We start from the raw sequence: 110,000 nt of genomic DNA, 5'->3' as shown, positions 1-110,000 counted from the left end.
GAAGATGAGGGTTTGTGTGTGCAGTAAATTCACCAAAATGTAACTGTCTAGCAAGAGTACCAAAAATGGATATATTTTCTTTGAAATCTTATGGGGGAGACCAGACAAAAGAACAGACTTAGGAATAGAATTATATTAAAAACAGAATTTAAGTTGTTTTATTTCTGCAGATAATTAAATAAAATATTTTCTCAATAAATTCCCCAAGATCATAAATTTATCTTTTCTCTAACCGCACTGTTAATTAATAACTATTAATTTGTTTTATTTTCAGGGAGACTTTCGTTTTTCACATCAGGCTCAGAAAATATTCATTTTGTTGAAAGGCTGAAGGATGGTGTTCGATATGCAATCACTGTTTCTTTTACGTGTGACCCCAGTCAAGCTGTTCCAGATCCAGACTCAAAATAAACCTTCTGTGTTCTTGGGGAAGGAGGCGTGGAGATAATTTAGTTGCTTATTTCTTATATTTTGGTGTCTGATATACCAATTATTTGAATGTACAAAACCTATTTGTGGGTTTTCCATATTATGTATTGAACTACAGGCCTTAGGTAGTGACCCGTGAAAAGTAGTCCATTTTGTTTAGAACTAGCAGATGAAGTATACATTTACCCCAAAATTGTAGGTAATTTTTCAAGAAAAATGTACGGTATGTACAATTTTCTCATCTGCTATTTAACTTGCAATTCTGTTACACTTTATAGAGAATAACTAGTTAATGACGTTGGATATCTGCTTTATCCTGTTACGGTAAGAATGGGAAATTTCTCATTCGGCTTGAACAGAAAAAAGCAGATATCCGACGTCGTTAACTAGTTATTATCTTTATCCTACAGACCATAAAAATTAAGGGAAAAAGCTATTATATCAGCCACATTGTACGATGACCTAGAGGTCAAATGGGCGATTTTGTAATGTAGCTATGCATGTGACGTCACAAGAGTGGCGTCAAAAGTCATATCCTGCTAGTAGCAAGATATGACTTTGCTTTATCCGTCGACATATTCTGTCAATAGAAATTGTAGTTGTAGGATAAATTTCCATAATGCTCTAAAAATAAATTTCAGAAGTCCTACCTGGTAATTTTTCACACACTATCACAAATCCGCCCTTCACCCCTTGCTGTCTTATTTTTACCAATCCATATTTGTTACTTTTAAAAATTATGAAGTCTATTGTGATAGCATCAACGTTTTGCATTTAGCTCAGTGTTAAGGTTTTGTGTTCAGCTTCGTTTGTTTCATTGTATGTTAAGTTTTATTTAATGTATTAAATTAAATTTTTAGTGAATTATTATTATTTAAAAAAATATTTTAAATAGGCTACATTAATTGTGAATTTTACAACACAAATTTCTTTTAACATGCATTTTTAACATGTATTGTGATAAATATCGATGAGTGCTATTATGAATGAAACCAATTTTTGTTTATGTAGGCGAGACATTTAATTCCGCAGAATCCATGTGTTAATTTTTTTTTTCAGAATGTATCTGTTAATGTTGGTTTTTATATAATTTGTATTGCTTTTTATAATCAGGCATTGATATAAAGAAAGGAGAGATGTTCAGGTTACCAAATTATCATATGTCAAGAAAGTCGATAATTTTACTTTATTCTTCACAAACTGTTATTAAACAACAATTACACCACCTTTATTTGGACCAATTGTGTGTTATTCAAATATAAAATACAGAGCTCACCCTGTACATTGCAAAATTAGCCAGTTACTAATTTCCATACAAAGTGGCTACAAGATTCCGTCTTTGGCTAATATATATATTTTTAATTAACCATGTTTTAATAATTTTCAAGGCAATACTTGACATACATGTACATGTATCTGAAAACTGGCTAAAACAAAATTGTTCCAGAATGAGCTCTGAAATACACATACTTTTGCAAGAATCAGAACGAACACAGTGATGTAAATGAATAAAAAAAAATATGGGTTTGTCTGTGAAGAGGTTTTACGGCAATAACAATGATAATTTTAAATTTAATGAATGTGTCGTAACCTATAGGTTACCAAGCCCGTAATTTATAGTAACCAGTACACGAATAACCATATTCTATGCTTATTTTGATGCCTGTATGATAATCAATTTTTTATTTTTTAAAAGTATGGTCAAACCTGTTCCTCCTGCCACTTTTTATTAACCAGCCACCTGTGTTGAATGGCCACCTTGCCTTTGTCTCAAATCATCTAATGTGATACAAACAATGCCTGTAATACAAGAGTATTGAGCAGTCTGTGTTATTTTGTTTTTAGCATTAACAAGAAGAATAGCGTATTTCCTCAAAGAAGTGACCGGGCACTTACTCATTTCAAAATGATTGCAGACCCGGCACTTATTGGAGACCCGGCCCTCATTTTTTTCAAACACATGTTAGAAATATAGCTAAAAAACTACAAATTTATAGTTTTTTTAACTTTTAAACTTTAATTTTGGACTGTAAGAAAACAGTTAACACATTAATATTATTTGTCCACATAAAATGCCTAGCATCAACGTCATTGCTGGGAGAGGCATCAACAGTAACTTAAATATAGTAGTTTACTGTAACTAAAATCAATAATATGAAAGTGCTGAATTAGCTATTCACTAAGAGATCTAATTGAAAAGGGAATTGTCAGTTTTATTTATTTATTTATTTTTTAATTATGCCAGAGAGTAATCAGTTTTCGGCTGTCTTACCTGGCGTTTATTGGAGGTTCGACGCTTGTTAGAGGCCCGGCGTTTATTCCGTTGCAAAGTGTTACAGACCCGGGGCTTATTGGAGGAATTACGGTACTCTGTAAATAGATCAACAGCTATGACTTCATTTTGGGTAGGTCGTAGACATTGGAAGTAGGGGTTGGAAGTAAGGGGAGAGTGAGCACCTGGGGCATATTCAGCATTTTGGAATGGGGAAGAGGTCACACAATTCTAAAAAAGGTGATGCCGAGCTGCCAGAAGAAGCATTCCCTTGAAGAGTATGAAATAAATAAACTGACGATCAAAAGAAAGTATACCAATTATTTTTATGATAAATAAACACAATACACGTTCATGGAAGGTTAGATAGGTTCCAGTATTGTTCGTTATAATGCAATCAATGACGAATAGTCGCACATTGCTGCGTTTGGGCGATGCCGCACGTGCAAAATGAGTTTATTCATCAAATTTATACTGCACGAGAAACATGATACTCGTGCACATAAGGGTGTAAAAAAGGGTGCCATTGTTTAGAACATGCCCCAGTCAACAGTAAAACACCAGAGAACATGGCGAGAGAGAGAGAGAGAGAGAGAGAGAGAGCGAGCGCGAGCGCGCGCGCGCTATTGGTATGGTGCAGTTGGGTGCGAGTTATGCCCATTTGGCAAGAATCCTGAATTGCACAAAATTGACGATCACCATTTTGATACAGCGTTATAGGGTGACTGGCAGGACTGCAGACAGACCATGAAGTGGAAGACCCCGCGTCACAACAGCCAACGAGGACCGCCATCTCCGCATCTTACACTTACGTAACAGATTCCTCACTATGACGTCATCTGCAGCGACTGGCCTTGGACATGTCATCAGTCATCACACTTTACGTCGTCGACTACGACAGCATGGTATCGGGGCCTATCGACCATTCGGAGGGATGACATTGACGAGCCAACATCGACTTCGACGTTTACGTTGGGCACGTCAGTTTCAACGTTGGCAACATCGGAACTGGCAACGTGTATTCTTTTCTGATGAGAGCAGGTTCCAGTTATTCAGAGCTGAACCGTTTGGTGGTGGATCTGTGATGGTCTGGGGCGGTATCTGTGGCCAACAGCGGACAGACCTTATTGTCATTGACGGAAGTATGTCCGACGTCGGGTCCATGCTTGCATACTTGCACATGGTGGACATACGCGCTATTGAAACATGTTCTTTGTGGTCAAATTTATTCACGTTCATTATGAGTGGTCCTTTATGAAATCGCACATCTCACCCCTAGTGCTGGTGTGAACTGTGATATTATCATTTTATGGGTTTTATTGAGTATACTCGTGTTTATTTATCGCCAAAAAAATATTATACTTTCAAAATATAACATTTGCATCAACTTGTGTTTTGTGTTGTTTTTAATACTTTGAAAAAATAATTGGTATACTTTCTTTTGATCGTCAGTTTATGTTCAGGGTAATTTAGTGCTGTATACAGAGCTGGTTTAAGGATCCGCGGGGCTTGTAGCACTAATAACAGCGACTCCCCCTTCCCAGGATATATGTTTTGCAAACCCCTCGGGGAGAGGGGAAAAATTACTTACGGAAAATAAATGTACACACCGCGGGGCCCCTGAAGCGCGGGACCCCTGAAGCGCGGGACCCGTAGCACGGGACCCGTAGCACGTGCTACTGATGATACTAGGATAAACCGGCTCTGGTTGTATATTGTTGATGATGAACTCAGAAAATTATGCTCTGGCCCTTTTAGCTCAAAGAGTTATTCATATATCACTGTTATTCCCCATTAACACATTTCGAAGCTGTGAAGGTCAATATGGCATGTAGTCAGAGGTTTTACAAGAGTATACCCTTTAAAATTAGATACCTTGAATTGTTGCTAATTAACTGATATAATTATACATATATGTATGTACTGATCCTGATGTCATAAAATTACCTGCCTGTCAAACGTGACGAACTAGTCACACACAAAAAAAATAGGAATGTTTTATTTAACGACGCACTCAACACATTTTATTTACGGTTATATGGTGTCAGACATATGGTTACGGACCACGCAGATATTGAGAGAGGAAACCCGCTGTCGCCACTTCATGGGCTACTCTTTTCGATTAGCAGCAAGGGATCTTTTATATGCACTATCCCATAGACAGGATAGCACATATCACGGCCTCTGATGTACCAGTCGTGGTGCACTGGCTGGAGCGAGAAATAGCGCAATGGGCCCACTGACGGGGATCGATCCCAAACCGACCGCGCATCAAGCGAGCGCTGTACCACTGGGCTACGCCTCGCCCTAGTCAAACAAATTACACACAGATATGTGATATTTTATTGAATATAGAGAATAATACACGAGTGGCCGTTAGATACCATTTATCTCACAACGAGTTGTTTAAATAGAGAATAATACATGAGTGGCCGTTAGATACCATTTATCTCACAATAAGTTGTTTTAATAGAGAATAATACACGAGTGGCCGTTAGATACCATTTATCTCACAATTAGTTGTTTTAATAGAGAATAATACACGAGTGGCCGTTAGATACCATTTATCTCACAATGATTTGTTTATATAGAGAATAATACACGAGTGGCCGTTAGATACCATTTATCTCACAATGAGTTCTTTTAAAATGTATCGAACGAGCGAAAGCGAGTTTGATACGTTTTTAAACAACGAGTTGTGAGATAAATGGTATCAAACGGACACGAATGTATTATTTTATTTCTTATATATCCTCAAAAACCAGGTTCTAAGCAAATTCTAAAATCTTTTTGGACTAAAAGTTATTTACAGCCGTTGCACTTACGCGTCACAGACACTTGGATGTCAGGTTAACTATACGTCACAGCCTAATCGATTTCCATCGTGTAATGTTTCATTAGTGGTATGGCATTGGTGACCTGGTCATCACCAAGGAGCAGCCAGTCGTATGTCTTGAAATTGTTAGCACACGTACATGTGTTAACAACCATGTGTAACCAAAACTAACGCATGGTGTTCTCACCAAAGGGTGTGTAAGAAAGAAGCCAAAATGGCAGTCCCGTGACGGTATTTTGTTACGTCACTGTGTGTGTTTCAGGGCTAAACTAATCATTAGTGACGTCACGCCACTGTCGCTCTGCTGGTAAAAGATTCTACCTCTTCTCAATATAGTGGCGCTGCATGCGATATTAATATTTCCCCATAAAAGATTGTTTGTCCAGGGCTCTGACCATCATAACGTTCTCTAATACATCCACCCACGTCCCAAGCCCACCTTTCACCCCGGCTAATTTCAGCTGAAAATACAAATTGTCATTCTCATCCCTGGTCATGTGATGTCCACGTCATAATCATCACCCTGAAAACATCTGATCACAATAGTACCATGTCAACGTATTTTAGTGGGACAGACTACCTGTGTCAATCATTAGAGCGCTGCCAGTATTCTCATCCTAAAACATGAATCACAATCACCTGATCAGACTAGCGACGTGAGTATCTTTTAATTGTAATTATTGTTTGTATAATATTCTGTGACTTCTTTATCTACAGCTTGAGAAAAGTTTGAACTGGATGTGGATAGAGCATAAATCTTCAAGCGATGCGTGCATGCCGGTTTTTGCATTGGGGGTGGGTGGGATGGGGGTGAAAGCGACGTGCGGGTGGGGGAGGAGACGTGTAGCCGCGCTACCGCGCCGTTCAACTTTGTATTCAAGTCTGCGAAAGACATTTTTGAAAAAAACCCCAGTCCGTAGCTCATTCATTCTACGTTTACTTTAACCAGCATTTTTTAACATGGTCAGTTTGTATCCTCAGTGTACTAGTATTTACACTGGCGGGGGATGGGGTGGAGGCGCAGCAGCGATGGTTTTTATATATTTATGCATGTGTATGTGCCCCGCCCCCTATTTTGGCACCTTCCTACGCCCATGATTTAGCCCAGCTTTGTTCCAATTTCGCTATTCCACCGCCATTAAATACTTTATATTGGGACACCAAAACGTCTTCAACAAAATGTAGTGTGCGTTATTATGGGAACAACCTTTTGTCGCCCCTCTACTCGGGTTTCTGATTTGGGGGAGCTGTAGCTGAAAGTCTGAGGATGCAATTTTAAATGAACAAGGAAGGTTGGAAAATAAATGGAATTCACTGTCATGTGCTGCAGCAATGGGAACTTTGGGTGTTGTTGGCGCATCGTCATTTAGAAGCATGGCGTTTCCTGTAGCTTCCAGCGCCATTTACTTTTAATATATCGCAAACCTTTTTTATTGAGGCCTTCCTGTTAGTAATTCTTCTGACCTCCCAATCGCCCATCTCTCTCTCTCTCTCTCTCTCTCTCTCTCTCTCTCTCTCTCTCTCTCTCTCTGTGTGTGTGTGTGTGTGTCTGCAGCCCCCACCCCAGTGTGCATTTAAACGTTCCAAAATACACTTAAAGGGTCAATTCATAATACAGCAGATTCATGATACACCAAGACACCACCCCCCCCTCTCTCTCTCTCTCTCTCTCTCTCTCTCTCTCTCTCTCTCTCTCTCTCTCTCTCTCTCTCTCTCTGTATGTGTGTGTGTGTGTCTGCAGCCCCCACCCTAGTGTGCATACAGACGTTCCAAAATACACTTAAAGGGTCAATTCATAATGCAGCAGATTCATGATACACCAAGACACCCCCCCCTCTCTCTCTCTCTCTCTCTCTCTCTCTCTCTCTCTCTCTCTCTCTCTCTCTCTCTCTCTCTCTCTCTCTCGGTGAAACAAAAAATAAAGCATAATTAAAAATATACTGTACATTTTATTCAATGTTTTCAGCTTTATTTATGTAATAAATTTGTTAATAAAATTGTTAAATTATCACATGACAATTATTCGAGTCCTTGTTACACATTTTATACAAATCAAAAACATTTTGGTTTCAGTTTTATTACGCACATTCGAAAACCATAAAATCTACCCAACATTAATACATAACAAATAATACATTAAAATCGACAAACACCCATCTTTTAAACTACCCGATAAGCCTTCTACAAATCTCACATATTTTTCAGGTTAATGTGATTCCATTCTTTTTAATATCAGATTTGATTTATTTGGTAGCAGGGGCGGGATATGGCCTAGTGGTAAAGCGCTCGCTTGATGCTCAGTCGGTCTAGGATCGATCCCCGTTGGTGGACCCATTGCGCTATTTCTCGTTCCAGCCAGTGCACCACGACTGGTATATCAAACGCTGTGGTATATGTAATCTTGTCTGTGGGATGGTGCATATAAAAGATCCCTTGCTACTAATGGAAAAAATTATGTAGCGGGTATCCTCTCTAAGACTATAATATTATGTCAAAATTACCAAATGTTTAACATCCAGTAGTCGATGATTAATAAATCAATGCGCTCCAGTGGTGTCGTTAAACAAAAACAAGCTTTAAACTTATTAGTAGCAAATCAGATGTGAGGGGAAGGCGGACGTCTGGTGATGTGAACCACATTGCTAGCGCTACAAAAGTTCTAGCGTATAAGTAACTTATGATCTGGTTACCGAAAATCGTGATCCCGGCAAGTGCCCTCTTTGAGTACCGTACCCTATACCGCCATTTATTTACCAATTTCTAAACGTTGTTAGAGGACATATTGACCACTGATGCACGCAAACATCGTCCACGCAGTTGATTTCCCCATTTTCTATCATAGTATATATGATTCCACAGTATATAAAACCTGAATGTAGAAAATAATGTTTAAATTAATTTAAATTTTTTTGTATATAGCCAACCTAGGCTGAAATATGAACAGGAGTGGGGCAGATAACTGATAAAGAATTGAATTCATTAGCAACGTGCTGTCTTCTCCAACTAAAAACAACAATAACACTTATAAACTAAAATGGACACGTTTTCTTATTTTTGCGGTGTGGGTATTTATTCCTCTCTGTTGTGGACATTGCTCCCATGTAGCAACGGCACCGACGTGGTAGAAACTATAATAGTTTGTATCAATATAAGTTGTAGAAGCATCACGAGGGGTATATGGCTTTTTATGTACCCTCTGTGTGTTCTTTTACCCCGAGCCGAAGGCGAGGGGGTAAAAGAGCACACAGAGGGTACATAAAAAGCCATATACCCCGAGAGATGCTTCTACAACGAATTTATCTTGCCGACATGTTAAACCATATAGCCAAATAATCAAAATAACGCCAGAAAATAATTGTTAACAATTTATTAACGGAGCCGTACCACGCGGACGCGAACGAAACCACTTGCCAGTGACGAAAAATAGTTCCGTCGATAAACGAGTTTTTAACTTCAAATGTTTGTAATACGAAATTGTCTGAAACAGATATTAATAACAAAAATAAAAAACTTTTTTTTTATTAGAAATGTATGAAGTAAAAAAATAAAAATATTAAAAAAACAAAACAACAACAACTGTTGCTAATCGCGCATTAATACAATAACACCACGACCGTAATTAGGTGGCCGAGTTCAACATTGCAGCTTTTAAAAGTATTAAAATAGTGTATTTTATAGTAAAAATAAAATTAATTATGTATACTTGGTTGATTATCAATGTTATTTATAATCTAATTATTGCTTTAGCATTAACTGGGGCGGCTGGAAACTGTTGGAAATTACAGACGGGGTATAAGAGAATTTGGCTCCGCCCACAGGGGGATAAGGGATTTGTCCAACGGCAAACAACCAATGGGATTAAAGAATTTTACATGAAGGCGAGATAATGCTATCTATTCAATGACATCACTTTTATCACCAACACACGTCACGTTCATATATTAACTCTTGATTCTAGGTTGTCTCACCCTAGGTCTATTATACTTTCTTTCTTGTCCAGTGTGGCCCACAAGGTTCAAAGGGTTAATACCGTATACCGTATTTTCTCAGGTACAATTCGCCGTATGTATCACCAAATGCGTATTAGTATTTTGTGGATGCTATCTGCTTTATAACGCTTTCATTTCCTTTAGCAATCAAAAAGTTCAGTCTCTGGCCCGACGTCTTGATGAGTTTCATAGCACTGCAAAGAAAATCAGTGAAGACATTAAAGTTATGATGCACATAAATATAGTCTGAGGGAGGTCAGGCGTGGTATAAGGGGAGGTGCCAAGGGACCCGCACCCCTTTTTTTCTCCGTTACAAAAGTAAATAATAAAAGCCGGTTCAAACACAACTTACCATGTCCGCCCCCCTTTATAAACCCCTGGACCCGCACCTGGAAGTTGGCTAAAATATTTTTACAGTTCAACATTTGGCTATTCATATACGTAACCAGGGAAAATGCAGACACAAGGGTACTCTATAGGTTCATATTCGATTCCCTCTCCCCAGGTTCAGACCACGTTACGCCCCTGTTGCAGTGTTATAAATACATTACGGTGACAGTATGCTATAAATTAAAAGCAAATACATGTGTATGTAATCAAAACCAGACTGTTATATTACCAGTACAGTTGATACGTTAAAGTTACTATATAAACGTACGAGTGGTATGCATGGTTGTTACATTTTTAATGTTTTGATTGACAGCTGGTATGTTTTGATTGACAGCCGGTATGTTTTGATTGACAGTCGGTAGTTCCGAGTGCGATAACCTACCCGCTGTCAATCAGAACATCGAATGCTTGCAATAAGCATGCATTCCACGAGTAAGTTATTGCGACAACTGACTTTTATCACGCCCCTAAATGACGTTGTTGGCGCGATAAGGAAGTTTGTCTCAGTGAGAGGTGAAGTTTAAAAAGTGCGGTTATACAGATTTATTGCACATTTTTGTCAATTGGAAAATAATTACGCGTGGCAAAATTATGTTGACATGTTGAAAGACATTTACAATATTAACCCCACGTTTATTGTTTACTATTCATATTATTTAGAGTAGGTACATGTACATGTAAACAAAACCTGTATACAGTAGTGCTTATCTAAAAGGGGCGGGACGTAGCCCAGTGGTAAAGCGTTCACTTGATGCGCGGTCGGTCTAGGATCGATCCTCGTCGGTGGACCCACTGGGCTATTTCTCATTCCAGCCAGTGCTCTACAACTAGTGTAACAAAGGCCGTGGTATGTACTATCCTGTCTGTGGGATGGTGCATATAAAAGACCCCTTGCTGCTAATCGAAAAGAGTAGTCCATGAAGTGGCGACAGCAGGTTTCCTCTCTCAATATCTGTGTGGTCCTTAACCATATGCCTGACGCCATATAACCGTAAATAAAATGTGTTGAGTGCGTCGTTAAATAAAACATTTCTTTCTTCTTTCTAATAGTATTGCTGAAGACCACTGGTTATTAGTAGTAATTTCATTTGGAAGAGAAATTCAATTATTTTTAAAAGGACAATGGCAAATTATTTAAATTAATTTCTAATGTTCACAATGTACATTTACCTAAAAAGAATTCGTATGCACCACTGAAAATAGATATTTCAGTAAAATCAAAACTTTGTCAAGTATTTACCTTTGGTAATCAAAACCGATGATACTTTTGCCATTAACAGCCAGAATCCGATCACCAATTTGCAAATGTTTATTTCTAAAGGCAGGGCTGTCAATAAGAATGTTTTTCACATATATTCCTGCCGTACGTAGAGGAGTGTACTGAAAAGTAAAACATTCCACTTTTAGTTCATGATTTCAAGTAATAAATGTTATTGTTTGCCTAACTTCGGTGATCAGGTTGCATAGTACCAAAGAAGAGAGTTCCGTATCAAAGTCTGAGGTGCACCGTCAACTATTTACGGAGTAAAAACAGCTGTGGGTGTGATTGGTAGTAGTATGTGACATTGATTATTTGTGCAAATACTATTATCCATTGACAATAAATAATACACTTTTATTTGTCATACTGTTGTTATGCAGTATATACCACAGGTTGAAACTAATGCGGAGTACCCCCCCCCCCCCCCGAAAAAAAAAAAAAAAAAAAAAATGGATATGCAATTTTCAGCAAAAATGACGGTGACTAATAAAAACATTAATTAAATGGATGTGACCCCCCATTTTCTTGCAGGTAGATTAGATGTGAGGTGCCACATTTTTTATTGCTGTACTTCCTGGGTGTGTTGATACGCTGCTTATGTCAGGTTTATTAGTAAACGTTAACATTATGGGCAATAGGAATTGATTTGGTCTATTAGAACCATCAATGAAGCAATGAAGGTTACGTACAGGAGTCCGTAGGAACTTCAGGACAAACACAGTGGGGTTTTTTTTAATTATTATTATTATTAGTAGTAGTAGTATTTTAATTTTTTTAATTAATTTTTTTCTTGATCCAGCGAAAACTTATATGTATTTATGTTTATGGCACCTTCCTACGCCACTGCAAATGAAAGAAATGTGACACTCACCAAACCATCAATCAGTCCAAGACCGAGTTGTGTCCCTTCTTTCTCCAACGTTACCGTGACGACCTTGTCAGTGACGTCACTGTGGGTAGTATCCTGCATGTACGGCAATGATCGTCGACATCGTGGTACGCCGCTATCAAACATATCAAGACCGGCCGGTGTAGAGTTGTGGGCTGATTCTAAACATTTAAAATGATATATACAGTACTATATATATATGAAGAGTTTAGGCGCAAAACGCGATATATCTATTTTTCATTTTCAGTAAAAGTGATTTTTTTTTAAATTGGCGTATATCGCGTTTTGAAAAAAAACCCCGGGATTTACCCAATACAAGTTCATAAGGATCAATCACGTTTTGCAGCAAAACAGCGGGCCTACGATTAGCCCTTACTGACATACAATAATGGCTTTAACTAAAATGGTTTATATATAATTATATATATATATATATACCGGTATACAGTGTGTGTGTGTGTGTGTGTGTGTGTGTGTGTGAGAGAGAGAGATAACAATATAAAGACATACGACTGGCTGCTTCTAGGTGATGACAGCAGGGACACATTTCATGAAGCAATCTAGTAACTACCGTATGCACTTAAGATGATGTTAGCGCTAAGCTCGCTTCGTGAAACGAGGCCTATGTCCTAGCTCGAGTCACCTCTAGCCCTCCCCTTATTGATATGTAGCACATCAAAGAGAGGGCTAGAGGTGACTCAAGCTGGCCACTGCCATAATATCCCAATAATAATAATAATAATAATAATAATAATAATAATAAAAACCACAATCGAAATAAATCGATTACTCTGTGACGTGTAAGTTGACCTGAAATTGATTTGTCTGTGCCGCGTTAGTTAAATACAAACGCTAGGGCCGAAAGGAAGTTTTAGTTTCAAACCCGTTGTTTTTTTCTCCAAGATATATAAGAAATATGGTGCTACCTTTGTGTTCGTTAGATACCATTTATCTTATAACTCGCTTAGGTCTCACTACACAGATCACTTCCGGGTGACAGTTCATTCATCACGGTCCACTATAGTTCCTAATTGGGACACATGTTATGGGTCACATATTCACTTCTAGCAAATGGTGAAGAATTAAAACAATATGTATGCTTAATGGTAAGCCTTCTGGCTGTATTTTGCCCATGTTATTTTGTAATATTGTGCATCGACCTTTTGGGACATGGGTATATAGCGCAAGTGACAGCCGGAGTGAATCGGTTAATGAACCACCTATTCGGACCGGTACTACAGCCAGATGCGGTCGTATAGCAAAAAACTGAGACGGAAATGTTCTCAATTTTGGAGTGAAAATAAATGCTTATATAATGTATGTTTGCAATGGTGTATGTTGTTAGTGCCAACGAGAACCCGTTCTATGGGCAATCTTCGCTTGAAGTTGGGCAGTTTAACATGGGTTTCAATGGCAGATGACATCTGTGTAGTGAGACCATAATGTAAAACATGAAATTACTGTTTATCCCAAAATATATAAGTTTAGCAAGCCAAAATGAAAATGTACTAGTGTAGCATCCTTATAAAAGGTAATTACATCGATGTGGATTTCAGCCAAGTGTATGGGGGCCCTATTTGGGTAAATATTGCAAACATGTCAATTTTATTTATTTTTATTATTTTTATTTTTATTTTCTTTTTATTTTTTAGGGGTGTGTGTGTCAAAATGTATATTCTAGTATACTTAATGTAATAAATAAATTGATCTGAGTGTCTAACACTGAGTTTCTCATTGTAAAAGGTCAAAATTCAAGGTCACAAGGTCAATATCCAAATTCACCCTAATTTCTGTGATTTTGTGCATAATGAATTTTTTCGAATGTACAGTCATAATGACACACAGTTTTGATGGTATTGTGAATATATAACATAGTATTCTACTATGAAAGTGGAATTTGTATCTGCCATTAATAATATGTGGATCTTCATGCTGAAATATACAGAAAAAAACAGGATTTCAACACTTCATTATGAAACAATTGTTGCCCCTAGCAACAATTGATGGAAACTAATATTTTTAATGAACTCACTAGATAATTAGCTTCTTTGTATGTTCCCCATATCAGAACTACCAACAAGGTCATACATTACCATATAGTGGCTGTTTGTTTGATGACCATCTATTGTGTGGATGACCGAGGAGTAACAATGTGATATGAAGTTTTATTGGATGGTATGGTGCATCTATCTTTTGGTGTATTGGTTAGAGTTCATAAGTTACATGGCTCTAGTATAGCTTTTCATGGTGTAAATGACCCAAATTATCAAACTGACTTCATACCAAGTTTGACAAAATCGGTCACTAGACTTTAAGGTCTCACTACACAGATCACTTCCGGGTGACAGTTCATTCATCACGGTCCACTATAGTTCCTAATTGGGACACATGTTATGGGTCACATATTCACTTCTAGCAAATGGTGAAGAATTAAAACAATATGTATGCTTAATGGTAAGCCTTCTGGCTGTATTTTGCCCATGTTATTTTGTAATATTGTGCATCGACCTTTTGGGACATGGGTATATAGCGCAAGTGACAGCCGGAGTGAATCGGTTAATGAACCACCTATTCGGACCGGTACTACAGCCAGATGCGGTCGTATAGCAAAAAACTGAGACGGAAATGTTCTCAATTTTGGAGTGAAAATAAATGCTTATATAATGTATGTTTGCAATGGTGTATGTTGTTAGTGCCAACGAGAACCCGTTCTATGGGCAATCTTCGCTTGAAGTTGGGCAGTTTAACATGGGTTTCAATGGCAGATGACATCTGTGTAGTGAGACCTTAAAAACTATTTTAAAATGTATCCAACTCGCTTTCGCTCGTGAAATAAGTATTAAAACAAATTGTGATATAAATCATAAATAGTATCTAACGGCCACTCATGTATTCTCAACACACATCACTTGGCGTACTGGGGCCGAGTGTCTGACGCCCAGTGGCAAAACATATTATTATCTTGCCTGACCCCTTACCAAAATAAATGATTATCTCGTTTCTTAAAACACAAATGATGGTTGAATAGGTAAATTGGATGCTGACTTGATGTGCCTATCTGAAAATAACCCTACGCGGCGACCTACCCTTTTCACTTCATAAGTGTTATATATTCCGGCTGGCTGTTTCTGGGGAATACTGCTATATAATATAATGAATGTCAACTAGCATATTTTGGTATACTCTAAACCACCTTTTTAAAAGCCTTAAAGATCTCACCCCTAGAAAAATCCTGCATTCGCCTCTGATGTGTATGGTTCCAATTATAACAAAAAGGTTAAAAAAAACGTACACTAGTTCATTTATATACTCTTCAAAAAAGTAGGGGAACTCTAATAAAAATTTACAATTGCCAAAATTGTAAAGTATATTAGCTGTGGGGAATGGTTATATGATAATTGTGAATTAATTGGGCAAACATTACAACCGGTAGTTCAGTATTACAGTAGGTTTTATGACCACCAAAGATTTTGAAGAATGATTGAGGTCAGAAGTGAAATTTGAAAGTTGACGTTTTTTAACAGTCAATCGCAAATTCAAACGCTAAAAATTACTAAAAACAAAACAGTAACAACTGTATGATCAACAGAACAAAAAATATTGACAGAAATAATGTTCCACAGTGATGAATGGACCTTCCTGGAAATCGTCAAAATCGAGAATGACACCCCACGCACGTGTACGGGGCAACTGTGTTTTGATATGTTGATAAACAGACCTGAACGTTCTTTACTAGGATGTCTGTGGTAAAAACGTATGTTCGGTCTAATAGTTGATATTAACATAAATATTTCAGGTTCCCCTACTCTTTTGAAGAGTATATATATTAATATAAATAAATGAACCGTCTACCCACCGTCCATATGATTTGTAAAATATTAAAAAACAATAAAAAAAAGCTCATACATTAGAAGTTTAGAGAAGTTTCGATTTCACTTGGAATATTTTAATAGTAGTGATAAACGATATTTTATATTATATCATAATGGTGAATTATATTATAGGATAGATTGAGTTCTGTTGATAATTTATTTTATCATATTATTTTAATATATACATCAAATATATATGCAATTAAAGAAGCATGCTAAACTCGCATGCATAAACATACACCTCAGTCACTCTCTGTATTGAGTTCAAATCAGAATCATCAACATATTGCATAGAGACTGCGGAGTGTATTTGAAAGACGTGTGCGCACGTGTGTGTGCTAGTGTGCTGGTCAGGGGTGGGGGTGGGGTGGTAATGCAAATACATTATTATTGTAATTCATTATTGAGTTCCCGAACCTGTTCGTGAGGTTGTTGGGGGGGATGGGGGGGGGGGTGAGGGGGCATGCTCCTTCGAAAACAAAATTTGAATTTCAGTGTGTTAAAATACGGCATTCCCAGCCTTTGTGCCGCAGCCCCTGAAGCAAAAAATAACATATGTATGTCCAGACTATGTTTACAATGCACATTCAGTCATCACAAGTATAAATAATTATAATTATAAACAATACTGAAAACAGACAGCTGCGTGATTATTTTTGCTCAACTAGACAATTTAAACAAATCCTAATAATACTACAAATAATAATAAGAAAAGGCAAAGAATTTCCGATTACAACACAAAGCATGATGGTTGTACGATTAATCATTAAAAATAAAGCATACAGCGGTACAATCATGCATTGTCAGCAAAAGGAAAATATATTATGCAGTAGGCCAAAAGTTTATCTATTACCAAAGCGAAATATCAAATTAATTAAAACAATAAGCAATGCAACAAACAAACACGCATAAAGCAAAATTGTACCACTTTGTACATAAAATCATACCTGAATTTTGTTTGATGTAAGTAAAGTTAGCAGTCTGCAACACAAGTGTTTTAAAAACATTGTAAATTGTGTAATAATTACATTAAAATTTACCAGGGCCCCGTTCCACAAAGCGATCTTAGCCCTAAGATCACCTTAAGTTCACAGCTACCTTATGCACTAAGGTGATCTTAGGGCTAAGATCGCTTCGTGGAACGGGGCCCTGACCATTATAATTAAAGTCATTACTACACAGTTCAAGATATCGATGTACAGGATATACTTGTACAGGATATACTTGTACAGGATATACTTGTACAGGATGTACTTGTACTGGAGACTATGAGACTTCAAAATGTATTCGAAATCTCTGATAATTGTAATAAAACAAATGAATGGGTTATTCATGTTGTAAAATATTTATCATGTATTAAATTAACAAACCAAGTTGCACCAGACTGTATATCTAGATTAACAATTACCCTGTTTAATATTATAATTAAAACAAAGTCTCTGATGAAAACCACAAAGTAAAAACTTCAACGTTTCGTCAACTAAATGTTGGCATCGTCAGAAGAAAACTGTTTAATATGACGACTTTTAGTTGATTACAACTTAAACTATAGTTCTTCCAATCGGGAACATCGTTTTCTTACTATGGTATGTACTACAACGTATTTATTTCTGAGCTGATTGTTTTCTAAATTGCACACAAAAATAGTGGGGTTTTTTATTTTTTATTTCCAAAACACTTTTACTATTCTTCTTATGGCAAATTAAACTGAAATTATTTATAAAATAAACCAATAAAATATTTAAGTTATAGTTTTATGTTTCATTTACCTGATTTACTGAAAGCTTCGTGCGGTAACTCCTTCCATATATTGTTAGTTGCAATGCTGTTGGACCCTGAATATCTCCTCTTATTTGAAACTTCATCAGAATACGACTGGGTTCTATGGGACATCTCGTTCTGCCTTTTGTTGCTGTTGCCTTGGGAGTCAAGATGGCTGCTTGTACGCGATGGTGGTGAAGACGACGCTGCGGCAGAGCAGTGTCTACTTCGTGTCGAGACGCCGGTCTGATGCAGGCTGTCCACGGACCGAGAGATGTTTTTCGGCAACGCCGAGGATGAGGACTTTCGATGAACCAGAGAAGGTTCTTCTGGAGAACCTGGTTCATCGTTTGTTGGAAGCTTCAGAGGTGGAACTTTAAAAGTCGAATTTACCTTCCTTGTCACTGTCTTACCCGACATGCTTTTCGACATCGTTTGAGAATGACTGGCATTCGTTACCTGCGTTGATGGTTTCTGCAACCAGTCGTCGTTGTCGTTTGAATTTTGTTGAGATTCCACGAACGAATTGAATTTGTGATTCTGAGGTTGTGTTGTCCACGGATGACTCTGTCGCATTTTGTGTGATGCTGGATTTTGATCAGGATGGTTTCTCTCCTGGTGCCCTGCGGTGTAGTAGAATGGCGTCTTGGGACCTGTCTGTCTTGGCTCGAATGATACACGCGGTGTGTTACTAACACTGAGGCCACTGTCGTTGTCATCTATACAAAAAATATAAATGAGGAATCTTTGTTAACTGATGGTTAATCGGCATCGGCTAGGTAGTGGTCAAGCCATCGGCTTTCAATGCTGGTAGCAGAGGCGGATCTAGGGGGGGGGGGGCAAGGGCCCGCCCCCTAAATTTTGCAACAATTATAATTTTATTATATATTAATTTTAATTTTTTTACGATCCCCTCCAAGCCTCCTTCAAAATTCCATTGGCATTCCGCCTCATGTCATTGGGCCCCCTCCTAAATGGATTTTCTGGATCCGCCACTGGGTAGGTACTACGTTCGTATCGTGGTACTGGCTCCTACCAAGAGCGAGCATTAACAATTCAATGGGTAGGCGAGTGGCCACTTCACTAGGGCCTCTACGAGTCCAAAATATTGGACTCAAGTACTCAAGGGTCAAACTCGACCCGGATCCGAATCCCCGACACTTACTAGATAATAATGAGACTAAGGAATAAAGTAAAATAGCATTATGCATCTTAATTCCAGTGCTTTGATTGTTGACTATTGAAATTTTCCCCACTGAAATTTTGACCGTTGACATTTCTACCATTCACATTTAGACCGTTGACATCCATTTTTTGCCTTTATCATAGTTTGATACCCAATAGCCGATGTATTTTTCGTGCTGGGGTGTCGTTAAACATTCATTCATTCATTCATTCATTCTTAATTCCAGCACTGAACATGGATGCCTAACCATGCCATTGAACTGCATTCCACACATTCGACTTTCATATTCTCTCCATGTCTCACAGCCCTATAATGTAACCGGCAAAATGACGTAAAAACATATAATTAAATGAAAGTGCTGTGCTCTTCCTTGCACATGTACTGGAGTACTGTGAATGGACTCGAGTCTTGCTTGACTCGACCCGTCCTGGAAAGACAGCATAGATATCTGAAATGTATGCCCACGACAGCGTGTTTGAACCGTAATAGGATACAAGCACAGAAATAAAATTAAATGAACTGATAGCAATGTGGTTTAATTCGTTTACCATTTTGAGAAACGAGAAGGAACATTTCTGTTCTAAATATCAAAAACAGTTCCTTTGAATGAATGAATGAAGGAATGTTTAACGACACCCCAGCACGAAAAATACATCAACTATTGGGTGTCAAACTATGGTAATGCAAAAAAATAAAGTGATGATCAACATCAATATAAGAATTCAAGATTTAACTAAAAACAGTGTAAAGAACTGTGCAAAAATACAAATATCACAGATAGATACTGACTTTTACTCAAAATTTCAATTATGTGCTGTATTGGCCATTCTCAAAGAGAATGTTACACCCCTGCACCACGGTGAGGTTACAGCACGCGCAGGGGCAGTTCTTATGAATGCAGTTTAACTTGATATTAATATATAACAAATATGCAAATATGAACACGTTGGTATTAACCTTCAATGGCGCCATACAGGTTTTGTAGAACATCAAGTTGTCTGTAGAGACCTTCAGGGAAATGTTGCGTTAGATCCACTTTTGCTCCTTCCTTAGGTACCACGAATGCTGGATGAGACGACAGACTAACTTGAAGATCTGCAATAAATATAAGTAATGTATAGCGATCAAAAACATAGGGGGCAGGACATAGTCCAGTGGTAAAACGTTCGCCTGATGCACGATCGATGTAGGATCCATTCCTGTCGGTATACCCACTGCTATAACAAAGGCCATGGTATATAAAATCCTGTCTGGGATAGTGCATATAAAAGATCCCTTGTTGCTAATTGAAAAGTGTAGCTCACGGAATGGCGACAGCAGGTTTCCTCTCTCATTGTCTATGTGGTCCTTAACAATACATCAGACGTCATTTAACCGTAAATAATACACCCCCCCCCCCCCCACCTAGGAACTGAACCTAAACTACATGTATTTATTTTCATCTTACTACATGTATCTATATAAACCAAAATATCTGCTTGTACCCACGCACCTCACTTGGGCGTATTTCCCCACCCAACCCCCACCTCACATATCTTTGCTAAGGTGTCTGTTTCCTGCCCCCCAAATAGGGAATATCAGAGTAGGAAACGGGTATTGCCGTTTTGACTGCCGTGTGCAGAGAAATGATTTGGAATATGGGAACTGTTTTGTCTTTCAGGGGACCTTTACACTCCACACTCAAATCACATTCAGAGTACTAAAATGAAATGTCTGGGGTTTTTTTTTAAATAGAGGTAAAATATGGCGTGTCCCCCCCCCCCCCCCACACACACACGCACACTATGGTGAGCGTGACCCTCACTGGAAATGTTGCCCTCACCCTCACCCTTTCACTCCAGATATTGTCCCTACGGGCCTGACAGGAAACCAAGTTCATAAAAATACTTCAGAGAATCGCTGACACAAACCTTGTGTACTCTGGAGATTAAAGGTTGCCATGTCAGTTGGGAACCAATCTTTTGGTGCCTGTCGTCGGGGGCCGAGATCATAGTTGCTAAGCAACTTCAGAAGTTGTACTTCATTCAGGGGAGAAAACTGATTACGAAAGGCTTGCCAATCCATCTGCAAGTTAAAGACGATGAAACCATGCAATTAACTGCACAAAACTGGGTACAAAAGTGTGTTCTTATGCTAGGTTGAAGACTACCAACTGTCAATACAAAGTTGGCCAACTTTCTGTAATCACGACTTCTACGGCAGTCCAGTTGTTAGTTTGAGCGTTCTTACAACTCAATTCTCGTCGTATAACCCACTAGTTGTTAAGCTGAGCGCACTCGTCGTAAATCGGGGGTGGGGAAATTACAACGCAACAGTCGAGATGGCCAACTTCGTTCTAACAGCTGACAATCTGAGCTTAACATAAAATATATAAAACCAACATGAAAGCATACAACTCTATGTCCAATCCTGATGCAATAGGGCCTACTAGTCCGATATATTTTCTGTCAACTGAGTTGAGTTTGATTCAGTTGACGGCAGATGTATCGGACTAACTGTAACAAATACCGTAGGTAATTTCTTATTTAAAAAAAAAGGTATTGGCTACAGACAGCTGCAAAAGAGAGAAAAAAATAACACAATTATTTCTGTCAGAATATTTATACTAAAAAAACGGTTGGTTTAACACCTACTCGCATCAGTATATGCTTAGACATAGCTAGCAGATCAGCGACAGCTATGAGTTTTTCAGATATTCGAAGGTAGTCCATTTCAAGGTCAGCACTTGCCGCCCAATCTTCCAAACGACTCAAAGTGGCTTGCAGACGAACTCCAAACGTCCAGTTGTAAGCACACTCATCCTGCTCTGAAACTAACCATGAAGCAAATATTATATTTCAAACAGCAATGTCTGTAGTAAACCAAATATTTAGTTATCCAAATACAACTATATTTAAAATTTTGCACAAGATGCCATTTTGTTTTTAAAAAGCAGAAACCTTTAACAGACTACCTTACTATTTCTCCCAAGTTATCTAATTGTCAGTTATTAACCTATGTTAAGCAACCAATTATAGAGGAGTAGGCTGGGGAAAGGTAAGGACGACCCCCCCCCCCCCACCCTCCCGCCGCTGAGGCTAAAACAGTTTTCACAATGCAATATTAGGCTAAACTTATAGGTATACGTCCAGGAAAAATGTAGACAATAGGCCTCTAATGCACGTTAATGTTATATATAATATACAGTGCATGTTAGTTTTTTTCGGAAAATAAAGGCGTACCCCACCTAGTGAAACCTGCCTCTATTGTGAACTTGAAGAGAATACCTTTTGCAATGATCCTGTTGAACATGGATGTACTCAGGAAGAAGAAGAGGTACATCGTGAGCTGTTTGCTGACGTCACTGTGCAGCCTTACGTCAGACGCTACGTCCCTGGTGGTCTGCAGTATGTTGATTGTCTGAGCAACGGCATCCTTCTCCATGTACTCGCTACTACAGAACGGGTTGCTGTCCAGGATGGCAGATATCAGAGGGTAAAGAACCTGCAAAACAATGGACATTCCGGTTTCATTGAAAGTGGGACAGCTACTAATGTTTTCATATCGCAAGACGGTTCAGACACGTCTGTTTGGGGCAAACACTGACATCACCAATGATTCTGTCCAGTACAGAACGAGTATCCTATACCATAAGGAAATCTGTGCTAGGGATAGCAGATATCAGAGGATAATGAACCTGTAAAATAATGAATGGACATTCTGGTTTCAAACTTTTATTACGCTGAAAATGGGAAAGCTATTAATGTGTTCATATCTATTGACACGTCTAATTTTGGGCAAACTCTGACATCGCCAATGCTTATGTCCAGTACAGAACGAGTATCCTCTGTCATAAGAAAATCGATGCTAAGACATATTACGTTGGTTGGACGAAATCGTTTGCGGTACTACTAATAATAAGTAATTATTCTTACTAGGCAATACTATACACATTAACTTGGAGAACTGCCATCCAACCTACTCTAATTCGGCAACCTGAACTGTCCAAGAAAGAGAGGTCAACGGCAGTGACTTTGCCCTTTCCCAATAAGTTATACATTTACTCAGACTTGGAGCTGAAAGAGCTTTACACTCGATAGCGTAAGAACTGTTCCAGAGAATACTACACGAGTGGGCCGTTGGATACCATTTATCTTAAAACGAGCGAAAGCAAGTTGGATACGTTTTTAAACCACGGGTTGTAAGATAAATGGTATCTAACGGATACGAATGTTGTATTCTATTTCTTACACATCCAAAACTTAAACGTCATACTGTAATCAGTTTCACGTTAACTCACACGTCACAGAACAATTAATTTCGGTCATCTTTATTGTATTGGATGGTATGACTCTGGTGACCGGATCATCACCGTGGAGAAGCCAGTCACAAGTCTGAAGCGTTATCTTCAACATATATTGGAGACGATATTTATCTGTACAACGGGCCATCCCTTACACCCGTGTGTAAGATTTTTTTTCGCAATTCTTTTCTCGTGGCAACTATCGTCTGAGGTGTTTGCGTCGCAGGATCGAACCATCCCGGTGGATCCATTCACCTGATTGGGTTTCTTTTCGTTCCAACCAGTGCACCACAACCGGTGAAAGGCTGTGGTATGTGCTTTCCGGTCTGTGGGAAAAGTGCATATAAAAGATCCCTTGCTGCATTAGGAAAAATGTAGTGGGTTTCCTCTCATGACTAGGTGTCCAAATTACCAAATGTTTGACATCCAATAGCCGATGATTAATTAATCAATGTGTTCTAGTGGTGTCGTTAAATAAAACAAACGTTAACTTTTCGTAGCAACTAAACGCTTGACAAATCGATCTCCACCGACCTTAGTAACGGAGTAGATCGTCTGCTGGAAGGTGAAACTGATCATATCCTCCAACCCAACGACAAGCTCGTGCAGACCGGCGTACCGGTCATCTTCTGGGTCCGGGTTGGCGCCATATGACGTCACGTCGTGCTGCAAGTGCGTGTACAGCTGAACACAGTTGGAGAGCCAGAAAAACAGATGTCGTAAAGGATCTTTGTCCTTCTCCAACGCATTTGGATCAAACAACTGACTGGAATGACAAAATTAATAGCATACGTTTATTTTGTTACCTTGTATTTCACGGAATATATGTTTACGTTTGCTTTTGACACCCAATACTAATAGCCCAATATATTATTTGTACTGAGGAGTCGTCGAACAATCATTCATCCATTCATTCATTCAATTGTGTACCCCTTCATTCATTCGTTAGTAGAAGTGCACTTACATCTTAATGACAAAACTGTTACCATAATCAAAAATCGCATCAGGGCCGTAGCTTGGATGTTTTGTTGGTGGTGGTGGGGGGGGGGGGGGGGGCAACTGATTCTCATTAGTTAGTAGTCTAAAACTCGTTAAACGGTTAAGAAGAGAATTTTCTTTAAGTGTATATTTTTTTCCAGATTTTATCTGGGGGGCAACTCACCCCCTTGCCCCCCCCCCCCTCCCGCTAGCTACGGCTCTGCGTATCACTGCACAAAGTAGAGTTAAAGGGACGTTTTGACAAGTCCATGACTGCTACCATAAAACTCTGTCATGTGAACTGTCTTATAAGAGGACTGCCACTCCTTCCTGACAAATCTGCGGGAAGACTAGCTGCCACTCTCAAAACAGCTGAACATGAAGTGACTAGTCGATTTGCGGCCATCACGGATGCCTACACGGTACTGCAACGACTAATCTGTACTGCATACACGTTTTACTTGTTATTTTAGTGACCCTGTTTGTCAGCAAGCTGGTAGACCAATATTACAGCATGACTGCATGAGGAAAAATCAAAAATGGAATGTATATTTTAACACCATCTCGGTACATTTTAGCGGTGGATGGGGGATTTTCCTAGAGGGGGATACAATGTTTAAAACAGTCATCTCCAGTATTTAGCGAGGAGTTGCAACATTTAAAAGGGCATCTACAATATTCAAAGGAACGCATTCGTTAACATGTATTATCTATATTGTAATCTTCCAAAAAAATATCAAGCTGACCAAGATATATTTTCCCCACTAAAACAAAACCCCAACAAAAACAACATTGAATTGGGGTTGAGGCGCTGACCTTCAGCACCATCCTCGTGGATCCGTGTCTGTATTTGTTTAGCTACGGTTATTATTTTATTTACAAACGTATGGTTATTGTAACACATGGTTTAGATACCTAATAACAGTGAGTTGGCCGTTTTATGCAAATACCGCGACTTTTGATACACCAGTTGTGGGGAGCTGCTTAAGAGGGGAAATCTCGAAATGGTCAACATACCTTGGTTCTACAATACGATTGGTTTGACATAATTATATATTAGTTTGTGAACGGAAAGTTGTAAATTTAAAGCCAAAACCTGTTTAAACAGTAAATGTACTACAAAGTAACACAAACCTTTGATACCGTTGAGATGAAAACGTCTTGGCTAGACTCTGCAAATATAAAAAATAGCAACCATTGAGTTAGATAAATCAAAGTAATGGAACAAACAAGATACAGGGACATTTGTTTAGTGTATCTACAAAAACTAAAGTGACTTTTATCACAGATGTTCCAGGGCCTAATGCTATCGTGTTATTTATAATGGGTACTGTTTATTATTTTATAACTCTAGCATTGCCGTTGGAGTTGTTGTCAGGGTTTTAGTATCTCAAATGGGTACAACAGGTTTTTTGTGTGTTCCGAAAACAGCTAGGTATTTTGCTGTTAACAGCTGACGAATTGTTGTATATATTCAGTACCGCAGTTCAAGTTCTTTTAATCTCATTTAAGCATAACATTTGAGTGGTTTTAAGGTGAAACGTTTTGAGGTCAGCATGCTTCTACATAATAGTTTGGGTGTGCTTATTTTAGTTATATACTTATTTTGGTCCCAGCGTTTATTGCCTTAGCTTTGTTGCAGTCTAAAGCCCTGCTTTTATGGATTGCCAGCCTTTATAATATCATATATATGCAGGATAAAATATATGAAAATGTTTTAATACAAGTACTTCCAATTAATCATAGATTTGACTATTACACTATCAGTGTGTCCATGAGTGTGTATGTTGTCAACTACTACTAGCAACTATTGAAAGATACTTACCGCTATTTTCGTACGAATACAGTATAAAATCCGTTTGTATAGATTACTAATGTGGTGCCTGCTGAATTTCCTGACAGCACAGTCTAAGCAAGCCACAAAGAATACTGCTGGGGCTAGGGTGTAGTCCCCCGTTCCAGCACAATGAATCTCCGTAATGGCGTTAACGAGCTGATCTTCCTTTTCTTTGGAATACATCAAACTAACTTGGTATCCCTGCTGCAGATCATCTGCCGCCTCGAAGGAAGCAGACGTCAGGTCTTCTGATGACGTCACGTTGAACTGGTCTTCGAGGCCGTGCTCCTCCACGACTGATCGCGACGACAGCGTTGCGTTGATGTAGTTCTGACTGCGCGTGAACCAACACAGTTGTTGAGGGATGTCGTGTCCACCTGTGGGGTCTTTGTACAGAAACATGTAGTGTCTCCCCACGGTCAGTACATCCCCTGCATACATGTCGGTCCTTCCGTGGACATTGTGTCCATTGATTGTAACTCTGGCAGATTCCAGCACATCCACTTCCACAAAGAAGGAATATCTCTGATCAGAATGGAAGCTCGATATGCACTGTTGTAAGGACTTCAAATACAAACGACAGTGTAGTGGAAGAATATCAGGAGCAGGTAGTCCTATTTCTGACGCGTATGGGTGCCCTTTGAACTTCCCTACTGTAGTACATTTGGACTTTAAGGGATATTGCATTGAATCAGTGTGTGTATCGAAGCCTCTAAGAGTCAGTAAATATGGATGCAGTGCAAAAGTACTAGACATTTTTGCTTTCGAATTGCTGTCTGAAAGATCGTGCACATTAATACTATTACCTTTGGACATATCGTCACTAGCATCGCCTGCACCACCCCATAAAGTCGTGTAGGGAATTGCACCAGCAGGAAGTTTAGAGATCATAATCTTTCGGGCATTTTCATTAATTCCCGAAGTGTCGTCTGCTACAATTTCACGAATAACGTCACTTCTCTTGTGCAACTCGTAGCGTCTGCAAAATCCTTCCACAGGTTTCCAGAAATCTTGCAGCTCTAATGGTTTGTCAGAATCGCCAAGGACACGAACATAAACCGTATTCCAGACGTTATCCGAAGTCTGTTTTCCAACAGAATCGCAGAGCACATATTGCTTGTAAACATTTGCTGGCTGGCTGTATCTTTCCAAGGCTTGTTTGACGAGCTCCTGTGATGTGGATCTTGACGAGGCAAGGACACTCTTGTATTCTGCTCCTGGAAGAATAGATTCTCCAAATATCTTTAACACACCAGGAGCTCTATCGTCCACCGAAAGCTCTGCAGATTTGACCGACTCGTGCATGATTTTATCACCCTGAGATGTCGACAGACTCCGGGAAACCTTAGCTTTAAGCATCGATCCACTGCCCCTAGGGGTCAGACTATCTTTACCTGCGGCGCCATGTTGGTGTGTCGCCCTTTCTTTGTTCATCTTGCTCGTTTCCGGTGTGCTCATGGCTACCTTTTATATCAGATGCTCTGAAAACAGCCAGCAGAGTTTATTAATCAATTATTATTTTCAATATAATCACAGAACTTCACGGTAAATTTAACTCAACATACTAACACACTTTTCCCATCGTATTCGTTAATCTGCTATAATGCGCGGCACAATAAGATCTACAAGATATCGTACGTTATGCACAATTTATTAAAGTGAACTCAGTACTTTTTTGTGGTGCCCCGAGACACCATTTACATGTTCGCTTTTTTTCTTCTTATTTCAGTGCATGCACTTATATATGAATCCACACACACAATACCATTAACATTTCTATCACATTTGCTGGCGGCAGCAATAATGGCAAATTCATTAGCCCATGGATACTTTGTTCTATTGTTAATATTTGTATCTCGGTGGGAAGTAAGTCATATTTTGCTCGCTCTGATGATAAATGTAAGACTTTAAAGCTCGGGCTGAGTTGACGACTGACTTACAATTTGAAGAAGCTCAATTTAACCCGACTTGCAGCATTGTGTGTGAACTGATCATTGAGTTAGTTGTAAAGTCACGCATGACTGTTATCGTCGGTAGTAATGGTCGATGTATCTGATGGTTGTTCAGTTTACAAAATTTTATATACTTAGGCATACGAGGTTAGGTGGGCGTCAATCTAACCCTAACCGCCGTAACTATTAGTAGACAATTCAGCTGTGTTAATAATAACATTGGAAAACACTTATGAAGGAATTCGTCCAGGATTTAATCTTGCCATCACCTAACGAAATAACATCCGTATGTTCCTATCATCATTATTTGAAGAAAAAAATTGTATTTTAAATTTTTTAAATTAATTATTATTATTATTTTTTTTTTTTTTTTTTTTTTTTTTTTTTTTTTGGGGGGGGGGGGGGGGGGGGGGGTGTTGGCTTGCTTGTTTGTTAGTATATATTTTAATTGTGTTTAAATATAAATTGTGATGGGCGTTTTGGATCTTTAAAAATATGATTATCCTTTTTTGAAATGTTATACATATATAATGTACACTGGATTCCAGTGGTCTTGTTTATGGCTATTTAATGGTATTTGTGATGGCTATTTAATGGTATTGGTGTGTATTTAGGCATTAACACCGTATTCGTATCTTACACTGACAAATACCACGCTAAACTCATTTATAAAGATCGAGAACTTGACGAGGTACTTAATCACAGAAGTCTAAATACGTTTGTTTGGCGGTCATTCTAGGTGACTAAATCGTAGTTATTCAGTAGTTATTAATGCAGTTTTAAACATTATATATACTTTATCGTCATAATATACCCATTGGGCTATTTCTCGTTCCAGCCAGTGCTCCACAACTGGTGTAACAAAGACCGTGGTATGTACTATCCTGTCTGTGGGACGGTGCATATAAAATATCCCTTGCTGCTAATCGAAAGGTGTAGCCCATGAAGTGGCGACAGCGGGTTTCCTGTCTATATTTGTGTGGTCCTTAACCATATGTCTGACACCATATAATCGTAAATAAAATGTGATGAGTACGTCGTTAAATAACATATTTCCTTCCTTCATAAAATATATACAGCCATCTAATTTACCGTGTTTATCGTTTCGTTGCTCCTACATGTAGTAGGAACAACGAAACGATAACCACGCCGAATATGTTGTTAACTGAAAACTTCTGATTGTGAAAGTCTTGTTAAACCTGCAACATGAAGTGTAATCACAAAACTGTATTACATGCAAATGCAAGTAACAGTATCAACATCCCTCCCATTGCACACCCACCTTCCCCCCAAAAACCCCCAAAACAAAACAAAACAAAGCAAAAAAACCCACAAAACCCCCTACCACACACACAAACATACATACACACAAGAAAAGAACAAACCCCGCAAGTGCTCATCATTTTTAAAAAGTTACACTGGCGTAGGAAGCGGGGAGGCAAAGGGGACATGTGCCCCCCCCCCCCCCCCCACACACACACACTGTAGCAGCAGCGATGGTTTTTGTATATTTATATATGTATTTATGTGTGTGCGTGTGTGTGTGCGCGCCCCCCCCCCCCCCCACACACACACACTTTTTGGCACCTTCCTACGTCCGTGAGGTAGTAAATTTAACTGCAATATTAGTTTGAGTTATTTGGTTACGAACACAGTTAAAACGAGTGAAGGTCACACACAGGCTGGGGGCTGGGGGCTGGGGGTGGATAGCGAAAAGAGGTTACAATATACTTAAACATTTGCCTGACCGGCTTCTGTTTTCGCATGTTTCATTGTGTTAATAACTTAGAAAATCCATAATAATAAAATTACAATGAACAGCAACTTTGAAATGCAAAGAAATTAGGTTTGAGATAGATCAGCCGGTGACTGAATGGAAAACTTGACCGATTATTATTAATCTGGTTTGAATGTAGTAATATCTCACACCAGGGGTTCATTCTTAGAGAAGCATGTACTTTAGTGAATAAGTAGGCCTACTTGTAAAATCAATTTAAAAGATTATGTTTTTATTAACCAGTTTTATGAGTGTTTGTATTGGATGAAGAGGTGTTTTATAAACAGTATACACCCCACATGTACAATACTATCTAGCTCTTCAGCCTACGTCATATAACAGTGGGTTTCTGATTATTTGCTTACTCTGTCCTTGTTGATCAAACGTATCCTTTCCTTCCTTGGCAACCACTTATCAGTGACGTGTTTGCACAATTTGTGGCAACGTTGATATCAGCTGTGAGCCACCGCATGTCTGTTCGTCTTTCTGCCACGCTATTTAAACTCGTACAAATGTTTATTGACAAACATTCAGGAAATCTATTTTTGAAACAGTAATATCAATTTATCTGATCATCAATGCAGCTTGTTGCCAGAATGACTACTGAGCACCTACTGATCGATTTTTAAACGTCAAATAAAAAAGGAACAGCAATTCTGTAACATGAACGGATATAGAGAGGGTGCAATGTGTAAAGTCCCCCTTTTGATTGATACTTAAAGTCTTTATACAATACCTTATGATGTATTGCAGGTCCTGTGGAGTGTATTTGAAAGTGGGGGGGGGGGGGGGGGGGGCACTGTCAGTTCGATGATCTGAGGGATGAAAAATACATGTATTTGAGGGTCCAAACCTGTTGGGGAGATTCGGGGGGTATTCTACCACGAGAAAACCTTAATTTCAGTTGTTAAAATACGGCATAGCTAGCCCAATTAACACAGTAAGAGACCAAATTGGGAAGGGGGGGGGGGGGGGAGGCTGTATCTGGCTAAAAGTCTAGGGTCATCACTTGCTTCGACATCAAATTCCCTTACCTTTTCAAATTTCTGTATCTTCGTCTGAATAACGCTCGAAATTTGTTTTGTACCACCCGATGTCTTCTTTTTTCACATATGTCTACTATAATGTAAAAAACCTAATTTCTAGAGAGTGTGCTAGTCTGTAAAACGACACTCATCCAATGTCATTAACGTGTCGTTTGTTAAAATAATTACAAATAGTTTCACTTGTCCTACACCATTACCGCGAGGTCTGTTAAAATAATTACAAATAGTTCGCACCTTCGTATCTGAGCAAATACACGCGTCAGAAAAAAAAGCATGTTTAAACTTCCTAATTGAATTTTCCCATAGCACCTGCGAATAGTTTCCACGCCAGGTCACTGTCTCTTTCCTTTTTCAAATACTGTGTTAGGTTAGGTATGGTCTGATTTATTGTGAGAAATATGCAAGATGGAGAGAGAGAGAGAGAGAGAGAGAGAGAGAGAGAGAGAGAGAGAGAGAGAGAGAGAGAGAGAGAGAGAGAGAGAGAGAGAGGGAGGGATGGAGAGAGAGAGAGAGATAGAGACAGAGAGAGGGGTACGGGGACAAATAGGAGAGAGAGAGAGAGAGAGAGAGAGAGAGAGAGAGAGAGAGAGAGAGATCCAGTTTCATTAATCCTTAAAATCGTCCATTGTACACACCATAGGGTCAGTGTTTCTTCTGGTGCTGAGGTTTCGTTAAATTTCACTACTTTTGTGGGGAATAACCAGTTTTTAATGCTAAGGCTTGAAGTTTCAGGCAGGAGGTATTAAATATATATATATATATATATATCTTTAATTAAGCATTTAGAATAGGGGGTAACCTTTTGTGATTTCTTCTAACTACAATAACTGTAGTCGAAATATCAAAGGAGATGATATGCAGCGGATCTCTAGGCTATGGTGAGAGAAGTGTCATGGGGTTCGAGTCATAATCTGGGTTTTTTCATAGGTCAAATTGCGTGTATGCGTGCGTGCGTGCGTGCGTGTCCGTGTCCAAAACAGACGAACTTTAACCGTTAGTGGATTAGAATATGCTTTTTAAAGGGGGTGGGGGGTGTAAAGTAGGTACGCCGCCATAAATCATCCTCTAAATCCGCCTATATAATAAGCTAATGAATTTCTGCACTGTATTTAAAACAAACAAACAGAACTCTTTATCGTGTAAAATAGGCGTTGCCCGCAAGGTCTTTTTTTGGCATGGCTGTTATCCGACGTTTTATTTGTGAAGAGAATTAAACGTGTGTAAGCTTAATAATGTCAGACAAATGCACTACACGTATATCTGCAGCAGAATGTTGTCCGTCTGGGGTCGTGCCAGGTTTGATCGACTCACAAAGCAATCCGGGCGGTAAGGAATGTATTACAAACGACACCGACATACAACTTCACATGAAAGTGAAATACCCACAGCCACAAAGTATATGGTTTTATGTCACGGCCAGCGCAATCGCGATCATTATAAACACGGACTCCAAACAGTGCTCCACGACTGGTATATCAAAAGGTTGTGATATGTTTGGGTTTTTTTTTCTAAACAAAATGTTAACATTACCATTTGACACCTAATAGCTGCTGATTAAATGTGCATTTATTGAAGTTGCGAGTGAAATATTGACATTGCCCGAGATGAATCGATTGTAGGATCGAACCTCGCGGGTCGACCTATTCTCTGGGTTTTTTTCTCTCGTTCCAACCAGTGTTCCACGACTGGTACACATGTATATTAAAGGCCGTGGTATGCCTTGCCCTGTCTGTGGAAAATTGCATTATAAAATATCCCATACTGTTAATGGGAAAATGTAGCGGTTCTCTTTTGAAGACTGTGTCATAATAAATATTTAACATCCAGAAGCCGAGTATTAATAAATCAGTGTGCTATAGTGGTGTCATAAAACATATCAAGCTAAACATAAATATATCACAAGTTTCAGACTACAACCTACCTGATACACACGGCGAGGATAGCATACAAAGACATAATTAAAGTGTCCATCAAGTAATTATGTACAAACCCATGACTGCTAGCATTTGCTTCATTGAATAATTAATATTACTAGATAACATGCTCTCAAAACCGGCACACATATATACAGATGTCACAATATTCATTTTAAAACTTCTTTTCTAATAGAAAATATCCTTTGGGGAAAAAAGTCATCAAAGAGTTTTGCTATAACGGAACACTGCTTTACTAGAAAGACGATCAGTATGTTTGCACAGTCGGTAGCTCGTCATTAAACACATGAATCATGCTGGGAATGAGCCGTGCATGGGTGTATGCAGTCAAACACATACAGTTTGCACAGCTGGAGAAATGGGTTGAAATCCGGGACCAGCGTATGTAGACAAATAATTATTATATATACAATTAAAGAAGTCATGTTTGTTTAACGACACCTCAGCACATTGGTCAATTGGCCCCTTTTCATAATTGGGCTGACGCCATATAACCGTAAATAAAATGTGTTGAGTGCGTCGTTAAATAAAACATTTCGTTCCTTTCCTATTCTTAATTGGGAGGCCATTTCTGCCCTGCTAAGGCAGAAGGTAGTCCGAGATGAATTAATAATTTTTTGAAAATCACTTTTTTGTGCCTATTATCTATATGGTAAAAGATTTGTTAAGCAGTTGAATGATTTTTGGTATTTTTTAAGGTTAGTGTTTCATGAAAATATACTGATGGAATGAAATAAGGAACACAAAACCCCTCATCTACAGCATGTTACAAACGCTCATCTATAGCATAAGAAAGTTAAATGACATATATTCACTAGCCAAATCTCTTCATCCACTCCCCACATTTTTGCCTAACATATAAAATTTTTTTATAAAATAAATGTATGGCAATTCCCCCAGTATTCGACCACTTAAGAAAGAAAGAAAGAAATAGATCTAAATTTTGTTTTTGCATTATACTATTTTGTACTCGCCAATTGGCTACTACCTTTTAACAAGTAGTCGCCTGTATACAAAAGTTACTCGCAAATGCGAGTCTTTTACTCGCCGTATAGAGACCTGATTCAGGCCAACATTACATCTCATTAATTTTGGTCTCAAATACCTCGATTTCCCTTCTTTTTTTCCCATTAGTATATTTCTCTGGTATCTGGTTATATTATATTTATGTTTATTTTAAAATACCACAATTTATACAATAACTCACTTTTTATATCGAATTGTTACTTAGCTTACTACCTCAGAGTCTGTCCCTTAGCAGACAGTCTTGGTCTAGTGTTAAAGAGTGTGTGAGAGAGAGAGAGAGAGAGAGAGAGAGAGAGAGAGAGAGAGAGAGAGAGAGAGAGAGAGAGAGAGAGAGAGGGGGGGGAGACATTCCGAATTTCCTTTCGGCATTTTTTTTTCTTCTTTTTAGCAATTGTTTGCTTTGAAAACATTATTTGTTAAAAATAATTCCTGATGATACATTTATTTTTCTGTTAGCAACGAAGGATTTACTTCCCCACAATCATAACGGAATATACAATTATTGTATAGTGAATATACTAGTATCACAAAGCAACCAGCAGGGTTTTGCTTGTACAACTAACTGAGGGTGCAGTAAAAGTTATCACGACACAGTAATATACAGTCTTCTCCAGTTAGAGAAAGTGGGCAATTTAAATTAAAATGATAATCCCGCCCGACCACCACCCCACCCTACGCTTTGTACAAACCGTATTCATATATTGTCAGAATTCGAACCAGCTGCACCGATTTAACGAATCAACCCAATTTAACACATCAGTGGTAGTAAAGTTATTCTTAATACATGTACTTACTGTTAATGTGACGCAGTTGACTCTCAGAAGGATCACTTTGACCCAAGCACAAATATTGAGCTGACGACAGACGAGAATCAACTATCGTCTGCTTGTGTCGTCTGTTCATACTGAAAGTTAAATTGTTTGTTTAACGACACCACAAGAACACATTTGATTAATTAATCATCGGCTATTTGGATGTCAAACATTTGTAATTCTGGCACGTAGTTAAACTTGAAAAGTTTGCTTTGTTTAACGACACCGATAGAGCACACTGATTTATTAATTAGGCCTATTGGCCATATTTGGGAGTCAAAAATTTGCTAATTCGGACATATTAGAAGTCTTAATGAAAGGGATCTTCTATATGCACTTTTCCACAGGTATGACATCACAAACTACAGCCTTTAAAATACCAATCATGGGACACTGGTTGGGACGGAGAAAACAGAATTGCAGAATGGGTACGCCGACCCTAATCGAGGCCCCGTTTTACGAAGCGATCTTAGCGCTAAGATCACCTTAAGTGTATACAGTAACTGTGTATTTAACGTGATCTTAGTGCTAAGATCACCTTAAGTGTATACAGTAACTATGTATTTAAGGTGATCTTAGTGCTAAGATCACCTTAAGTGTATACAGTAACTATGTATTTAAATTGATCTTAGTGTTAAGATCACCTTAAGTGTATAAAGTAACTATGTATTTAAGGTGATCGCTTCGTAAAACGGGGCCCAATCGAGCGCTCTACAGAACCCGAATTCTCCTTCCTAACACGTCCTCAATTTATAATCTATAAAATAACATTAAAAAGTCATTACGTTTCTAAGTTTATACTATCTGATGGTATCGAATAAGCATTTGTGTCTAACAAGATGGATATTCAGCTGGTATTAAACAATAAATAGTTACCATCACAGGTTGACGATGTACAGTATATACATGTATATCCATATAAAGTAGGAATTCTTCTCCTGCTAAACTAGCTCGCGTGTTTCGACGTTCATCGCCACAACAGTTGTGATGGAATGGGTCTCCATTTCTCCAAACTTTATCCAGATTTACGAAGTCTTTACGCTATTACCATGCATGTTAACCGCTTTCGGCACTCATAACGAATCAGAGGTGTAGCTCCATGCCGCAAATCGGCTTATAGTCTCTGTTGCGAAAACGAGACGAATCCAGGTAACATGTAATTACCTGGGTTTGAATTAATCCCAGGTAAATAGAGTAAACACCCAAAACGGCTTCAGATTGGTTGCGAAATTCCATGTATGTTTTGTCAGGTAAAAATAAAAAAAAGATTTTAAAAAAAGAAAGAAAAAAGAACGAATGAAAGAAAGAAAAAAAAAAAAAAAAAAAAAGAAGAAAAAAAAAAGCATGAAAAACAGAGCTCGCTTATTCGTGCAATTATATATGCACAGCCTCACCTTGTAAAACCATGCAGAAACGTATGCTCTACGTGATGCGAGTCCAATGCTTGGCTTAACACGTCAGCGGAGCCATTTGACGACGGGTCAAGCTGTTCCCGTAGACCACACAATGTTAGAAAGGTCATCGTTGTACGGCTGTGTATGAAGTCAGAGCATCTACAACAATTCGGACAGTTTGTACAAATAACATAGGAGAGGTCAACTGCAGAATTTACATCTTAAAACAGAAGGGGAAAATGCAAGCAAAAAATAGCTAATATCGTTGACACAAAATATGAGCCAGTCGTGGTCGGATTAACTTGCCCGCGAAGATAAATACTTTTGCGGATTTTAATACTGCATGAATTATCTGTATAGAAATGGAAAACCTGTGTTGAAAATAGTTAATACAGTTGACACAGAATATCAGCTAATTTGTGTAGTCTGTAATAATATGTGTTGATAGAGTCGTTAAAAATAGTCGTTTCCTTTCTTTCAAGTATTGTAAAGATTCGTTTTAATGTGTGTATGCATGCATATTTGCATGTTTAACGACACCTCGGCATATTTTAAATTACAACAAGCTAGTCTGTGTCTAAACTACCAATAACTTTGCAGGATTTGTTTCAAGGAGGGTGTGTACAACGATTAAACGGGACACCTATAATATTAAAAAAGGAAGTGCAATGTTTAGAAAGGGTAAGCTACCTACGATATTCAGAAGTGAACTGTACATTATTTGGCAACACCCACTCTCCACCCCAACCAAGCACCAAACCGCCAGAGATATTACATGTCCCATAAAACCCCCCACAAATAAATGCATTGTATTAATTTGCTAAACACTGGATTATTATTATTAATATTATTATTTATTTTTTTGGGGGGGTGGGGGGGGGGCACTTACAAACACGGGAGGGGATGTGCACCCACTGGATCCGCGCCTGCATTGAGCTTCACTTCCTATTAACTAGACCACAAGTTAGGGTGGAAATAGGAATCTATGCTATTGAATTTCCAATCACAGCTCAGGGGCCGCGGAACGGGCGAGGGGTGGGAGCCGTGCATCCCCCTTCCCATTTTCCCGTTAGGCTACTGTGCTCAAAAGGCTAGAAATACAATATTTTGACAACTGAAATTAAAACATTTCTCGGAGAAAGCATACTTCAAACCAACATGACAGGTTCCGGCCCTCATATAATTGTATTTACATACACACCCCACCCCTCCGCCCAAGTTCGATCTGACGGTGCGTCCCTCCCTCAACCATGTACTTTCAAATACTCTCCCCGCGGGCCAGGGTCCCCTTCCACGAAGCGATCTTAGCACTAGTATAACCTTAGTGCATAAGGTAGCTATGCAGTTAAGGTGATCTTAGGGCTAATATCGCTTTGTGGAACGGGGCCCAGGGCTGCAGGTCCTAAGTTAACGGTGCAGAGTGATGATGATGAATTCAGCTATATTGATAAAAATGTGTATCCTTAGCAAATAGAGTTTTCAGTTGTTGGGTTAAACCAAGCAGAACTCGTTGCAGAAAACAGTGATTGGTAAACAGACGTTTGTCAAGTCCAGAGTATGTGACCGTTAGCTCTCGTTTAATATTGGGGCGGGAAGTAGCCCAGTGATAAAGCGTTCGCTTGATGCGCGGTCGGTCTAGGATCGATCCCCGTCGGTGGATCAATTGGGCTATTTCTCGTCCCAGCCAGTGCTCCACAACTGGTACATCAAAGGCCGTGGTATGTGCTATCCTGTCTGTGGGATGGTGCATATAAAATATCCCTTGCTGCTAATTGAAAAAGAGTAGCCCATGAAGTGGCGACAGCGGGTTCCCTCTCTCAGTATTTGTGTGGTCCTTAACCATATGTCTGACGCCATATAACCGTAAATAAAAATGTGTTGAGTGCGTCGTTAAATAAAACATTTCCTTCCTTCCTTCTCTCACCCACCCCCACCGATCCCTTAATCAGAATATAATTTAATAAAATCAGGACATTTCATTGCTTCGTCGTCCTTTTAAAACTTATGTGAAACACAACAAATTACTATTCGCTTGGAAATCTGGAATCAAACAAGCTATCAGAATATACCAAGGCGAATTTGCAAGGGAGGGTTTCGGAAGTCGAAACCCCTCCCCGCTCAAGCAAATTTTACTGACTCGACCCTCCTTCGGTCGCCACAGTCTAGACCCCACCCTGCTAAACTCCCTGCACTTGCGTCTGATACCCCATTAACTCGCCGTCTTTAATTAACAGTGAGTATGGGATGACGAATCGAACGCTCTGAGACGATCACGATAACAAAGTTCTTAGATTGATATATGTTATGAAGTTATTTTAATAATTAACAAAAACAAGACTTGTCAAGATTAAAACATATATTTTTAATTGATTCCAAATTGCTGGCTAAAACATTCTGGTGTTCTGCCAACGTGTATATACTGGTACATACAATCGGCTGTAATTAATCGCATATTGCGGGGAAATCAGAATTAAGATTCTGTAATAGATTATCAGCTTATACTTGCATTGCCAGGGGCGGATTAAAGATTTTTCTAAGTAGGGATGGGGTGTAACGTTTATAAACGACACCTCCAGCATTCAGAGAGGGGATGTAATGTTTGAAAAGGGCAACTACAGTATTGAAAAGTACAGTAACATTATCTATATGGTAATTTTGGACAGCCTTCCCCTTTGATCCGCCACTGGCGTTGTCAAGAGAGGGACCATGTCTACCCTAATCATACCCCTTTTATATTACCGACATGTACATTTTTCTCTGGCCTCATAACACGACTCACAGACAATGTAATTTACCCCCCCCCCCCCCCCCCCCCCAATATAAAATCCTGGCTACGCCAATGGGATTCGCGCCTGCTTGTCAATTAAGAATGCTATTATAACAATATATCGATATGCTGATTATAATCGACACGAATACACGTCTTCGCACAGTACATTGCAAGCTATGTACATGATCCTATTATTATATACATGAACTTAACTATTATTTACTCATTATATACGCAATGTACTCAGTTAAAGCGACTAACTGAAGAAAAAAAGGAGCCAATTTACTTCTATTTTCTTGCATAGAATATGAAAGGTGGTTTATATATATATATATATATATATATATATATATATATATATATATATATATAACAATGCATTTCTGGACATCGTAATGTTTTGTACTATACCGTACAAATGTTCAACGTATAGCTACGTCCTTGATACGTTACAAGATGATAAGATGTTATGAGCTGAAAATATTCAGACTATAATAAAACTTGATTATAGCCAAAATACTGGATCCCGAATTTTCTTTTTGAAATTTGAACATTATGTTAGGGTTAGGTTTACAAGAAAGATTCCGGAATAAGCCTACCTTGTATTCTTTGATATAACGTGTGGCGGACTTGTATGGACTATGACACAGACACAGTCAGATATAAATGATTGCATGTATACGTATGGCCAAGCACATATATACCTAATATGGATACGGGGTGGTGTTATACAGACAAGAGGTGCATGCACAGAGAGTGTGTGTTTATGGGTGGAATCCGCACCCAAACTTGTTCTAAGATTTTTTTTTTTTTTTAATATATTTTCTGGGGGAGCATGGTACAACCCTTTCTAAAAAAAACCTTCGCTCACCAGTTTAGACTCCCTCAATTTCCAGCACGCGCCTAGAAAAATAATGATTAATACGGTACTGACGACTGGATTTGGAAGTCGCAACCTACTTACGGAGTTCAACAGCACTGGAGAAATAGGGACTGAAACATACAAGATAATACATCGTACTACCGACCATTCACAAAATAAATCCTCCCAATAATTTACAATCCACTCTATGCTTTTGAAACGAACATAATGATTTACAACTGACCCTGTGCTACAAACAAAATCTTCTCCCTGTGATTTACAGCTCATGCACCATACACTTTCAAATTCAGCGAAGTACAGTCGGGATCAAGTAATTAAATTGCATACACGTCCGTTGCAGAAAACACCATGTGGTAATTATATAGATGTTGTAGTATACGGCGATACCACGCACGTTGTATATCAATTTAAAATACACCCGACTGGCCGATCCACGGTGATGACCTAGCCACAGCCAAACCGTCCTATAAAATTAACAATATCGAAATCGATTTCGATCGGTGCTAATCCTAATCCTAAACTCTACTAACGTGCCTCTATCCATTTAAGATTCAAGCACGTCTGTCCCATACCCAGTTTTCGGCGTGGCCAATGGATAGGTGTTGAACCGTTAGTTAACCTGTTTATATAATATATTATGTAAATCTGAACAAAACCATTTTTTTCGTAATCAAAACAGGTCTGCAGTTTGGCAAAGTCGTGATTGCTTCCACGAATCACTAACAAATAAACAGGACATAGCTAGAAGACACTCGACACCTATGGAGTATAGGTTTACCGTGAATGTGCTAATGCCATTAATAAAATGTATTTGGAAAATACATTTAAATATTTTTTTTAACTAGTTTTTAGGCACATATCAGAAAAACACGAACACTTTATCATATAACAAACTCTGTAGGATGGTGAGTTGGAGGAATAAGATGAATTCTAATATTTTCTTTTTGATTAAAGGACGTAGAGTTGACAGCGGTGACCAAATAGCTTCATCTGACAGTTAAAACTCCCAAGTCAGGGTTCTTACATTTGAAAAAAAACCTAAATTTTAAGGACATTTTCAGTACTTTTACAGGACTTTAAAAAAAAGTCCAGGACATGAAATGTTCAATCAATAAATGTTTTTATAACAAATTATTGTCCGAATTTAGGCAGGTTATGAGGACAACAGAAGTAAAGATGCGAAAAAAATAAACCACCAAATATTTGGCTTAAATTTCCAGGACAAAACAAAATTTAATATTTTTCCAGGACATTCCAGGTGTTCCAGAATGCGTAGGAACCCTGCAAATCAACAGAAAATATTACCAATACACTCTAGAGTGAAAGGCATACTGTAGAAATTAGCCTTGGTAGGTCAAGAATTTATGATCACCCATGGTAATGACATTCAAATTATGAAAATGTCCTAAATAGTGAAGCCATGGTTTGAAGAATGATAGGCAAATAACCAACTTGGAAAAGAAAGCAGAAAGGAAGGTATACCCTCCCCCCCCCCCCCCCCACCCAGCTCCTTACACCGTGGTTTTGCATAATATATATATAAATAATATTTTCATATACTTACCATTTGTGAAACCCAATAGCCGATGTGTATTTTTGTGTTGGGGTGTTGTTAAACATTCATTCATTCATTCATTCAGAAAAGAAGGCAGTGTATTCCGTTTCACTTAAAGGCATATTGTCACAGACCAATGACCTATTTAATGGTCTAACAAAGTATTACCTGAACAAAAATTATTTGATTTATCCCTAAATGTATTTTATTCAACCATCTTCATAACCACCAAACTCCATTTATTAATGACATTTTGTAAAAATAATTGAATTTTGGCAATGGCCCATAATTCAAAAACTAAAATTGCCGAGAGGGATGATATGGATTTCACTCCATCGTCGTTCAGTTAAGGTGATGCGATAGGTAGATTTGGTTTCCAATAATTAATGTAATTTTTTTTATTATTATCCAATTTTTAGAGAAATAAGGTCCTTAAATCTGTGACAGTATGCCTTTAATCCTAAAACATGCAATTAGGATTTCTTATTTGGGAGAGCTTGGTTGTTTTCTTGGACTGTGAAATGTTTTTGATAATAGTTTACCTTCAATAAGGTACCACAACAAATGTTTCTTACTATGCAAAGAAGTTAAAAAGGTTGCGTAAAGCCACATGATAATCCTACATGATAATGTGCCAGTTCACCGAGCTTGTTTCTGTTTCTGTAGTAACTGAATGTCACTTCCAGTTTCCACCAACGATGTACAGTTAGAACTTGTTATAAAAACCATGTTTGTTATTGGGTCACTTTGTCATTATATTGAATTTGCTGTTGTAGTTAATATGTAACAAGTTATCTCCCTTGCCATAATAACATTTAAAAAAAAAAAAAAGAGCTAAATAGTTACTAATTTAAACAATTAATGCATTGCAATTACAAATACTGAACATACAATAAAATGTTTTTAAAAAGCATTATTAAATATATTAATCAACAGACGTATATAAAAGTACATTCACTGCCAATCATTCACTGGTTAAAGACATCTATAATTGGTACATGCTTGTCATTCACATTTACCAATCGCCACAAAAACAGAATACATATTATTCAGTCAGTTCTTTAATTGAATGATACACATCTGTAGATCTAACAAGCATGGGTAACTTGGGCACCATGTGAAACTGCCTGTGTACTGTTAATGACTGGTCACTGACAGTGTCCCATTCAACGCATTAAAACATCTTTAATTGCGTAATGTAATTGTAACAAGGTATTTTCTTCAGAATCCTTGGTTGGATGGTATAAATTCCACAGTAACAGCAGTCGAGGTAACGAGGTACTGTACTAAAAACGTGTTATTGGGTCAACTGCAGACTTCTTCCAAGTCCAGTGGTGATGTACATAAACAATAAACAGAAAACACATAAATTCTGTTGGTCTTGGAATAAAGAGTCCATTTAATATAGTCTAATATTAAAGAGAGCATACTAAAGTTTTAAGTCACTAGTCGGTTGTGGAATGCATAATATGGTATTCAGTAAGTACTACAAGACTAACACCAATGGATAAGAGAGAATATTTCATGTTTTTTGTCAAATAGGATTTATATCCAATTGAGTGAAGTTTGCAATCATATCTCACGAGTCGCGCCAAGTGTGATATGATTGCAAACTTCACTCGATGAGATATAAATCATATTTGACAAAAAACCATGAAATTTTCTCTTTATTATATAACTTTTGGCAATTTATCTTTATTTTTAAAATGCCAGCAGCAAAATAGTTCCAACTTTCTTACAGTGAAATTTTCACTCTAAAATGTGTTATCGTCACTGAATGACTAACACTTTTATTTCACTGATATTTTAAGATATTTCACTAAATGTTATATAATAAATCCATTCATCACATGGCATACAATTTCAACAAACCAACAATATGAAAGGTTTGTCGCTATTATGTGTATTATGTTTCAATATATATTGTTGCATTTTACACATAAAATGTAATAGTAAAAATAGACAAGTAAGCATATTTACAGTCATAAAAAAATAATAAAAGTAGTAGACACCAAATATGTTCAGGGTCACTGTAATTCTTAATATCCACTATTATTACACATATGGTTAAAAATATCATGGTAACTATTACTGTGATAGGCCCACGTCCCATTTGAACACAAAGTGGGACGCGACATTTAGACGTCTCGTGATGACGTCATCAATTGGCGCACTACACCCAAGGTTACAGGAATGTCAACTAAACGAGTTGAGTAATATATATTAAGATCGATTATATGGGTACTAAGTACGATATTAAACTTGCTACGATTTCGTATCATGTTTATGTTCCTCATTAAAATACGCTTGTTGAATGTCCAGTATTATTATACATGTACTTGAACATAGTGTAATAATAATGTTTAATATATACAGTGTTTTTGTTTTCATTAATTTTGGAAACAGCAGTTTTCTCTTTTTAATACTTTTGTATATGTAAACTGTTTTATTCACTAACAGATTAACAATTATTTTTTTCACATACAGAGAGAGAGAGAGAGAGAGAGAGAGAGAGAGAGACAAACAGACAGACAGACAGACAGACAAACACAAAGACAAGAGATGTTTGTAAATCATACTTTAACAGAAATTAAATTTAAACGTACATTCTCCCCACCTTAACATGAGTTTTATTTGCCTAAAAATGGAACCAACTAACATAATGACTGTTAAAGAGACATTTTTTTTACTGCCACCGATTAGTTTTTGCCTACCAGAGTGCTTATAATGATTAACATTACAAATTAAATACATTTCTGGCTTAGAATGTCCGACCCACTGATTTTATTTTTGTTCCAGCCACGACTTGCAGGGCTTTAGATCTAATAAATTTGAGCACAACAGGCTTTTTGAGCACACTGTGGTCTTTTTAGTGGAGTAATGTTAATAATAGCTAATAAAGAGTTGCACATAATTTATTCAAAAAAGCATTTAAACTTATTTTAATTTAGTTACAGCTTAACATTCCATTAGTTTTGAAGTGAAAATATTTTGAGGTTATTATGTTTATACTAAAGTTAGGCGTGCTTATTTTGATATTTTCGGCACATGTTTTATCATCTCAGCTGTGGTGCAATCTAAAGCCCTGAACTTACATAATAAGTAAAGTTATGTGCTATCCTGTCTGTGGATGGTGCATACATGTATAAAAGATCCCTTGCTACCAATGGAAGGTTCCGATCGATATAACCAACAATAGTCAAAGGTGGCGATCGGGATCGACGTGCCTGAACCTTCAGTGGATATAGGCTCCTAAATAGTTTTGGTTAGTAAGGAATGAAATAATGTTGTAGGTTTCCTCTAAAGTTTATGCGTCACAATTACCAAATGCTTGATATCCAATAGCTGATCATTAATAATGAATCAATGTACTCTCATGGTGTCGTAAAAAGAGAAAACTTTTTTCTTAACTTGATCGATGTCTGTATATTCAATGTCTTTCTAATCGTTCTAATATTTGTAACAGCTCAAACTTCGTTTTATTCCCCAATATATATATATGTGGTTTTTTGTATGTACAAAATTATTGGAATGTAAAATTTAATTTGGGCTACCACAATGCAGAAGTAACATCACTTTTTGCCTCGATATGACAAACCTATGAAGTCTTTGACTCATCAGGCTTAACTTGTATCTCCTAATAGATAAAATTATAAATAAGAGTCAGTGAGCTTATTATTAAATATACACTGAAGCACAGTATCACAGGAGTTGTCCGCCATCTTCTATCGTCTACTAATACTTGTAGGAATGCACAAACATAATGTTATTTGTGTGGAGTCCTTGGAACTTCACAGACGAAGGAATGTATGGTAATTAAATACACTACACTACTATGAGCCGATTTCAGTCTATCTTCACAAAGACCTTCGGCCGGGAAAATATTTTAATTGCTTCTTCCAGTTCGGCTAGCTTGGTCTCCAGCTCCTGCTTACATGTGCGGATTCTGAACGTGTCGTTTCTTAAAGGTAGCGCTCCTAGCTGGTGTATCAGTTCTTTTTGTTCTTGAAAAAAAAAAAAATAATAATAATAATATTAATACAAAATGACAACAATATGGAAAAACTTTTGATAATTTTTCTTTTCATGAAAATGAAAGTCAAATAATATATCGGTAAAACAAATTTCTGAACCAAAACTTTTTTTTATACCAAAACATGTTTTGCTTAAAATTCCTAGAATTCAGGCATGAATAAATATACCGATATTATAGACCAAATTTAATTAACTATTAAGGTCATATTAATATCTGTATAAAATTCAAAGATAGTTAACTTCCTGAGACTATGGACAAGGGTTTTTGTTGCAGTCACTCTTTCATCTTAGTGTTTAAGTGGTCTCTTATTTCTTTTCATCAGAATATTAACACAAAAATAATTTCTTCCTTTTTTCGCTTCCTTTTTTTTGGAACACAGAAACCATTACCAACAAACCATACAGTCGAGTTAAGCTTTGTTTCTTTTTTCAATTCCTAAACTTGGACTTCAGTGAACAGAGTATTAAAAACAAAGAACCCCACATACTCTGTTTGAGAAGAGCAAGAGTGTCTTCTCGTTCCGAGTTAGGCATCACTTTATGTCCGGGAGGCATCGCAGGGTCTGGCGTGTTGGCAATTCTTTCTTCTTCTTCTTTCTTCCACTGGTTTTTGCGACATTTAAGGCTATTTTAGACAACAAAACAAAAAAACAATGATTAAGTAAAAAGTTTCAATAAATAAATATTATATTTGAATAATTAATCACAAATGCCATAGAACTTTGCTACTGATAAACAGATATGTGGAATATCCAGCAAAACCCCTTAAAAAAAGACCCTCTGTAGACCAAAATTCCCTCAAAACCAGATGCTTCTGTCCCTGCTAAATAACAGTACAGAACATAATCTCTGTAAAGTAGATATCCCTTAAAAACAGGTATTTTTTCTTGGTTCCGTGTAGTAGGTTTTCCACTTTAGATTTGTTGTTATTTAAATTATGACTTACTATTTTGGAACCTCTCCAAATTCATGAGACTTGTAGGACTCTAGCTCCTTCTTTTTGAAGTCGTCCAGGGACGTCATACTTCGAGCTCGTGGAATTGTAGCATGCCTGGCACCTCGACCATTCACTTTGATGAAATCTATATCGTGGCGAATCAGCTTCACCTAAAATAAAACAAGTTATTCATACTCAACCGGAAATAAATTATAATCTATATATCCCACTTCAAATCCTTTATTTATAGGACAAAATGCCAATATAACAGAATAACAAAGTTATCAAAGGAAATTAAACATATTATCACTTGAAGACCAAGCAGCTAGCATCAACATGAACTTCCTCACAATGGAACATACGTAACAGTAATGAATAAATATGTAGATATCTGTCCATCTGTCTGTCTCTCTCTCCGTCATATTCTCTCCCTCCCTCTCCATAATACGCTCTCTCGGTCTCCCTCCACTCTCACTCTCTGTCTCTCTCTCTCAAATAAAAACCATTCTTTGACTATATATATATATGTTTTAAACAATCGGTGAATATTTATAATCTGCTGCTGACTAGCAAAATTGAAATAGTAAACTCTGACTGAACATTACGATGTCAAATACAATAATCTTAACATACGTTGTTTGCAGTCGAGGCGGGTGGGACGGATGTTTTGTCAGAGGGGTCTGGAGTGCATGGTCGTGACTCAATTTTCACGGGTGGTCCAGCACGCGAATGAGCTCTCAGGAATGTTGCCGAACTAGGTCGAGGAGTTGAAGGTTTCTGTCAAATGAAAAACAAAATGAAACAATTTCTTAATACAAAGTGAAATATGAGAGCGAGCAACAACAGGATTGAAATCTATGACACTAATCAGCTCATTCTCCAAAATGAATGAATTAACTGTTCAACAACTCCCCATACCTGCTTTGGTTCGTGATTCAACCATGGTGTATCTGTATTTCTGCTTTGATTCGTGATTCAACCGTGGTGTACCTCTATCTCTGCTTTGATTCTTGATTCAAAAGTGGCATACCTGTATCTCTGCTTTGATTCGTGATTCAAACGTGGCGTACCTGTATCTCTGCTTTGATTCTTGATTCAACCATGGCATACCTTATCTCTGCTTTGATTTGTGATTCAATGGTGGCGTACCTGTATCTCTGCTTTGATTCGTGATTCAACTGTGGCGTATTTCTCCGACTTCCAGATACCCTTCACTGGCTGATGGGCTTCCTGTTCTCGTTTCTTGCTAAGTCTCTGAATCTGCCGCATGCGACGCACGTTCTCTCGTAAATGATCCTTTGATTGAAAATCTGTAATATCACACAAACTTAAATTAACCATAGTGTTGTAATTTGTATCAATAGCTATCACTAAAAAATTCACTAACATAACTGGATATATTAAAAAAACTCTGATGTCCAATCGGGCCAGAATAATAATAATATGAAATGTACTGGTCAGATGGCCAAAAAGGGGGTGTCGGGTCACAGTTATTGTTAACCTTGATTTTACTATACTTGTTTGTTTTGCTATCAGTATCAGCAGCTATCACCAACTCCTTTGACGTAACTTACATACAAGTGTTGTGGATGATTTTGTTTATATTGTAAAATAAACTAATTCAAGTTCTGTATTCTGCTCTCAGTGCTTCATAACTAACATTGCATTTTTCAGGGGACAATATTTCGAAATCTGAGGTAACCGGAAGTGGGTTCATGTGGTTTTTACCTAGGTAACCAATTGTTCGGTTACGTGAATTATATTTGCGTAACCCGTGGGTTACCTGATTGGTTACCTCAAAATTACGTTGAAATTATATTTTAAATACATAGTTTTTAGCTCAAACATAAAGTTAAAACAAATACAAAAGAAAACATTTTACAAAAAAAAAGGGAAAAAAAAGAAGTCTTTAATGCTTGCTAAAGTTAACAATATTATAAAAGAACTGAATATCGGCCCCAGTACTGAAACAAAATAAAGGGGCGTAAACAGACATTTTTTTAGTATTACGTATGCCAAAGGCGTGCCCGAGCCGGGGGAGTTGAGAGGCCTCCCCCTGTGAAAATTTTGAAACTCAGAACCGCTGTAGATGCATTCTGAGCCTTTTTGGAGGCATTTTTTTTCTATCTTTTTTAGAGTCAATTTTAGAGGATATTTTATAGAACAATTCAATACAACCTCGACCTATTCCTGGATTATGTTTTTGCATTACGGAAATGCGTACTGTGCGTAATGGGCACTACGCCTTTGAAATAGATACATAATCATTTGGAGGGATTCCTTTTTTTGTTTTGCGGTGGTTACGCTACTTTCACTTTATCAATGGTACTTCTATACTACAGTGACATTCCAAATGTGTGGTTTTTTAAAGCTCATTATGCGATGTTAGTATTTAAAAAAAAATTGGACACTTTTGGATTCCTGTTTATGTTAAAACTGTTTTTAACATATGGAAAATTATAGCCAATCCAATATTATGTCTACATAAATTCCTTTAGAGATAAAATAGCAGCAGATAATTTAGCCATCCCCAGCGGTCTGAGCACATTTCTTTAAAACTTTTGGCTCGACTCTATACCGAACATTTACTTTAGACTGGCTGCAAATTACAACTGTTGAAATATAACGTTGTTTACTGATTTGCTGCGCATCACGCATCTAAAGTTCAGCTTAAACATTTGTCGGAATAATAGTAGTATGTCTGCTTGAATAAATGTCCTGTAATCGTGAAGTTTGCAAGTTTTAATTTCTTAATGTTTACAGGTCATGACGTAACCAGTTTGCGTAAATTTAATTTTGCGTAACCTACACGCGAACAGAACGGCGGTTCGTGTGAAATATTGTGCTATTTTTTTTACATACGTCACAGGAGATAAATGTATTTTTTAACAATGCATCATAGGAAGAAATTAACTTTATATAGAGATTGCAGCTTTAACATTATTACAATGGAGATCAACAGATCTCACAAAGCTATAAAACTGTGTAACATCTGTACATAATTACCATTTTTGTAGCTAGTGGGCACACCATATTTGTTGTTGTCATACTTCAATACTAATCCTTGCATATTGTGACTCTTGGTATTAATGAACCAAGTTGTTTTCCTTCAGAAACTGAAAAAAACGAAAACACTTGAATAGAAATAATAAGTGGAAATGACTTAACTGCATATTGGTTTTTAGAATAAATCCTGTTATTTGCATATCAAATTTCTGCACAAAACTATTTAGCATTAAAACAGTAATAATTATATCACAAAATCGAATAGTCTTCTAAGCATACATATTGGTTATTTGCATGTAAAATAAAAAAGTGAAAATTTTGCTGTCAAATCTTCCAGAGATCTTTAATATTTCACTAGAATCCATTATATTTGCACAGCTGAAATGTTGGATGTAATTGTCTGATTTTTATTCAGTAATGTGCATTGTAGTAAATACATATAAACATGTAAGTAACCATTTATAGTACAACTGATGTTTTCCATCATATACCACTCGCTTTCACTGTCACTTTGGTGATTGTCGGCCACTTGTATTGTCATATGAAACAGCCCGTAGAAGGCAGAATCACCAAGTGGGCGAACATGTGACACTACGTCACCATATAGGTCAGTGAGCTTGGAATATCAGTTTGCTGAAGCTTAGCTGAATGTGGGTGCTGTCGGGTTTCTTTCTGTAATGTGTGTATTAGTGATTAATATGTGGATTTTTTTTTATCAAGGAACTCCAAAATGATCGATGTAAAGGTATTTAACATCAAACATAGGATTGTTGTGGAATTACGGTCGACGACAGTCACTTTTCACACCCCTGTTTTGGCTTTGTACACAATAAATAAAACGTATCCAATGGTAATTTTTTGATACATATATTTGACAAAAGGTACTTTTTATTTATTTCTTCTTTTAAAACTTAAAACTAATATTTTGTCCAGAATTATAAAAATATAATATATATCGTCAACGTCCCTAACTGTGTTATGCTTTAAATTCCGTTCTCTTTGTTTTCTTGTGCACGGTTCGCACAATCAACATCCGATTTGTTGTCATCGGCATGTCGTTCATTTATGAGGTTTTTCTTCACAGTTCAGGAACATTTTTACAAACAATAAAGTTGAAAAAAGTAAGTATCTAAATACAAAACTTTACAAACCCCTAAAACCATTAATTTTACTAAGTCGTTTTTGTTTATTCCTTAAAATTACTGATATCAGGTCCACATGACTCGTAGAAATTGACTTAAAATGGAGAAAGATGAATTAATATTCAGTGCGTGTCACATGACCTCAATAAGGCCAAAGAATTTAATTTTTATGATTTTTAAGACCCCTGTTGTTAGACATTTTTTTCAATTATTATATTCGATCTGCAAAAGGTATGCTACATTTCTGTGCCTCTATTGTAGTGAATAATATTCATAATCCATTCATAACAGTTGTAAATAATTTTGAGTATATAAATTGTGTTAATTTCGAATCAATTCATTAAAAAAATGATATTTTATAAACTATTTGCAGGTATGAACATAATGCCTATCAGTGTGTTGATAAAACGCAGACTGGACCAGAACGCTTGATAAATATAATTTTTCCTTTAAAAAAATTAATAAATTAAGTGTTCGGCAACTGTGCATAATTAAGAAACATATATTTTTTCATGTAGTTGCCTTAAAAATGGAAAATGACGAACCGCACATGCACAGTATGATACTTTTTAAAAACGCATGTGCCTGAACGCAGTTAGAAACGTCGCACCCTTTCCTGTTTAATGGAGGGTGTTTCACTTTTATTTATTAGAATGGATTTGTTTTACGTCCACATTGTTGATTTTTTACATTACTTGATTGCAATTTATTTTGTTTCATGTATTATAGCTGGAAAATGTAGAATAGTATTTCCGCAAATATCGTATTCGTGTTTTTGTCGTTAGGTGAACGCAGTTTGGGACATTGATGGTAAACATTACTAATGCACCTGAAAGTGTTGAAAGGAAATCTTGTGATTAAAAAATTGTACCTTTTACAAAACATGAATTTCAAGTGAAATTACGGTAAGATGTGATATATTTATTGTGTATGAAGCCAAAACAAGGGTGCGAAAAGTGACTTTCATCAACCTAACAGCAGGAATCTTCGACTTTTTTATGGGACAGTGATTGCGGAAAATTTACATAGCTTGGTCTCCGAGTGTAATTGGGCTAATAACCATCCAGATGTCCGTCTAGCACTTTTACTGTCAAAGTACTCGGTCTTTCTCTCTGCATGGATGATTAAACATGTCATGATAAAACGTGTAACGATAATATGGTACGATCGACAATACATTGTAGCATTTTAACACGAGCAGTTTCTAAACTTAAATAATAAATTACATGTCTAATTTTAGATTAAACACTATAAGCGAACACATACTAATTAGCACATGGATAAAAATACCTGAAATAATCCAACATGCAATAATTTGTATACGAAAACTCTAAAATCCGAAATTCTTAAAAACAAATCCAAACAAGCGACTAAAATTGTGATCACGTGATCCATAAGTAATTTGTTTTCTAAAGAAAAATATGTCTTTCAATAAATATGGTAATAATTATTAATTATTTAACCAAATATACTTTAATACTAAATATTTATTTAAATCTATATAAATCATATAATAACACCTGAACGAGATGATTGGGTTACCCGTAGAAACGATAACATCCGGCGAAGCCAAAACCGAAGGGAATTTTTGGCTAAATGTGCAAGAAATGTGTATAATAATTACATTTATTCAACATGTAACTCAACGTATATGTTAAATGGTAGCATGTGTGTTATTCAAATGTTAACATGTCAATTTTAAGGTTAAATGACAACCTGGTAGATCTGGAATGATATTTGAAATTAAAAATTCAGTTTGATTTTCGACATTTGACGATTTGTGAACAAATTTTGTAACAAAAATGTCCAGGGCAACAGTAACAAAGTCGAGGGCAGACAAGGGAAAACCCCCAGCAGCACAAACGCCAGTAATTTCTCATGAAATTGTCCCAGGAAAATTTAATGATCATGACTGGTAAGTGAAAAATTAAATGCATTAGCCAAATTGTTAACTTTAGGTAGTGTAGAGGGAGCCCGGTGATCTCACCACCAGTCGATCTTGCCCAGGTGATTTCGTCACAGGTAAAGATCGCAGAAAATCACACTGGGATGAGATCGACCTACTTCGTGTAGGGTGCACATTAAGTCAGTACTTTTCTTAATGTGCGGGGCGATTTGCTTCTCTCTATTTAGCAAATTTAAAATGAGGGGGAAAGTTTTGAAAGTTGTCGTTGGAAGATTTATTTTGTTAATAATGACACAAGTACTTCAATCAGGATTTAGTGAGTAAGGTAGGTTTTTAAATCTTTGGTTTGTGTGTCCATTTGTTGCACTATTTCGGTTGAGAAACAATCGAAACATGGTGCCACATGTTTTGAATGAAGTATGGCGATCTCGCCCCGTGTCGATCACGCCCTGGCGAAGTCGCCCCGGGCGAGTTCGCCAGGACTTATTTTCATCGTTAGGCGAAGTTATCATACATATTAGACTTGCTAGAAGACATATATTACAACATATATTATAGTATATATCTACTGTCATTATCAGCATGTTTTTGTGCCAAAACTACAGGGTTATACCTCGTATACTACTAGTTTTGTGTTGGGACACGCTGTGGCGAGATCGCCATATTTACTTCCGTGTTGCATGTCTGTTTAGCGAAGTCGCCAGTACATTATAACTCAACAATATTAGTTACAAGCTGTTTTATGTTTACTTCATTAAGTAAATACATGTGCAGTAGTCATGTTTTGATTTTCTTGTTGTAAAATGTAATACATTGGTAGTTTACATTTCTGACGATTTCACTTGCAAGCCGGGGCGAGATCGCCAGGATTTTCCAACGGAGCCTGGCGATCTCGCCCCATGTCGATCTTGTTTTTTCTTGTTTAAGTTTACAGTTTACAGTTTATAATAATAAATACACGTAAAGTACACATTTATGGTTTGTTTCATCACGTAATGTAACATTTTTTACATTTCTTATTATTTCACTTGTTCAGGCTGTGGCGAGATCACCAGGATTTTCTCAGTGTAGCATTTTTATGTTGGTGAAGTTGTCACACGTTACTACTAGTAACTACTAGTAGTTAAAAAATAGCAATTTAAAAAATATTTTAAGGGCTTATAGCTTCACGTACAAACAAGGTTTTAATTGTTTGTCACCTTTTAAGAAGTTGTCTGGGATGAAATCCATTTTCAACTCGAATTCCAAGTCAGTTGGATTCTTCGGCCGGCTGGTCTGGCGACAGTAGTTTGCTGTGTGTACTAGACGATCGATCGTTGGCAGCGCTGGGCAGGGAGCCGGACCTAAATGTTCCTGGACTAGCTGATCAACGATACTCCCTGCTGATCTGAAGGGATCACTCTTCGCTGCCAACTTCATGTCTACAGTCATTGTCGCAACCACTGCGCCTCCTATTTGCCGTACATGGCAGTGCATGTGCTCACCAGCCACAAACAGGTCAGCCTGCTGTCTAACCGATGCTCGACAATGCTTGACCTGTGCGTTTCTAGTCGCACAATGCCACACAACGGTGCCATCTGAAATTATCCGAAATTAACAGTATTACTTTAAGTACATAATAAGAAAGGTAGAAAGAACATCTGACTGATTGTTATTTTTAAAAATTACTAGTTAGCATTTAAATGTTTGCTATGCAGGTTGTTTCCCCAAATATTGTTACTAATAATGACAATAATAATAATAACATTTTTATTATATTGGAATCGGAATTATATTTACCTACAAAACTTTTCACCGAAAGACGATAGTAGCAATAATAAATATAAACAAAATAAAGTAATGAGATACTGATAAAATTCATACCTGAAAGTGTGTTTCTTTCGACGTAAGAATACCTGTCGCTGTCGAAGAGTTTAATTTTTCCTCTGATTGTTGCTGCTTTAACTACTGCAAAAGTGGATGCAGTTTGTATAGCAACACATGCTGGTGGTGGTCGGTCTTCGACAACGGAATCCTCTATGATGTCAAAAGGTCGGGGTGGTATTGCCTCCAGTTGAAATTGATTTTCAACTACGTAAGTAGCCTGTAAAAAATTTATTACTTGTTAATTAATATTTCCTTGTGTGTAGGTCTGTTTATACGAGACAATTACTGAATACAGTAAACGTGAAAAAATAATTCTGCCACATATTGTTGACATATTTAATGGCCAAACAAACTATTACTTGAATATATATTATACTTTTGATTTGTCTTTTGGACGAATGAATAGTGCGTCACACCAATATAATCCAATGTATTTGATTTATTGCGCGTTGCCATAATTAAAAAATTAACTTATATATATAATAAGGCAAATAGTATGTCCGGCATCAATTAATTATTTATATATACACATTTGAGAGAAGAAATTATAATTACCTGAACCTCGGCAACGTCATCTCTAGAGACTTCCATGAGTTCATCATAGTAGTCGAGTTGTCGGATGCTCTCAGCCGCAGGGGCACCGATGGTGTCCTCCTGGACCGAACACCTAATGCATGTCCAGTTAAACGGCTCCTGTGAATTTACTAACTGGCGATATCTAGTTCGACTCATGCCACTGTTGCACGTCCTGTGTGCAACCGTCACAGAGCAAACCCTCCTGACGTGGACGAACTGGATGATCACAAACAAGGCATCCGTTAGCAGCCATATTTTGTAAATTCTATCTCAGTATTTGAAGGCGAATGATGTGTTCATATTTGTGAGAAGCTTTTTATAACAGTTAATGGATTAAGAGGTTAACAATGTTCACTGATTAAAACAGCAGTGTAATTAATAGAACAAGGCATGTTTTGTGAATTCCGTTATGACAGTGAATACTGTGCACACTGTAATCGGGGGTAATGGTGAACAGTTAATCAGTCAATCAAGATTAATCAAGTAATTATGACATTAATTCAGTAAATTGTGAACGGTACATTTATTTATTTGCTGTAATGAAATAAACGAATATGCATCACTCAATAAAATCATAGTGATTTGGCACAGCTTGTTGAAGTGGAATGGACAGAACTAATAATTACGAATATATCACATTATACAAAAAAACAAACAAGTAAGTACTGTTTATGTATTTATTATTAAAAAATTGCACATTACACAATAAAAACAAAACAATAAATGAATGTTGTCTTGTTCATATATTTATTATACCAAATTGAACATCAAAGTGTGCACTTATGACAAATAGTTGCGTAGTAACGTGTGACAACTTCACCAACATAAAAATGCTACACTGAGAAAATCCTGGCGATCTCGCCACAGCCTGAAAAAGTGAAATAATAAGAAATGTAAACTTAAAAAATGTTACATTACATGATGAAACAAACCATAAATGTGTACTTTACGTGTATTTATTATAATAAACTGTAAACTGTAAACTTAAACAAGAAAAAACAAGATCGACACGGGGCGAGATCGCCAGGCTTCGTTGGAAAATCCTGGCGATCTCGCCCCGGCTTGCAAGTGAAATCATCAGAAATGTAAACTACCAATGTATTACATTTTACAACAAGAAAATCAAAACATGACTACTGCACATGTATTTACTTAATGAAGTAAACATAAAACAGCTTGTAACTTGAATATTGTTGAGTTATAATGTACTGGCGACTTCGCTAAACAGACATGCAACACGGAAGTAAATATGGCGATCTCGCCACAGCGTGTCCCAACACAAAACTAGTAGTATAAGTGGTATAACCCTGTAGTTTTGGCACAAAAACATGCTGATAATGACAGTAGATATATACTCTAATATATGTTGTAATATATGTCTTCTAGCAAGTCAAATATGTATGATAACTTCGCCTAAGGATGAAAATAAGTCCTGGCGAAGTCGCCCCGGGCGAGTTCGCCAGGGTGAGATCGACACGGGGCGAGATCGCCAGGCTCCTTTTGAATACAAGCTATATATAGGGTAATGTTAAAAGTAACAATTTTTGGACAGAAAGAACCACACTTTCTGTCTGTTCGGACTAAGGTAGCTGCAACCATTGCCAGTAAGCTTAGAAAGTTGCAGGAATGACAAATGTTTTTGCATAACAAAACCTTAACCTAAATTTTATCCATTTTTAACAACTTACCTGTTGTTTTTTATTCTTTAATAAAATGTGTTTAATTTAACCTTCTAACTACTGCAGGCAAGATATCTTGCCTGATGGATGTCACGCAAGTCGTCATACTGTACAGTGCATACTCCAATTCATATTTCCCATCGTTTTGCACACAGCACTCACCAAAAATAATGATAAAACACAGGGAATAGATTAATTGAGATTATGGCAGCTTTAGTTTTTAGTTTTCTTAGGCCACATAACAAAAATGACTTGTTTAGCATCCCTGCCCGACCCGAGAAATGCCCCCGACCTCCAATTTTTTATTTTATTTAAAAAAACACTTCAAATATAAGGTAAAAACTCGTAAAACAACGTTTTCCCGCCTGTTATAGTTATTGGACAGCTTCTATCCATACTGTGAAGATTGTAGCACAACGGATAGGGTTAACAGGCATGGCAAAATATTCACGGCTAGAGATTGAATTACTGCATTTAGTAATCAATGATTTTTGTTTCATTCCAGTAACTATTGATAAATGATGGAGGAGTCTGGATGGAAATAGTTCCTCATTGGCCTATGATAATCTGGTTATCAGATTGGTATAAAAGTATTTTGTTCTGTGTCCTTTGCAGGAATCTCATGTTGGATCATGATAACTCTGAAGAGTTCATCATTGATATGCTGGATACAGTGGTGGAGAATACGATGAATATTATTTATGAAAACTACATTGAAAAACAACTTTTACCTTTCACAATCACACAAGCCAAAGATGCCATTTTGCAGATTGTTGAGGTAATTCGTAGTGCATGTATAAATATAATTTGCATATCAGAATATGCAAAATTATTAATAATCACAAGTTCTGTAAAATGTAATATAATTAGACACAAATTTATATTAAAAAACTATCGATTGTGTTCCTGTGGATATGGGACTTCTGTGAGTTATTTCGCTTTTGCAGTATCATTTATCTCTTGTCCATTACTTTATGGATCATTTTCAAATTAGGCACTGGCAATATTAGTAGGTATTAAAAATGTGGCATTGCTACTAGAAACTTTTAGAAGTTGTAATTTTTGGTTATTTGCATTCATCACTCTTTTTCTTTCTTTTTTTTCTCTCAAAATAAAGCTGACATAAATTTGATAATTTGTTTTCCTAGTGGCAGTTTCTAGCTCGAGATGATGGGGAACCAGAAGCAATATCTGATCCGGGCTGGTTGCAGGATGAAGGTTAGCAGAATATTTAACATTGTATATTTTAGAGATAGAAAAATTCTAGATTGTTCTGGAATTCCAAACAAACTGACCCAGTCCTTCTACTTCACTAAAAAGGCCTCAATAATCCTCTAGTTTTTAAGACTCTGCAAAGCTTTTTGGATTTGCATTCCAAGGTAATTTTAAATTTTTTCGTTTGAGGCACCAATTGGTTAATTTTTGTTGAAACTATACACTTAAAATGACCATCTTGCTTTTCCAAAGTCAAACATTGTGTTAATTGAAAGGGCATGTAATTATTATTTTAATAAACTACACATGTGTTGGCTCTTGTAATAAATGTGGTAATAAAAGACTTCATAATATGTTTTTGCTACCACTGAGCATTTTATAAAGCTGAAAGTGGCAGATACAAGACTAGTGATGCATATAGAAGGGCAACCAGTTGCGAACAATTTGACTAGTTTTTATCCTGTACTATCCTGTCATATCCTATCGATGTTTGTCAAACAATTTGACTGGTTTTTATCCTATACTATCTTGTCATATCCTATCAATGTTTGGTGCAAAAACCAGTTTAAAGAGTGACTATAACAGGTCTCTGCAAATTGTGAGTATAGTTTCATTCGCTCACACAAATATAATTTTGCATAACCTATGTTTTGTTTGTGCATTAAATTATGGACATAATTTAAGTGGACATAACGGGTTACGCGCATTGAGGAAATGGATTACCTGAATTTATTTTTGATAAATGGGTTATGCAAATTTCAGGTTATCTAAGGCCTGCTCAAGCACTCAGCTTTGTGAACATGTCTCACATAATCTCTTACATTCACTCTATCTCCATATTACAAATATTAATGCTTTAAACACAATGTGATCATAATGATTTTTTTTTCTTAGAGCCTGACCCTGCCATTACGGACTGCTGGGCTCAAGGGGCAGTGCCAAAATCATACATTGCCCTCTCTACACAAACTATCCAGGAAGAACCACAGGCTGAAGAGGAGGCTGTTGCTGAGCAGAAGATAAGGTATGGCAGTTTCAGGCCTTGAATTTGGCAAATTATAGGTCACGGCTATTTGACTGATCGTGTCCGAGTATGATGGCCAATTAGTGACTTTCAAAATAATTTTTAGGGCATTACGGTATATGGCTAGGTCATTGTTGCAGTTTGCAGCTTGGCCACCATTAAATTCAAGCCCTGCAGTTTTAATTGTGTCTATTTCACTTGGCTAGTAAAAATGCTTCATCTTGTTTAACCCGATTATATCTCGATAAAGCAGAAGATACGTAAGATTGATATAGGAATATCCTTTCTCAATCTTCACCAGATAAGATGAGTGGTCACTCCCACTCCCCTCCACTCTAGCCTAGAATCGTTTTAGGAGAGCGGCAAATTTATTTTCTTACACACCTGTGTAGGAGATCACCGTTGTGTATCAAAATCGTATACAACGTATGTTGGAGATCGTTTCTGAGACGTCATGACCCAGTTTAGTGTTATTGTAAGATGACGTCATTGGAATACTGACATCATTCAAATTAAAAATTAGCTGTATTATTACAATGCTTTGCCACATTAAAATGCTTGCTTTTCATCAATTTCATTTTACGAGTGGTTGGCAAATGTTTTAGAGTGCTCTATTTTTTAGGAGAACGGATCTGTTAGTACAGTAGTGATTTGGTTATGACGTGGTATGTATGTTTAAAACCAAATATACATACGCCATGACCCAATTAGACTGTTCTGTAACAACATAATTTAGTTCATTATCTTGTTTACATTTTCGTTTCGAGGTATGTAAGAAATAGAATACTACATTCGTGTCCATTTGATACCGCTTTTGCTTGTTGGATACGTTTTTAAACACCTCGTTGTAAGATAAATGGTATCAAACGGAAACTCATGTATTATTCTCTATGTCTTGCAATAACATTTTAAACAAATTTTATTTGAAACTTGATGTGATTGCTTGCCCAGCACCATTTCAGAAGACTTATCTTCAGCTCATGTTGATTTTAGTCAGGGCAAAGACTCTCATAACAGCAATAAGCATATCAGTATTTGCATTTACTCCATGTTCAATTTTCACTTATAGCTGTTTGTTACAAACTGTAAGTCCTATAGGTCAATAAAAGTTTGTTTATAGTTCCCAAAGTAAAAATGTTAGGAGTTGGCTTTTCTGAGTTAAAACTGTTTGAACATGTTGGTTTTATTGTGTGGTGTTTTTATTCTAGTAAATTAAATATTATCATAATGATTCTAACTCTTCTTTTTGTGTTGAAAATGTTACTGATGGATAAAAGTAATAATTAAATCAAATAGTTTTAACCATACCCAGTAATATAAATACTATTTCTCGTTCCAGCCAGTGTACCACGGCTGATATATCAAAGGCCATGGTATCTTGTATGTGGGATGGTGCATATAAAAGATCCCTTGCTACTAATAAAACAATTGTTAGCAGGGTTTCTCTCTAAGACTAAATATCAAAATTACCAAAAGTTTGACATCGAATAGCCGATGATTAATACATCAATGTGTTCTAGTGGTGTCTTTAAATAAAATAAACCTTTTTTAATATAAATTTTTATTGTGTTTTTATTCTAGTAAATTAAATATTATCAAATAGCTTCAACCATAGCCAGTAATATAAATATTTATTGTGGTTTTGAATTTACTTGTTCTTATTTTCAAGTGATGAAGAAATCACTACTGGAGAAGAAGAGGAACCAGAACTACCTGATACGGTTTCAGATACTATGGAGGAGTTAGTGCCTCCTGAACCAGAACCTCCAGAAGAAGTCCCGGCCAAGCCTGAACAGGTCACTTTATCATCATCTCGTTATTATTAAAATATAATGCTGTAGCGTTTCTGGAGTGGAATGTCGTTAAGTATTAACAGTGTTGCCTAAAGAGTGGTGGGTCATATACTGATGGAAAGAAATAAGGGAACACATCAAATTGAAGACCATATTGAATTCACTACTAGCGTAGTAATGTCTGTATTTCATACCAAGTTGTAATGTGGTATTGAATGTCTTGTGGTGCTGAATGTGCTGCCTATATGTTCCCAGTCAACTTCTGACAATATGAATTGATTTTTGGTGCAGTCATTATTTCTTGTTGCTCTTTGTGTGATCCTTTATTTCTTTCTATCAGTATATGTTTGATGTCCTACTTACATCCATGTTTTTTTCAGTTCCCATTTTCATGCTCCACGACTGATGCATTAGAGGTTGTGATATGTGCTAGGGTGTCCGTGATATAGTGTTTAAGCTATTTAAGGCTGGTAGACATTTTTGGGACTGAATTTAAGAAGCCTGTGTTTTTTTGTCTTAAAATGCAAGTGTTTAAGCATTGTAAATGTTTGTAGTTACACACATGTAAGACAAAAACAAGCTTTGTAAATTGAGCCCTTGGTTGTTTAACAATACCACTTGAGCACATTGATTTATTAGTCATCAGCAGCTATTGGATGTCCGACATTTGATAATTCTGAGAGTAACTTTGCTACATTCTTCCATTACCAGCAGCAAGGGATCTTTTATATATACTTATCCACAGACAGGCCCAGCATATACCATGACCTTTGATATATCAGTCATTTGGTACCGGTACTTGTTGGGAAAGCAAAAAAAAAACCCACTCAGAAAATGGTACCTATGATCAAATGGTCCTATGATCTAAGAACCCCAGGCAAGTGCTGTGCCACCTGAGGTATATCCCGCACTGTAGATATTTGGTTTGCATCCCATTGCTTATAAAACTTTTAGAGTCTGGACTCGAGACTAATAGAGTCTGAGACACTAATGTCATGACAACGCCATACAAATTGTATGGGTTTAACATCATTAGAAATTGAGTCTGGACTCTAAAAGTGTTATAAGCATGGGCCCTGTAGCGAATTTATAAGAACTAATTTGGGAGGGTCTAATGATACTACACTGTATTTTCACTCACTAACTGTTGTAAGAGCTTGGCTCAATTTCACAAAACATTGTAAGCTTAGTTTTGCACATAAATATAAATCTACAACTAAACCACAATTTTTATTACTATTATAGTACACCAAATATAGTTAAAAGTACATGCATTTCATTTTCTTTTGTCCTTACAATGCTCCATCTTCTGTACTGATGTAAATTTCTTCATGAAATAGATGCCAAACACTTGTAAGTGTATGCCTGGTATAACTGCTAGTCACAGACGTAAACGTCGATGTTTTGTGAAATAGGCTCCTGTTCTAGAACTAATGACATGGATGGTGTGAGGCAGGCAGTATTTTTGGATACCCACCACCCACAAAATAACATTTAATTTTTTTTGTATTGCATAATGTTTATTTAACAATTTGAGTAATGTCTTTCCTTAAAATTCATCTTCAGGTGGTGGAAAAGAAGAAAAAGTTCAAGTTCAAGCCGTACCGCGGCAAAATGAAGTCGGCTGGTGTGAGGAGAATGTCGGAATCCCTCGAGGAGTCTGAGATGAAGTTGTACATGGAGGCGATAGAGGACGCCATGCGCAGTTCTGTCGGGAACAGTAGTGACAGGCTCAAGATGCCGGCCTCTTGTCAGTCTCTGCTCAAGGTAAGCCTTGTTGTGGGTTGTCTTTAGGATGTCTGTAACAGGTCAACTGCAGACCTGTCAACCTTTAGTCAAGAGAAAGCAGGAGGTGTGTGTTGAAAAAGCAGGAGATTTTGTCAAAAAGCAGGAGATTTTTTTAATTCACACAATTTAACCCAAAATCGCAAGATTTAAAAAAAACATTACAATAAGTTATATGAATACTATATAATGTCATATATACTTCTTAACCTTAGATCTTGGCATTTAAAAAAAAAAAAAAAAAAAAAAAAAAAAAGTTTTTGTTTGTTAAAGTTTAAATATTATTATGATTTAATACATATTTTAAAAAATTATAATATTTTATCCAAAAATGTTAAGAACATGAACAAGAAATAAAAAATTTAATTAGTACATTTACGGTATTACACTTACAGCCTTACAGTTACAGTTACAGGTTGCGTTACATTATTTGTGGTTAGTGTACCTAAGACAAATTTATATAAATCTTATAAATTAATATTCAGTTGTTACTATAATGAGGAACGGTGGCGTGGTACTCATTTAAAATCATTATAATGATGCAATAAACATTGTATTTTCATTAATCATAAGTAAAACCTCATTACGGACATCGCGTGAAATATACCGGAATTATACCCATTTCCGGGAGTAACTTTATGTCAATGTCAGACACGACATTTTTTAATTGTACAAAAATAATTTCTTGAAGAGTACCCGTATAACCAACATTTTACTGCACAAACATACAAAATTAACTGACACAAGTATGTTTATACAGCTAATTGGTCTTTTCGTTGTCTTGCTGTGACATGTGATTTTAACATGCATCATGTGTATCGCTGTCAACTCGGAGTCTGGCAGTTCAGATTCGTCATAGTTGCATTATGTAATCCAGTGGAAAAACATTTTACAATTCAGAGGTGTTATTAGAACTAAATTGAATAGTTTTTTTTTTTTTATATATGCAACACTGAATGTCAATACACAGCCTGTTGAATTAGCAGCAACACGCTTCGTAGCCATTACGATGACAACAAACATTATAATAACACGTCATTCTATAAACTCCATGTGCTTTTTTAACAATATAAATAGGCTATCCCACAATTCTCACTTCGGCAAAGGTTAAACAGTCGGGACAATTCGGCCTGTTACATTCTCAGAAACCGAAAGTAGTCGACATTTTCCGAATGAGAAAAAAAAGGTAGAGTTACTTCCCTTATGTTATTTTGACAAAAGAGGATCGATTTTTTTTTTATGCTTACAAAAATGTCATTTAACAGGAGAAACTGTCTCCTGCACAGGCGAAAGGAGATTTGATCAAATACCGGGAGACTCCCGCGGAATCCGGGAGGGTTGACAGGTCTGGTAAACTGATTAGATAAAATACAAACTTAGGATGTTTGTAACATCATTACATGTCGACTGATTGGATAAAATACAAACTTAAGATGTTTGTAACATGTCGTTTGATTGGATAAAATACAAACTTAGGATGTTTGTAACATCATTAGATGTTGATTGATTGGATAAAATACAAACTTAGGATGTTTGTAACATGTGGACTGATTGGATAAAATACAAACTTAGGATGTTTATAACAAGTTGACTGATTAGATAAAATACAAATGGCCCTTAAATGATCAACATATTAAAAAAAAATTTGAACTGAAAATCTTTTATGACTTGTTAATTTTTAAAAGCTGCAGTGTCCACATATTACCATCTTTTCCCCATGTATTATGCACGCCCCCCACTTTGAATGTTTATTCCAAGAAAAAAAACATAAACCACAATATAATGCGCACCGTTTTTTCAAACCACAAAACTGATGGTGAATGCAAGATGTATCAGTTTTCCCCTGTCAACCAAAATTAACTAAACGGCGAAAGTAGCAGTATATATTCAAGAAACAAAACTTAAGTACTTGTGTATGTTGACCTATATGTCACACAAAACGTAATCTAGTACTTGCATACTTACATGTCACATATGCATAAATCAAGACTTTATATACCCATACACTGTGTTACAGTGTGTAAATGACAGTAATATATAAATGAAAACTAAAATATAGCATATTACATTTGGTTCTAGTGCCTAATGTGAATACCTGAAATTTCTAATTTTATAGCAGTCTCGTATATTTCTGGTTTGACAAAAATGGCCGAATTAAATCTCATGGAAATTAAAAATATTTACAGTCCATTTTTGTAATTTTTACATAAAAAGTAAAATGGCAGATAGCAAAAAACAGCATGCATTTTGTCCTTGGAGATTTTGGCAAAGTCAAGATAGGTGACATGTTTATCACCTAGTATGTGGAATTTGTGTCATTGTAATGGGTTTTTTCAAGATTTCTGTCTGGATAAAATGTGGGTAAAATCTATTGGTAATTAAGAGATTGGTCCAAACATCCCAACAGACAATGCAAATAGAAAATATTGTGTAATAAAATGTATTGTTTTGTTTTTCAGTTATTATTATGCTGATATTTTATATGTCCAGTTTGTAGATTGTATGCCAAACAGTCAGTGAGAAATACTCTGAATGGGTTTACAGTTTTAACACTTTTCAGTGAGTGAGTGAATGCAAAGGCAAATAATGAATGAATGAATTAATGAATGCAAGAACAAATATTTAGAATGAAATTGCATTTCTGTTACTGTTCAGTAGTAGGATGGATGGATGGATCTATGGATGGATGAATGGATCTATTAATGGATGGATGGATCTATGGATGAACGGATGGATGGATGGATCTATGGATGGATGGATCGATGGATGAATCTATGGATGAATGGATGTATCTATGGATGGATTTATGTATCTAAGACTATGGATGGATCTATTGATGTATGTATGTATCTATGGATAGGTCTATGTATGGGTGTAACTATGGATGGATGGATGTATCTGTGGATGGATCTATCGATGGATGTATGTATATTTAGATGGATGGATGTATCTATGGATGGATGAATGGATCTATGTATGGATGGATGGATGTATCTATGGATGAATGGATGGTTGTATCTATGGATGAATGGATGGTTGTATCTATGGATGGGTCTATAGATGGATGGATCTATGGATGGATGGATGTATTTGTGGATGAATGGATGGTTGTATCTGTGGATAAATGGATGGATCTATGGATCGATGGATGTATCTATGGATGAATGGATGGATGTATCTATGGATGAATGGATGGATCTATAGATGGATGGATCTATGGATGGATGGATCTATAGATAGATGGATCTATGGATGGATGGATGGATGGATGTATGGATGTTTTGATTGTTAATATGGGAGAGTTGTTCAATTTTACTCAATTCAAAGTGGATAAAAATATTAAATTATATTCTGTAGAGCTGTTGTTGTTCCCTATATTATTATATAATTATCAATAATGCATTTTGGCAGCTAAATAATCTTAAAGTTTTCCCAACATTTCAGGAATCTGAAACAGGGTCTCAGGTATACCACAAGAGTCGATAGTTTCATTTTGTTAATTATCAGTTAAATCTACTGACATAACATTTATTGTTTTTACTTTATTTATTATCTGTAGCTCTGTTGTCTTAACATAGCATCTCATGTTGTTAACAGATTATGTAGGAAATGCTTGAGACTTAGAATTTAATCATTTCCAACTTTCACGGATATGCAAAACACAGAACCATTCGATACACTGTGGCAGGATGTTGCAGGGTGTTCATTATTACTGGGGGTGGGTCATAGCCCAGTGGTACAGCGCTTGCTCGATCCCCGTCGGTGGCCCCATTGTGCTATTTCTTGTTCCAGCCAGTGCACCACAACTGGTATATCAAAGGCCGTGGTATGTACTACCCTGTCTGTGGGATGGTGCATATAAAAAATCCCTTGCTGCTAATCAAAAAGAGTAGCCCATGAAGTGGCGACAGCAGGATTCCTCTCTTAATATCTGTATGGTTCTTAACCATATGTCTGACGCCATATAACTGTAAATAAAATGTGTTGAGTGCGTTGTTAAATAAAACATTTCTTTCTTTCATTATTGTTGAAAGTAGGAGGATGTACCGGTATGCCATTTAAATAGGTGGCTGTATTTACTGAGAAGTACGAGTTGTACGATTGTAAGCATTAAAATTGGGTGATGATGGAGATTGCAGTAACCAAAGGTGGAGGCAAAGGTGGGGATCAGGGGGGACCTAAACGTTTCAAGTTCCCATTCCTAAAATATTTCTTGGGTTCATCCTTGGTAGTCACTGGAAGTTGCCCCTTGTCACCTCCTAAATTAGTACAAATAAGTATATATACCCTCAGTGTGTAGTAGTGTATAAATACCATACTAGGTTAGCGCATATAGTGGTTCTGTGTTTTCATATGTAGATGAATGTTGTAAATGATAAAGTTTAATACTTGTAATTACAAATTTATATAGCTTATGTTAAATGTATAATATGTTATATATTCAACAAAAATAAAATTATTTCTTTTTTAAAAATAATATTCAGCTTTGGGGAATTCCCAATTGAGAGGTTTTAGCTTTTGTTTTAGTAGGTATTTTTTATTATGCAAAACAGTAATTAAAACCAACTAACAACTGGCTTTAAAAAAAACCCCATATTAGGCCTACGTTCATTATTACGGTACATATTATATATTTATTTATTTTCCTTGTAATCATAATTTCAAACGATTTTTAATGAAAAATAAGTAATACATGTAAATATAAACAGCTGATTGGCATGTTATAAATTAGTGAAGGCACTATTTGAATAATTTAAAATATACTTGCCCTTATCCTCTATGTTTACAGGCATATTGTCACAGACCAGTGACCTATTTAATGGTCTAACAAAGTATTACCTGAACAAAAATAATTTGATTTGTCCCTAAATGTACTTTATTCAACCATCTTCATAACCACCATACTCCATTTATTAATGACATTTTCTAAAAATAATTGAATTATGGCAATGGTCCATAATTCAAAAACTAAAATTGCCGAGAGGGTTGACATGGATTTCACTCCATCGTGGTTCAGTTAAGGTGATGCAATAGCTAGATTTGTTTTCTATTAATGTAATTTTCAGTTATTATCCATGTTTAGAGAAATACGGTCCTGAAATCCATGACAGTATGCCTTTAATAGATTGCAGTATACATGTATATGAAATAATTGGTTAGAGAACTAAATTGCTGGATTTATTTTGCCCAAATTAAATTTTTTGGAAGTCCATTTTGTAAGTCAATTGATACATGTTCCAGTTTGAACAATAGAAGCATTTGCAACAAAATAATTTCTTACAGATTGATCAGTCAAAGCATTTGTAACAAAAGTTTATTACAGTTTGAAATTAAAGTAAAATGTCTTAAAATTTTAAAGTAATATTAAAGTCTAATAATAGCTTTATTTTAGTTATGTTAGTTAAAAATGTTTTTTATTTGCCAATAAGAGTTTCAGTGTTAATTTTTGTTCATTTAGTATTCAATTAGATTTTTTTTTTGCTTGTTTAAACTGCAGTTTTGTTAGGTGTTACACATCAGCTGCTTCTAGTTATATTGGCTTATTTATACTACTTACTACAGAACATATCTAGATCCTTTAGATACATATTTGCATAGGCCTACTATAGAAAATTAGAAATGTTAAATTAGTTTATCTGTAATGTCTAACAGAACTACATGTATGTTGTACGTTTTTGGTGTATTAAATTTGTGTGCCCATCGGCGAAACATTTAATACTAGCATTATTTAGTGTAAAAAGAAATGAAATTGAATTTAAGTTAACTACTTTACACCACTTTGATTGCTGGTAAATTATGACATCTTAACTGGTAACTGGTCATAGAAGAAGCACGACAACACTGGTTTAGTGAGAAAACATAAACAAATAGAGCACAGGCAAATACTAGATTAAAAGGGTTGAGATTGACAGGAAACAAGCAGAAAATCTTATCATTATTTAGTCTTAACATTATATATTATTTCATTACCTTTTTTTTTATGTCTATACGAAATAGTTTTCATGCTAAAACTTTGGATGAGCAGATTACTTCACCAAGGATCACCAAGGACATAAAAGTTATTGGTAGCTTTAAAAAAAAAAATCATTATTCTTATTTAAAAAATTAGTTTTTTCATATACATGTACCATGGCCCATGCTTATAAAACCTTTAGAGTCTAGACTCAAATATCTAATGATATCACTCACATGCAATTTATATTCTGTTGCCATGACGTTAAAGTCGCAGATTCTATTAAAGTCTTGAGTCTAGATTGTAAACATTGTATAGGGACGGGGTCAAATTACAGTTTGTATCTACGTGTATGTTTTGCATTGATTCCTCATTGTGAGAGGAGGGCGGGACGTAGCCCAGTAGTAAAGCTCTTGTCTGATGTGTGGTCGGTCTAGGATCGATCCCTGTCAGTGGATCTGTTGGGCTATTTCTCATTCCAGACAGTGCACCATGACTGGTATATCGTTTGCCGTGGTATGTGCTATCCTGTCTGTGGGATGGTGCATATAAAAGATCGCTTGCAACTAATGAGAAAATGTACTGGGTTTTTTCTCTAAGACTATATGTCAAAATTAACAAATATTTGACATCTAATAGCGGATGATTAATAAATCAATGTGCTCTAGTGGTGTTGTTAAACAAAACAAACTTTACCTCTGATCCCACATCATGAGAAGTGTTTTGAACATAAGTTATGTAAAAGTATGTTCTTTCAGGTCCAGGCAGGTCGCCCACCGGGCAACAAGGAGGTCGACTATGATGACATGGGCAACGTGGTGTCTTGTGTGAAACTGTGTCCAGAGAAACTGCCAAACCACAGGTCAGACTTCTTTCATTAATTTCTAAGTGGGTCTCACAGAACAGTTTATTTTTGTGATGCAGTTTAAACATCATGGGCTGAATTTACAAAGCTTGTTTATGTCTTACATATATGTAACTACACAGATTTACAATGCTTAAACACCTGTGTTTAAGAAAAAACAGGTTTCGTAAATTCCTTCGCCACACTCACCTGGAAAATGTTTAGGAAAGAAGCAACTTTTGATCGCATTTCAATGAACAAATTTAATTGAATCTTGATGTAATTGCTCACCTAGCACCATTTCGTGAGAGTGATCTTCAGCTCGCCTTGATTTTTACGAAGACCGTCATGGATCATCGTAGTTCATTAAGATCAGAAGTAAGGTACTTTGGAGAGGATCCCCTCAGCACATCTAGTCTATAGCTATCTGATATCTAACATATGATTTACGTTTGACACTTGATTGAGAGAGAAAAATAAAATCCACTGCCCCCATGTATGTGAGCTACTCCTGTTGAAATGCATATGATCTTTTATAAGCACTTTTGAGAGATGTTTTGGATTGGCAATACAAATGTTCTTTTACAAAATATTTTCAGCAAATTGCAGAATGTTAAGAATAATAAAGACTCACTAAAGATAAGTTTTGTTAGTAGATTGGCATGCTGTGTTTTAAGTACATAAAGTTTTTAGTGGGTTTGATTCTGTATTTGTGTAATTATTATTACAGAGTGAAGGTGAAATACCAGGTGATAGACCCATCTGTTGAGGCAGCCAAGGTGAGGCTGGAGGCAATGAGGCATGGCAAGTACATTTCCTCAAGTACTCTACAATTGTTGGGATCCAAGTCCAAGAAGAGAAGTGAATCTTCTGACGCAGCTTCAACAGGTAAAATAAACTTCACTTTTCATTAAAAACCAAAAATGTCACTTTTACCATTCATAAGACACTGGTCCAGTGTTTCACTATTAAAAACACAGGTTCCAACATTTACCATTAAAACCCATACCGTATGTAAAGGTTTACCATTTGAAAACACATCTCACAAAATTTATCATTGAAAATACATCTCTGAAGTTTTACCATTTGAAAACACATCTCTCCTGTTTTATCATTTGAAAATACAACGCGTAAGATTTATCATTAAAAACATACCTCTCAAGTTTTATCATTGAAAACACATCTCTCAAGCTTTATCATTAAAAACACATCTCTTAAGTTTTATCATTGAAAACACATCTCTCAAGTTTTATAATTGAAAGAAACTATTTCCTAAACTGGACTATATTAAGCTGCTACTTCAAGTAACATAGGACAAATGGCAGTGTGTTGCCTTAAAGGGACAGACCCTAGTTTTTAAACCCTAATGCATATTTTTCACTATTAGAGCCATTTATGATCCTTGAAATCAAACATTACTTATATTTTGTTTATATTATCTATTTCTGTACAACCGAAGTGGTTTTTGGTCATCCTGGTGTTTCTAATACTACAAAATGCATTTTTCATATTTTTAAAAACGCATGTGCATCTGAGAAGTAATTTGGGTATGGAGTCGAGTTTTAGTCTAGTTTAAAGGGTATTTCACTATTTTACTGTCACAGACTCTTGTTTCACTCTGTTGTAACGTTATCCAAAGGTTTTACAGGTTTGTAACTTAATCAAACTTAGTGTCCATTTTCACAGGTTGAAACTAGGGTCTGTGACTTTAAGCTTTAGTATTTTACATGAGTCTCCATAGTATGCATAGACCTTGTATTGTATTAATCTGATGTGATATACACTTTGAAAAAAAATTTCATGTCTTTTTTCTTTTTTTCAATACAATTTCTTTTTTTTTTGCAGCAAGATCTACAAAAGTGACCAAGGCATTCCAGCAGCCAACTATAACATCCTTACCACCACCAATGGTTAGTACGTCTCTAGCTCAACTGAAGTACTTCAAGATATTTAACAAAAGGGTTTTAGAAGATTGTTTTATGTTCAGAAATAACTGTAAATTATGAATGGAAAACTTCCTACCATTTCTTGTTAATTAAACAAATATTATATGATAATAATGTAATATTACATGGAAAAAATTAATTCTCACATGATGGTTATGGATAGGCGTAATTTAAAATTTAAAAAAAATTAATTTTTATTTTATTTAATTTAATTTAATTTTTTATTTTTATTTTTGTTTGTTAGATTGAGGCAATGGACATTGCTCCTGGTGTCATTGTGAAGGAGGGAAACAGAATGAAAAAAGGTCCCGGCAGAGTAAGTATAATTTCATAACGTGTGTGAGATTTTGTGTGCATGCCTGTATGTGTGTGTGTCTGTGTGCATGTGCATTCATGTTCATACATACATGCATGTATGCTAAGGAGGTGGTTACCAATGGATCTTAAGAATACTGGACACACTGTTACAACTTACATACCCTTGGAAACTGGACTTTCTGGTATAACTCTGGATGAATGGCCACCTTTGCATGTGGTTTGTGTATGTTGCGGTTTGGTGTTTCACAGAAGTATTTAAGGAGGTTTTCTGGCCAAAAAATAAAATAATAATAAGTTGAAAACTGTTTGCAGAATTCTTTTTCTTTTTTTTCTTGTTTATCTTCAATACATTTCAAATATTCAGATGTAGGTACTAACCCTGTGAACTACTTTCATTCAGACACTTAATGAAAACCCCCACATTCTTTCAAGGTTATGATCAAGGCATCTTTCACATTTTAACGATAAAGACTCTTCCATAATAAGGCAATATGTAAAAAAAAATAAAGAATACCAAACAAATTAATATTACGAGTATGTTTATAGTGTATGATAAAAAACACAAGAATTGTAATATAAATGGCTGCTTATGGGATCAAGTAGTATTATGTGCATTACAACGTACATCAGTGAAGGAAACTCGGACAATTACTTCCCACATAAGCAAAACATGGGAATGCAGAGAACTAAGACCACTGTGGTGTGTTCACCAGAAGGATATTGTTTGGTGGTCAATGGAATCTTGCATTCCTGAGTCTCACACGTACACAAACAATACTATGGACGTATTCAGGGCTAAAGCAAAGTATTCAAACAAGTATGGGGCGGGACATAGCCCAGTGGTACAGCGCTCACTTGACGCTTGGTCGGTATGTGTTATCCTGTCTGTGGGATGGTGTATATAAAAGATCCCTTGCTGCTAATCAAAAAGAGTAGCCCATGAAGTGGCGACAGCATGTTTCCTCTCAATATCTGTGTAGTCCTTAACCATATGTCCGACGCCATATAACTGTAAATAAAATGTGTTGAGTGCGTCGTTAAATAAAACATTTCCTTCCTTCAAACAGTATATTTTTAAATTATGTGACTAACTGTAATTATAAGACTTGACCGCAAGTATTTTTTGGTTTGTACGAGCATGCATTTAAAAAACAATGTGCACACTTTTTTGTGTGAAACACAAACTGGAGTTGAACTATTAATCAGCTGATTGGAGGTCTTGACATCTCTTAAAGGTGTAACTCACATTATGGCTTTCAGACAAAATATCCCAGGGTATCTCTTCCACCATGGTGTAATAAAATAATTTACTTTGCTGTTTTATTAAAGAAATAATTGTCGAATATTTCAGTTAATATAAAATGATCTTAATAAAATTCTGCAAAATCAGTTTTTTAACAGTTATTATTATTTTATTTTTTTGCCAGCATGTCTCCTCAAATACAACTCAAAACGACATAGAAGATGAGTATAGTTGCTTCAATGAAGAATTAAAAGCAGTATTTCATACTGAAGTGAAGAAAGCGTTAATGACGTTGAATATCGACAGACAATTTGACGAGTTAAAAACCGAACTCTGTGACTTGAGACAGGAAAACGAATACATGAAAAAGAAAATAGATCAACTAGAGAACAATAGCAGAAGGGAGAATCTGTTATTTTTCGGTATCCCGGAAAAGAAACCCGGTGCTTTTGAAACATGGGAAGACTGTGAGAATGTGGTGCGAAATATTCTTGTGGTTAAACTTTCCATCGAGGAAGAGACAATCAGTATCGATCGAGCTCACAGACTTAACACTCGATCGAGGCCTCGGCCGATCCTGGTGAAATTTTCAAACTTCAAAGACAAAACGAGAGTCTTAGCGACGTTCAGGGACTGCGAAAAAGAATGGGGTTTCATGGACTTCCGCGTTTCCGAGGACTTCAGTGCTAGAGTTCGACAAGCAAGGAGGAGTTTGACTCCACTGCTAGTCAAGGCACGGAATAAAAGGAAACACGTCAACATGAAATACGACAAGCTGTTCATGGATGGCAGATTTTTCAGATACAATAGGAAAACGGGCTGTGTTGAACCCATGAAAAGCCAGGCGGATTTGGAGAAACATGAAATGCCCATCAGCAGTGGGTTGGCTTGTGGTGTATCTCAAAGATGGACATTACATTTACAGACGTGATGGAATTTAGTGTCGCCTAAATCATTCAACATGGTCTTTCACGTCTACCTTATACATTGTAGGTTTTAAGAGGGCATAATAATTGTTTCAATTACTTTTTTGTCCCCTACTGGTTCAACTGGAGGGGACTATAGGTTTTGTTTCCATCCTTTTGTCCGTCTGTCTGTCCCACATATAGTTTTCCAGATTCCCAAGCCCCAGTGCTTCAAGATATTGAGCTGAAATTCTGTATATAGCTTTATTATGTACAGTTACAGATCACGTTTGCCCATTTTTGACAGTAATGGCCAGATGAAGTTCAACTTTCATGAGAATTTTATTCAAGGGTCATAACTGTCAAAAATTAATTTATCCATGTTTCACAGTTAATGCTCATGAACTGAAGAAATTCAAACTGTATTGCTTTAACAGTACTCTCAGAATGTTTATTTATTTACTAATTATTTTACATTATTTTTAGTTCCAGTTTATGGTTTATAAATGGCATTTCTGGATCTGTAAGTGGAATTAACTACTTTGGATACAATTAAATATTTGTTTTTATATACTATATAAATTCCTGAAGTTTAGCATATACCTTTTAAATGACATTATAGGTAGTTATGTGCCAAGATTTCATACGTTTTGCCTTCCTGTGTCCAAAATGGAATTTCTGGATCTATGGTTAGAATCAAATTACAGGTATTTACATAAGAGTTCAATTTAGCCACAGAATTGAAATCTAGAATTTGTCTATATTTTTGACATAAAATATATTTTTTTAACTTTATAACATTCTTTTTATGTGTTGTTTTTGTTTTATTTTATAGCATGTTCATCGTGTGGATATGCTTGATGAACATCAGAACAAGCTCCGCCCTGTGGGATCGAAGATTCAGACCTCCACCATCGACGTCGCGGATCTGCTCGACCGACATACACCCATACTGAGACCTCTTCAGGAAACGTCACCATTACCTCCAATAGTTCCACATCCACCGAGACAGTCAAGAGTATCGTGAAACTGGTCGTTCTAAAACACTTGAAAAAATTGTGCCTAGCCTCCTTGTACAGGACTTTGTACATAGAATTGGTTTTTAAACATCTTAAATTGTTTATTTATTTATCCAGTTTGCCAATTTACAGTTTTTATTTTCACACAGATTTGTATGTTGAAAAAAAAAAATTAGGCCTAAATGATCAAAATTAAAAGGAGTATATTATAAGTACAGTGAAATCTGTCTAAACTGGATCACACTGGGGACATAATATTTATGCAATGTAGACAGGATCCAATGTTTACCGGGTCGTGTTTTAGAATTTGGCAAATTTGGAACCATGTAAATTGGCTGGTTTTGACACGATTCGAGTTTGTTTACGGTCCAGTTTGGACAGGTTTCACTGTATATCCTAATGTTCACTTTCTGTGGATCCACGTGTGCATTTCACTGCTCCTTTCTGCCAAAATAATGAAGACGGCTTTATTAACCTGTAAGGGTGGTCCACAATACAAAATTACAAAAAGTATTAATTAAACAGTCAGCCATTGTGAAAAGTTACATCCATAAAAGCCTCATTGATGTGAACAACATTTAAAAAAAAAAAAAAAAATCTAAATATTCTGATCAGACCATCAAGACAGTAAAAATATGGAACTGGTCAACAACAACAAAAAAATCTATAAAATTAAAGTACACCAAAAAGCAACATAGCATTGAACTATTAATATAATTTATCACATTTAATTTATTAAAAAAATAAAATAATAATTTAAAAAATAATAATAAAGAAATAAAATTATAAATAATAATAAACAAATTATAAGACTTAAAATCATTGTCACAGATGCCTCAATAAATAATTTTACAATTTTTCCAAAGGGTAGATTGTGTTCGTTAGGAAATACTAAAGGATCCCCTCCCCTGCACCCCTAGTGAAATCTGCAAAAAATTAAGTGCATTTGAATACATACAAAAACATAATGGACATATTTGCATTGAATATTGTCATTATCACACCTTTTTTAAAAGTACATGTATACCAAATTTGAAGCATACAAAAATACAGACTACATAGCGTTTATTTGAAGTTTTTGTATTTGAAAACAAATATCAGTTTTAACTTAAGTTATTTTTTTATGTTTTCACAATCAAAATAAACTTGTTACTTCAAAGGAAAAAATGTGTGTTTAATTACTGTTTATGTTTGGTTCAGGATACATGTCCTATTAAATTCTTATTGTTTATTTATGTGGTTTTTTTTCATGAGTAGCAACAAAATAAAATGGGAAGAATTTACCAGAATTTTAATTTTTTTAAATGGATTTTGTTTGTCTTAGTTTTGATATATTTCTTGATGCAGAGATATGATTTGGCCATGAAATAGTTTTGTCTTTACAGCAACTAATTATTTTATATCCTGCCATACTAAGTTTAATACTGTAATTCTTTTGCTTTAAAAAATGGGTCACAGTAACTTAACTGGATAACACACTGACCTCTGATGATTAGGCCTGAAAAAAACAATATGTATGTTTCTGATTTCCCGACCTACCATAATTTTATTTAGCGACCCCAAAGTTTTTTGCAGTCAGCGAAATAGCTTCGGAACACCTCGACCAATTACAGTTTTTCAGTTTGAGTTAATTAAAAAAAAGAAGAAAAAAAGTTCCTACCTACCTACCCTATTTTTTTTCAAGGATGAAATCTTAAACACACACACACACACAGAGATATATATATATATATTTAGGCCTTATTATATCAAGCTTGATGATGCTACCATAAACAATATTTATTTTGGATGGACATTCCAGATGTATTGCACCAACTCCAGTCATTTTCCAGCTTAATAAAGAATGGAAATATTTGCCAGACAAAAATTCCATGGGAGGACATATGGACAGTGCTCTGACATAATTTATAAATACTCACATGAAATTCTTATAGATGACCTGAGACTTCGACTTGAAATTCATATATATTCAAAATTTGGTTTCAGATTTGGGAGTTTAGAGTTTTAATTGGGCCACCCTGTATATTGGCATCCAGTTATCTCTAAATATATTGTGGAAGGAGAGACTGATGCAAGCAAATATGTTTTCCATTGTAATCCTTCTCAGCTGCATGGACATTGTAAATTTGTAAATAACTTCAGTTTAATTTGATGTAAGAAGAAAAGTAAAAGTGTTTTGAAAATATAAAATAAACACTATTTTTGTGTGCAGTTTAAAAAACAATCGATTGACAAATACATGAAATTATAGTACATACCATAGTAAGAAAACAATGTTCATTACTGGGAAGGACTATAGGTGGTTTGGGCTTTAAAACTGTCACCACGATTTATTAAAATTATTATTTACATTTTATTCACAATTTTCAGTCATTCAGCATTATATTTCAATATACATTGTATATTACACATGTCTATCACCATTACAAAAAGGCCAAAATATTGCATATACATCTACAAACATATTTATTATATTGTATTATATTGCATACAGTTCTTACATATACACAGTATAGTTAGTTTATTTTATATACATAGGTTATCTTAATACTCTTCTTAATATTCAATGCAGTTTTACTGACTTCATTCCTATTGCATTCAATTAATGTTAATGTACTCTTAATATAGAATATTCAAATCTGATCGACAGTCGATCAGTGAATTATTATTCCTTTATTATTACAAAGGTCCTGCCATTATATGATTTACTCTATTCTGATTGGACAATGTTGCTTAAAAACTTAATGTTATCCTTCGATAAATCTCAGAAAATTATGCCATTGCATCAAATGCAACGTCATTACGTGAAACTTGTTATGGAAAGGGCTTATGAAATTGGTTTTTGCGTATTTTTAACTAAATAAATTTGAGTTGTTTGCAATTGTTATAAGAATTGTTTGCCCTTTTTTTGTGAATTTATCAATGTATAACAGTCTCAAATTTAGTATAAAATTGCTTCGCTATGCAATTTTATACAATTTGTAGCTGTTGTACATCAATAAATTAAAAAACAAATTACATTTAATTCTTACATAACTGGTCTTCATAATCCTGCATGTTGAAAAATGCCATGCAGTATGAGACATAACCATGGGGAGAGGTATTTATATAGGCCAACCACCTGTTTGCCAATCCATTTCATTTATTGAATAAATGTAGTTTTTTTAATAAGCATCGGGTTTCCTCTAAGACCGTCAGAAATATCAAATGTTTGACATTCAGTAGCTGATGATAATACATCAGTTTGCTCTAGTGGTGTCATTAAACAATACAAACTTTAACCTTATTTTCAGTGGGGCTTCTCAACCCCGACACTGTCAAGCATATCTGGGGATAATGCACCTCCCCCCCCTCAAAAAAAAAAAAAACCCCCAACAAACTTTAACTTTATTGAATGTAATGCGACAAGAGCCAGTCAGATTGCAAAACAAATGTACTGATAGCTGTCATGTGCCAAGAGTTTGTTGGTACAGGCAAGGTAGTGCAGGGCACACATTAAGTCAATATCACACTTTATACGTCTGTTTGGACTACAGGCAAGGGTAAGAATTAAAATCGGAGTGGTGGTATTAAGGTATGGATAATTTCCACATTACATAATATATTATAAACACCTGTAAAAGGAAGGGAAATGTTCTTATGTTTGATTATTATATGGTCATGTTTTCTATTGTTATCACCCCATACATTATACTACATGTATACACATAAAGGGAAAATAAAACGACAATAAAAAGTATAATTTGTTGATGTGTATTTTATTAGTTTATTAGTGAGCAGTATGATGGTATTACTTAAAACAAACTCTCTTATTTTAAATTTTCTCGTAGTATGAAATCACAAACGTTCTGTGTCCATCTAGTTCACATCACCCTAAAACAACACCGTAACAAAAGAGAGTATTTTTCACCTCTCATTTCTATTGCTGCTTATTATATATTTGATGTATACAAGCTCTTAATCACAGGACTTGAACCTAACGAGAGATAAATTGCCACAGGTCGGAAGCATCACAAACGGCACTTTTCTGCCACTGGTTAAAACTTCTGCCGTTGGTAAAGCTCCTCAAAGATGGCAAACTCTATGTACCTGGTGTATATTATCTGCTAGTATTTTGTGATTTTAAATATGTCTACATACAGCAAAATAACCTTTGAGTCATGTTGATTTGCTGCAAAAGTCACTTTGAAAAACATCTGCCATAGGCAGACTCAAGATTGTCGTCGTTGGGCCGTTTCACGAATTTTTTAAGTTAGAGCCTTGTAATCAATTTTTTGTTTAATGTAGAAATTGACTTTTCTAAATGAGAGACTCCACGAATTAAATTTTACTTCCACTCTCCTTGAATCTTTCAGACCTAGCCAAATGATAGCACATACACAAATGATGTTTCATTGACAATAACACTGACAATAAGAAACTTTATAATTGCTTAACAAGTCCTGATGCATTCAGAATTACTGCTTTGTGATGAAAGACCATCTCGTCATACCAGTATGTGGTAATGTCACCTTAGTGTGAAATTGTGTTGGTTTTTTTTTTGTCAATAAGTTAAGATGGACTGTGTGTGTGAGCTGGTACTGAGGTGCGAACAACATGCATGTCACATATAATATGAAATTCAAAACTATATCTTGTGGGCCGAAGGGATAAAAAAAGGTTTAAAAGATTTTTTAAAAAGGCTTTTTTTTTTGTTTAGAAGTAATCCTTTTATTGAACTGTATATATTGCTATTACTGTGCCATGATTAAATTTTTACTGCTTTCTTGTTATTTAAAAGCTAGGTGTGGCACTGAAATTTCAAACAAGTCATAAAACTGTGAAGACTGGCCTCAGTGGCACAGTGATTAAGGCATTGGACTACAGGCTAGTAGGTACAAGGTTTGCAGCCCGGTACCGGCTCCAACCCAGAGTGAGTTCTTAACAGCCACTACACCCTTTTCTCATTCACTAACCTCTAACCAACTAACAACTAACCCACAGTCTTGGACAGACAGCCCAGATAGCTGAGGTATGTGCCTAGGACAGCATGCTTGAACCGTAATTGGATATAAGCACGAAAATAAGTTATAATGAAATGAAGCTGTGAAAAAACCCACCTTGAGTTTAAAACTCAATCTACAACTCAGTCTGTGCAAACGTTTTGGTTTAGGGTGAGACTTCATGCAACCCTAGTTCATCTAGATAAACGTTTTGGCCCGTTACATTATTGTTATGTTTCGGAGGTCCAATAGATGTCAAAGTGTTAAAAAACAAACAAAAAAACCCCCAACCCTGACCGTAGATGTTTACCTTGGTGAACTAATTCAACTCAACAAATTCAAGTAGAAACACCTGATGGCATGTCTCCCCTCCAACTTAACTCCCTAAGTTGAAAAAAAAGGAAAAAAATATTTGTTTAATGACCCCTCAGCATAATTTAGAGTACAGTTATTTGCTGTCTATCGTATGGTTATTTTATTGATACTTGGTTGAGAGAGAGAGAGAGAGAGAGAGAGAGAGAGAGAGAGAGAGAGAGAGCTGCCATATAGACTACTCATACCAATTTAAAGCAGTAAGGGATTGTTTAAATTCATTCCCATAGACAACACAGTACATACCATGGCCTATAATGTATACCAGTCGTGAGGCACTGGCTGCTGAGATGGGGAAAATCCAGTCCTTAAAAGGCGATCGATCCTGTGACCTATCAGACAAGCACTCTAATATTAAGCATATACCATGCGACTTTCCACTAGTAAATATGTAAATTACCGTTAGTAGCGTTAAAATAATTGCAATGTTAGGTCATCTCATTGATCCAGCCGTAGCAACGCGTTTGTTCATTTCTCGAGGAGTCGTCTGGGATATCTGATGACGTCACTTTATTATAAAGTTTACATTGCCATTGGTACTTTGTCTTATTTAGCGTTTTTGTTTGTGAACCAAAAAACTAATTCAAAATAAAATATGAACTTTTAGTGTTATTATTAGTATAAGTATGTTCGGAATTTAATTAAATTTAAATCCCGAATCAGTTGAGTTCTCATCTTTGTCAGTAGTCTCAGAACTTACTTGACCAAGTTTGGTAACTAGTATCTGTAACTGGATTTGTTGAAAATTCAGACTTCATTCATTGTTTAGATATTTTTTATTCAATAGTTTAAAATTTTTTATCCATAGTTACGTTTAATTGTTCAGACACAATTCATCGTTTGCCGACAGTTGTGTTTGATTACTCTAATAATAATTATTAAGCATGTTTTAAAATATTGGAGAAAGGATGTGACGCTTGCTTGAACATAACTTGATGAAAACAAACCGGGGGAATAATTGTTATATATGCGTTTAAAGAGTGTTCCATGATGCATCGTTTGGTGCAAAAATCATGGCCATAGGTTAACAGAAACTGGGAGAAATTTTGACCAAGTGTGGTAGGGGTTAAAAAAAACCCACCCACTTAATAACGGGTATGACCACCTCTTGAATCAGTTCAGGTCAAGCCGGTGAATGGTGTAGTCACGTTTTACGTCGCTCCCATTATAGTGATAAATTGTTTACTTTTTCTAAACTATTAATTGGCTAATTAATTGGCTAATTAAGCCTGAAGCTGAATAAGTTATTGTGTGTAAGTTTGTGTCATGTAATTGTTTTTGTAAGTGTAGTAACCGAGCTACACTTGTCTTTGTAATTGACACGTGCTACGCGGATTCTGTTGTTGCCAGACATATAGAATCCAAATTCGCACGTGCTTTCTTTAAAATAACTAATTGTAAACTTTTCTTGTTGTAACTGTTTTTGCTATTATGTCGTCCGCAAACGACATCGCTGCTACTTTGGATAATAGCTTACTGGCGTGTGATAATGACCGGTCACAGACTTCTGTTTGTGACGGGTCTGAACTTGCTAATTCCCGGGGGGTGACGGACAGTTATTTTGATTCGTTATATATTCCGAACCGTCACCCCAGGTCTTCAACTCCGTCAAAGCGACCGATGCGTGATACCCCACTCCCCGGTGGTGGTTTATCCATTAACGTGGAAAAGTACATCGGTAATCGCCACCCCCGGGGGGGAGGGGCCGGAAATTTCCGCGGACGGCGACAGTATAGCCCGTGAGCTGAGTTATGACGACTTGATCAACATCTCCTCATCCCTCTCGGTAATACATAAAACTCAACCGTATATTGCCGGTTTGCCCGAGGGGGGTGAGGATAGGAAGCCAGAACAAATAAATAATAAAAGTTCTGTTTCCGATGTTCGTCTTGCTGTCACGGGTGAGGTAAGCGCCCCTACATCCGAATCTCCAACACTTTCGGTCGAGCCAACTTCGCCAAGATCACCAACTCCGCCCCCGGGACCGGCGCTGGGTGAGTCCAGAAAGAGGAAACAGGTTTTGGCTCGGTCGGAGGTGAGAATTGTAGTATTGGACATAGCAATAATGATGTTAGTTATGACAGCACATTTCCCATTCCAACCAGCAACCGCTTCGACGCTCTCAGGGATGCCCCTTTATCACCCTTTCTCATTAGATCTAGACTTAAGGCCAGAAAGGCGAAAGTCGACCCCCCCAGAAACTTTGGGTATCAGACGGGTGGTGTTTTTTTTAGATTCTGACCCCACCCCCTATGGGTTGCAGTTTTTACAGCATACGGTCACGGCCCTTCAGGAGTCTTCTCAATCTAGGACTTTTAATAATGCTGTGTTCTTTTATTCAAGACTCCGGAACGGCCAGATATATATGCATACCCACTGCGACGTTGCTTTTGCGCCCCTGGGGTCAGTCTTACTAATTCGACCCTTCCCTGATAGCGCTGAGGAGGTTGCGGTTGTTTTTAAACGATGCTATGGTCAGCCAACGGGGGGGGGGGGGGGGGACAACACCGATATATGTGGTGGTCTGTCCTCCGACAGTTTTATTAACACTTTTGGGCCCGGCCCTAGCCAGGACTTGGCTTTGGCAGGCAAAATACATGTTGATATAAACAGCATAATCAGTCCCCGGTTCAAGGTCGTTGCTCCGAAAAGCATCGAAAAAGGAGTTGAATCGGGGATCGAGATCGATGCAAAGTCGGCTGAAGCGCAACTTGCGACGCACGATCACGTCCGCGCTAGCGAGAAAGGCGCTGATTTCGATCCCTCTCTTGGTAGAGACTTGAATTCTGCACGTAGTCAGCCGGCTAGTGTTAAGACTCCTATGCCGACGTTCTGTGAATAGCTTTACCCATAACTTTTCACAGACTTCGGTTTTCCAAATTAAAGGGTGCCAGTGTCTTTTGAATGACGTAACGTTTATGTTCTTTTTGGTCTACAGAGAGGCGCCTCGGATCTTCACTCACCAAGATACGTTTCACACCCACGACTTGCCGGACGTGCGGATTGTTCTAATTGTTTTTTTTTGTTTTTGGTGTTCCTCTACTAGGAGCACCATTTATTTTTAAATGCCAGAGGTGGTTTTATTTTTTTTGTCCCTCTCCTAGGGACACCATCTCTGGATAAATGGAGGATGCCGATTTTGGAGGGCACGACGGCTGGGCGGGGTGTGTGTGTGTGTGTGGGGGGGGGAGACTTGTTGGGGGGGGTTGGGGGAGGGGGGTGCCACCGGAGGATAGAGTTAGGCGCCTAGGCGTAGGCGGTTTAGGCCGTAGGGAGAGATAGGTTTGTCTGGGGGCTGGCCCCCTCTCCCCCTTTTTTGTGCCGTCATCTTCCCTTTCCCCCCCCCATCCGGCCACGCTTTAGTTACCAATATCTTCGGTACTCCTCTTTAGAAATATAATTTAAAAAAATTGGTACCTCCTGTGGCTCTTTGGGCCACCCAATCACCAATCCTCCCCAGACAAGGGCTTAAATAATTAATATTAAGTAGATTATGAGATAATGTTTTGGTTGCCCGTTCAAAATTTGGTGTTCAATTTATAGGTATTTAATTTTATATTATATGTAATTAAATAATAAGTTTTGGGATTACACCAAATAAAACATATATATTTTTGTAAAGTTGTCCCCATAATTATTTTACATTTTGAGTAAATATCTAAATTGTCCGTTAAATTTCTGGCCCGGAGCAGACCCCTGGCTATCCAGGACTCGGCCCCGGGGCAGACATGCTTGAAGCTCTAGTGGCATATAAGCATGTAAAACTTTACAACCAACCAACCTAGTGTTAAGACTGATACAGTCAACCGGAAATCCCCGAGTGAGCCTTCGGCGACTCCCGTATTGTTTACTTCTGATGAGGCAGTGTGTGTTACTGCGACTGCTAGTCAGAAAATTAATAATTCAGCGCAAGCTAAAATTGAACAGCCGGCGGTCTTTGGGATGATGACCCTGTAACTATTCACCCTCAGGTTACCCCGGGGGTGACTTTGTTCAGATTACTCAAAAGAGGAAGCGCCGGCACGTACCATCTCCGACCGCGGAAATTAAGAGTCCCCCCGACCGCAGGTTTTTAAAAAAAATCCAAAACTAAATTGCCCCCCCCCCCCCGCGGCCAAACGTAGGGACAAGAGGGGTGTACAACTTCCCTCTACAAAGCTTAATTCTAATTTACCGATTAGGTTGAATACGTCTGCGATGGAGGTTGATCAGTCCCCCCCCCTTAAGACAAGGGATGATGTTTCCCCCGGGGGGGGGGGGGGGTCCCGACAGACTTCTACAGACAGGTTAAACCAGTCAGGGAGGGGGGTGGGGCGAGCCAGGTTCGTCCGCCCCCAGTCCCAGATAGCACCCAGGTACCATTCCGGGAGGTGAACGGGGGGGGGGGGGGGGGTGGGGTTCGGCCATTCGGGGTGAACCCGCCAGGGACACTGCCCGCCCCCCTTCCCTAAGAAAGATTGTCAAGACGGATCTGAGGGGCGCCCGGGAGGGGGGGGGGTGGGATCTCCTCCTGGCGGTACGGAGGAATAACCCCAACTTGTCCATTAAAAATTTGACAGTGTGGGCAAATGGTTTTCTGGACGTCCTTCTAACCCGCCCCACGGGGGTTGATTTCATTAGGGTGAAGGGGGTGAGACACGAGTTAAATAACTTCATCCCTAAACCAGTGAAATGCGCCAGATGCCAGAAATGGGGCCACACAATCAGGAAGTGTAGGTCGACCAGGGAACACCCAGTCTGTTTCAGGTGCGGAACCGCGCACCCCAAGAGGTCCCCAGAAAGTCCTTGCACGAGAGAAATCTCGTGTGCCAATTGTAGGGGACCCCATTGCTCGCATGCAAAGGAGTGCCCTGATTATCAGCGGGCGGTCCGCATCATGGCAGCTAGGCCTGCTCCCAAAGGTTCGACCCAGAGAATAAATAGCCAAACTCCCCGTCAACCCACAGCTGCGTCTGGCGTGAAATCAACTAATAAGACTGAGTCATCAGTCAGTACAGCTGCCGCTAAAATTAATACTACTAAAACGTATGCCGGCGCGGCTTCAGGGACCAAAATTTCTTCTTTAGATTCAAACATTACAGCTCTCGATTTGGTTAGGGTAATTTCTGGTTTATTTTTGACAAGAGAGTTAGAAAAGGTCCCGCATACAAAATTTTATTTAGATGATGTCATTAGAGCGTCTAGAGACGCCTGTGAGGTAGTGAACCAACAGTTAGCTTTGCGGATTGACCCCGATGCCATTGAGAAGCGTAGTGTCTCATGGTACGGGGCCAAAGAACTTATTATGGTGGAAAGTAGGAGCAACAATAGTGTAGATTAGCTTTATAGTTTATTCTGCAGCTAGAATTGCTCCACTTCCATCATGTCAGTACATAATAATAATAATAATAATATTAATAATCAAAATAATTGTGTAGTTGGTAAGAGCAGGGGCCTAACCATTCTTCAGTGGAATGCCAGGGGGCTTAGGGCTAATGGCCAGGAACTCAAGAAATTCCTAGATACTAATACCGATATTGATATTATCGCTATTCAAGAGACCTTACTTCCTAAACTGACTCCTAAAGATATTAGACATACACTTTTTATAGAATTTAAAATTCCGGGCTATGTGGGTCTCTTTTCTACAAATAGCGATAATAGTAAAGGGGGTATAGCTACCTTTGTCAGAAACGGTATCTCGTACTCGCAAATTCCAGCTGGTGACGCCCATCAATGTATCGAGTCATTGGGGGTATCTATTCATACAACTACTAATGATATAAATATTTTTAATTTTTATATACATCCAGCCGTTAAAGGCTTAATTACAAGGAAAATAATTAGTTTAAATGACTTTTTGGATATTATTGGTAACCATAATCAAAATTTGTTTATAGTAGGTGATTTAAATAGTAAAAATACTATTTGGGGGTCAAAGGTTACCAATATGACAGCCGTATTATTGGTAATTTGATGGACAGTTTAAATTTAGCCTGTCTAAATGATGGTAGTTTTACTTTCTTATCTGATGCCTACAATACTTGGTCTTGTTTGGATGTCACTTTAGTCACTCGTAATTTGGCTACCAGGTGCGAGTGGGAGGTCCTGGACGACTTGGTTAGCGACCACCTTCCTGTTAAAATGTTTTATAATATTTCAGGGGTAATAACTAATAATTATAAACCTAAAGTTAAATGGAATTTCGAACGAGCTAACTGGCCTAAGTTTGGTATGTTATGTGGCGAATTAGATCATAATTCAATCCGTGATGATGACACCGGAAAGTTTAATGATAACCTAGTCGGTGCCATCATCAATATAGCTAATAAAACTATTCCTAAGTCTTCGGGGCCTGGTGTAAGAAATTCGGTCCCTTGGTGGACTGATGAACACACCAGGCTCAAGAAGACCAGAAATAAATGCCGTAAAATTCTTCAAAAAGATAATTCTAAAATAAATATTGATAATTATAAAGATAGCAAGTATAAATTTAAAATTAGTGTTTGCAAAGGGAAGTCGGCCTCATGGCGTCAGTTTTGTTGCTCACTGAATTCTAATTCTAAAGCCAAAGAAGTTTGGTCGAGAATAAAGCGGGTACAAGGCAAATCACTTACAAAAAATAATGTGTTAAAAAATAGTAAATTATATAAAACTGATAGTGAAAAAGTTAAAGTATTAGGAGCAACTTTTAAAAATAATTCGGATACTTCTAATTATTCAAAAAAATTTCAAATTAGAAAAATACAAGTTGAAAGAAGTAGCCCTATTCCGCATGTATCCGCTAACCAGAAAGATGACCTGCCGTATAATGCACCCTTTAAAATCCAGGAACTACTCGATGCTTTCTGTAAACGTAAGGGCACAGCTCCAGGCCCAGATAATTTTAGTTATATCTTTTTTAAACATTTACCTCCAGAAACACTTGAGTTGTTCCTGGAACTTTTTAATTTGATCTGGTCGGAAGGAATCCTCCCCCCAAGTTGGAAGCATGCAGAAGTGTTTGCTCTCCACAAGGCGGGTAAGGACCCAACCGACCCGACCAATTATAGGCCAATATCACTAACATCTAGCGTCTGCAAAACCATGGAATACATGGTTAACCATCGCCTTAGCCACTTTCTGGAGTTGAACATAAGTTGTCTATCTACCAGAGTGGTTTTAGGAAACACCGCTCAACCACTGACCACCTTGTTCGTCTTCAGTCTGAGATTAAAGATGCTTTCAGAAAGGGACAGAAGGTGGCTGGTGTGTTTGTGGATATTGAAAAGGCGTATGACATGGTTTGGAGACGCGGGCTGTTAATAAAAATATTTCAGATGGGGATAAGAGGAGAAATGTTTAATTTTATTAATCAGTTTTTAACCAATAGAACATTTGCTGTAAACCTTAATGGTACCCTATCCCCTATAAATGTCTTGGAGAATGATATACCTCAGGGCTCAGTGATAGCACCAACTCTTTTTTTCTGTCTTTATTAATTCATTAGCTACGGTGCTATTTCGGGACTCAAATCAGGGGACTAATTTAAGTGTCGGCCTTTTTGCCGACGATACTGCGCTCTGGAGAGTAGGTAATAATTATTTAGATATTCAAAGAGATCTCCAGAACGATATAAATAATTTATATAAGTGGCGGAGTCGATTGGTGTTACCATTTCCAAGGCAAAAACTAAATGTATTATATTTCAAAAAGCTCGTAATTTTAAAAGTATTTTTGAACTAAAGTTAAAATATAATGGTGTACTGATTAGCCAGGTGCAATCGGTCAAATTTCTGGGAGTTATTTTCGACATGCCATTGCATTCGGTGAGCACATTGCGGAGGTGACTGACAGGTGTATTTATTACATTAATTTAATCCGGGTCTTGTCAGGCACACCATGGGGATCAGACAGGCAAACACTTCTTATGATCTTTGAAGCCTTCATAGTATCCAGACTCCAATATGGGGCCCTTGCCTTTGGGTGTGCCACTGATAATCAGCTTAAGAAACTTGATGGGATCTACTGTAGGGCCCTCAAAATTATAGTAGGAGGGACCGTATGTACCCCATATGAGAGTGTCTTGGCTGAATTGGGTGTGGTCCCGTTAGCTTTTAGGAGAATCAAGCAGGGGATCAGATATATGAATAAAGTCAAAAATCTGGTCCCTGATTCTCCCATAAATAAAATTAAACCTATTCAAATAGCTTCTGTTAGAGATAAACACGTATCTATTATTTCATATTTGTATAAGTTTGCAGTTGATTTCGGGATTGCGGGTCTGCCAATCAGTCGTGCCAATCTGAAGTTTGAGTTCCCTTGGCAGATCGGTACCCCCGAGGTCGGCTACCACATCCACAAAGAAATTATACAAGTTAAAAATGAATATATTAAAACATTTCTTTTTTCCGCTGTGGTTGGGGACTTGTACCCGGATGCTATACATGTGTATACAGATGGGTCCAAGGATCCAGCTACAGGCAGGACAGGGATGGCCTTTGTTATTTATAATAAAGACATTCAGGACAGACCCGTGGCTGTTAGGGCTAGACTCACGGATAACATCTCTGTCTATACTTCAGAATTAATGGCCATCCTCTGTGCGTTGATGTGGATTGAAAATTACCATCGAAATCATAGCCCTGATAGATACGTGATTTTCTCGGACAGTCTTAGCTCCTTACAGGCAATATCAGGCTCTAATGGCGTCAGACCGGAAATAGTTAAACAAATTTATAAATGTTCAAATAAGTTAGTAGCCATTGGAGTAAAGGTCACCCTCGAATGGGTCCCAGCCCATGTGGGGATAGCCGGTAATGAGCTGGCTGATGAAAATGCCAAAAAGTCTCTCCAGGAGGTCAAGGTCGGGGTGACGACTAGTTACAACTATGCTGAGATATGTTCCCTGGCAGAGCCACACTTTGGAGACCCCATCGCTGGTTTAGTATATTATTTGTTAGGGGAGTGGTGCTGGGTTCCGGCTGGGGCGACGTTGGGCGGATGGGGGTGGTGGTTCGGGGTGGGTGGGGTGAGGCCACCAGAAATTAGGGGTTAGACGCTTAGGCGTAGGCGTTTTGCATTTAGGGAGAGATAGGATTGTCTGGGGCCTTCCCCCGTCCCTCGCTCTGCCTGATTCCCCCCCCCCCCCCGGCCACGCTGAAGCTACAAATGGACCCGGTACCTCCCCATAAAGGTAAATTACTGTTAGTATTATATTTTAATATCAACCTCCTGTGACAACCTTCAATCAACAACTTCCAACTTCGTTTTAGATAGTTAAATTTGCCCCCCTATATATATTTTTAATTTTTGAGTAAAATTCAAAATTATCCCGTTAAATTTTCTGTCCCGGAGTAGACCTCTGGCTATCCAGAACTCGACCCCGGGACAGACATGCTTGAAACCTTCGTGGTATGGAAGCATGTGAATAAATAAATGAATGAATGAACCTCTTGAATTGACCACTGCAGTGCATCGCAGGCGCATAGAATTGACTAAAGTGTTGATTTCTGCCTGTGGAATATTGTTCCATTCCTGAAAGAGCGCTTGACGAAGTTCGTTGACGTTAGCGGGTGGGTTGGGGACGACGCCTCAATCGTCTGTCCAGACTATCCCAGACATGCTCGATGGGGTTGAGATCAGGACTTTTAGCGGGCCAGTCATCAATGAAATCAATGTTATTTGTCCTAAGAAAATTTACAGTGTCTCTAGCTGTATGAGAGGTGGCATTATCATGCTGAAAAATTGAGATGTTGGCGTTGTTATGGAACAGAGGAATGACGTGATGAGCGAGAATGTCATCGCGGTAACGTTGAGCATTTAAATTGCCATGCCATCAATGACTAGTGGTGAACGATAACCATGGGCAATGGCTGCCCAGACCATGACACAACCCCCACCCCCGAAACGATCTCGTTCAAGAAAACAACAGCATAGCGTTCATTTCTCCTACGGTAGACACGCACCCTGCCATCACCACGTTGTAAAGAAAATCTGGATTCATCCGAAAAAAGAACGGTATTCCAGCGTCGCCGTATCCAACGAGTGTGTACACGTGCCCAATTAAGACGATTTAGACGATGACGTTGCGTTAAAACGCATCCGACGTAAGGATGTCGTGCATGTAAACCGTTCTCCCACAAACGATTACGAAAAGTTTGCCCACTGATTCGGTTATTATGAAGCCCAGGTGTGTTAGCAGCAGTAGCAGTGGCAGTTTGGAATCGATTGCGCAAATGCGTGTTCATGATATAGCGGTCTTGACCACGCGTTGTAACACGCGGACGTCCACGACGTGGCAAGTCGTTGGTGCTTCCTGTCGTTCGAAATCTTACGCGAAGATTTCGTATCGCTCGACTAGAACTCCTAACATGCCTTGCAACGTTTTCTGTCGACATGGGCGTATGGGGACTCTTTGATTTAGGGGGGCTGGAGGGGTTGATTTGCCCGAAAGTTTACCCAGATAAAATTTGCCCGAATTTCCCCCACTGTTTCCCCAATTGCCCCCCCCCCCCGCCCCTCCCCCCCCGGGCAGTACGCACATGTCGACAGACATGCCAGCATCAAGCATGCCAATAGCCCGTTCGCGTAAATTATTGGGTATTCTTGGCATACTAAAAATGCTACAATGTTAAAAAACGTTATTTTTCTTTTACAAATTTTGAAGCGTTTTCGTGCACTTGACAACAATGTCGGTAAGACAAGTAAAACAAATTGACCGAATACTACACGGGACATGTCGAACCATGCATGCACGTGCAAATTGAATTTCACGTTGTCGACGATTAACAGTGCGAAAATAATCGATAAAATTCATGAATCCTGATAATACAGCTCAAGGCTAATACTACCTATATAATTTCATTACACAATGAATTCTTTAACACAACAAATACTATATGTACAAATCGGAAGTTTCTTTTTTTGTCCAGTATATATATATATATATTCTCTTCAAAAAAAGAAACGCAAAAGGGTACAAATGGGTTATAACTCCGATTTTATGTTTCCTACCGGTTCATGCTTTGTGAATATAAGGTCATTGCATGTCCCAAACACATTCCCACGGTTACATTCGATAAAACGCAGCTACTGTACAATAAAGTTCCAAAATGTGAATATTCGCAAAAACGCAGCCACGTGCAAACCATGTCACCACTGCACGTGCGTTGTCTGCACGTGCAACATGAACACCGACAGTATAAAAGTGCAGGGTGTTCGCTTGCCTGGCCTCTGTATCTGGCCGACAGTTGACAATCCAGGACATGCCACGTCTCAGTGAACCGCAGAGAAACAATGCCATCGGCCGACTAGACGCAGGCGAATCCAGAACGGCCGTTGCCAGGGCATTCCATGTGTCCCCAAGCACCATCTCCAGACTGTGGGACCGTTACCAGCAACATGGATCAACACGTGACCTCCCTAGATCCGGTCGACCACGGGTCACTACCCCCGGGCAGGACCGCTACATCCGGGTACGCCACCTTCGGGAACGATTGACTACTGCCACCTCCACAGCCGCAGCAATACCAGGTTTGCGCAGGATATCCGACCAGACCGTACGGAACCGCCTACGTGAGGTAGGAATTCGTGCCAGACGTCCAGTTCGAGGTGTCATCTTAACACCACAACACCGTCGACTCCGACTGCAGTGGTGCCAGATTCATCGACAATGGCCTCAACTGCGATGGAGACAGGTGTGGTTCAGTGACGAGTCCCGATTTCTGCTCCGACGTCATGATGGAAGATGTCGCGTGTATAGGCGTCGTGGTGAACGTTATGCGGCAAACTGCGTGCAGGAAGTGGACAGATTCGGCGGGGGTAGTGTCATGGTGTGGGCAGCCATCTCACACACTGGCAGAACTGACCTGGTCCACGTGCAGGGCAACCTGAATGCACAGGGCTACATTGACCAGATCCTCCGGCCACACATCGTTCCAGTTATGGCCAACGCCAACGCAGTGTTCCAACATGACAACGCCAGGCCTCACACAGCACGTCTCACAACGGCTTTCCTACAGAACAACAACATTAATGTCCTTCCTTGGCCATCGATATCACCGGATTTGAACCCAATTGAGCATCTATGGGACGAGTTGGACCGACGCCTCCGACAGCGACAACCACAGCCCCAGACCCTGCCCGAGCTGGCATCAGCCTTGCAGGCCGAGTGGGCCACCATCCCCCGGGACGTCATCCGTACTCTGGTTGCTTCAATGGGCAGGCGGTGCCAGGCAGTTGTCAACACACGCGGAGGCCACACCCGGTATTGACTCCAGATGACCTTGACCTTGGTGGTGTGTCCTATCACTTACTCACAATGGACTAGAGTGAATTGTGAACAATCCTGCAACATTTTGTAATTATCGGACTCACCATTCAATAATTAAATCAATTCTCCAAATGTTACGACAATGTGGTTTTGCGTTTCTTCTTTTGAAGAGTATATATATATGCCTCACTCAGGTCAAAATCATAGAGCCAAGTCACTTCTCTCTTAAACTTTAAAGAGGGCGAAGTTTTTAACAGCAGAGAGACTTGAATTTTTTATCTAAAATATATATATATACATACATGTACATTCAGGAAACCGTACAAAACGAGAAAGCGGAAGCAGCTCTGTGTCAAGGACATCTTAACGCCAGCTGACACTACACACGTCATCAGCGGACATTATTAGACGTAGATCATGTATGTGGAATCATAATGTATGTTGCGAATGACTTAGTTGTCGTACACATTATATATAACTATACTGAGTTCAATATTCTAGCACCCCCACTCACTAACAACCCCGGTCGGGCTGCTAGTGCTCTCTTGCAGGCGCAGGCGATCCCTCCTCCCGCCCACCCCAAACCCTTTCCTGTCGTGAACGTAGGAGCCCGTGTAACGTGGTATTTTGACTGTCTGGATAAATAACACCCTCCCGACATGATAGGGTGTTTACTGCCCAAAGGTAATGAAAACGCGTGACCTTAGCGTCACGTTCCCATTATTCGACAAATTAACCATGACGTGCTAATTTGTAGACCAATTGCTTGCTGGTACCAAAATACCTGTCTTTTCAGCTACATAAACATAAGTCTATTTTTTGGAAAACACATTAATTTTAACACCATGGCGTGGACAGTTAGGCAATATTTTACCACATTATTTATTGTTTGTCGCTTGTGTTACATAACAGGTCAATTATGTGGTTGCATCTTTTGGGTAAAAATAAAAATGCAATGAAAACGACTATGGGTTTGACTTTACTGGTCGTAATCCGTGGTAGCGGGGAGGTCTTAATACCGGAGTATTTTTGCAATAAAATAAAAAGGAAATATTCCTGTCTTTAAAATATTGGTCTTTATAACGGGGTTGTCGTTTCGTGGGGTTTCACTTTGCATATCAATTCAAAATGTATGACCTACTGGACTACATGACATGCTTTAATGCAGGATATCCACTAACAATTAATTACTTAATCATCATTAAGTGACCATACACCAATTTTCCATGAAATATTCCAGTTTTTAGAATGTTTTCTTTTTCACAAGAACACGTCAAATGTCTGTCACCTGCTTGCTAGTTTTATGGGATATCTTACAGAAGCAAGATTTTAAAATTAATTATATACTTTTAGGGGTCACGGAATTCATTAATAGCAACTTTCTGCTGAGATATTTGCATAATCTATTAAATCCAAGGTTGCCACAAAAATGATCGTAAAGTCTGTTTTTATGCCAGACAATATTTGTTTACATCAAATGCAGGGTTTTAGTGTGCAAAGAAGTCAATTATTGCATTCACTTTCTAATACAGAGACATTTTATCATTGCTTGAATCTAAGATGACTACAAAAATAGCTGCCTAAACATGTTATATGCTTTGTATTAACTAACTTACAGTCAATCTTTGGTAAAATGATCTAAAATACTATGGAGTGCCCGAAGCAGCCCAAAATGTACCAACTGCACAAGATGTCCTAATTAGGGTATACTGGGCCGAACACCAATTGGGACATCTTGGGCCAAGATATGCCTAGTGAAATAACAGTTTTAACTGCCATATAAAATAAATATACTAAACGCTACTTTGTTATATTTGCTTAAACGCTTAAAAGTTTGTTTTGTTTAACCACACCACTAGAGCACATGAATTAATTAATCACCGCCTATTAAATGCCAAGCATTTAGGTTTTTTTTTATATATATAATCTTAAGCCCCGTTGAGATATCTAAAATTTACACTCATGAATAGATATACACATATGCATGTTTTACTCACGTGTGCAAAACTATATTTACTAAGCATTCGCATGACTGATAAGGTTACGACGACGTAAGAAAGTTTTGCTGTGCATACACATGACCAAAAATATAGTCTGAAATACTCGGGCAATACTTTTAGTTATATGCAAATATTAATTTGCATGTGGTCTCCACTACGTGCAAATTATTCAAAATGACACATGTGAGTATATTTACACATATATGCAAATGCGTACATATGATCAAATTTACTCAGGTATGCAAATTTGCATATATATAACAAATATTCTTGTATGCAAATGTTTGCATGTGAACGGGGTTTGGGAGAAGACGTGTATCTGCTTATGTCTGTAAATGTGTTTCTACATTATGTATGTGCATGTGTGTGCGCGCGCGTCTCTGTGTATGTGTGTGTGTGTATTTATTACCCATATGGTTTACAATAAAAGGTTTCATAAATATCGTATTTTCCCCACTCGATCTCTATGGCATGGGCTATAATAATACATTAATTTAAACGACAGCAACAAGGAGAAACAAATACATCTAAACAACAAAACCGTAATACATGCTCAAAAGCCGTATATCTGCACAATGCAGAGTCGAATGGGCATTTTAGTGGTTGATTCTACGAATCTCTATCTAGTGCCTCGTCTGTAGGAGGATAGCCACTCCCGAGAAGATTCTTTACCGGAGATGTCATACCTCTTGCACCGCCAAAGGAGGACTGCCACTCCCAGACTAGTTTACTAAATCAAAACTTGCACCGGACAGAGCTCATTAGAAGAAGTACAGTTGTAAATAATATTCACGCTTTCATGGATTCTAGTAGCCTACCCATTCAGTCCCACATATCCACTATTTATAATTTAAAAAGTGTGACTGTGAATTGTTTCCGAGTAAGAAGCTTGACATTTGTAGATTCATACAACAATACATCGCATGAAGTAGTAATTAAATAATTCAATGAAAAAAAAAAAAAAAAAATTATACTTTCCTGTTACTTTTTATTATTTCTGAAGAAAAGAAAGAAAGAAATGTTTTATTTAACGACGCACTCAACACATTTTATTTACGGTTATATGGCGTCAGACATATGGTTAAGGACCATACAGATTCTAAGAGGAAACCCGCTGTCGCCACTACATGGGCTACTCTTCCGAATAGCAGCAAGGGATCTTTTATTTGCGCTTCCGACAGGCAGGATAGCACAAACCATGGCCTTTGTTGAACCAGTTATGGATCACTGGTCGGTGCAAGTGGTTTACACCTACCCATTGAGCCTTGCGGAGCACTCACTCAGGGTTTGGAGTCGGTATCTGGATTAAAGGCAATATGTCGAAAGCTAATTTATTATTGAGCAGTACAGCCGGTAAAAATAAATAAATAAATAAAACATATTTTTGAAGACTGTAAAAGCACTCTTTTAACTACGCACTAGTTTGGCTGCTTTAGACAGTTAAAAAAGTTTTCGTTTAACGACACCACTAGAGCATATTGATTTACTAATCATCGGCTATTGGATGTAATTTTGACATATAGTCTTGGAGAGAAAACCCGCTACATATTTCTATTAGTAGCAAGGGATCTTTTATATGCACCAGCCCACGAACAAGATAGTACATGCCACGGCCTTTGATTTACCAGTCGTGGTGCACTGGCTGGAAGGTTAAGGCAGATTTGGCTATACATGTATTCACTGTACATACACTTGATTTGTGGAGACATTTCAAATTTTATTTGGGGGCGTGCATTTTCAACACCCTCTCCTTGGATTTGCCTGTCCACCCCACCCCACCTCACCCATTTCATACACCTAAGTATAGACCTATATACATCCTCCGCGACTCCTAGTTCAAGGTGGCCCAATTCAAAACCACCTATTTTCTACGTCTGATTCGGACTACACCCACGCCCGCCCCTATTTAAAATTCTCTAAAGCGAATCAGTATCTATAGCCTAATTCGTGGTCAAATCATATCGCATTACACCTGCTACGATAAACGATCGCTGTGTGTTTCATTAAGATTTTATGCCACCATCGTTCACAAGGCTGTCACAAATTAAAACCGCTGATGAGAAAATAGCACCCATTGAGGTCTCTTAACCGGGTGAAAAAACAGACAGACACACACACACACGGCCACACCACCTGGTATTAAACTTCGGCCAGACGACGGCGGGTCATTGCTGAACCAATGACTTGACAAAACTCAGGGGTGTAGACCAGTTTGATAAGAGTTACAAAAGTAGGAACAAGTCATGAAGAAGACTAGTGTTGTGGACGTGTCGACTGTGGAAAGAGGGAACGACCTGTTCGATAGGTCGGTGGACGTCACACACACGTTGTCCATTCACGACGTCCATTACGAGGTGAACGTCAAGAAGCGACCATGTGCACGGGCCACGAAGAAGACGATTTTAAAAGGAATGACGTAAGTGATTTCTTTTTTCTTTTCTTAAAACGTTGATAACTAGGGCTTGTAGTGTAATAAAGGTTAGGAATAATTTTCTAATACATCATATCTGTGCTACCACTGTCAGAGAGAGAGAGAGAGAGAGAGAGAGAGAGAGAGAGAGAGAGAGAGAGAGAGAGAGAGAGAGAGAGAGAGAGAGAGAGAGAGAGAGAGAGAGAGAGAGAGAGAGAGAGAGAGAGAATCCAGAGAGAGAGAGAGAGAGAGAGAGAGAGAATCCAGACAGAGAGAAAGAGAGAGAGAGAGAATCCAGAGAGAGAGAGAGAGAGAGAGAGAGAGAGAGAGAGAGAGAGAGAGAGAGAGAGAGAATCCAGACAGAGAGAGAGAGAGAGAGAGAGAGAGAGAGAGAGAGAGAGAGAGAGAGAGAGAGAGAGAGAGAGAGAGAGAGAGAGAGAGAGAGAGAGAGAGAGAGAGTGAGAGAGAGAGAGAATCCAGACAGACAGAGAGAGAGAGACACTCGCACAAAGACAGACACAGACCCAGGCAGGCCATGGGATAGCATACATTGCAGTGTTAGGAATCGGTTGGAACCAATCGATCAACTTTCGATTACACAATGGGTTATAACTAAACAAACACATTAAGAATTTGAATTATAAGGATCATGAAGCTCTTGTCGTCTTCTCCAAGATCTAAACCCTATAAATGGCTAATTTTACTTTTAATAACAACATGTATTTAATATCTCTTTTTCATGTAGGCCTACATTGGAAAACAAACCCAAACCCCTATGTATGTACATCAATTTCATCATCTAAACTGGAAGAACTATTAACATTTTCCCACACAATGGATTATAGATTTTTTTAATCGATCATCAAATCGGTAGAACCAAACCGATCAATTTTCGATTATAATCGATCATTGGAACATAACTAGTAGATGATGATATTATATACAGTAAATTATTTAGCAATCTTTCATTGGTAAAATTAAATGGGCTTATTTACTAGTAAAATAAAAATGATTTTCAAAATATACTACTCAGCTTTCGCTAGGAGTATTTGGAAAAGACATGTCCAATAAAACAGGTACAACTGTATTTATTGTGTTCGATGTATGACACATCTAAATTTTGTAGTTATGCATTACTATGGTGATGTATGGAACATCCAAACCACATAGTCATATGGTTGCATAAATTTAAGATGTGTACAACTTCTTTATCATGACATATATTTGGTATACCCCCAGCGAAAATTTAATAGTATAGTTGTAGAGAATTTACATTGCACATAACATCATTTATGGATTGTGTAAATCTCCCATTAAGGATAATTATACCTGAGAAATATCATATTTAAGCCCCCCCCCCCCCCCCCCGTTAATTTGATCCCAGCCAAGTATTTATTATACGTAATATATATTTAATAATTTAGTGTGCTCTGATACAATTTCACAACAGATCGTAAGATTACGTCTTCTACTAGCAGTATTTATGGTCATATGGTTACATGTTTTTAGCATCCATTTTAAACATAAAATGATATCATTACCAAAGATGGTACTTTTTAAGGGGAAAAAATAAAATAAATACAGTTGAATTCCATTGGCTCGAACTCCGTCGGTTAATACCAATAAGAATTGTGGTCTAGTCATAGATTTACGTTTACGTGCAAAATTAGGTTTACGATGTTTTATGAAAGTAGGCCTGTCATAAATATGTTACACTATTTGTCGAAATTCCAATGCAGTCACCCGGCTATATTTACATTCTTTATCTGATATAACTCCTTTACCTGCTTGCTCTGTGATACGTACTACCCGTGATATATTTGACACACTTGTAAACAGTATCTATGTGCTAGCAGTTTTACTTCGACCGTTTATCACAACGGCATACTCTTTTTAAAAAAACCCATTGAATGGAAATAAAGAAATGTGTTATTTAACGACGCACTCAACACATTTTATTTACGGTTATATGACGTCAGACATATGGTTAAGGACCACACAGATTTTGAGAGGAAACCCGCTGGGCTACTCTTTCCGATTAGCAGCAAGGGATAATTTATTAGCACTTCCCACAGGCAGCATAGCACAAACCATGGCCTTTGATATACCAATCATGGTACACTGCCTGGAACGAGAAATAGTATTTATATTGATTTTTTATCTTATCATCGGCTATTGGACGTCAAACATATGGTCATTCTGACACTGTTTTCTTTAGAGGAAACCCGCTGTCGCCACATATGCTACTCTTTTACGATAGGCAGCAAGGGATCTTTTATTTGTTCTTCCTACCGACAGGATAGCACAAACCATGGCCTTTGTTGAACCAGTTATGGATCACTGGTCAGTGCAAGTGGTTTACACAAACCCATTGAGCCTTGCGGAGCACTCACTCAGGGTTTAGAGTCGGTATCTGGATTTTAAAAAAAACATGCCTCAACTGGGATCCGAACCCAGTACCTACCAGCCTGTAGACCGATGGCCTAACCACGACGCCACCGAGGCCGGTCTATTGGAATGGAATTAGTCCGAACGCATATTGAAAAGTATCGACTTAATGTGACTATAATAGATTAGGCGTTTGTGCAGAAAATCGTGTGTGCGCGCGTGTGTGTGTGTGTGTGTGTGGGGGGGGGGGGGGGGGGTGTGTGTGTCTGCATGTACTGATACGAACAGTTTTGCGGGGTAGTATCAAACTACCAGGGAAAATATATTGAAAAAAAAAATATATAGTTTGGAGCAGGGTGAGATGTGGCTTCGATCCCCGAACACCACCTCCAGACGTGCCTGGAAACATTATAGGCCTAAATGTTTGAACTATTAAAATAAACTATCTTTTACAAGTTATTTTTATTTTTTTATTTTCATAATTGTTACCCCCCACCCCCCACACACACACCAAACACAGACATACACACGCACGCACGCACACCAACCAATATCATATAATGCATGCTTTGTGAAAATGAATTAAACTGCCCGAATGCCCTGCTCTGAATGTTCTTTAACGAAGCTCACATTGACTCATTAAACATATCACCATCATCACCATTACCATCATCATCATCGTCGTCATCATCATCATCACCACCACCACCATCACCATCATCATCACCACCACCATCACCACCATCATTATCACCATCATCATCACTATCACCATCACCACCATCACAATCATCATCACCAGCACCATCACTACCATCATTATCACCACCACATCATCACCATCACCATCACCATCACCATCATCATTACCACCACCATCTTTCTCCTCCTCCTCGTCACCACCACCATCACAACCACAACCATGTTACCATCATAATAATCATCAGCTTCAACATTATAGTCCTGTTCAGTTGTTTAGATCCTAAGTTTTTTGCAAATGTTACGTTTAATTCCTACTCTATCCTTGTTTTCTTTACATTAGCATGAAAACAAACCCAGGTTTTATATACAATTCATCATCTAAAATGCACAAAGTTGACTTATTTCCATTTTACAAAAATCTCTGTATGTTTCAAATACAGGTTCGTTCTCCTATAAGGGGCGGGACGTAGCCCAGTGGTAAAACGTTCGCTTGGTGCGCGGTCGGTCTATGATCGATCCCCGTCGATGGCCACATTGGGATATTTCTTGTTCCATCCAGTGCATCACGACTGGAATAACAAAGGCCGTGGTATGTACTATCCTGTTTATGGGATAGTGTATATGAAAGATCTCTTGTTGCTAATCAAAAAGAGTAGCCCATGAAGTGGCGACAGCGGGTTTCCTCTCAATATATGTGTGGTCCTTAGCCATATGTCTGACGCCATATAACCGTGAATAAAATGTGTTGAGTGCGTCGTTAAATAAAACATTTCCTTCCTTCCTTCCGTTCTCTTATAAATAACTGCGGCTATTTGCATAGTAAAAGATTAGGGTACGAGGCTACGTGAAGGCGTTATAGTTTGTTTCATTGATTCAAGGTTATGGCTGTTTTGGAATTTAAAATGTGTCCCAGCTTTGTCTAACCTTTTCTTTGAACATATTTATAAAAATGCATGTAACCATTCCATGTACCTGCGGTATATTGAATCAATTTGGCCAATACATTATTTATTTGATTTTTATTTTATAAATTATATATTTACATACCGTACCTAATCTAACTGGGGTGTAGTAACAAACAAAAATCAGCTCACCCAAGGTTGGGAGTCCACAGTGTTAGGTCTGCTACACCCTCCCCTTTCCACAATTGTTTTCTTTTAATCGGGATTCCTTGTGATCAAATCTATAGTATTTATGGTGGTGCTTGGGTGTGTGGGTGGGTGGGTGTGTGGGTGTGTGTGTGTGTACTTTTGTAATATGCAAAGCAATTTTGTAAACCAAAAAGCTATTGTTCAGATTTTATCGAGGGTTCCACCACTTGCCCATCCCCTAAACACGGCCCTGAATGTCCAAAATACAATTTTCATTGCTTGTACATATCACGTCTATTATGGTCAATAACATTTTCGAAGTACATGTATAATCTATGATTGCACGTGCTATTGTAGCATTGTGTAAACCACATGAAATACAAGTATAGAAGGGTTTATAAGTTCACAGAAAATGTATTACTGGACATTCAATACATCATTGCTATTAGGAGTAAAATATGGGTAAATCGAAAATTGCTTCTCTCTACCCATCAAGCATATAACGTTCAATGCATTTATTATCCCTTTTAACACTGAAAACAATTTATTCCCATGACATTCATTATCAAACAACCTATCAAATGAAGTAATGTAAAAGTGTATTACTAAACAGACAATATAAAACCATATAATATACACCTACATACGAAGCCAGAGATGGGTGCGGGGTTGGGCAGAGGGCCACGCCTCCATCAATCGCGGGTATACAATATTCTTGCCACGTGTGTGTGCAATATGTGACAATGAACATCACGAGATTAAGACCTCATCCCAACCCCCCTCACAAAAAGGGAACGTGGCCTTCAGATGGAAACTATGCAATATTATATACTCTTCAAAAGAAGAAACGCAAAACCACATTGTCGTAACATTTGGAGAATTGATTTAATTATTGAATGGTGAGTCCGATAATTACCAAATGTTGCAGGATTGTTCACAATTCACTCTAGTCCATTGTGAGTAAGTGATAGGACACACCACCAAGGTCAAGGTCATCTGGAGTCAATACCGGGTGTGGCCTCCGCGTGTGTTGACAACTGCCTGGCACCGCCTGCCCATTGAAGCAACCAGAGTACGGATGACGTCCCGGGGGATGGTGGGCCACTCGGCCTGCAAGGCTGCTGCCAGCTCGGGCAGGGTCTGGGGCTGTGGTTGTCGCTGTCGGAGGCGTCGGTCCAACTCGTCCCATAGATGCTCAATTGGGTTCAAATCCGGTGATATCGATGGCCAAGGAAGGACATTAATGTTGTTGTTCTGTAGGAAAGCCGTTGTGAGACGTGCTGTGTGAGGCCTGGCGTTGTCATGTTGGAACACTGCGTTGGCGTTGGCCATAACTGGAACGATGTGTGGCCGGAGGATCTGGTCAATGTAGCCCTGTGCATTCAGGTTGCCCTGCACGTGGACCAGGTCAGTTCTGCCAGTGTGTGAGATGGCTGCCCACACCATGACACTACCCCCCGCCGAATCTGTCCACTTCCTGCACGCAGTTTGCCGCATAACGTTCACCACGACGCCTATACACGCGATATCTTCCATCATGACGTCGGAGCAGAAATCGGGACTCGTCACTGAACCACACCTGTCTCCATCGCAGTTGAGGCCATTGTCGATGAATCTGGCACCACTGCAGTCGGAGTCGACGGTGTTGTGGTGTTAAGATGACACCTCGAACTGGACGTCTGGCACGAATTCCTACCTCACGTAGGCGGTTCCGTACGGTCTGGTCGGATATCCTGCGCAAACCTGGTATTGCTGCGGCTGTGGAGGTGGCAGTAGTCAATCGTTCCCGAAGGTGGCGTACCCGGATGTAGCGGTCCTGCCCGGGGGTAGTGACCCGTGGTCGACCGGATCTAGGGAGGTCACGTGTTGATCCATGTTGCTGGTAACGGTCCCACAGTCTGGAGATGGTGCTTGGGGACACATGGAATGCCCTGGCAACGGCCGTTCTGGATTCGCCTGCGTCTAGTCGGCCGATGGCATTGTTTCTCTGCGGTTCACTGAGACGTGGCATGTCCTGGATTGTCAACTGTCGGCCAGATACAGAGGCCAGGCAAGCGAACACCCTGCACTTTTATACTGTCGGTGTTCATGTTGCACGTGCAGACAACGCACGTGCAGTGGTGACATGGTTTGCACGTGGCTGCGTTTTTGCGAATATTCACATTTTGGAACTTTATTGTACAGTAGCTGCGTTTTATCGAATGTAACCGTGGGAATGTGTTTGGGACATGCAATGACCTTGTATTCACAAAGCATGAACCGGTAGGAAACATAAAATCGGAGTTATAACCCATTTGTACCCTTTTGCGTTTCTTTTTTTGAAGAGTATATTATATACTCCGTCAAAAAAGAAACGCATAGGCGAAATATGGAATTATCTCTTTAATACAAAGTGGCATAATTTCGTTATTTATGATCGTATCACAGTCACATTTGACATGAGTATGTAACAATGTTCTTGCTATGGACTGACGGCAGTGGAGGCGTTTTCGTCACCAAACAGGGCGCTGAAATCACTACCTTGTGTGGCCACCAGCAGCAACAATCACTGCGCCACACCTCCTTGGCATAGACTGAATGAGTCTCTGAATCCGGGCACGTGGAATCCTAGCCCATTCTTCCTGCAGTGCATGTGACAGTTGCGGAAGCGTCTGAGGCTCCGGGTCACGTTGGCGTACTCTGTCCAGTTCGTCCCATAGATGTTCAATGGGGTTGAGATCTGGCGATCTTGATGGGCATGGCAGCACATTAATGTTCTCATTCTGTAGGAAATCCATTGTTACACGTGCCGTATGCGGCCTGGCATTGTCCTGCTGAAAGAGTTCTCTCTGTCGATCCAAAATGGTAAGCATGTGACGGCGAAGAATTTCACCCAGGTAGCGTACAGCTGACAGGTTGCCTTGTACGAACACAAGCGCACTTCTGCCGGTGTATGAGATGGCTCCACACATCATGACCCTCCCTCCACCGAATCTGTCAACTTGGGCGACGCAGTTGTGGGCAAAACGTTCACTGCGGCGTCTGTAAACACGTTATCGTCCATCACGTCGCTGCAGAAGGAAATGTGACTCGTCGCTGAGCCATACTCGCCGCCAGTTTCCCAAGTTCCACCCCTGTACATTCGTGCACCAGCGAACACGTAAATGTCGATGTTGACGTCGCAGAATGGGGCCAACATACGGTCTCCTAGCCCGTAAACCAACTTCTCGAAGTCGGTTCCGAATGGTTTGTGCAGACACCCTTCTCAAACCAGGTATGCGTCCAGCAGTGTTCGCTGCTGTGGCATTTCGGTGACGCAAGTGCAGAACCCGGATGTAGCGATCTTGTGCTGCAGTTGTTATGCGAGGTCTTCCACTTCTGGACCGGCCTTCAGCTGACTGAAACTGCTAGTACCTGTCCCAGAGACGTGAAATGGTGCTCTGATGGACGTTCATGTGGCGTGCGATTGTTGACTGCGATTCACCCATTGCAATGTTTCGATTCGGCAGGCTTAGTCTTGGCATCTTGAAACTCGTCTACGTCGAAATGGAAATGAGGCATCATTGCTTTAAATATTCATCACTACCCCAATCATTTCCCCGAGTTTCACGTACATTCGCCAAAATCTGACCATTTTACGCCCATTTCCTGCAATCGTCGCACAACGTGCCACAACGTGCGTCAAATTTGTTTTAGGGTGCATTTGGGCATGCTGTCCCATTCCAGGAATATTAACAAACATGATCATTCAGTAACATTGTACAGAAAACCCCGATATTTTGTAAAATCAAACACTTTTCTTCTTTCCCTATCACCTATGCGTTTCTTTTTTGACAGAGTATATATATTGCTTGACAGAAATAGACGGGGGTGGGGCATGTCTCCCCGCCTGAATTGTTTATTGACTTGTGTTTCCAAATAGTTTCTTAAATATAGGTCATACTACAATATATTACACTAGGAAGGTGGAAAAGAACATTAGTTATTTATAAAACGAACCCCGAAACATAATAGAGATTTTTGTAAAATGGAAATAAAAAAAAAGTTTGTTTTATTTAACTAGAGCACATTGATTTTTTTTATCTTATCATCGGCTATTGGACATCAAACATATAGTCATTCTGACACTGTTTTTTAGAGAAAACCCGCTGTCGCCACATAGGCTCCTCTTTTACGACAGGCAGCAAGGAATCTTTTGTTTGCACTTCTCACAGGCAGGATAGCACAAACCATGGCCTTTGTTGAACCAGTTATGGATCACTGGTCGGTGCAAGTGGTTTACACCTACTCATTGAGCCTTGCGGAGCACTCACTCAGGGTTTGGAGTCGATATCTAGATTAAAAATCCCATGCCTCGACTGAGATCCGAACCCAGTACCTACCAGCTTGTAGACCGATGGCCTAACCACGATGCCACCGAGACCGGTAAAATGGAAATAAATCAAGTTCGTGCATTTTAGATGATGAATTGTATATGAAATATGTCGGGGTTTGGGTTTGTTTTCATGCAAATGTAAAGTAAACAAGGATTGAATAGGAATTAAACGTAATAACATTGGAAAAAACTTAGGGTCTAAACAACTAAAGAGGACTGTAACACCACCGCAACCATCATTACCATTATCGTCATCATCACCACCACCACTACCACCACCACCACCATCACCATCATAACCAGTGCATCACAACTGGTCAAAGGCCGTGGTACGTTGTGACGGAACATGCTTTTAATTTTGTTTTCGCCTGTGTCGATATTAATTGTTTTAGAGGGCCGTGTGCAGTTCCAATATGCACTTAGCCCAGGTGGGCACCATGTTACGTAATACCTTCGCCCCTGCGCGTGCTGTAACCTCACCGTGGTGCAGGGGTGTAACATTCTCTTTGAGAATGGCCAATACAGCACAAATTGAAGTTTAGAGTAAAATTCGGTGTCCGTAAAATTCGGTGTCCGTAAAATTCTGTGATATTTGTATTTTTGGCACAGTTCTTTACACTGTTTTTGTTTAAACCTTGAATTTTTATATTGATGTTGATCATCACTTTATTTGCATTACCATAGTTTGACACCCAATAGCCGATGTATTTTTCGTGCTGGGGTGTCGTTAAACATTCATTCATTCATTCATTCATTAATACCTTCGCGCGACCGTGCATCCCAATATGCACTTAGTACAGGTGTGGAGGCCATGTGGCCAGTAGTTACGTAATACCTCCGCGCGACCATGGAATCTCTAGCGAACTGGCGACAGTAAGTCTGACCATCTAAAAAAAAATATGCCGGCGTGGTCTCTGTGGAAATATCACTTGATAGGGGGAGGACCGCGATGTACCCCCAGGCGATATTTGGATTTTATGATAAATAGCCAGGGTTTTAGAGATATCAGGGAGAAACATATTGGAAGGTTACCAGGGAACGTTAGTCCGTTTGGACTTGGTAAATATCATTTCTGCTCTGTTGTATAACCTTGATGTGATTGATGTGACTTTAAATATTTTAATACTGTATTATACCAATATTATTTAGACGGTGCTGCCGGTCATCTGACGCAGTATACTGTAGGCTCGCTGTTCTAAATAATTATTAAGGCTTAGCCAGTCATCCTAGAGGACCTAGGTAAACTGTAGGTTATTGTCTTTATTGTGATAGGTACCAGTATTAAGTCTGTATTACAAGGTTATTGAATGAGTAGTTAGGGTTAATTAAAAATTAACCAGTTAGGAATAGAGTTGTAATTCCTTTATTAATTATAATTAAGTTCCCCTGGAAGCGTTTCTTAATTATCACACGTTATTGAATGAGTAGTTAGGGTTAATTAAAAATTAACCAGTTAGGAATAGTGTTGTAATTCCTTTATTGTTAAGTTCCCCTGGAAGCGTTTCTCAATTATCATACGTTACTGAATGAGTAGTAAGGGTTAATTAAAAATTAACCAGTTAGGAATAGAGTTGTAATTCCTTTATTAATTAACTTCCCCTGGAAGCGTTTCTCAATTATCACACGTGTGGGTGTTGTGTCACGGTGAAGTGATTACAATATTGTGTAAACTAGACACCTAGAGATTAACTAATTAAGTGATGAGTTCTGGGTTGTTATTATTAGTTGTTGTTAATTAACTACTGCGGCAGTACATTTGTCAGCGTAGGTTAATACAGATTCCAAAGTGTATTGTGTTTTTGTTGTGTTTTCTAGTGAACTAAACGTGCTATATTACATATACTTTATATAAGATCGTATCTCTGATCATACCTAGAGACGAGCCACTAGGGTATAACCGCCCGTTACAGAGAGATCTAATAGATATACAGTTATGAGAGATATTTTGATAATCGTGTTCCATTCAGTTACGGGTATTATAGGATCCCCGTGACATACGTACTATCCTGTCTGTGGGAAAATACATATAATGATCCCTTGCTTCATTGGGGAAAATGTAGCGGGTTTCCTCTGATGACTGCGTGTCAGAATTACCAAATGTTTGACATCCAATAGCCGATGATTAATTAATCAATGTGCTCCAGTGGTGTCGTTTAACAAAACAAACTCCTTCACTACAACCACCACGACCACAACAACAACCACCATCACCGCCATTACAACCAGCACCATCATCATCATCATCAATCATCATCAACACCTTTCTTCATTGTGCTTTTTAAAATTATTCTTTTGTGTTTTGCAGTGGGATTTTCAAGCCAGGAATGAATGCTATTTTAGGTCCTACTGGAAGTGGAAAATCCTCGTAAGTTATTTAAGGACTTTAAATATTACCCATATAGTTAAAAAATATCTTGGTACATATCAAAGTGATATGTCACACTAGAACGCCAAGTGGAACGTAACACTTCGACATCACACGATGACATCATCGATTGGCGCACTACAACTTTACAGGAACGTCAACGAAACGAGTTGAGTGATATAAATTAAGATCGATTATGGGTGTGACGGACCATGCTCTTATTTCTTTTCGCCTCTGGCGATATTAATTGTTTTAGTGGGTCGTGTGCAGTTCCAATATGCACTTAAGCCCAGGTGGGCACTTTGTTACGTAATACTTCCGCGCGACCGTGGTCGAGTTGTGCCTAATACACACCCAGCCCAGGTGCGGAGGCCATGTGGCCAGTAGTTACGTAATACCTCCGCTAGTTCGGTACGATCGGGGTATATTTGGCGAACTAGGCGACAGTAAGTCTAGGCTTCTAAGAAAGATATGCCGTCTTGGTCGCTGTGGAAAATTCACATGATACGTGAGGTGCCGCGATGTAACCCCAGGCGATATTCGGCTTTTTTATAAATAGCTAGGGTTTTAGAGATATCAGGGAGAAACATAGGAAGGCTGCAGGGGAAACGGACGTCGTCCACTGAACGAAATATATAAGTTCAGTCCGGACGTGGTAAATATATTTTTCTGCTGTGTATAACCTTGATGTGATTAATGTGACTTTAAATATTTTAATACTGTATTATACCAATATTATTTAGACGGTGCTGCCGGTCATCTGACGCAGTAAACTGTAGGCTCACTGTCTAATATATATAAAGCTTAACCAGTCATCCTAGAGGATAGGTACCAGTATTAATTCTGTGTTACAAGGTTACTGAATGAGTAGTTAAGGGTTAATGAAAAATTAACCAGTTAGGAATAGAGTTGTAATTCTTTTATTAATTAAGTTCCCCTGGCAGCGTTTCTCAATTATCACACGTGTGGGTGTTGTGTCACGGTGAAGTGATTACAATATTGTGTAAACTAGACACCTAGAGATTAACTAATTAAGTGATCAGTTCTGGGTTGTTATTATTTGTTGTTGTTAATTAACTACTGCGGCAGTACATTTGTCAGCGTAGGTTAATACAGATTCCAAAGTGTATTGTGTTTTTGTTGTGTTTTCTAGTGAACTAAACGTGCTATAATAATACATACTTTATATAAGATCTTATCTCTGATCATACCTAGACGAGCCACGCGGGTTTTTGAACTGCATGTTACAGAGAGATCTAATAGATAAACAGTTAGGAGAGATATTTTGATAATCGTGTTTTATTCAGTTACGGGTATTATAGGATCCCCGTGACAATGGGTAATAAATAGGATATTAAACGAGCTTTCATTTATTATCATGTTTATATCCCGAGTGAAATACTTTTCAGTTGTCACGAGCTTTAGTGAATTACAATGAAAATTATTTTACGAGACATAAACAAAAATATGTTTATAAACATGATACGAAATGGAAGCTCGTTTAATATCCTATAAATATGTTACAATTAACAACCGGTATGCTTTACTGATTATTGGACGGGGAATCGATCCCAGACCGACCGCGCATCAGGGGAGCACTTTACCACTGGGCTGAGTCCTTCCCAGGAATATTTTTTAACGACATCTTATACATTTTAAACTTTGGCTATTTGGTGTTTAATGCTAGCGTCATACTGTCAATTGCCACGACAAAGTTGGCCAATTCGACGGTTGCGTTGTAATATCCCGAACTCCTGACGGGTGCGCTTGGATTAACAACTAGTGGGTTATACGACGAGATAGTAAAAAGATGGCTAACTTTGTGCTGACAGTTGGTATTCTGAGTCTAGCATTTCATGGTTATTTCGACATTTGGCTGATAGAGATAAAGAGAGAAAATCCTCTGTCGCCATATTGGCTACTCCTTCGATAAAATATAAAGATATTTTTTTAATGCACTTTATCATACAGGACGGCCTTTGGTGTACAAGGCTCTAGTTGGGTCGGTAAAAGTTAAAGTTGTTTTGTTTAAGGACACCTCTAGAGAACATTGGTTTATTAATCATCGACTTTTGGATATCAAACATTTTGTAATTTTTGACCCGCTACATTTGTCTGTTAGCAGCAAGGGATCTTTCATATGCACTTTTTCCCCCCCCCCCCCACAGATAGGACAGCACATACCACGGCCTATGATAAACCAGTTGTGGGGCACTGGTTAGAACGGGAAAAATTCAGTTAGAGAATGGGTCCCCTGTGGTGATTCCATCCTACGACGCAAGCACCTCAAGCGAGTGCTCTACCAACTGAGCTAGATCCCGCCCCCTGGACGGGGGAAAAATCCGGAATACATCAAAGCGATCGATCACCCCGTGGCACACTCCTGTTCCGCGGCCCCTGTAAATACATTGATTGCCCTGTGATGTTTGTTAACAGTCAGCGTGAATGCGCCTTAAATAAGTTATAGTTGGAAAAAGCGCTTAAAACCTGGTTTTCATAAAATCTGTAATATTTCGCCGCAGATCGAAGAAAGTTTAAGGGAAATGGAAATCCGGACCAGCTAACTTGGGCTTACCCGCCTGTTGGAACGCTGACTAGTTTGGACGCGATGCCCAGCCTCCAGGGCTCTAACTTAGTAAATGGATAGATATATATGTTATTATATATTAAGTATAATTAATATAAATGTTAGCTGTTTATTTAGATGAGCCCGATCGAAAAGGCACTACTAAATTAATAATTAAATCCACTAACCTAACTAGCGATATTAATGTCATTACT

The 110,000-nt window shown here is 37.9% G+C and overlaps 5 protein-coding genes across 8 annotated transcripts in view; 3 read left to right on the top strand and 2 right to left on the bottom strand.

Annotated features, from left to right (window-relative positions):
- The window catches only part of LOC121378744 (2-oxoglutarate and iron-dependent oxygenase domain-containing protein 3-like), a 17,104-nt gene extending 16,277 nt beyond the window's left edge, over positions 1–827 (top strand). For all 3 annotated transcript variants that reach the window (XM_041507033.1, XM_041507034.1, XM_041507035.1), the window contains one exon: positions 275–827. In XM_041507033.1, the coding sequence (XP_041362967.1) occupies positions 275–411 (137 nt within the window). In that variant the 3' untranslated portion in view covers positions 412–827. The remainder of the gene's footprint in view (positions 1–274) is intronic.
- An 8,480-nt stretch (positions 828–9,307) lies between these two features.
- On the bottom strand, positions 9,308–27,317 carry LOC121379363 (ras-associating and dilute domain-containing protein-like). The gene is given in 13 exon segments (XM_041507947.1): positions 9,308–9,720; positions 11,157–11,296; positions 12,049–12,227; positions 16,886–16,919; positions 17,708–17,913; positions 17,915–18,418; positions 19,843–19,980; positions 20,796–20,949; positions 21,519–21,697; positions 22,152–22,368; positions 23,702–23,933; positions 25,280–25,317; positions 25,971–27,317. Coding segments are annotated over 13 exon segments (3,438 nt in total). The 5' UTR covers positions 27,288–27,317; the 3' UTR covers positions 9,308–9,620.
- A 16,257-nt stretch (positions 27,318–43,574) lies between these two features.
- LOC121379362 (enkurin domain-containing protein 1-like) lies at positions 43,575–51,632 on the bottom strand. The gene is made up of 7 exons (XM_041507946.1): positions 51,542–51,632; positions 49,110–49,219; positions 47,253–47,413; positions 46,737–46,880; positions 46,113–46,273; positions 45,655–45,791; positions 43,575–45,135 (listed from the first exon to the last, which is right to left on the bottom strand). The coding sequence occupies exons 2-7, from the start codon at positions 49,171–49,173 to the stop codon at positions 44,978–44,980; spliced, it is 825 nt and encodes a 274-aa protein (XP_041363880.1). The 5' UTR covers positions 49,174–49,219; positions 51,542–51,632; the 3' UTR covers positions 43,575–44,977.
- A 178-nt stretch (positions 51,633–51,810) lies between these two features.
- On the top strand, positions 51,811–78,062 carry LOC121379361 (uncharacterized protein C2orf81 homolog). 2 transcript variants are annotated; one of them, XM_041507944.1, is made up of 12 exons: positions 51,811–52,166; positions 56,894–57,056; positions 57,427–57,496; positions 58,388–58,517; positions 60,187–60,313; positions 61,877–62,077; positions 65,540–65,560; positions 68,807–68,910; positions 69,623–69,780; positions 70,738–70,802; positions 71,083–71,154; positions 74,140–78,062. In XM_041507944.1, exons 1-12 carry the CDS (start codon positions 52,054–52,056, stop codon positions 74,329–74,331), a joined length of 1,416 nt encoding a protein of 471 aa, XP_041363878.1. In that variant the 5' UTR covers positions 51,811–52,053; the 3' UTR covers positions 74,332–78,062. The 2 variants fall into 2 exon arrangements, with proteins under 2 accessions (XP_041363878.1, XP_041363879.1); XM_041507945.1 differs by lacking the exon at positions 65,540–65,560.
- A 17,990-nt stretch (positions 78,063–96,052) lies between these two features.
- The window catches only part of LOC121379758 (broad substrate specificity ATP-binding cassette transporter ABCG2-like), a 61,038-nt gene continuing 47,090 nt past the window's right edge, over positions 96,053–110,000 (top strand). The window contains exons 1-2 of the mRNA XM_041508408.1: positions 96,053–96,325; positions 107,160–107,219. Of these exons, the coding sequence (XP_041364342.1) occupies positions 96,153–96,325; positions 107,160–107,219 (233 nt within the window). The 5' untranslated portion in view covers positions 96,053–96,152. The remainder of the gene's footprint in view (positions 96,326–107,159; positions 107,220–110,000) is intronic.

Source organism: Gigantopelta aegis, chromosome 8 (genome assembly GCF_016097555.1).
Source record: "Gigantopelta aegis isolate Gae_Host chromosome 8, Gae_host_genome, whole genome shotgun sequence".
Taxonomy (NCBI): domain Eukaryota; kingdom Metazoa; phylum Mollusca; class Gastropoda; order Neomphalida; family Peltospiridae; genus Gigantopelta; species Gigantopelta aegis.
This window is presented reverse-complemented; position numbering and strand designations above follow the sequence as displayed.

Bases quoted from the DNA above. Each gene is read 5' to 3' on its own strand.
- LOC121379362 (XM_041507946.1), bottom strand. From the start codon at position 49,173: ATGCAAGGATTAGTATTGAAGTATGACAACAACAAATATGGTGTGCCC. The intron at 46,881-47,252 runs GTACGCCACCAT...TTCATTTGACAG, and splicing joins GAATCAAAGCAGAGATACAG to AAACCTTCAACTCCTCGACC. The intron at 45,136-45,654 runs GTATGTGGGGTT...TTTTTTTTCAAG, and splicing joins TCTTGCTCTTCTCAAACAGA to AACAAAAAGAACTGATACAC.
- LOC121379361 (XM_041507944.1), top strand. From the start codon at position 52,054: ATGTCCAGGGCAACAGTAACAAAGTCGAGGGCAGACAAGGGAAAACCC. The intron at 52,167-56,893 runs GTAAGTGAAAAA...TGTCCTTTGCAG, and splicing joins AAATTTAATGATCATGACTG to GAATCTCATGTTGGATCATG. The intron at 68,911-69,622 runs GTCAGACTTCTT...TTATTATTACAG, and splicing joins GAGAAACTGCCAAACCACAG to AGTGAAGGTGAAATACCAGG.